Source organism: Rattus rattus, chromosome 17 (assembly GCF_011064425.1).
Source record: "Rattus rattus isolate New Zealand chromosome 17, Rrattus_CSIRO_v1, whole genome shotgun sequence".
Lineage (NCBI taxonomy): Eukaryota > Metazoa > Chordata > Mammalia > Rodentia > Muridae > Rattus > Rattus rattus.
Genome location: NC_046170.1, coordinates 36737985 through 36882163, shown reverse-complemented (window position 1 = coordinate 36882163; position 144179 = coordinate 36737985). Strand labels below are relative to the sequence as shown.

At 48.6% G+C, this 144179-nt stretch overlaps 2 protein-coding genes and 1 pseudogene across 2 annotated transcripts; all 3 read right to left on the bottom strand.

Moving 5' to 3' along the window:
• Window positions 1-26198: 26198 nt before the first annotated feature.
• Gan (gigaxonin) lies at window positions 26199-73595 on the bottom strand. The gene is made up of 11 exons (XM_032887822.1): window positions 73394-73595; window positions 48304-48418; window positions 44576-44926; window positions 41449-41666; window positions 41117-41238; window positions 38088-38200; window positions 37153-37302; window positions 35536-35672; window positions 34748-34876; window positions 27398-27507; window positions 26199-27314 (listed from the first exon to the last, which is right to left on the bottom strand). The coding sequence occupies exons 1-11, from the start codon at window positions 73558-73560 to the stop codon at window positions 27133-27135; spliced, it is 1794 nt and encodes a 597-aa protein (XP_032743713.1). The 5' UTR covers window positions 73561-73595; the 3' UTR covers window positions 26199-27132.
• A 21737-nt stretch (window positions 73596-95332) lies between these two features.
• Bco1 (beta-carotene oxygenase 1) lies at window positions 95333-131455 on the bottom strand. The gene is made up of 11 exons (XM_032888063.1): window positions 131244-131455; window positions 129101-129229; window positions 123098-123227; window positions 119925-120072; window positions 117906-118053; window positions 114882-115105; window positions 111717-111974; window positions 101244-101349; window positions 99455-99549; window positions 98054-98165; window positions 95333-95976 (listed from the first exon to the last, which is right to left on the bottom strand). The coding sequence occupies exons 1-11, from the start codon at window positions 131305-131307 to the stop codon at window positions 95690-95692; spliced, it is 1701 nt and encodes a 566-aa protein (XP_032743954.1). The 5' UTR covers window positions 131308-131455; the 3' UTR covers window positions 95333-95689.
• LOC116886578 lies at window positions 102071-106767 on the bottom strand (annotated as a pseudogene).
• Window positions 131456-144179: the final 12724 nt, after the last annotated feature.

The following is a 144179-nucleotide window of genomic DNA, read 5'->3' as shown; positions in this document are numbered from 1 at the left end:
GTGGTGCACAGACAAGCTGGCAAAGCATTTGCTGATAAATAAATGCATCTAAAACGTAAAAACAACAACTATTACCACAGGCTAGACATGGTTACTACCACAGGCTAGACATGGTTTGGGTCCCTTTAATCCCAGCACTCGGGAGGCAGAGGCAGAGGCAGGGAAAGCTCTGAGTTCAAGGCCAGCCTGGTCTACAGAGGTAGTTCCAGGAGAGCCAGGACTACACAGAGAAACCCTGTCCCCTACCCCCAACCCCTAAAAAAACAAAACAAAACAAAACAAAATAAGCATCAAATAAAAAAGATGGAGAGAAAAAGAGAAGCTATGCAAACCAGTGCAAGGTTTGGGGTGCTACAGCCACAAGCTAAGGGACACTAGACTCCAAGCTGTAAGTGGTAGCAGTAAGTCCCTCCCCTTAAAAAAAATACTCAGAGAATAGAGGGTATGTATGGCCCTCTGACACCTTGATCTTGGGTTCCTGACCTGCGCGATGAAGAGAGGATGAATTGATACAGTTCTAAACCATCTAGTTTGTGACAATGTGTTTGAGTCGCTCTAGGAGATTTGGGTGTGGTTGGTAACATATGACTTTACTATCTCTGCTGGGTAAATTTAATGTCCACCAGGACACTCACAGTAGCTTTGTTCATAATCTCCCCAAGTTGGAAAGAGCCTGGATACTTCTGTCACCGGCAGAATAGAACGGATCAATGGTCATGCAGTGGGATGGGGCACCACTCCCAACAATACGGACAATACGGACAAGCACACTAGCCCGGCGCTGGCCGCACATGCCTTTACTCCTAGCGGTTGGGAGGCAGGCAAATCTCTGAGTTTGAGGACAGCCAGGGCTATACAGAGAAACCCTGTCTCCAAAATAAATAAATAAGCAAACTAGCCAGTTGTGAAGGTGCACGCCTACAGCATCAGCACTGGGGAAACTGAGGCAGGAAGAGGTCAAGTTCTAGGCCAGCTAGGGCTGTTTTATATGGCCTTTTTTCAAAATGAATGAAAATCAAACTGAACAGACATGGATACATCAGCATGGATGGTCTCTGTTTTTGTTATTATTATTTTGTTTTGTTTTGTTTTTTGAAACAAGGTTTCTCTATGTAGCCCTCTCTGTCTTGGAACTGGCTCTATTGACCAGGCTGGCCCATAAAGACCCACCTGCCTCTGCCTCCCAAGTACTAGGGTTAAAGATAGACGCCACCACTGCCTGGCTCAGCAGGGACAGTTTTTACGGAGGTTTGGTTGCCAAGGGGAGGATGGCAGACCTCAAAGAGACACTCGGTGTGATTCCCTTTGCCTGAAGTCCAAGACTAGGCTATAGCGCTGGAGGTCAGAACAGAGGCACTGTTGGGCTAAACCAGCTCCTTTGTCTCTCTCTTTTCCTTTCCCTCTGCTCCTTTCTTCCTTCCCCTCCTCCATTCACCCAACACTACTTTTACAACAAGTTTTATTGACTTTTATTTTCCGTGTATGTATGTCTGTGCACCCGTTTCCTACCCAGTGGTCTTGAAGACCAGAGGACGGTGCCAGATCCCCTGGAACTGGAGTTACAATTGACTATGAGCTGCTGTGTGGGACTTCTGCAGGGGCAGCCAGCACTCTAACCACTAAGCAATCCTACCTCCTCCCTCCACCCCCTTCTTTTTTATAAGACAAGTCTCAAATGGAACCCCAGCTTGGTTCATCATATAGCAAAGGGTGGCTTTGACCTCCTGATTCTTCTTTTTTTTTTTTTTTCAGAGCTGGGGACCAACCCAGGGCCTTGCGCTTCCTAGGCAAGCGCTCTACCACTGAGCTAAATCCCCAACCCCCCCCTGATTCTTCTACCACTACCTCACGGATATACTCCTTCAGACTCAGTTTTGGGAATCAAGTTCTCTGACTGTATCTGAATGCTTGATTCTCAAAGTAAACAGGTGCAGACATTCACAGAGCTGGCCCCTTGGCTCTGTAATCTATATGTTATAGCTTGATTTTGTTTTTTAAATGAAAAGATAAACATTAAGCAATAATTCTGAGACAGGAATTCCTAACTGTGCTGGCTTGTTTTATGTCAACTTGACACAAGGTGTAGTCATCTGAGAGGCCAGAACCTCAGTTGGGAAAATGCCTCCATAACAGGGGGCTATAGGGAAGCCTGTAGGGCATTTTCTTAATTAGTGATTGATGGGGAGGGCCTCCACCTTGTGGGTAGAATTACCCCTGGGCTGGTGGTCCAGGGTTCTCTAAGAAAGCAGGTTGAGCAAACCAGGAAGCACCATTCCTCCGTGACCTCTGCATCAGCTCCTGCCTCCAGGTTCTTGCCCAAGAACTAGAAACTTCATGCGTAAATGTTCTGAAGCCAGGCACCAAATGCCGATCTTTTGTGCGCGGTGCAAAAAAAGGTTGGTACACAGGGATTCCCAGCAACTTTCCAGATAGCAGGACATCAGTAGTTACAATGTTGCCTGCCTGTGGTGCGGGGGAGCCTGCCCTGGGATAGCAGCACCTGTCCATAACTTGACTCACTTCCAGCCTCTCAGACAGTGAACAGGCTGTGGTCTCAGGAGACTGAACCAGCTAGATGCCCAAGCACAGCTCTGTCCTGCAGGGTACGCAACCAGAGCCAGTAGGCAGGTCCCCAGTAGTCCGCTTAAGTAACGTGGGAAACAGGAATGCACCAAACCCGAGGAAAGAGGAAACAGCCCACTGGAAACCAAGAAAGAGAACACTGTGTGTAGACCTCATGAAGGCGGTAGGCTGGAAGTGTGCCTGACCCAATAATCCCTTGTCATCCTGGGGGCAAGATCATCCCTATTGGCACTGGAAATTTATCCCGACCATGAACAAGTGTGGGAGCTTTTGGCATTTGGTGGGATCAGTGGGCAGGAAGGCCAGACATTCTGGGCCGTGTAGGACAGTCCTCTAGGACATTGATGTTCGTCTCTTCATGTGGGCACAAGCCCTACCTACTTGAAGTGGCCCTCGTCTAAAACTCAACCTCATTTTATACACAAATGTGCTTTCTTTTCCCACTCCTTCGTAAGAGTGACTCCGAGTTTTACAGTACAGTCACCAGGTACACGGAGGGAATGTGGCTCCGAGAATTTGGATGTGACCTTTTTTAGAAAATCTACGTCACCGATGGCCTCTCTGCTTCTGCTGTCTGAATCACACGCAGGGCACACCTGTGGCTGCCTTCCCGGGGGAGCTTCCAAAAGGGTGAGCATCTGAGTTCTGCTTCGTGTGTGGGAGGATACTTGATGCCTTATGTGGGGTTTTATGGCGACCCACCTTCCGTTTAGCTCTCTTTGGCGTTATCGTGTGACACTGCTTCAAAAAAGACGGAGCTAGGCAGGTGAATGATATCCTGGAGAATTCAGCCTGCAGCAGAAAGGCAACGTGTGGAGTCAGGAGACCAAGGGAATGGTTTCCGCACTGAGTTGAGCCAGGGCTGAATGGAGTGAACACTGAGCCCAGGCACAATGGAGACATGACTATAAGAAATACAAACAGGGCATAGGATAAGTGGAGAAGGTCTGGGGTCATCCCACCCTTCCAGGTGGACACTTAGGGGACACCTTTGTCCTGTGAGAACCCATCTAGGTTGACATGTGAATGCTGAATGAAGAACAATCCATGGACTACAGTGATGGCTCAGACGGATCAGTGATGGTTAAGAGCACTGATTGCTCTTCCAGAGGTCCTGAGTTCAAATCCCAGCAACATAGTGGCTCACAACCATCTGTAATGGGATCTGATGCCCTCTTCTGGTCTGAAGACAGCAACAGTATACTCATATACATAAAATAAATACATCTCAAAAAAAATAAATAAATAAAAGAAAGAAAAGAAAAACCCAGTTTGAAGAGTTTCGAGCCAGGGCCAGAGGGTGGGGAAGCGTTATGGGTGATCAGACTTTGAGCTTGAATCTACCCAAGTCACTCTGCCAGGAGTGTGAGTGACTAACTCCTCCAGGACCTCCACAGCCTAGAGCTTGCGGAAGCATCGCTGACCTGTCCCCCCACCAGCTCCACCACAGAGAGGCCGTGTCTGGTACACTGCACTGACTCTGGACTTCTTACAACATTGGGGCTCTCGGTCTTGCTGCTCTGCCTCCACTTTGGATTCAAACCTGAGGATGTTGCAAGTCCAACACAGCTGACACTGACCGGATAGGCACAGCCAAGAGTGTTCACGGGGGTGGGGGGCACCATGATTAAGAGCACTTGCTAATGTAGAGGACCTGCGTTTATTCCTCTACATGGCAGCTTGTAACCATTCATAACATCACTTCTAGGGGATCCAACACCCTTTTCTCACCTCCATGGGTACCACTCACTCGTGCAGTGCCCATACATACACTTAGGTGAGACATTCATATACTTATTAAAACATTTAAAAAATATATACATACACTATATATATATATATATATATATATATATATATATATCAGTGTAGCTGTCTTCCAACACACCAGAAGAGGGCATCAGATCCCATTACAGATGGTTGTGAGTCACCATGTGGTTGCTGGGAATTGAACTCAGGACCTCTGGAAGAGCAGTCAGTGCTCTTAACCACTGAGCCATCTCTCCGTCCCCCATATACTATTTTCCAAAAAAGATTTATTTATTGTATGTTGTCCTCTCAGAGATCCATTATAGATGGTTGGGAGCTTCTGTGTGGTTGCTGGGAATTGAACTCAGGACATCTGGAAAGAGCAATCAGTGCTCCTAATGGCTGAGCCATCTCTCCAGCCTGACATTCATATACTCAAAATAAAATTAATAAATCTAATTTTTTAAAAGAATATCTATTATGTAGTGTCTACATCAAAAATACAGCTTTCACCTTAAGAGGAATGAAAAATTGTTTATTTCTGGGGAAAAAAAATTGAGTGAGCCTGCATTGCAGACTCAAGGTACCCAAATTCCATTTTGCAGGGCAGGAACTACTTCTTGAAGCTATTATGGTAACAGAACAAGGAGAATCACAGATCGATGTTTCAAATACTTTGCGGGAGACACCAGGTTGAGTGGGTTCCAGCAATGCAGGGACATGTCTATAAGAGGGGCGAGATGTTAGCTGACCACATTCTTAGCTTTGGGATTGTCAGGAGCTAGGGGTCTCTTTATGCATTCCAAACGACTTAACTAATTATCAGAGGAGGACAATAAATGGCTATGACTGCCTAAAGATGGCCCGAGATAATCTGGCCCTGGACCTGCAACATTCCAACCTCTCCCATCACAGAAGTTCTTATCAAGCAATATTTATAGAAGCAGCTTCCTTCGAGCAATTTCCCTTCACGGTGGTCATGGCTGCCCTGCGGCAGGGTATGACCCAGACAGACCTCCAGAGGTCAGGGACCGCTTTGGGTCAGGATCAGGAAAGGTGCAGGGGCTTCCAACTGTTCTTCTGCATCAGCAAGAAGGTCCCCAGGGTACTAGGGTTCCGTGTTAGACTGGGCGAGGAGGGCACAGGTGACAGGCTGCTCTCTCTCTTCCTGCTTCCGGGTTCCAGGCTACAGCCCTGAGAGCCGAGAGCGGAGAGCCGAATCCTCGTGGGTTTCGACGCCCTCTGCTGGCCATTTCTACCACTGCACTTTGATGCCGGAGGACTAAACCGGGAATGAGAAGATATTGCGGGGGTTTGTAGGCTGACGGTAAGAAAGATGAGGAAAAGCTGCTCACAGAGAGAAGTTGGGAAGGAGGACACATTTCTAGACAGTTTCTGGGTCTCTATATGTGTTGGAAGATACTACTAATTCAGTACTCTCGTCTCCCCCAGACAGTTCTCTGAGTCCTCTTGGACTCAGGATTCACCCTAGCCCACAGAATCCCCAAAATATTGAAAGTATTTTTGGGGGAAAATAGTTTTTCTTGATCTGGGAATGTGGTTTAATTGGTAGAATGCTCACCTTGCACGCGAAGGTTTCCATCCAAAGCGGTCTGAACTGCAGTGGCCACAGACACCTGGAGGCCCAACCCTGAGGCAGGGGGATGCCGAAGGAGCGTAAGGTCAAGGTCAAGGCCACTACTGAGCAAGTTTGAAATCTACCTGGGCTATATGAGACTCAGCCTCACACCAAATATAAAAATTAGAGCTCTCAAGGGCTCTCCTGATCTTGTTTACAAGGATAAAATAACACCCAACAGCTGTCACTCTTGGAGGGTTACAATGTATTTCGGGAACTGGATTACTATCAAGCCCATTATTCAGATAAGAAAACTGAGGCCAGCCCCTAGCCAGACACTAAGTCTTGTGTTCCGCGCCCACAGTTGCCATTACAGATGTCAGGTGATTGGGAGGACAGCAGTAACCACAAGTCCTTGAAGCTTTTAGCCGGGCCACATTACATGGAGGCTGTTGGTCTGTCTATTTCCCTGAGCCCTGACCACTCAGGCCCTGATTTGTGCTTAGGGGGCCCTTTGGAAGCAGAGGAAAAGTCCTATGTGGGCTCTGGTGCTTGGGAATCTGAGCAGAGAGCGGTCAGCCCTCTCCACCTGCCAAGGCCACCCAAGCTGGTTGTGCTTTATGTGACAGGCGCCAACAAAGGGCTGGTGCACAAGGCAGAGAGGGTCTAATACACCCACACTCCAAGTTCCTGAAAGGCTGACATCGCCGTGGGATGCAGATGCGTAAATGAGGTCCTCCTTGTTTCCTGGAATGAACCAGGTGATGCATGGGACGGAAGGGGCCTGAGAGAGTCTGCCCGTGTGCGCAGAGAGACCCAGTGGGGCTTGGAGATGGCTCCATTACTAATGCGTTTGCCTTGAAAACAGGAGGACCTGGGCCCAATCTTCAGAACTCATGTTACCAACGCTAGCGCGGTGGCCAACGCTAGGGATCCTAGCACTGGAGAGGTGAAGACAGACTCAAGTAGTCAGCTACCCTAAGCTGCTTGGCAGGTTCCGGGCCAGAGAGAAACACAGTATCAATAACAACAACAACAACAAGGGCAACAACCACGTAGATGGCGCTATCTGAGGGTCTTCCCACACCCTGCTACACCCTCAAACACAAAAGAGCCAAGGGCCTGGAGAGGTGGCTCCAGGGTTAAGAGCACTGGCTGCTCTTGCATAGGACCCAGGTCCCGTTTCCAGCACCCACATGGCGACTTATAACCACCTGTAACTTCAGTTCCAGGGATACAATGCTCTCTTCTGGCCTCTTTGGGTCCCACGCATACACACGGTACACAGACATCATGCAGGCAAAACACTCCTATCTACATAAAAGTAAATACATCACTAAGAAAATTAAGGCCCGCTAGGGGCTTGGGATGTAGCTCAGTGGTCGAGCCCCACCAGAGAGGGCTAGTTCTTGGCTGGGATGACACACAGCCCCTTCTGTACATCTTTTAAAAGCAAGACCCTCTGGGCTGGGAAGATGGCTCAGGGGTAAAGCGCTTGCCACACAAGCCTGACCACCTGAGTTACATCCCTGGGACGGCAACTCTAACAAGCTCGTGCCCTTCCTATTAAAATAATATTTGGTTTGTGGTCCACTCTGGTTTCCAGATCTTTTCCTCCTTCTGTGCCTGCACAGCCCTGCTCAGGCACAAGGACTCAGTTCTCAGCTGCTACTTCTTAGTACTGGCCGACGGCCTTCATGGCCTTGTGCCTCGGTCCTTCTCAGCTGTAAACCAGAGATCGTGATAATGATGCTAACCATAGAAGGATCACGTGAAGGAGTCAAGGAACTGATATTTATAGGTACGGCGTTTGCAGAGCCTGACACAGATCAATCTCAAAAACCTGATGGTGTTTGGCAGTGGTGAGTGGAGGATGCTGGACCTCAGACTCTTGCTTTAGAAAACGATGAGGGCCGCCTGGAGGTTTGATTTAATTGGTCTCAGGTGGAGTGTGCCCAGGTGATTCCGGGTATTGGAAGGTAGGAAGTCCAGAGTCACAGCTTGGCTGGTGTCCTGGGTCTCTTAAGGGGAGGGGACAGCAGCCAGCAGGGTGGCACCCAGCAGGTGTTGGGAAGAGTTAGTTGGCTGCAGCATCCTTTGTGTTTTTTATACGCCTGACTCAGAGCCCTTGGTGAGTGACTCCTGCCTCTCCTCAGCAGGAAGAGTAGGCATCACCCACTCAGGGCAAGGTCAGCAGGCTGGTATAAAGGTCTGCTTTGTCCCTGCCAAGAGTCCCTAATCCATGTGAAGTCATCACGGCCCTCCCGCTCTCTGCCTGGGGCTCTGGGGGAAGGTTCTGCTCAGGACTGTGGTCGGAAGGGACCCGCCCAGATTCTTCTAGTCACACCTCAGTTGCTAGTTTTCCAGGAAGGGCCAGAGAGCCTCGGATCTCTCCTTGAAGGATGTCGAGGCTCCAGGAATGCAGAAGCCTTGTTTGCTGAGACCTTCCTGGCTGCTTTGTGAACATGGTGGCTGCGGCCAGGACTGCCCTAGAGGGTTCTAGAATCGCTAACCTGGACATCTACACAGGTGACATCACCTGGCCTCTGTCTGTCTTGAGTCAGACTTCTTTTCTAAAGCATTTATGATTGGATCACTGACAGCAAGAGGCGGGGATGGTGGTGGTGGTGGTGGTAGTGGTGGTGGTGGTGGTGGTGGGGTGGTGAGGTGGTGGTGGTGGTGGGGTGGTGGTCAGGCAAATGATCCCACCTCCTTCAGAAGGGACCCACTTGGATTCTGTTTGTAGGTCCAGAGCCTGAGCATTCTCACACCATCTCTTCAGGCCCCAGATCTGTGAGGACCAATGAACATTAAGGCAGACACCACCATGTCTCCTTAGCAACAAGCATTGTTTGCCCACACCTACACAAGGACTCACAGTTCTTGGATCCCTGTATTGGAGAGGCACGGAAGTAGGTACACACAGGTAAATGCATGATGGTGATTCCATGGGCTTCTGGGTATGACCTCTGACCGGATGTGCTCCAGAACCCCCAGTATGGCATTCACTTGTACTTTTTGTATGTCCCCAACCTATAGCTTGGCGTCTTGTGACAGAACTGGCGCTGCAAATGTTGGTCAACATTTTATTGCTGTTTGTTTCCCGGTTTTTCAAGACAAGGGTTTCTCTGTGTAGCCGTGGCCATCCTGGAGCTGGGTCTTCCACTAAATTAGCCTTGAACCTAGAGAACTGCCTGCCTCTGCCTTCCTAGTGCTGGGATTAGGGACGTGCGCCACCACTGTTGGCTTTGTGTTTTGTCTTTTTGTTGTTTTTGTTTTGTTTTTTTTGTATTTTGAGACAGCGTCTCACTCTATTGCTCTGGCTGTCCTTGACACTCACTATGGAGACCAAGCTGGCCTAGAACTCACAGAGATCCTTCTGCCCCTTCCTCCCAAGTGCTGGGATGAAAGGAGCGGCTCACCACTGCCTGGCAACGTGACGTTCTTTTCCTCAAACCTTTATCAAGTACCTGCTGGGTGTCGTTTGAAGCACTGGCAACGGGACACGGTCTGTGGCTGCTGGTACTGATATTCCAGAGAACAAGTGGGCGTTGGTGGTGGGTAGATGGGGAAGAGATAGAGCAAGCGAGTAAACAGAGAGACTGAGGGTTAAGTGTGGGTCACCCCCACTGTGTTTCCGGAATCCTCACTTGTTTCTTTCCAGGGTGGCATGTGGGCTGGCCTCAGCTGAGGGCTTCTGCTGTTGTCGCTCTGGCTTGAGGTCCCTCGTGGCCTCAGGTGTAGCTTGCTGACATCCCTGGCTGGGGGTCGCTATGGGCCTTGTTCACCATAGCTGATGTGGCTGACAGTGGGACTGTCTATGTAGGCTCTTGGGACCCAGATGATCTAACCTTTAGGTTCTTGTGGTCTAGCTTGCGGGTTTCCTCACCGGGGTAGCCTGAGAGTTTCAGGAAGCCAAGGAAAAGATGCAAGGCCAATTCAGGCCCAGGACAGGGAACCAGCATGATGTCACTGCCTTATCCTATGGAATGGAAGGACCAACCCAGAATTGGGAACAGTAACTCCCATGAACCACATAATGGGAGAGAGCCAGAGTCAGAAATCGGACCTCTAGAGGTTTGCTTAGTTTCACAGTGTTAAATTTTCTCTCTCTCTCTCTCTCTCTCTCTCTCTCTCTCTCTCTCTCTCTCTCTCTCTTCTCTCTCTCTCCCTCCCCCTTCCTTCCTTCCTTCCTTCATTCTTTTCTTTTCTTTATTTCTTCTTTTCTTTCTTTTGTTTTTTCTTTCCTTCTTTATTTTTTTTTTTCCGGAGCTGGGGACCGAACCCAGGGCCTTGTGCTTGCTAGGCAAGCGCTCTACCACTGAGCTAAATCCCCAACCCCCTCTTTCCTTCTTTATTAAAACAACACATGGCCGTACCTAGCCAAGGATGGACTTGAACTGGCAATATGATTAAAGATTCCTTGAACTCTGGATCCTCCTGTGTCTATCTCCCATATCATAAGTTTAAAACTATTCCAGGCTACGTAGCAATGGCCAGGACCGCCTGGACTACATATCAAAAGCTCAAGCAAATAAAATAAAAGAATATTTCTGGGGTTGGGGATTTAGCTCAGTGGTAGAGCACTTGCCTAGCAAACGCAAGGCCCTGGGTTCGGTCCCCAGCTCCGAAAAAAAGAAAAAGAAAAAAAATAAAAGAATATTTCTGCAGACGTTGAAACAGCAGATGCTGCAGGGACAGCTGCCGCTAGTCAGGCCACCACCTCCACTGGGCAACGGGAGGCGTGGCCACTGCTCCCAGGACACTACACTGTCCCTACCGTCTCTTTCCTGGCCACAGATGAGAAGTGCATCCTGTGCAATAGAAAGATCTCCACCCTTACTGTGAGAGTGGAGGCTGGGATTCTGGGCTCTTCTCCTCCACAGTTCAGGTGTGGGCAGCAGAGAGGATGAAAAGGTCCCCACCTTCACCCTAGGCTGGGAAAGATTAGACTGGGCTCACCAGTTTGCAAAGCCGGGTGGTGCATAGGGACACGTGTTGATTAGGGTATGTGAAAACTGAGAAAGGGTCTCATGTATCCCCCAGGCTGGCCTTGAACCTGCTATACATCTGACAATGACTTTGAACTCCTGACCTCCCGGCCTCTACAAGTGTTAGGGTTACTTGTGTCTATGCTGTCACACCCAGTCCTTGTGGGGTTAGGGGTTAAAGACTTTATGTACCCTCAGCAAGCACTCTACAAGCTCAGCCACATCCGCAGTCCTTCTTCTACTCAGAGTGAGAAGTCTCCTCTTTAGCTTTTATAGATGCGTTTTTATAGCCTGTGCGGGGCTGTGGTGATGCAACGCCTTTGATCCCAGCACTCAGGAGGCAGAGGCAGGTAGATCTCTAATTTCAAGGTTAGTCTGGTCTACAGAGTGAGTTCCAGGGCAGCTGGGGCCACACAGAGAAACCCTGTCTTGAGAAACCAAAACCCACCAACAGCTAAATGATGTCTTTGCATGATGATGATGTGTGTACGAGTGTGTGCACAGGTATGTGCAGGCGTCAGTGCCTGGCAGCTAGAAGAGAGGTCTGTGTCGTCCTCTCTCCCCCCACCTACTCTTGGAGGCAAGGGTGCTCATGTTTTCTCTGCTAGGCTGGATCTGAGGAAGCTCCAGCCATCCTCCTGTAGAGCTGGGCTACAGGATGCCTGGTTGGTACATGGGTGCTGGAATCTGAGATGTGGTCCTCACGGTTTGTGCAACAAGTGTTCCTAACCACTTGAAAGAGTCAGAGTTGAGGTCAATCTAAGGCCAATGGGAAGGTTCCACCGAAAACCTCCAAGCACAAAGAACCTCCCTTCCGGGGAGTAGTTAGCTCCCAGAGCAACTTCAAGCCAAACTGTCAAACAAAGCTACCTGTGACCCCAACCAACCTCCCCTTGACTCCCAACCGTCCCCACTGGAAAGTCCAGAACGGTCCACTGATCATGAGTTAACCTGGAGGTCACTTTGTCCTATCAATAATACCCTGCCTAGTTACCAATTGTTTGAATTCTGCCCCAATTGTTTGCAAGGTATGTAACTCCCTGTCAGAGTCTGCTCAGGGTCGTCTCCCCTTGAAGTGGGAGGACCCCACCCTGTCAGAATTAAACTACTCTTGCTGTTGCATCGATCACTGTCTCTGTGAGTCTCATTCAAGAGGTCCTGGAAGAAGTTCAGTTCGGACCTCACACACTGAGCCATCTCTCTGGCTCCTAATGAGAAGTTTTAAATTGCAGCCATGGTAGAGAGAGTAAAGTATCCATCCCTCAGTTTTAAAAGTAGCACTGTCAGATTGGAGGGATGGCCTAGCGGTTAAATGCACTGTCTGCTCTTCCAGAGGTCCTGAGTTCAATTCACAGAAACCACATGGTGGTGCACGACCATCTGTTATGGGATCTGACGCCCTCTTCTGGCATGCAGGTGTAGATGCAGACAGAGAATAAAAATACATAAAAACAGATCAAATATATAAAATAAATAAATGAATAAATCTTTTTTAAAAAATAGTGCTGTCAGGCCACATGGCCCATGTCCATCAGGTCCTGTGACTTAACTGGTTCCCTGGAGTCTGTGTCCAAGTAGAATGGTATCCTTGGGTAGAGGTGGATGGTCTTGCACTCAAAGGTCCAGTCTTGTTTTTGATCTATGGCCCAGTGGTGAGGGAGACAGTAAGAGGCCCAGTTCCAGGGGCTTTCCTGACACAGGATGGCCCGAGTTCACACTTATAAGCTTTTATGTTTTTCAGCGAAGCCGGCTTCTTTTATTGTTGGTTTATAATTTGTTTGTTTTGTTTTCGAGCCAGGCTCTCACTACACAGCTCTGGCTGGCCCGGGATTTACTGTCCCTCAAATTCAGAGATCTGCCCGTCCTCATCTCTCAAGTGGTGGGAGTAAAGGCATGTGCTGCTACGTTTGAAGAGACACGGGCTTCTTAAAATCCAAAAACCTTTAAAAAAAAATAGAAAATAAAAAAGAAAAGTAGTGACTGCTCTTCCAGAGGTCCTGAGTTCCATTCCCAGCAACCACATGGTGGCTCACAAACATCTGTAATGGGATCTGATGTCCTCTTCTGGTGCGTCTGAAGATAGCTACAGTGTACTCATATACATAAAATAAATAAATATTAGAAAAAAAAAAGAAAGAAAAGAAGTGAAAACCCAAATCCTTGTCTTGAGACTGTAGGTACCTCAGTGGATGAGTGCTTGCCCATCAGGGACAAGGCCCTGGGCTCAGTTAAAAAACATGATTAGAGTGGGGTGTGGTGGTACACAGGGGCAAGCTAATTACTCAGGAGGTGGAAGTGTGAGGGTCAGATGTTTAAGGCCATCCTGAGCTACACAGTTTGAGGCTAGCCTGGGTTACATGAGGTCCTGTCTCAAAACAAAATCAAAATCAGCAGGCATGGTGGTTCCCGCCTGGCCTCCTCTGTGGGGCAGCTCCTGGAGAAACATGCATGTCATTAGTACACAAGAGGAGAGCCTTGTCTTGGGAGATCGAGCTAAGAGGTCGGGACAGATAGTCTGTTTGACTGACTGTCTGTCTGACTGTCTGCCTGCCTGTTTGACTGACTGTCTGACTGACTGACTGACTGACTGACTGTCAGACTATCTGACTGACTGACTGTCTGACTGACTATCTGACTGTCTGACTGACTCACTGACTGACTGACTGAAACTTGGTCAATAGTTGATAAATCATTTTGGTGTTTTCAGTTGTTTCAGCGGAGAATGGCTGAGCTTGCCCAGCTCCTGTCTGGGAAAGTTTTCTTGTCTCTTGTGCTCCACAATCCTGTGTGTTGTCCCATCCCTGGTCACCAAGTCCCCAGAAAGGTCTGGCCCTTTTCAGAGAGACATGCAGTGCCATGACACGGTTGTGGCTGTGAACTTACATCCCAGCTCTGTGTTGGGTTGGACAAAGTGATTTTTTTGGTGCTGTGAGGATACAGTGGGGTGCTCAGGTCTCTGTCGTGGTGTAAGATCCTGTTAGAAGCAGTCATAGCACTGAAGACAGTGACTTTTGGCTCAACAAACTCTGCACATTTGCTGGACTGATACTAGCAATGTGAACTCTTTGTTTATGAAAGGTGACATGGAAGCCATCAAGGCCTGGCTTCCTTTCTGGGGCAGATCATATATGTGTAATAGCAGGACCTGGCCTATCAGTTGGCCCAGGAGTTTCTCACAGCTTCTGCCACTGCTCTGGTTCACATGACGACATGTGTCCTAGTCAGGGTTTCTATCAATGAGGCGAGACACCAGGACCAGAGCAAGTTAGGGAGGAAAGGGTTTATTCAGCTCACACTTCCATAGCACGGTTCATCATTGAAGGAGCCAGGACAGGAACTCAAGCCGGGCAGGAACCTGGAGGCAGCAGCTGATGTAGAGGTCATGGAGGGGTGCTGCTCACTGGATCACTCCCCATGGCTTGCTCAGCCTCCTGTCCTGTAGAACCTGGGCCAGCCCACAATGAGCTGGGTCCTTCCCGGTCAACCACCAAGACACCTCATAGGCTTGCCTACAGCCCTGTCACACGGAAGCATATTCTTGAGGTTCCCGCCTCTTAGGTGCTGAGGCTTATGCCAAGTTCAGATGCCATTTTCCAGCATAGCATACAACTCCGGAAGAGGACAGGGTCTGAGTTGAGAGGCTCACAGAAGACTGTGAAAATGTCCTGTTCAGTCAGTGGGCACAGCCAGGATGAAGACACAGGGGTATGGTCCATGTTTCAAACACATTGAAGGGATCTATGATGCTGAACATTTGAGACCAGGGCATTGAAGGTGAAGCTTCATGGAGTCCCAACTCCATTCTGTGTAGCCCTGGCTATCTTGGAACTCACTCTGTAGATGGGGTTGGCCTCAAACTCAAGAGACCACCTGCCTCTGCCTCTTGAGTGCTGGGATCCATCATGGCCGGATTCCAGCCCTGGTTTTAAGGGCTTTATTCAAAGACTGTTCAACAGCAACCCTCCCCAGGATAAAGGGAGGTGCCCACAGCACCAAAGGCCAAGTGTCCAGACCTACATGACCCTGTGGTACCAAAATCAAATGACTCTACCGTCCATGATTGGGGCCAACCTGCAGTCTGTGTATACAAACTCAAATCTACTTGACTTGGCTTTCTGAGAGATTCTCTAAGTTCTTTGTCCTGTGACATCAGTGTAGATCTGTATTGTGAGTGCACCTGTGTGTGCACTCATGTATGTGCTCGTGAGTGCATGTGTGGTGTATGTATGTTTTTAAGACTGGTCCATCAATGCTGACTCAGCAGAATCCATCAAAAAAAAAAAAAAAAAAAAAAAAAAAAAAATAAATCAAACGAGGGGCCGTGGCACTGGCTTAGCTGGTACAGTACTTGCCTTGCATGGAGGAGAACCCACATTTCGTCCTCAAGTCGCACATTAAGACAAACAAAAGCACTAGGTGTGGTGGCATAAATTCATAATCCTGCCATGGGAGAGGTGAAGACTCTGGGGTTCACTGGCCAGGGTGGGGGGGCTGAGCAGAAGGTGTTTAGGAAGAAAAGACACTGATGACCTCTGGCCTCTACATACATGTATGCATGCACCTGCACACACACATACACACACACACACACACACACACACACACACACACAAAACAAAGGAATTCAAATGTCTTCCCCATCAAATGATTTTATTAGTTAATGAAACAGCTTGAAGACAATTCACTTTGTCCAACGCTCTTCTAGAAAATAGTTCAAGTTGTAAACGGACTTCCAATACATAAAACAGAATTACTTGACCGTACACAAATTTCAGCTCAAAATACAACACTCTGTTTTCTTACCATTATAAAACCCAGTCCATACAAACTACGTAAAAAGAGAAAACACTTTCACTGATCCTGGGTACGAGGGAACAGCACAATGACCGCATTTCCCCAGGACCCAGGTCTAGTGCTAGGGCTGAGGGACCGGACCCCACAGTCAGCCACAATACCCAAGTCCTGTAAACAAAATGCAGCCACTTACGGAAATCAACACACCCTTCTGCATCGGTGTTGCTTGTAAACCATAAAATAACTTTGTAAGAAACATTACAAGTTAAAAAAATGATTTCTGACTTTGCTATAGTAGACACCAGCAAAGGAATAGAAAATCGGTCACTCCACCCAACGGATACATTTGGCCCACAAGGCAGGAGACAGGGACAGTGGGAGGAAATTCTCTGGACAGTTTTGTACTTTGTGACCTTCTGGTCCCTCAAATATTTTACACTATTTAGACAATGGTTTTCATTCTGTTTATGTGCGCCCGTTGCGAACACCAGTTTTCCAGCAAGAGCACTGTGCAAAGGGCACTCAGCTTTTCCACACTCAGCCTCACCTGAGTGTAGCTGTCTTCTGTCTGGGAACAACACTGAATAGTGAGAGCTGCAGGGTTTAAGTGAAGAGCTGTTCTACGGGTACCATGCCATGGAATACAGATATGTTAATGAGACAGATTTGTTTTGACAGATTCTATTTATCTATCTACTTTTTTCCTCCAGACAGTGTTTCTTTGTGAGGTCCTGGCTGTCCTAGGACTAGCTCTGTAGACCAGGCTGGTCTTGAACTCACAGAGATCTGCCTGTCTCTGCCTCCCGGGTGCTAGGATCAAAGGTGTGCGCCACCACTGCCCACTGCCCAGATTGGTATGGTATTTCTGAAGCCCAGTATGTATACGGTTTTTATGGAGTTGTCCTTATGGTAGGAGAAGCATCACAGGGTAAGCCAGCAATGTGCTAGGAGCCAGATCTTTGCAAGGATGATTACTATCAGCACAGTACACATAGTAGGAGTACTCTCGGGCCTCTCTACAGAAGCAGGGCCCCGGGAAGGGTGGTCCCCAGCCAGCCAGGGATGGGCAATCTTATTTAACTCAGTTTACATTCTCTTTTCAATGGGTTTGTTGGTTTCCTCTCCTAGCAGCAGACACTAGGGACAGGAGACCAACAAATCACTGTGTTCATTGTGCACCGTGGGTGGATCTCATTCTGACCGCTGCAGACTGAGTTCTGCCTGGGCTGGTGGGGCGATCTAGGCTTGGGGGGAGGCAGGGGTGAGGGGCTGGGCATGAACTGTGGGACTCACTGTGAAGTGCGGTCGGCACTCCCACTGAAGCCACCATCTTTGTTTATGGCTGTCATAATTTACAAATGGGACACCATGGTCACAGGAAGCGTCACCATGTGCCACTGCTGACATGGAAACTTTCGGGGAGGATGATCTAAACGAAGCTGGCTGTCAAGTGGGTTCCAGACGGAAGGACCCCACGGGCAGAAGTCACTGGCTGCTGAATTAAGCGACAGGCAGCTCGTGCTTTCTTTTCTTTTCTTTTTTTTTGAAAGACAGGGTTTCCGTGTGGCCCCGTCTGTCCTGGAACTTGCTCTGTAGACCAGGCTAGCCTGGACTCAAGAGATCTGCCTGGCTCTGCCTTCGGAGTGCTGGGATTAAAGGTGTTTATTCACCACCATGCCTGACTTCTTTCTCCACGGAAGGCCACTTGGTGTAGCTCCTAACATACAGCTCTTCAGCCCGTAGGATTTAGATGACCTCTAAGTGATGAAGCTGAACCCTAAGGTGCTATCTAGAAGAAGTTGTTACATGACAGAGTGAAGGCTTAGTTGTGTTTTTTTTTAAGTTTGAGGATACTTTTGCCCTGGGTACCAGTTTCCAAATTATTATGTACCTGTTTTTATTTGTGTGTATGACCTTGAGGAGGTCAGAAGGAGGGTATCGGATCCCCTGGAGCTGGGGTTCTAGGCAGCTTGAGCTGAGCTGCCTCTCCAGCCCTACACTCGGTTACTGTTGTCTTTACACAGCCTGCAGTCAAGTTCTGTGAGTTATTCTAGGTATCCCCACAGTCCTCATGGCCCTGGTCATCAGCATCACATACAGTTTCTAGAGTTTCTCTTGAAGCAAAAACCCTTGCGATGAAAATATAAAAAAGTGGTCCCTTTCTCATTGCAAACAAGCTATTCCCCTTTCTGACTCTACTCACAGTTTGGGGGTTCAAGGTGTATTTGAAGTCAGAGCTAAACAAGGCAGGAGGAGACAGAAGCCTGGCTTGCTCACTGGAGCACGCCATGGGATGCAGGAAGGAATCCCACAGCGATCTGCGGGGCCAGTGCAGAGAGGGAGGGTGTCAACCAGCCTGTGTGAGGCGTCTGACCACGCTCTGAGCACATCTTGATGGACAATCTGGACCACACAGTGCTGAGACAGATGCTAGATGCTGAGGTAGTACATGTGGCCCGGTGCTGGCCCCTGACTCTGGGAGTCTATGGTGGCCTCAGGGAGGTGGAAGGCTCCTCCTAGTCCCAAGTTGCTCCAGGCTGGAGATGGGTTTGGCTATGCTGGGTGCTGACCCAGAAGCTGCTGGGAGGCAGGTGTTTGTCTTGCTGCCGGGGCTGGCTTGGTGGGATGGTCAGGGGCTGAGAAGGCACGGTCTGGGTCGGCTGCTGCTCCCGGGCCTGGTGCAGGGAGCAGGGTTACAGCTCTCTCCTTCCTTTTTCCAGTTTTCTGTCTTTGTGTTTGAGACAAAGTTTCTCTGTGTGGCCCTGCCTGTCCTGGAGCTCACTTTGTAGATCAGGCTGGCCTCGAACTCAGAGATCTGCCTGTCTCTGCCTCCAGAGTACTGGGACTAAAGGCATGCGCCACCACCACTTGGCTTAATTTTCCTTTTACATTTACTTAGTAATAATGTGTGTATGTGAGTGTGTGTGTGTAGGCCAGAGGACAACTTGTGGGAATCAGTTTTCTCTTTCTACCACATGGATTCTGGGAATTTAGCTCGGGTTACCGAGCTTTAACTGTTAAGCCATCTTGCCCTCCCCCCACCCTCCTTGATTCTATGACACAGTTCAAGCACCTAGAAAGCCAGGTCGGGAGAAGGGTGGGGCTTGAAAGCCAGGAGACTATAAGAGGATGCTCTGATGAATGGATCCAGATCCCTCCCTCCAGAGGGCTGTGGGAAGGACCTTGTTCTCAGTCTCCTCCCAGGATCAGGCAGGGGCCAGGAGAACAGCCCAGCACCCTGAGGATGGGGAGGGGAGCTGTTCTCACCAGCCGGGCTGCTCTCTCATGAGCACCCAGTTCCTTCCCGTTTCTAGGCAGGGATGAAGTGACAGCTCACTTCCTACCCCAGTGCTGAGGGGCTCTGTGGCATGCTTTCCCCAGAAGGGACAGAATTGGAACAAAATGGGTTCCCTAGAAATGTTTCACAAGAGGTAACAAAGAACCATGCTGGCTCCCAGGGGAAGTGGCTGAGCTTGCCAAGCACCTTCCTGGGCAGGCGGCCCAGCTCGGGACATGAGTGTCACTTCCCAGCTTAAGGCAGAATAGGCAGCAACAAGCTTAAAACAAAATGCGTGTCAGCCAAACATGATGCTTCTGGTGGGCATTATGGCTTAAAGAAATCTCTGGAAATAAAAGACTGTTAGGGAAAGTCGGACACGAGCACCTGGGGAAGGGACTGCTGTGATGGCTGGTGGCCAGGGGCCACAGTCAAGGGACCAAAGTGATGATAACAGTGGAGGGCAGAAGGCAAAGTCTAGACGGGACACAGGACTACCTCACAAGAGCCACGGAACAACTCCTCTTTACTAAATAAACAGTCCCCAGGGCCCCTAGCTTGCAAGAGCTCTGGATGTGGGCAGAGCAGCACATGGGCTGCCCTGAGCACAGCGGGTCCCCTGGTAGTGTTGGCAGACACAATCAGTCAGGACTGCGGAAGGCACCCTGTTACCCTAACGTCACTCCACCTGATGGGAACAGAGGCAGAAGGCTTAAGACCTTGTCTCAAAAAACTCAAGAAAAAAAAAAAGCACAACATAAATAAACAAGACAATGAAATTCTGTAGTTCTGCCTACTGGTCTGAAATGCTCCTTCATATGCTCACCGAAAGGCCTTTATAGGGCCTGGTCACCTGCACAGAGACCAGATGGCTCCAGGGTGCTCAAGCCTCACAATGCATACCTGCCTAGAACCTCAGACTGGAAGCGTGGGCTTCACCACATGGACACAGAGGGTAGCAGTTTCCATACACAAGATCCAAACAGAAGGAGGAGGGGGAGGAGGAGGAGGAGGAAGAAGAGGAAGAGGAGGAAGAGGAGGAGGAGGAGGAGGAAGAAGAGGAAGAAGAGGAGGAAGAGGAGGAGGAGGAGGAAGAAAGAAAGAACAGCAGCAGCTGTAGTAGCTTAAGTCTAAGGTCTCGATCAGCAATACAGAAAATACACAGTTTACTTGGTCAACCTATATGACAAATTTGATATTCTGGTGAAAAGGGAAGGTTCCACCTTGGTAAAGGACTTTAAAGATCCTTAGAGGACTTTGTCAGGCAAGCTCTTAAGAGAGGACATGACCACATTCTTTGTGTTTGCTTTTGATTTTTTGAGACAGGTTTCTCTATGTAGTCCTAGTTGTCCTGGCGCTTGCTATGTAGACCAGGCTGGCCTCAAACTCACAGAGCTCCACCTGCCCGTCTCCCACTCGCTGGGTCTAACGGTGTGCGCCACCGTGCTTGGCCTGACTGTAACCCTCGAACACCCCAAACACACGTCTTGGGGGTATTTCTGACACTCTAACATCAGAGATGAGAGGTGGGATGTGTGGTGTGTGTCCAAAAGGAAAAAGATTTCCTAAGCACAAACAGACGTCAGCTGCTTTCTAAGATGGTGGCGGACACTAGGGCGGGCAGTGACAGGAGCCTGGGATCCTCAGCTCCCAGCCAGTGCCCTGCTGGCCCAGGGCCTCACATGCCCACTGTCTGCGTGGACAGCAGACATGACCAACGAGGCAACTGCACTACTGATGGGTAACAACACAGCCAGGCTCCGCAGTCACCCTTTCTTTAGGGCACAGAGAGGCTAAAACCCACACAGAAGCTAAAACCCACACTGCCCTCCCTCCAAAGACAAACTGAACTGAGCCTTGAGACCAGAAGACAGGTGACACAAGTCTGCAACCCCGGGTTCCCCAATCCAGAGCCCATGCTCCTGACCTTTGGATCTGTTCAAGTCCCAGGTGATTTCCTAGGAACAACTGAAGCCATGGGTCTGGGGCCAACGCAGGAAGGGAGGATTTGTTCTCTTGGGTGCTGCTCACCGAAATCATGGGCTCAGCAGGGTTCAAATGCTGCCATACATTGCCACCTGAGGAGAAGCTCTGCCATATTCAAGTCTCTGGGCCAACTGTGAAAGGCATCAGCATACAAATTTAATGTCTAGTACAAGATGTTCTCTAGTTAGTCTAAGCATGCAGGCCTCCAAGGGGAGCTCAGGCCTGTGAGGGGATCGCAGGGCTTTGAAGGGAAGGCTGGGTCTCTTAAGGAGAGGCTTGGATCTGAGGGTGAGTGCTCTGAGGGGAGCACAAGGCTGAGGAGAGGGTCAGGCTCTGCAAAGAGCACAGGGTTCTTTTGACTACTCTTGACTACCCAAGTCTTCCATTTAAGTAGGCCAGCTCCAACTATGACATGAGAAATGGCTGTTACTCTGAGAGCTAACTCCTGGGAGAGGGTATCCAATGGCAGAGCTCCCTTAGCAACTTCACCCTGACTTGGGGACCAGGGGAAACAGAGGTGGGGGCACTGAGGATGTTACTGGTGGTGTGGAGAACAGATACACAGGGGGAAGAGAAGGAGAGTCCCCTGTCATGTATGACAAATCACTCCAGTCATGATTTTAAGCAGAATGTGATTCGAGGTAGTTGGGTCAACCTCGGTCTTGAACCTGGAACACATCTGCTTCATTCTGACATCTGGTCTGTCAGAACTGAAGGGGAGAGAATGTAGTGAGGAGCCAGTAAAAAGGAAAAACTCCTAAGAAACAGTACCTTTAAGAACCATAACAGCAGCCGCAGGCGTCTAAGTCGCAAACTGTGTCAAATCAGACAGGCTCTCTCTTCTCTGATCCTAACGAGGACAGAGACTAAGCCCTCTGTTCTGCACAGCTTGCTGTGTGCATATGCTACTTCCCTGCTACAGGAAAACACAGCCTTTTAAATGACTCTTTCAAGTTCAAGTTGAGTTTCAAGTAATCACCTTGCAGTAGCCCCAGAAGAATTACTGCTCCTCCAGGTTTAAAGTGCCTAGTAAAAGGGGGGCAGGGGTGGGGTGGGGGAGGGAAAACAGGCCCAGGGGATCCGACCTCAGGCTGCTCACTGCCTGCTTCCAGGCTTGTGCTACAGGGCAGAACACTGAATTCTTCTCTTTTGACAGGGAACCAAGTACAACGCTACATCATGAGGTAACTGACCACAGATACTAAGAGCAGGAACGAATGTAAGCACTACCCCTCCGATTAACCAGGAAATACCATAAAGCAGGCAATGGAGACTTCTCTGGTGCTGCCAGGAGACGTCCAGCACCAGTGTCTCCGTATCTGAGGAGGAAGAGCCATGGGACAGGGCCTCCAAATCTACCGTCAGTGCTACAATGCTTAAAGTAAAGGAAGGAACAGAATTCACAGGCAGAAGGCAGAGTTACTCACGGCTGCAAAAACTGTAGTTGAGCCTATGTTTCAGCTCCGCCCAACTTTACTGCAGCAGGAGTGAGACAGCTTCTTGGGCGGAGCCTCCTGTCCACTCTGGGCCAACGGGCTTGCGCTGGTGCCTACCCTATAAGTGTATGCGTTATAGCTCATGGAGCTGCATGGAGGTCTTGGGGACTATTCAAAAGGCAGAAAGACCCCTTGGTGTGCCAAGGCAGTTTTCCTCCCTTTCTGACCACATGGGGCAAACTCAGTGAAGTGTTAGCTTTAGCCTTTATGAGCAAACCCCGCCTGGCTTCTAGAAGTCAGTAGAGCCTGAGACTTCCGACTAACTGCTGTGAGAGGCAAAGGCCGTCCAGTTTCTTCAGCTGCCAGGGCCTGGCCTGGAAGCTGAAACCATACTACAAGTGATGCATCCTTTTTAGAAATAAAAACACCTGCGTGCCAAGAAAAAAAGTCAAGTCTGTTGAATCGGCCAGACTACCCCTGGGAAGCCCAAAGGCCTGGCTTCTGCATTTGGCTCACATCTGAGTGTTCCTTGTAGGAAGAGGAAAGAGCATCCGCACCCTCCTCAAACGTGAGAGGATCAAAGCAGAAAGTTCTGGAAAAGATTCTGAGCTCGTGCGATGCAGCAGTCAACCTAACGTTAGCATGACAGTCATTATGAGGGTGCGTGCACGGGTCTTCACTGTCCTACAGAAGCACCTGGAGCCACAGGCCTGTGCTGGGTACATGAGACACTTGGCATTTTTGATTCTGTCCTCATTGCCTGCTCCATGGGCCAGCCCCCCAACACACACAACGTGTCATTTAGAACCCAGCAGGACTGGTGAGGACAGTCTCTGCCTAACGCAAAGTATCGCGATGAAGGCTGAGGTACCACGACTCAGTACCTGCTTGCAAACCCCGATCAACTCCCACAGACAGAGTCCTCACTCAAGCTCCAGTGACTTCATAAGCCAGACAGGGAGGGCTGAGTCCCACCTGCTTCCGGTAAGGTTCCCAGAAACACGAGCGGGCGCCATTCTTGGGAGCTGCTCAGTATTTGCTGCGTGCTCCGGGGCAGGCAGTGTCATGCCTCACCAATCACTGGCTTCCTCAGTGCTCTCAGCTAAAGGGGAGTCACGTGTAACAAAGACGCCTTGATTCTCCCTTCAGCAGGCATTTCCCAGGCAGTTTGGGCCTCTAGGTTCATACAGTGAAAGCCACCTCACTCCTTCCCGGAGCATCCAACGTCTTTACTGGCCACAGGAGGGCGGTGCAATCGGGAAAGCTAGAGGGCTTCTGGGACCCCGGGTGTAGTGTACTGGGCTAAGCAGAGCCCTCAAGAGGTGCTAGCTGCTTCCCCAGACACCTGACAGGTGGTCCTTCAGACCCTGAGGCACCGCAGCAAGATCAGCTCTACTTCCACCTCCACAGAAAGAATGTGTTAGGGGTGGCCTCTGCCCACTTATAAAGAATATAATGACACCTTGGAGCCCAGAGCCATCACAGTAGCCTCGCCAGCAATGCTCAGAGCGACAGAACAAAACCCCTGCTGCAGCACAAACAGGGGTCAGGGGTCAGACACAACCCCAGGTCTTCTGCTTGCTGGATCCTGTGAAGAGTCCAGCCGGAGCTGTAACTCCTCTGAGCAGTCATGCTCAGCCCTAGACCAGCCCTTTCCAGAACCAACGGCTAGCTGGTAAATACATTTAAAAAATCCTACTAAGGAAGAGAGATGCGGCCTCGCAAAACTGACGACTGTCTACAGACAGTTCCACATGTACACGTCGCGTGTGTTTGACACGGCTGCGCGACTGAAGGCCGGCAGAGTCAAGGGCTTATCTGAAGCACCAGGAGACAGTAGTGCATGTAGCTTGTGACTACGAGTCAAAGGTAAACATACACAGACGGACTTTCAAGTCACACGGCATAGCATGCATACACACATTCACTCTCCCGTCATACTTTCTCTCCTCACACGACACAAGCACTCTCGAGATAAGAAAAAAAAAAAAAAACCAAAAAACCAAACCACTTCATTTCAAATTAAGCACTTAAATCTTTGAAAAAAAAATCTGTGTTTTGATATGTTAGAAAAACAAGAAAGCAAACAAGCAAGCAACAGGCCTACTTCACACCCCAGCTCAGGAGAGTACCTTGCTTTGCCTACTGTGGTCTAAGAGACGGCCTTCCAGTAAATAATCTGCACTTCCCCCAAAGATGTTTGTGTCTCAGAATTTCAGATCTAGCCTCAGTTGCCAAATGCAAGAGCATCCATCAATCAAAGTGCCTTAGAGAGGAGGGAAGGACCACCCCGATGCTGAGACACAAGTGGGGTAGTAACGCAAGCCTGCACGGAAGGAGCTACAAGCTACTTCACAACGCTGAGAGAAGAGCTATGAAGAGGTGTGACTGCCTTTGAAACATCGAAATCAAATTAAATATAGCCCTACTCTTCAACAAGATCATCTTACACACACACACACACACACACACACACACACACACACACACAAATAATAGTTTGGCACTTAGCAGCTTTTGTTGATATTGCATCCCATATTAAGTTGCAAATTTACTTTATAAAACATTAATTTCTGCAGCTACTGTGTCAATAAACTAAACTAAAAACCTGTTTTGTTTTTTGTTTGTTTGTGGTTTTTTTGTTTGTTTTTTTTAAAGTGAACTGATCAAGTCACTAGGCACTGGCGACACTGCTGTCATCTGCCACGCTAGACAAGGAACTGTCTCCTTGGAGAGGCCTGAAGCAGACTGAATTGTAAATTTCAGAGTTAAAAACAAACAAACAAACAAACAAACAAACAAACATCAACCAAAACAGAGCAGTTACCACAGCTGTCTGGATGTCAGTCGCTCTCTGGCTGGCTGGCCATGACTCTGTCCTGAGCAGAGGTTTCACCAAAGTCAACTTGCCCTTTTTGGCAATTTCTCTCCATCTCGGCAACAGCAGAGAGCGAGTGCTTCTCTGCGGCAGCTTCTTTGATGGAAACATGCCATCCCAGTCCAAGGCCGGCTTTGACTGACACCCAATTCCCTGGATGGCATAATGTGTGGCACGTCTGGCCTACAGCAAAGGAAAAAACCTTAGACCTTCTCTTGCCAAGTTGCTTCTGGCCATAGCAGTTAGGAAGTAGGGGTCCCAGCCCCTTTTCCACCACCCTCTCCCCTCCCACCACCCCAGCCTCTCCTTAGCAATCTCTTAGTGCTGATGGCTCCCAGCAGGTGTACGAGAATCCTGCAGAGGACCACCCTTTTAGGAAAATAGGATTGATGTCTTATATGCACTTTAATTGCATATAAACATCTCAGGTAGGAAGTTTCTAAAAGAAATTCCTGTTCTCCAATTTAACCAAAGGATGCACTTTAGACATTTAGCGATCACTAAGACGCAATGTTGCCTCTTACAGTCATAAGCGAAAGCAATTGAAGAAAACAGTTAGAAATGAGGAACTCTCTATCAGGTTGACTGGAAACTTGATATTGCACACTATGAAATAACCCAGTCCCTCATTTCATACCAAGGTGCCATAATCTCAATGGAAAACAAAATATCTTACTAGATAAATTCCACTAACTAAAGAGTTGTTTTTACTAATGGGAAGTGAACCGGAGGGTGATGAGGAAGGGGAGGGAAAGGGCACTAATGGGAACAGAATAAAACTAAGTTGAGGTAGTTTATTCTACCAGCCAAACATTACTGGGAACACAAGTCATCTAAACTCCTAGCTCTGGGAGGGAGGGAGCGAGCGGCCTGTCACAAAGACAACTCTGTACACACCGCACTCAAAGGCAAGGCCGTAGCTCTGAGCAGCAGTGACCAGGTCTGAGTGTGCTTTCGGACAGGTGGGATGAAGACCTTTTGATCCCTATACACATTATCTCGACAGCTTTGCCTATTAATGCTTCATTGATTTTAGTCACAGCAGAACGCACATTTGCCTGACTCTGTCTAAAGTCCCCTCTGCACTGACAGCCCGGGGCGTAGAAATGGTTTTGCTTTTCCAGGTGGAAAGGAAGAACGGTCTGACTGAGCTCCCCCGCTCTCACAGCACCACCCAGAACTGTCTCGGCCTGGCCCAGGATCTTTTACAGTGAGCAGCTCCTTTACGCTCACACGGAGCCTTCCAACTTGAGCTCCTTGGGTGACTGGATCTTGACTAAGGCAGACTGTTGCCAGATAGTTTAGTCTTAGTTTCAATTCATCAGAATATAGTTTTTAAGAGGCTGAAGACAGAGCACTAGTAATGAGTGGAAAGTAACTGCACAAACCTCAACTTCTGCGTGGAGCTAGGCATCCTCCCCTCCACAGGCAACGCAAGAACCACCTTGTATGTTGGCCTCGTATGTTGGCTTGCATATTCAGATTCTGCTGTTTGGTTTACCACAGACACACACACTGGAACGCGGCAGTCAGTCAGGTAAGAGTTCCCTCTGGGAAAATGCACCTCAGGGTTTTAACTTTCATATTTCACACGACACCAACCCCACACCCTCCTCTTAGGACATTCGATAGCCTTGGTTACGGACGCATCAGGCTGGAGGAACTGAGTCCTCCCAGGTAGTTTTTCAACAGTACACGGTCTCCAGACAAGGGCAGAAGCCTGAGCATTAAAAAACCACCAAAGAGTAACCATACTGAAGCCCAGCGCACAGCAAGATGGGGCTGCTTCTCTGCGCTGGCTGCCGTCCGGCCACGTGATGCGCTTGGGGCAGGATCTCACTTTTGGCTCCTCTTCCTCCTCAAGGGGAATGGACCCGGATGCGGAACAAGCCTTGCTGCAGCTGCAGGCGGAAGAGCTTGCAGTTGGCTATGCGCAGGGCTGCACAGCCTGTGCGACGGAGGTCAGATGGCAGGAGTGGCTTCGTGTGGTGCCAGGTGCCTGTGCTTCTCTTAAACTCCCGCACGTAGTCATAGTTGGTACCTAAATCACAGAGGGAGCAGAGCTGAGCGACGCCCCAGAGCCACAGGAAAGCCTTCCCCGGTAAAACTTCGCAGCTCTCTCACCTGTGTCAAGGTCTCCGATAACATAAATACTGGCTCCTATGGGGACCGCTCCATAGACGAAGGAGGAACTGGCTGGAATGCACAGGTTCTGGTCGTTAAGGTAGATCCACCTGGAAGCAAGGCCGACAGACAACTCAGGAAGTCAGATGTAAAGCTGACACCGTTAGGAAGACAAACGGATGAGGCAGCTCGGCAAGCCATCAGCACACCGCACCCTGCCTCTCTTGAGCCCGACTCTGCTCACAGGAACCTTGACTGTAGTTACTGACAAGACGGACAGCAGAGGCTCAGTCAGTGCCTCTCACAGACCGGGGCTGTCTCCGCTGCACACCACAGCTCCTGGCACTCAGTCACGCTCAGCTTCTGTCACTCACACTCTGCTGCTTGCTTGCTTGGTTGATTATTTGACTTTTTTTTTCTTTTTTCTTTTTTTCGGAGCTGGGGACCGAACTCAGGGCCTTGCACTTGCTAGGCAAGCGCTCTACCATTGAGCTAAATCCCCAACCCCGATTGTTTGACTTTTTAATTGTATGTGTATGACTGTGTGTAGTATACGTATGAGTGCAGTGCCCGCGGAGGTCAGCAGATAAGGTCACAACCCCTGGAACTAGAGTTACAGGTAACTGTGAGCCCACTGGTGTGGGCGCTGGGAACTGAACCTGGCCTTCGTAAGTGCAGCAAATGCTCTACACAGCCGAACGTCTCTGCAGCCCAGGACTGGGCCCTCATTGCTGTGCCCCATCACACTGGCTAGGATTCATCTGGATGCCTTCTGGCTTGGGCTGCTGTGACCACAACAGTCAGGGACCTGAGGTGAGGAGCCTTGTCTGGTTCTCACTTTCGGTGGACTCATGGAACTGTTGGACTTAGTGGAAGTGGCGGGTGCCACTTCCGTGATGAGAAAATGCCCTCTTCCCAAAGCACAGTGCTGCTCTGTTTTCTAGTCAGTAAGGCATGGGAATGCTAGTCGCTTATGCTCACCAGGTCACGGCGCCCTCAGCCCTTTGAAGACTTATTTCCTTAAAGTCCAACTATGCTGGTATTTTGGCAAGGGCTTGCTGGCCACTCTATGTACCTTCTTTTGCAAAATATCTATTAGAAAACTCGCTCATTTCAGAAAACCCACACACAAATAAAAATAAGATAAATCCTTAAAAAAAAAAAAAAAGCATTCTAGAAGATACCTGACCAATCTTCAAGTGTCAAGGTCAGGAAACAGGCTATCACAGGCTAATGGACAGTAAGGAACCATAACACCTCTTGGCAACTAGAATCCAGGCTGAACTGAGGCAAGGGACACGCTGGTGACATTGTAGGACTAACATGACTAGGACTGCAGAGCTAACATGTGTGTTCTGATCAAGGGGGTCGCTAATGTCAGGAGCTAAGTGAATGGCTTACGGGGACACCTTGGCTTCTGAGGCATTGCTACAAGTCTAACTTCACTGCAGGGGCTGGCGAGGTGGCTCAGCGGGTTAGAGCACTTACTGCTTTCTCAGAAGACACAGGTTCAATTCCTAGAACCCACACGGTAGCTCGTAGTTCTAGGGGATCTGATGCTCTCTTCTAACCTTCACATGGTACACATATAATACAAGCAAAACACTCATACACATAAATAAATATAAAAACATTACTGCAAATAGACATGGCTCAGATGTGGGCGTTAGCTGTTCAGCCTGTTGCCCAAGCTTGCTCTTTAGGCTCTGCGTCGTAGACTCAACTCCTGCAAAGGTGGTCTCCGACCTTCATGTGAGATAAATAAATTCTAGGCTTTGCCATGTAGTAATGTTCACTCAGGAAACTGACCCATTTCCCACTAACGGCGTACAGCTCTGCCAAATCACAGCCTCTGCCTAAGCAGCCTTGGGGCTCCACTGTCCAGGGCGGGGCATGACGTTCTGTGGACACTTTGGCCTCTCCACTCTGCTGCACAGCAGCTAACAGAACCAGCACTGTAGGTGAGTGGCCTCTGATGTCCACTACCAACAAAGAAACACCTCACACAGGACACACTCACTTCAACAAACTTCACAAACACACAGCTTCCTTATTTTAAGTTCCGAGAAACAAAGAAACAAGATAATTTACCCAAGATTAAACAAACGAAGCTAAGCCACTGTATTTCTCCCCTCTTTCCTTCAACATCTCTCCCTCCCTCCCCTTTCACTTTCTGAGACAGGGCCCAGGCTAAGCTGCCAAAGGTGACCTTTAACCTCTGTTCTTCTGCTTCCACTGCATGAGTGCTGGATAACACGCCCAGGTTATGGGGTGCAGAGGATGGGCCCTGGGACTCTATCATGCTCTCTCCTGAGCCACATGTCCAGCCTACGGTCAGGTGGCTTACCAGGGCTCACACATGTACACACATGTATTCTACCTAGTCGGGGTTATCTTCGTCCCTCGTCATGGCTGCTCAGTAATTCCGTACATCACTGCATTCTCTGTTCAGGTTACTGGGTGGTTTCTCCTCCAGGATGGGCTGTGATTCAAGGTGAGCAGGTCAAGAGCTGAGTCTGCTCCCTGGGACTCACGGTCTTACTAAGGCAAGAGAAGAACTCCCTTCTAAGCATCAGACCCAAATGGTGTGATGTTCACAAGGCCAGACAGTGTGGTGTCTCTTCAGAGCACCAGGATGAGCGACTTTCACACACGGTTAGCTCGGCCCCGAGCGCACACTGCGCAGGTTAACCACTGGCCCTGCCCATAAGACTCAGACGTAGAAACCTCCGTGGCACATCCGTGCAGAGAGGAGAGTGCAGAGAGGAGAGTGCAGAGAGGAGAGTGCAGAGAGGAGAGTGCAGAGAGGAGAGTGCAGAGAGGAGAGTGCAGAGAGGAGAGTGCAGAGAGGAGAGTGCAGAGAAAACCATCAGCCAGATCCACAGCTGCAGAACAAGGCAGGGATGGAAGACGCAGTCTGTCCAAGATACACCCCATCTGGGCAGTGATGGCGATCAGCCTAGTCACCCCAGGACTGAGGACACTGCATACTGCTTTTCAAGACTGACCTGACACGTCCTCCTCAATTCTCTCCTCTGAGTTCTCAGTCTAATGGATGTTGGTCTGAACTAGCAATTCTCCCGTTTTAGTCTTCTAAGTACTAGGATTATAGGTACAGCCCCCCACGTCCAGCCATTTCTAGTCTCTTTTTTCTTTTCTTTTCTTTTTTTAAACGATTTATTCATTTATTATATACAAGTACACTGTCGCTGTCTTCAGATACACCAGAAGAGGGCATCAGATCTCTTTACAGATGGTGTGTGAGCCACCATGTGGTTGCTGGGAATTGAACTCAGGACCTCTGGAAGAGTAGTCGGTGCTCTTAACCGTTGAGCCATCTCTCCAGCCCCATTTCTAGTCTCTAAGTGACGTGCCCACGAGACGGGCCTCCCGTGTTTGTCTGCTGTCACTTCCCTGGGATTTGGTGGCTTCCTATCTTGGGAGGGCAGGAGTGCTCAGGGGTTTACTTAGCCCTTCCTGGGTCTCCAGCATTCATCCAGGCATGCCTGTGCACTTGTACTCTCAACGACAGAAAGGTCACAACGTCAAATGTTAACACAGGACTGCGTGCTAACAGAGCAGGAACCAGAGCAAGAGGACTGGACCCAGGAAGGGAAGATGTCACAGGAGCTGCTTCAGCCTCAGGACAGGGAGGACATTCAGCAGACACTAAGCACAGCTCAGGGCCCTGAGCAGGGTGCAGGGAGGACCTCAGTGTCTGCTCTACTCTGCAGAAGAGAGGAAGGGACAGCGCATGCAACAGCTCTAGGACAGGGAGAACACAGCAGGAGCAGCAGGAGAGAAGGAGCCCGAGAGACCCCTACTGAGGGTGAAAGGAGAAGTGTGGCAGCCAGGAGAGAGGCTGTGTGGACGGCTGAGAACACTACAGGGGCTCAGGGAATTCCAGAGGGAGGGAGGCCCCTGTCTCCATGCGTCTTTACCATGACTTGGGAGTAATTTGTGGTCTTTCTTCTTTTTCTTTAACAGCTTTAAAAAAAATTCAGAAACCACAGAAAATAGTAAGATATGGCATTTTTCCAGGAAAATTTTAATCTAAAAATAAGGAACAAAGACAGGAAAGAAAGATCACACACAATCTGAATGGTCTTGCATCTAACGCAGACACTTCATCTGCAGCAGCAGCTTCCTCAGTGTGCAGAGTGCACACCCAGGAGGGGACACTGCCTCGCTGCCGGCTGCCAGTATTTATGGGAACACAGTCAGGCCAGCAGGTGGGTGCAAAGGGGACCCTGCAGGTGGGTTCGGGGTCTGCTGACCGCTCAGCACCTGTGCTCTGTGCTCGATGTAAGACAGGCTGGCAGTGCCTGAGCCTCGCAGGCTGCAGGGGAACATCTGGTTCTGCTCATGCTCAGTGTTTTACAAATGTGCAAATGTCCTGTGTGTCACTGACAAGAGGTCCTGGCAGCTGCTCTGTTTACAGGCTAAACGGGAGCCTGGGAACCCAAGCCTGGAGATGCATGGATTTTAGTAGGAAAAACAGTTTTTAAGATCATGAGCTCTATTTATTTTTTGGATGATGGTGTATGTATTCATGTGTGTTTGTGTATGTACTCAGGTGTGATTGTGGCCGATGTCATGCCTGGCTTCCTTGAGGGTGCTAGGGACAATGAAGACTTGCAGGCTTGAGCAGCAAGTACTTTATCTACTGCCCCTGCCCCCGCTACCTTTAAATACAAGAAAGGGGCTGGGGACATGGGTAGAGGTCAAGAGTGCCGGCTGCTTTTCAAGAAGACCTGAGTTCGGTTCCTAGTACCCATGTCTGGTGCTCACAGCTGCTAGGGGTCTCACACCCTCTTTTGACCCCCTTGAGCACCCACACACATGGCACACATATACACATACACAAATGAGCAATAAGACATGAATTTAAAGGCAGGCAGATCTCTGTGAGTTCATGGCATGCCCAGACTACAGAGTTCCAGGCCAGTCAGGGCTACAAAGTGAGACCTCAAAACAGAACAAGAGAAAGAAAGAACTAAGGCAGACAAGGAGACAGGAAGCACACACTCCTTCCCATTCACAGCGCTGTAGTCTCTGGCTCAGAGCAGACTCTGAGCAGCTGACTGGAAGACCAAGGTTCTAACAATACGGCCGCCCTGGGACGCCTGGGAAGCATTATAGTCAGACTGATCCCACTCAAGGCAACAGACGAAAAGAACAGAAACGTAAGCCAATGACTTCTGACACGTTGCAGCTCACACTGACTACACACGGAGTCAGTCATCACAAAAAAAGGTTTGTGTCCGTATTTTATCAAAAGCCAAACACACTGCTACTGCTTGTTAATCCAGAGGGACAGACTGTCTCAGGCTCATCTGGGCGGGAGATTGATACACTGTTTCCTACAGAGACAGACAGCACTCCCCCACTGTGGCTTATCAAAGAACTTAACAAGCCTGACATCCCTTGCCCCCCCCCACGCAGCGAATGCCTTCGAAGCTGCCTCCTCATTTTCTGTCTAGTGAATTCCCCTGGCAGTCTACCTCTAATGACAGGAAGTAAAGACATGTCTGAACATATTCGAGATGGAAAACACGTGACAGACCCAGCAACATTCATATGCTCGGCTAACACGCTGGGTCTGTTCATTATTCTCCTCGTCTCAAAGGCAGGAGACAAGGCGTTATCTCACAGCACCCCCATCTGGTAACAGGAGCAAAGCACAGAGGCTCACACTGCAGCAGGCTCCCTACGTGTGTGTGTGTGTGTGTGTGTGTGTGTGTGTGTCTGTGTTGTGTGCTTATATCTCTGTGTGTTGTGTTTGCGTCTGTCTGTGTCTCTCTATGTGTATTTGTGTCTGTATATATTTGTGTCTCTCTGTGTATTTGTGCCTGTGTGTGTGTGTGTGTGTGCGCGCGCGTGCGCGTGTGTGTGTGTGTGTGTGTGCGCGCGCCTGTATGTGTCTGTCTATGTCTTGGTGTGGATAAGCGTGTGTCTCTCTCTGTATATAACTCCCTGTGTGTCTCTGTGTGTTTGTGTCTGTGTTGTGTGCTTGTGTCTCCCTGTGTGGGTATGTCTGTGTGTCTGTGTGTGTGTGCGTGTCTGTGCGCACACACTGACAAGCTGTGTGGAAGTCAGAGGACAGGCTGTAGGACTCAGCTTTCGCTCTCTTTTGGGGTCCTGGCAATTGAATCCCGTCAGTGTTTTAATATCTCAGACAGCAGCTTAGCTGACGGAGCATCTGATGCTTGTCAGGTTTGCTGCTGGAGGACCACATGGGACCTTGCCTTGTATACATTCAGTTAGCAGTCACAAAGCCAGACACACGGGCAGAGGATGAGGGATCAGGAACTGAGCAGTGCGTGAGGCTGGGAGAAGACAGCAAAGGCTCTCTCTGGAGCTGAGCTGAGGGCTCAGTGTGGAGCCTCTGGGCAGACAGCAGCAGAAAAAGCAGGTGAAGGCCCTGTCATAAAAGGCCCTATCTGCCAGCTGTGGTGCTGCACGCCTTCAACCCCAGCACCTGGGAGGCAGAAACAGGTGGGTCTCCGAGTTTCAATGCCAGCCTGGTCTAAGTAGCGAGTTCCCAGACAGCCTGAATACATAGAGAGACCCTGTGTCCAAAAACAAACAAAACAAAGTCATATATACTAACAGGACGATGTCAAATATGTGCTAAGTTCCAGATTCCATGCTGTTTCTTTAAGTCACTATGGTGGTTTGAATGAGAATAAATTCCATAAACCCATATATTTGAATCCTTGGCCCTAGCTGGTGGAACTTTTTGGGAAGGGTTAGGAAGTATAGACTTGGAGGAGGTGTGTGACTGGTGGGTTCTGTGGTTTCAACAGACTCATCAGTTCCCCCTCTCTCTCTCTCTCTCTCTCTCTCTCTCTCTCTCTCTCTCTCTCTCTGCCTCCAACTTTTGGACAAAGATGTAACCTCTCAGTTGTTCAGTTGTTTCTACCACCATGCCTTTGCTCTACCCCCCTGGACTCTAACCCTCTGAAACTGTAAGCCCAATGACACGTGTTCTTCTATAAGCTGTCTTAGTCTTCACGTCTTACCACAGCAATAGAGATGTAACTAAGACACCAATTTGAAGTCACTGAAAAAATATCCAGCATGTAGTGGACACAACCCCTCAATAGAGAACTCGGTGATGTCACTGGAAATCAAAGCGAAGACACATCTCTGAAGCATGGAGTGAGGGGACAGAAGGGAGAGCCTCGAGACTGGGGAGAGAGAGAGAGAGAGGGAAGGAAGGGAGGAGGAGGAGGAGGAGGAGGAGGAGGAGGAGGAGGAAGGGAGGGAGGGAGGAGAGAGGGGGGGAGAGAGGGAGAGAAAGAGCGAGAGCACACGAGCAGGTGTGGAAGCTTCCAGACTGGTTACCTCTTAAACTCGTCATGATAGAACTCAGACTTGCAGGTGACCATCTCGCTGCCCTGGATGTCCTCTCGACTTCGGACGCCTCCAAATACATACAGCTCCATGGCAACACCACAGGCCACTGCTCCAAACCTGCAGGGTCACAGAACACAGGTGCTGGCTTAGAACTCAGGACCTCAGCCCTAATTCCTCTACTACTGTTCTTTTGTTTGCTGGTCTTTTTTGAGACCTCAGGGTAGGCTGGACCTCATGATGTACATCAGACTGTCCTTGAACTCACAGCAATCCTCCTGCCTCAGCAGTCTCCAAGTGCCAAGTGCTGTGATAGAGGCATATGCTGCCATGCCCAAACCAATTCCTTTTTGCCTTTACGTGTATAGGCACACGTGTGTGTGTTTGTGTGTGTGTGTGTGTGTGTGTGTGTGTGTCTCAAGGTTGATGTCACTAGTGATTCCTTATTCATTAAGGCAGGGTCTCTCAGTCGAACCCAGAGTGTGCTGATAGCATAGTCCAGCTAGCCAGCTTTCTTAGGGGCCCCTTGTCTTTGTCTTTCCAGTCCTGGGACCACCTGCCTGACACTGACTTGGATGCTGGGGATCTGGGCGCTGGCCCGCATGTTTGTGCAGCACAGCACACACTTTAACACTGAGCCATCTCCCCAGCATTTACTGCTTGTTGTACCTGCAATGCTCTATGTTACATGTGCATATGGGCCTCCTGTTTTAGGGCTGCTATGTCTGAGGCCTCGTACATCAACAGCAGCGTACTGATGAGCACACGCCCCGCCTCACCTCCTCTCCTTCAGTGGGCATATGGCAGTCCACTGCTGGGTCCGTGGATCGTAGCACTCCACAGACTCGAACAGCTTCCCGTAGGAGCCTCCGCCCATGGCGTAGATTTTCTTTTTCATAGCTGCATAGCAGCCAATCTGAAAGGAAAAGACAGTGCTGGGAGGGGACCATTTGTCATCAGAACGGAGGGACAGACAGGACTGGCCCAGAACATGGTCACATACATGGGACAAGCTCTGATTCCTAACAGCAAAACCACGATGCCTTCTAACATGACCCACAGGACCCCAGGGATGGAAAGAAAGACCTGGTGACATACACTGGAAGTCTCAGAAGCAGCCAGCTACTCCTTTACTTCTTGGGGGGCCGTGCTGGGCCAGGCCAGGGGTCTGCCGCTACACTGGATTTCAGGCCACCATCTTATAAAATGTTTGTTTTTTTTTTAACCTAGCTCTCTTCTTCCACCATGTGGGCTCTGATATACATATCAGGTGAGATATATCATAAAGCTGACGCAAAGCACCTCTACCCACGGGGCCGTCTCAGTGTTCCCATAAGCTCGCTTTTTCCTGGCATTGTAGGTAGTAGCACGGCACTTGCCTGGTGCGCACGAGCCGTGAGGTCCACCACACAGGGCAACACGGGGAACGGAAGGGTCTCCCAGCATCTCTCTCCTTCCTCCAGAGTTTACACTCCCAGGAGGTAGGATACTGGAACAGGAAGTTGCTCTGTTGCTATCATGATTGTTTAGCTGCATGGTGTGGTGGTTTGAATAAAGTGGCCTCACAGGCCCACAAGGAGTGGCGCTGTTAGGAGCTGTGGCCTTGTTGGAGGAAGTGTGGCCTTGTTAGAGGAAGTGTGTCACTGAGGAGTGGGCTTTGAGGTCTCACAGGCTCAAGCTATGCCTACTGTGACAGTCTTTCCTATGCAGCCTGTGAATCAGGATGAAACCTCTTAGCTCCTTCTCCAGAATCATGTCTGCCTGGATCATGCCATGCCTCCTGCCTTGATGATAATGGACTAAACCCTCAAAATTGTAAGCCAGCCCCAGTTAAATATTTCCCATATGAGAGTTGCCATGGTCACGGTGTCTCTTCACAGCAATGAAACCCTAAGACAGAAATGTACACGGTAAGAGAAGCCAGGATATCCATGGCGTGGACCAGAGCCCTGTGGATGAACAGTCCGCCATCAGACAGAGGCTGATGACAGAGGCTCACAGGAGGAAGCCAATGCAGCCTTTCATTTGCAGAGAAAGTTGGGAATGGGGGGGGATCCAGCTACTCACAAAGCATCTACTCCAGACCGTGCAACACAACACCGCTGCACTGAGCCAGACTAAAGCTCGCACAGGCTCTCTCCTGCTGTGATGTGTGATTGCAGACATGAAGGCAAGCTGCCAGCAGAGGCAGAATTCTAGGGCCTGCATTCGCGGAGCATTTCCTGCTGTGCCACAGGCACACTAAGAACTGAGGAGGTGTGCCGAGGACTAGAGTACTGTGTGAGGCCCTGGGGGAGCCTTCCCACTGCGATGACCATCCCAGGAGACAGACCCTGGCTCTGAAGCCAGCGTGTAAAGAAGCCAGCAGCAGCAGCCTGAGGCTCTCACTCACTCACCTTCCTAACCATGGTCAGGTCAGGTTGCTTCGTCCAGGTTTTTGAATAAATATCGTAACACTCCATGGAAATCAGCTCGCGGTCACCGTCCTCCCCTCCGAGAATGTAGAGCATTCCATCAATCTCCACAATCCCAAAGTTGTGCCTGGCCTGGGAAGACATTGCAGACCTTGGTGGGCCAAAGTGCATGTTCCACATTATTTTATTCCAGTGTCCCGGCAGAGAGGAGACTTGTTCACACTGCTTCTCCTGGGAATGTCTCCTCACTGTGTGTGGCTTCCTCAGCACAACAGACAGACCTAGTCACTCCTCAGGTCCAGAGACAAAAGATGCAGGCTCACCAGCAGAGACGCTGTGCTTAACCTACAGAACTGAGAAGAGCCTACAAGGACAGCAGGCTCCATGGTGTTGCTGCTCTACAGTTATGGGCAAGCGGGTTTCTGAGGAGACTGTGAAAGGTGGCTAAGCCATGTCATGTGGAGCACCTGTGGCCAGGAGAGGCACAGGGAAGACAGGGCATGCCCGGGTCTCAGAATTCCAGAGCCTGAGGTGCTGGAATTTACTTACAGCCCAAACAGAACACAGAAAATTCTTAGCTGTATTGTCTCTTAGGAACACGTAAAGCCAGTGTGTGCAGAGGTGGGGCACAGCAGAGAGAGAGAGAGAGAGAGAGAGAGAGAGAGAGAGAGAGAGAGAGAGAGAGAAAGAGAGAGAGGAAGGTAGTGGGAAGGCATCCTGAGACAGGAAAGCAGAAAGGAGGTGGTGCTAGGCAGGAGGCCAGGAGGAGGCAGGGATGGGGAGGAGAAGGAGCTTTCAGAGACCAGGGCTCCTGGTAGGGCGAGGCCAGGCTACCTCTTCTTTCCCTACGTGCTAACCCACACCCAGTAAAACTGCCAGAGAGAAAAGGAACACCCTGGAGACAAAGGGCACCATACCTCGTTCATGGGCGGGAGCGCAGTCCACGTGTTGGCATCTGGGTCATACTTCTCTCCCGAGCTCAGTGTCTGCTTGTTTTCATCTTGGCCCCCCAACACAAACAGAAATCCTTCTGTAAGAAGCACAGGGGACAGATAGGACACTCCAGCAGATGCCATGGTGCAGTGGCCTGGCATTTAGAGCTCCCCTCCCGCACCCCTAACCTCCCTAACAAACTTGTTAGTCACTCTGGCCATTCGGCTTTATTCAACACGGGCTCTGAGTTGATTCTTACCCTAGAGGGGGAGGAGGAGGGGAGGAGGGGAGGAGGAGGAGGAGGAGGAGGAGGAGGAGGAGGAGGAGGAGGAGGAGGAGGAGGAGGAGGAGGAGGAGGAGGAGGAGGAGGAGGAGGGGAGGAGGAGGAGGAGGAGGAGGAGGGAGGAGGAGGAGGAGGAGGAGGAGGAGGAGGGGAGGAGGAGGGGAGGAGGGAGGAGGAGGAGGAGGAGGGGGAGGAGGAGGAGGAGGAGGAGGAGGAGGAGGAGGAGGAGAGGTGTCCCATCCTTCAGTCGCCAGGCTGCTCAGGGCTACCTCAGCTCCTCACTTTGTCCCTTAGCTCTGAGTCTCAACAGCATCTGACCTACAGTCCACATCTATTCTCAAGGGCACAGGGACGCTCAGCCCAGGGCGCTGGACATGCAGACAGAGTGCAAGAGTAGCTGCGAGCCTGCTGTTGGGGCAGCAATGCCACCAAGAGGTCAGCGAGGGCACAGATGAGCACAGACAAGGTCCCGAGATTTCTCCCCAACACTGTACAAATGAGGAAAGGAGTAAGGAAGGGGCCAGCTCGAACCAGCACTCAGCTTCCTTCGTTAAAATCACATTTGACGCTGCACACACTCTCGGTAAGTGCAGCTCTCAGCCTCATCAAAGAAGCTCTGTCTGCGGCAGATAGAACGTGTGCAGAGAACAACTGGACTAAATGCAGGAACCAAATAACCCCGGGTGTCTGACTCTCACTGGGACATCAACAACACTAGTCCTACACCTAAGGCTCAGGGGACATCATGGAAGAGAGGAGAGGAAAGCCTGTATGCGTCGAAAGGCGGATGTCTGCTGCAAGACAGTGTCTTTTAGACACCCCAGGGAAGCTGCACCCATGGACGCTCAGGGGACATCATGGAAGAGAGGAGAGGAAAGCCTGTATGCGTCGAAAGGCGGATGTCTGCTGCAAGACAGTGTCTTTTAGACGCCCCAGGGAAGCTGCACCCATGGACTCTCAACTCTCAGCAGCTGAGCGCACAGTTAGTCGTCATAGCAGCACGGATGGGAAAATCACAGGCCCCATATGCTTCTAGGTGACACCAGAGACAGTCAATGGATACTGAGGAGAATCTGTCTTCTTCAGGGATGAGTCCCTGATAGGTTTCCCAATCCTAAATGGTCAACCCTAGACACATGTACATACAGTCAACACTGACTCAGGGGATTTTATATACACATCTATCTATCATCTACCTATCTATCATCTAAATACATACACATACATACATACCTATGTTTATATAGGAACATAATTTATATTTTACAGGTATATATTTATAATATATTTATATATATTATATATACTTATATAGGTATACATGTATATAATACATATATACATATATATAAATCATAGAAGAGGAGGTCATGGGACATGGGAAGAGTTGGAGATAACAGGGTAATATAATGTTCTCATGGGGTTGGGGATTTAGCTCAGCGGTAGAGCGCTTGCCTAGCAAGCGCAAGGCCCTGGGTTTGGTCCCCAGCTCCGAAAAAAAGAAAAAAAAATATAATGTTCTCATGTATGACATTCTCGAAAGATTAAAATAAAAAATGTAGAGTGTGTACATGTGTGTACATATGTGCACATGCCATGGATCATGTATGACGGTCAGAGGACAACTTGCAGGAGTTGTTTCTCTCCTTCCACTTTCTGAGTCCCAGGGATTAAACTCAGGTTATCAGGCATGGTGGCAAGTGCCTTTTCCTGCCTTGGCCAGCTCAAAGATTTAAGCTTGTCTAGGAACAAGTAAAAGCACCCAGCAAAGGCTCTCAGGCACACCAAGAGCTCTGGTCCTGTGGAAGAAGGGCAGAAGCAAACACCAGGCACAGAGCTGCAAAGGCTTGAAGTACTGGGTGACCAGGAAGACAGAGCAGCAAATGTCACCACAACCCCAAGAAACACACAGCTACTGAGTGACACCAATGAAACCACTCACAGAGGAACACACAGCTAATAAATGACACACATGGAACCATGCCCAGAGAGAGAGACACAGAAATAAATCCCAAGGTGGGGCCTAACTAACAGGCTCACCAAGACAGATCAAAATCGACCATCAACCCCATGACAGAGACAAAAAGACAGAAGCTGCTGGGCAGTAATGATACACGCCTTTAAGTCGAGCACTTGGGAGGCAGAAGCAGGAGGATCTCTTTGAGTTCAAGGCCAGCCTGGTCCATAGAGTGAGCTCCAGGACTGCCAAGACTGCACAGAGAACCCTAGGACAGCCAGGACTGCATGGAGAACCCCTCACACCCAGGAAAAAGGACAGCGCTGACAAAGACAAGCAGAGAATGTGGAGAAAGGACTGACATGCTCGAGGAGACATCCAAGAGCTGAGGAACATGGGAAAATAAGTGGATGAGGAAGACAAAAGGGCAGGCAATGCAGCTCTGCAGGGAAGAGAGGTTGCTGTAAAGGCTGACAACCTGAGTTTGATCCCTAGAGCCCATACGTCATCACTGTCCTGGGTGGTGTTAGAACTCACACCCAGGCCACTCAACCATCTGAGCTATCCCCCTAGCATTATACTCTTCTTTGAGACAGTATGTGACAACATATCCGTAGCTGGCCTGAATTCACCATATAGACCAGGCTGGTCTCACACTCAGAGACCCTCTGCCTCCTGAGTACCAAGATCAGGCAAAAACCATACCTGCATATCTGTACAACCCTGAAGTAATGTATTACTCGGACAGGGCTCTAAGATTGAACAAAGGGTACCTGCTGAAAGCACTCCATGGTTAATTCTTGGCATGCTCAGAGGAGCCAGTTCAATCCACAGCTGCCGATTGGGGTCGTAGAGAGGGCACATACACCGCATGGCCGCCGTGGGTTTCCGTGAACTAAGGAAATACATAGTTGATGTTTTACAGTTCCTCTCACGATAACCACTGTCAATTTCTGTACTCTACAGATGGTTAAACATTTATATCAGTTAACTACTGTTACACTTTAGACACAGAACATTATCCCGCAATTTTTGTTGTCACTCCCCTCCCCCTTCCCAGAAGCCCCTCCCCCTCCCCTTCCAACCCCTCCTCCAACACACTCACACTCTTTCCTCTCCTCCAATGGTCACTATGCACTCTGAGTAGCCCCTGGGCTTGAAGCTGGCCAGCATGGCCTCCCCCTGCTGCGGCTGGCTGAGGGGGATGTTGCTGCACTCTTTGACAATTTCTCGTACCAAGGGTTCATTTAGCATCTGCTCCCGTAGGTAGCTGGAATCCAGCCCTGAAACCCACAGTGCCGACATGACATCCTTCATGTGGACCTGCAGACAGGAGGAGGAGGGACAGGACAGGGATGACACACGTCTTCTGAAACACTGGTTCACAGCAGATGGTATCTGTTAGTCTATCAGCCGATACTATCGTGTCTGTCAGTCCTGTCTGAACATGCACACCAGCCCCCTCCTCGCCTTTTCTTATTTAAAAAAGGATTGTGTGTGTGTGTGTGTGTGTGTGTGTGTGTGTGTGTGTGTGTGTGTGTACACACGTGTGTGTGCAGGTACCTAGAGGTCAGAAGAGGGTGTTTGATTTTCCAAGCTGTTGTGAGCTGCTTGGTGTGGGTGCTAGGAACTCAGGTTGGGTCCTCTGCAAAAACAGCAGATGTTCCTAACTGCGTAGCCATTTCTCTAGCCCCCTTCTTGAGACACGGTCTTGCTGTAATCTAGGCTGTCTTCAAGCCCACCTTCCTCCTGTCTCAAGCCTCCAAGTCCTGGGATGACAGGCGTGTGCCACTCTGCTCTGCGCTCCTTCTCTACTTTCTGGTTCTCCAGTCTCTGGGAAGAAAGGTTTCAATGTTTCAAGAGCTTTTCTCACACTGCAGGTCCCGCCCCAGTGGGTTAAGTGAGCGATGCTGTGTTGTCTGAGTACCTGGATGAAGTGTAACTAAGGCACATTTGTGGAAGCCCTAGGATGGTGACAGAAGTCCAGTGTGCTAAACCCGGGCAACAGGGCAGCATTAATATTGTAAGAAAATCAGCAAAGTCAAAGATAAAAAACAAAAAGTCCCCAGAACTGTGTAATAATTCCTGCAATGATCACGGTTCAAAACTACCTCACAGTTTTGGGTATCTGTGGTCTGGGTGGCCATCTCTGGCAGTTGCTCATGCTCTGGGTGACTTGGCCACAGGTTTGATCAACTAACCATCAAGTATGGCCTCTGTGGGTAAGGGGACCCTTGAGTAACTTAAAACATATGTTTCCATGCTCTGAGAGGTCAGATTAGCCAAGGGACAGAGAATTGTCACCTTCCCTAGTAACCAGGCCACGTTGAATCCCTGAGGCAAGAGATGGGTGGTACCACAGGCCAAGGAGGAGCACGGTCTTCAAGCAGCCCCTGTGAGTGTCACCCTTACTAAGTGACCTAACGTGGATCAGTGAGGAGGTCTAACCACAGCTGAGACCACAGCGTGGTTCCCGAGTGTACACCCTCACGGGCTTACAGGAACTGAAAACTACAAGGTAATCGCTAAGAACCGAGTGTGCACTGACAAGAACACTGAGCAGTGTAATTACGTACTCCAAATCCATTCCCCAAAACCAACACAGTGCACTTCTTATTTGAAACAAGTGACTGGGGAGAAGAATTGCGAACGAGCTCCATTTCCTGTTGGGTTCTGATGACTCTCTGAGGCCCTTCACCGGCTGTCACTCCTAGACCTCCACCACCCGGTTTTGTTATTCGTTTATTAATTTTCAGACAGAATCTCGTATAGCTCTGGCTCTCCTCACCGCAAAGATTCACCTGCTTCTGGGATCAAGGCTTCTGCCTACGCCTGGCCAATCATTCCTTTTACTTTTTTTGTCCAAATCAGCTAAGATGCTGGGGACTGGGACTGCCTGACAACTGTTGGGCCTTATCAGGTGCCCTGGCTCCTTGGCTGTCGGCTAAGCTCCTAGCTAGCCTCGTTCCTGCCGGGCACTACTTTAAACAGTCTTGTAGCTGCCTCTGGGAGGCAACATAGCTGCTGCCGCTGAAGCAAGCTTGGCTCTGCCACCAACAGTCCAGACAGCCAGCACTGGGACTTTGTCCATCACAAGCCTCACACGTGAAGACATCCGTCAAACCTCCAGGGGCCATTCCACTCAGGCCAGAGTGGAAGCATGTCCCCGGTGGCCAGCCTGAGGCTAGTGCAAACAGTCCTCCATTGGTATGATGGTCCCCTGTGACTGGCACAATTATAGCCATCTCCTCTCTGACGCAAACATGAGGGACTGTACCTTACTAACAGTCCTGAAGGCCGGCTATCATTATACCAAACGCTAATGCTATACCTCCTTCCTGGCTGGAGAGGAAACCTTTCCTAGCTCCTGGGAGTTGCTCTCCCGTGTCCCACAGAAGGTTCTCCTTCAGAGGCCCTTCATTCCAAGTTTTGATCTTAGCAGCTCACAATGAACTGTGACACAGAGAAGAGCATGGAGGGAAGTGAACTGGTGGGGGCCGTGCAGTGACAACAGCAGTAAGACACTTGAAGACATCCGTCAAGTGACCAGAACTGACTGGGGCGCAGGAGACAAGGAAGGTTGTGAAGAGTGGAGAAAGAGAAACTGTGGGCCTGCCCTGTTACTAGAGGAGTTCCAGAGAGCCAACAAGATGTAACATCCAAGCATCTCTGATATCCTAGGCCTGAGAGACATCCATGCAACCCTGTAGGAGCTGCGGGTCTCAACTCAGGAGCTGTAAGTGCTGGGTAGGAGCCCTGCTGCCCATTGCTGCTAGAAACCCAGGATCGTAACAGTTGTCACTTGCCAGGGCTACTGGTCACCAAAGCCCCATCGAGATACCTTCATCCTGAGCATGTACAGCGACAAGTCTCACTGAGTAGCCTGGACAGGCTCCTGGCTCTCGGGGCCAGAGTGCAAGCCTTTGGGTCTGTTCAGGACCTAGGCCTTGGACACTTGAGGACCTGGGACTGCCAGCACTGGGAGTGTTCCTCCTTGCCATCTCGGTAGACCAGAAGGACCCCTGCTAACAGCCTGAGACCGAAAGCTTTAGCAACAGACCACATCCCTACCCATCCCACGAAGTAAACCCACACACTAACAGAAGGAGACCCGAGGCCATGTCCTGAGGGGAAGATGGAGACCCAAGGCCATGTCCTGAGGGAAGGTGGAGACCCAAGGCCATGTCCTGAGGGAAGGTGGAGACCCAAGGCCATGTCCTGAGGGAAGGTACCTTTCTCATCTCTACATCATGTGCTATCCACCGAATCACGGCCTCAAACACGTATCTTTCGTTGCCAACATTCAGCTTCTCAAGAGAGATCACTTCTTTAAGCTTCTGTGGACTGAGCTCCAGGAACTCCTCTGTGCTGCTGACGTCTCGGAAGTGGGTCTCCAGGTACTCGGTGGCCAGGTAGTGCACGTGGTGCAGGCAGTAATGCAGTGCAAAGTCCCGGATGCCGATGCAGTTCTCCGCTGCGATGCAGCCCTCCAAGAACTCACAGCACAGGGTTTTGAGGTCCGTCAGCAGCAGCAGGTCGGCTGCCTGCACGACATCTTGGATGGTGTCTTCGTTCAACCTGATCTGTAATGATCACCAACACTTTACAGCCGGAGCCAGCCAGCCAAAACAAAACAAACCCCAAACCGCTAACCCAGCAGTCTGGCCCACGGGAAGTCCCCAAGTACTTCTTTGGCTTCTAAAGATTTAGTTTTAACTACTATGTGTATGAGCACATGAATGCAGGAGCCTGCAGAGGTCAGAGGCATTGGATCCCCCTGAGCTGGAGTTACAGGCAGTTGTGAGATGCCAACATGGGTGCCAAGAACTAAACTCAGGTCCTCTGCAAGATTAGGAAAGCGCTCAACCACTGAGCCCTCTCTCCAGGTCTCCACTCTCCAGGGACATAGGTCAAAGATGATTAAGTATTGTTGACCATACATTGTACATCTTTCAATAGACTGAGGTATCATTGGGCCTTAAACTTGTTTTTTCTTTTTTTAAGCTTTATTTATTATGTATACAGCATTCTGCCTGCATGAAGAGGGATTCAGATCCCATTACAGATGGTTGTGAGCCACCATATAGTTGCTGGGAATTGAACTCAGGACCTCTGGAAGAGCAGACAGTGCTCTTAACCACTGGGCCATCTCTCCAGCAAGGGGCCTTATCTTCCAGCAGATATGTCTGATCTGTTTGGTTGTTTTTTTGTTTTTTTTTTTTTTTTTTTTTTGTCTGTGTTGAGACAAGGTTTCTCTGGGTATCCTGGGCTGTCCTGGAACTTGCTCTGTACAGCAGGCTGGCTTCAAACTCAGAGATCCTATCTTTGCCTCTTTTTTTTTCTTTTGTTTTTCTTTTTTTCTTTTTTTTGGAGCTGGGGACCGAACCCAGGGCCTTGCGCTCGCTAAACAAGCGCTCTACCGCTGAGCTAAATCCCCAACCCCCTATCTCTGCCTCTTGAGCGCAGAAATTAAAGGCATGTGCCACCACCACCTGGCTGTTACGTCTGACTTTTATGGCGTCTGTCCAGGATTGCCCCCATGTTAACATGATCTACTGTTGAGGGAACCTACCCACGTGCTCACATCTGCAACTCACACGAAAACCTGACTACTCATGGGAATTCTGCCTCCAGTGGAAATTGGCATTATCTCTTCCTGTCTGCCGAGGGGACTGCCCGGCGGGTACAAGCTTTGGATCTCCTCAGTAGCCCTGCTCAATGCTTCAGCCTCAAACCACCATGGATCAAACCCATAATGCGAAAGTTCCTCCCCTTATGACTCTTTACTTCTGATAAACTTTCTCCAGTTTCCTGACTGATGCTTCTCTCTCTCCCTGCTTCACACGTCTCTGTGCAGCTGTAAAGGACACCACACACAACTGAGCTCCCCAGGCCTCACTGCTTCACAAACAAGGGAGTTCAAGGCCCAGCAAAACCATTTTACCAGATTCTATGCACTTTCATACCACAGACTTAAAAACGTGGGCTTACCAATTGCCTCAGAAACAGCAGAGAACCATGGAAAATAAACATAAATAACTGTCTTCTTTTTTGATTTATTTTTTTTATTTTATGTGCATTTTAGTTTTGCCTATATGTATGTCTGTGTAAAGGTGTCAGATTCCCTGGAACTGGAGTACAGACAGTTGTGAGCTGCCATGTGGGTGCTGAGAATTGAACCTGGGTCCTTTAGAAGAAGTCAGTGCTCTTAAACACTGAGCCGTCTCTCCAGCCCACTTTTTCTTCTTTTTATGTATGTATTATTAAAAAGCCTTCATAAGATCAGGCTGCAGGCAAGACTAAAGGGCATTTTTTTTTTTTTTTTTTTGGAGCTGGGGATCGAACCCAGGGCCTTGCGTTTGCTAGGCAAGCGCTCTACCACTGAGCTAAATCCCCAACCCCCTAAAGGGCATTTTTAAAATTAATGTTTGATGCAGGAGGTCCTAATACCTTATGGGTGGGGCCTCATGCGTGCTGGGATGACTCTAGCATTCAGCCACATCCCCAGACCCAGGAATATACAATTTAGCCAGCAGAGAGGAAGCAACTGCAGACTATCTAATAAAATCCGTGAAAACACACTAAACCACATCCCCATGACACCTAATGCTAATTCGGGACTTTGCCATCCCTATGTTGCCACCTGTGTTCTAAAGTTTAAGCTGGGACAAATCCCAGCAGTCAATCTGCAGACAGTCCCAGGCTGTCACTGGCTGTGCTCACGACTGACTGACTTTGCCCTGCCAGTGAGAGCAGGCTGCCTGGCTCCTCCTGCCGCGCAGGGCTCCTAGGGTTTAAGGGCTCTAACTCCATTCATTTTTAACAATCACACATGTGCACACCGCTGCCTTATACTCAGGGAAGAGTTTCCCTAAACTGTGTTTTCCCAATGCTGTGAAATCACACCACACACTTCAACAGGACCAGAATCCCCAAGTGTGTAGACAGAATGGATGCATTTAGAGAAGACGGGCGATACACTCCAAACACTGGACGACTCATGGGGAGAACAGGTCTTTTAGAAAGGGGAGGCGGGAAACAGCAGTGGCGAAGGCGCCAATGGGTAGGGCAAAGGGCGAGATCTTGGAGAAAATGAGGCAGAACATAGTTTCACACACCTAAACATACAACACCCCACTCTGCTCTCTGGCCAGTATGCCTTCCTGATTTGTCTTTTCTGTTTGTTTTTTAAAGATTTATTCCTATTTGTGTGTATGTATGTGCCCACTTGCAAGTGTGCGTGCACATGCATGTGCACCGTGGAGGCCAGAAGATCCCCTGGAGCTGGAATCACAGGTGATTGTGAGCCACCTGTCACTGTGGGTGCTGGGGACCAGAGGAGCAGCCAGCTCTCTCAGCCACTGAGCCACCTCCATATCCCTGCTAAGTCTTAGGAGTCCTATGCTAGAACCTCCGTGCACAAAGAGCACAGGGCTGGGAGGCGAGGAAAAGAGAGGTTCGGTGGCTTACCATTTCCTGTCTGCATATTATCAGTCTCCAGAAACAATGTGGCATAGTGAGTCAAGGGAACGCAGGAGGACACAGCAGGGGTGGGGTGAAGCACATGACCACTATCTAAGGGTGGCTTTCAATGGGAGGAGCCTTTCGTTGCAATGCCCTACAAGAAAACTGTTTGTCTACAAGTCCCAGTGACAGAGACGCTTCTACTTCCATGAAGACAGAGAAGGTTCAGACAGAGTGGATATTGTGCAACACCAGATTCAAGATGGGGCAAGAGACGGTGCTGAAGGGTGTACCTCACTCTTCTAACCTCAGCCTGGAGGGTGGAGCTTGGTCTCTGACCTGTGTCGCTGCTTTAGAGACAGGGTCTGGGAGAGAGTGTATGTGTGGCCACCACCGAGGAGATGCCAAGAGATGCCCCGACGGCAGATGATGACATGGCAGTGCCACTCTGAAGGCTGCTAGGTCTCTGCCAGGTCTTGCCTGGGCCTCTCCATACCTGCCCACTGAAGATGTAATCCAGGATCTCTCTCATAACCGTTACCGATATCCCTTCAAGTTCAATCTTATAAGTAGAGCCGTCATCTTTTGGAGGATTATAGTTTAACTTTGTCCTAAGAAAGGGAAAAAATGTAAAATGTCTATGAACCAACAGAAGCAAGTAACATATATGCACTGAACGCTATATATAACACAACACATATTGGGTAGCAAACATACTCCACTCAGAAGAACTTAGCTTCAGATCAATACACGCAGCTTTAGCTAAAAAACCATTGGTCCCAGTACACAAACGCTACACCATCTTTGTCAAAGATTTGTTCTTAATTATACACATGTGTGCCCTGATGTGTGCAGGTGCTCATGGAGGCCAGAGTCATCAGATTCCCCCAGGAGCTGGAGTTATAAGAGTTATGAACCAACTGACATGGCTGTCAGAAGAAAGCCAAGGGTACAACACAATGAGACACTGTCTGTAAAAAAAAAAAATGGCGCTGGGAGATGGCTCATTGGAAAGAGCACATGCAGCTCTTTCAGAGGACCTAGGTTTGATCCGCACCGTCTACAAGGCCCCTCATAAGCGCCTGTAACTCCATCCCCAGATCAGACGCTCCCTTCTGGTCTCTGTGGGCACTGCATGCAAGTGGTGCACAGGCACGTTCAGGCAAACAATTAATATGCATAAAAGAAAAATAAATGGGAACTCAAAAAAGTAGAAAATACGCGAGATACCACAAGAAAATTGGAAGATGAACCCAGGAGGTTGGATTTAAGGTAGGACTGTCTCCTGGTCACAGACAAAAGCCCCTAACAAGTACTTGTGAGTGGAGAGAGACTCAGTCCAAGGTGGATCATTAGGTTGCCTGAGGATGCTGGAGTGGGGATGGATTCTCAGGAGCCCTCCGGAAGGAAACAGGCCACGAAGGAAGGGATGGAGGTCGGAGCAGCTGCCTGCTTTCTACATGGAAAGGCAGAATGCCTGGGAGAAAGAGAAGGCTGGGAGGAAGAAAGTGTGGGCGAGCGGGTGTAGCGGAATGAACTTTAAAGCCCAGTATGTGACAGGCAGAGGCAAGCATTCCTTTGTAAGTTCCAGGCTGGGGAGGGTAGGATAGTGAGACCTTGTCTTAAAACAAACAAAAGAGAAAAAAACCTACCCAAACGTAACACAACAAACACATAGCCCAAGAGAGTTGTTTGTTTTTTAAATCCAGGCTAGAATAGAGACATTTTCAGTTACACACGGTCACCAGACAACCCGCCAGCCTTTCGTTGAACGTGGTTGGGAAGTGTGTCCCAGCCTACCAAGGTAAACCCGGAAAGAAGGCGTGCACACAGAGAAGACACTGTCACTCAGCCTGCAAGAGCAGAGGAAGCAAAGGTCAAGGGTGAGGAGCAACCCCTGGGTCAGCGGCCAGGTGGCAGCACAGGAGGCCCTGCTGACGGAGGGAGGAGGCCCTGCTATGGCTCCGAAGGATCTGTAAAGCAGGTGTTCGGACAACGTTGTTCCCTTGATGTTTAAATCTCTTGACTACTTACTAACCTGTCTTTCTGAGCTAGTGTTTACTGGGCCACCCTCCACTCGGGTCTATCCATATGCCTGATAATAAAAAAGAAGTGTCAGGGCTGGAGAGATGGCTCAGTGGTTAAGAGCAATGACTGCTCTTCCAGAGGTCCTGAGTTCAAATCCCAGCAACCACATGGTGGCTCACAACCATCTGTAATGGGATCTGATGCCCTCTTCTGGTGTGTCTGAAGACAGCTATAGTGGACTTACATATAATAAATAAATGTTTAAAAAAAAAGAAAAGGAAGTGTCAGACCACCTTCAGTCAAGAGACGAGTTGAGCAATACCAAAGCATCCCAAATGGACCTGTGCAAGCAAGCCTGTCTCCCAGCCACCTTTCCCTGACGTGTGTCAGAGTCACTGTGTGGATGGCTCGGCCATTCAGCTCCCAACTCACCTTCTGCCTCCTCTGTCAAAGTGGGCCAGGTCTTTTAAAGCACTTTCCCCTTAAGCGAGGTGACATTCAGCACATCAGGAGAGGGCAGTGAAAACAAAACAAAAGAAAGGAAACTGCAAGACAAGACGGCCATGCTTCCTGGTTCTGAGTTATGGCCTGGGAGGCTCCCACAGTGCGGATCTCATGTCTCAGGCTCCTAAGGCCACCTTCAGTCACCTTCCCTCTTTTCCAAGCACCTTAGAAAATCAATTTCCAGCAAGTTCCACCAGTGAGCCACAGGCATGTCCTGGGCAAGGTCAGCTTGGAGGCTGTGGCTGCTGCTTGGATCCGTCACTCCTTCATTTTAAAGGTTCCTTTTTGACTCCCCAAACTACTGCTACCCCAGGCTCCTGTTATAATGAATGTCTTTCATACTTTGTTCAGGGTCAGGGAAGACAGCTCAGCAGGTAAAGAAGCCTGGAGATCTGATGGACAGACAGAAACGACTTCTGCAAATTGTACTCTAATCTCCATATGTGCTGGGGCACACCGACCGGGGCACACCCACTCACCCTCTACCCATTCCTGAATAAGTGAGATGAAAAAAATTAATAAAGTTCAGAGAGTCAAAACCGGATAGTGGTAGCCACAGCACACACCTTTAATCCCAACACTCAGGAGGCAGAAGCTGACAGATCTCTGAGTCTGAGGCCAGCTTGGTCTACAGAGCTAGTGCCAGGACAGCCAGGGCTACACAGAGAAACCCTGTCTGAAAACAAAACACCATAGCATGAGAGAGAGAGAGAGAGAGAGAGAGAGAGAGAGAGAGAGAGAGAGAGAGAGAGAGAAGAGAAGAATGAATGAATTACAGTTAGAAGCATTAACTGCTCTGGCAGAGGACTTGGGTTCAGGTATCAGAGCCCATTGGCTGCTCAGAACTATCTCCTAACTCCTGTTTTAGGGGAGTCAATATCCTCCCTGTTCTGGTCTCCTTGGGCACAGTTACATATACAGTGCACATTCATACATACACACAGGAAGGCAAGGTACTCATAAACAAACCTTAAAGTAAATAAACCTTTAAAACAAAAAGCGCTCTAAACTTTCATGTCCAAATTACCGTGTGGTTGCTCTGACCTAGATGGAGAAGCACAAGGCTGTTAAAGGTGTGCTTAGCTGGGGGAAGTTCCCTCACCTTAGTGCGCTGCTCAAAGGTCTGGGTGTGCGGTGTGTGTTGCAGATGGGTGAGAGAACTATGGTTTATTTAAAGTGATGATGAACCGTGTTTTAAACGCACCTGTCCTTCTATCCTAACCCTGCCCACCCCCCCCCCCCACAGCATGGTCTGAGCACACTTTCCTGTGACCTCCTGAGAGACTCGTCCCAGGCTGCTCCACGGCCGAGCGTCTGCAGACTCCTTCAGGGACGGGAACACTGCTCCCACCAAGACAGCTACACTACCCCTTCTCCACGACAGACACACAGCCACAGGTTCAAATTCTTATGTGTGTATGTGCATGTGTGTGCTCATGTGCCTATGCATGTGTGAGTCCATGTCCTAGCTTCCCTTGACAGGGCTCGTGGATTTCTAGCTGGCCTCAGACTCGCTCAAAGACAAACAGTCTTGTGATCCCCCTGCCTCCACTTGCGGGGTGCTGGACCCACAGGTGTAGTGCTGCCTCCCAGGGCTTTCTACACATCAGGCAGACACTGCCAACTGAGCCACATCCAAGCTCCTCTACTAAGCTCCCAGGCCCAAGGCAAGAATTCTTCCAACCACTGTGAGCCTACCAGGAAACTCAGCAGGTTTGGACGGAAAAAATGATGCTCTAAATGCCTCCCAAGACTCAAGTGTTGAAGTGACAGTCCCTATTGCAACCAGTGTCTAGGGCCTTTGGGAGAAGACTGGATCCCGAGGCCTCTGACCTCATGGGTGAGCCAACCCATTTGTGGACTCACAGCTTTATGGGTTGGTGAAGGAGCCTTTCTTCAGCTTTCTCTGACAAGTGTTCTTCTAGGACGTTCAGCCTCAGCAGATATAAGCAACCATGGACTGAAGAAATGAGCACACTTTTCCTTCTTCTAAGTTGATTTTTTGGGGTGTTTAATCCCAGCAATTGAAATGTAACTAACACCATGGTCAACTATTATTTGTAAAGCACTCTGAGCTGTTAGTTACCATTGAAGGGATGCCAGGAAAAAAGGCCACCAGATGACTTCAGGTGCAACAGAGCTGAGAGAATCAGCTACCTAGGCAGGACTTTCTAATAACTTGATCTGATGCCCTCTTCTGACCTCTGTACACACATGGTGCACATACACACATGCAAGCAAAACACTCACATATAAGAGTCATGGAAGACGGTCTGACAGGACAGTAACAAGCAGGAACGAAGGGGCTTTTCTTCTTTGCTGATGCAAACACTCATTTCTAATAAAGGAAATACACTCAGGCAGAACACAGGGAAAGGTGATGTCCGCGGAGTTGAGGTGCTGCAGTCTGGGGTGATTCATGGTATGATTCCCACAGCTACTATGATTCACGTCACCTGGGACTCTGCAGCTATGAGGCAGGCCTTCTGAGGCGCTTGGGAACAGCCTGTGCCAGCACTCTTTACCCCGAATTAGCAAACTAGTCATTTATTCTTTTGGAGAATTTGTTTTACAGATGACCCTCTCTCCCCCACACTCCTTTTTCTGTTTTTGTGAGAGTTCAGAAAACACACACTCACTCACACACACACACACACACACACAGGTAGGGGAAGGGTTTAAGGCAGTGAGAGTCTGTGTGTGACACAGTACTAGCAAACACATGTATTCACACATTTGTGTAAGTGTACAAATTACACACCCACCAGAGGGAGCCCAACGTGAGCCACGGTCTGGGTTACTATGCAATGCCAACACAGGTTTGTTAGATGAAACACATGCCCCACATTCTGCTGTGAGCTTACAATTACCCTAAGACATGATCTGGCTAAGAAAATGTTTTTCTAAAGTTATGTCTGAATTTTTTAAAGTTGTATTTTGTGCACATTTACATGAGGCCAGAAGAGGGCCCTAGAGTCCCTGGAACTGGAGTTACAGGTTGCAAGTTGCCTGACTTGGGAGTTGGGAACCTAACTTAGATTCTCTGGAATATAACCAGACACTCTTTTTTTTTTTTTTTTTTTTTCAGAGCTGGGGACCGAACCCAGGGCCTTGAGCTTGCTAGGCAAGCGCTCTACCACTGAGCTAAATCCCCAACCCCATAACCAGACACTCTTAACCAGAGTTACCTCTCCAGTCCCTAACATCTGTTTTGTGCTTTTTCCCCCCTCTGAAGATCTTTTCTGGTTCCCACTTGAGGTAGTATCATTTGTTGCTAATATTTCAATCAACAGATGATACCAGTACCCTCTGACACAGTCCTTAGATGGCACTGTCTCTAGTAGGAACACAACCGCTAGCCTCCCAGCTCCTCCCACAGTCATGGGGGAAGAGCATTCACCTTGAGAACCACAGAGTGACAGAGCTCTCAGCAGGACGCGTAAGCAAGAGGGGCTGTGCACTGGGAACTAGAGACCCAGGCCGGCTTCACACACAGTTCCACCACTTCTAGGTGAAACAGGAAATCTTAAGCCACAGTAGGAGACTGACCATGAACAACAGGGCCTGTCCAAGGAGCTGCCTGTGTGGTGTTAAAGAGGAGGAGGGAGGGGTTGGGGATTTAGCTCAGTGGTAGAGCGCTTGCCTAGTAAGCGCAAGGCCCCGGGTTTGGTCCCCAGCTCTGGAAAAAAAGAAAAAAGAAAAAGAAAAAAGAACAAAAAAAAAAAAAAAAGAAAAATACCTCAAAGAGGAGGAGGGAAAGAAAGTGCTGTGGGACTCTGAATGCCACGTTTATAAAAAACTTATGTGTGAATGTGTGTGCATCTGTGTGGCTAAGTGCATGAATGTGTGGGTAGGTGTCTGTGGGGTACAGAAGAGGGTGTTGGGTCCCCTACCCCTGAGTTGCAGGTGGCTGTGAGTCACTAGGCATGGGTGTTGAGGATGAATTCAGTCCTGTGAAAGGGCAGCAAGTATACTTAACCACTGAACTGTCTGTGCAGTTCACCAATGGCGTTTCAAAGGATGGCGTCCCAACAGTCTGTGTGCTGTCCCCTCACTCCTCCATCGGACTGTTTTTCCCCAAGAAGCATAGTGTTTATTTCCTTCCCACAATTTCTCTCACAGATCTTGTGAGTCACAACTGAAGGACTTTATGAGTAGGTCCCTGGACTGACCTCACAGAACCTGCTGGAGAGCCACTATGGAGAATCAGATATCTGGGTCTTATCCTAGACCAACTAGGTCAGCCTTAGATTGCACAGTAAGTGTAAGATACACCATAGCTCTGGCCCACTCCTGCTGCCCAGATGCTTCTGGGGCCTCTCCCCCACAGCTGCATGCTAGGTGTGCCCAACACCCACGATAGCAGCCTGCACGCCCGTCCTCACCATCTCTTCCCTGCTTTTATTTTCCTTCACAGGATTGTTCATCTCCTAATGAACTGCACCTGCTTTCCCTAACTGCCATGAAAACGGACTGTTCGCACCTTGCCTGTGATGATGACACAGCCAACCCCACGGGATCTAAAATTAGATTATGTCAGTCCCCTAGCCTGTGAGGGATCATCTACATTAGGTTAACTGAGGTGGAAGACCCTACCTCTGGGTGGCACCATCCATGGTCTGGGGTCCTGCACTGATAAAAGGCGGCGAGCTGAGCACCGGCGTGCTCTGTTTCCTGACTGTGGATGCCACAAGACCAGCTGCCTCAGGCTCCAGGCCTTCAACGTCACAACTGACGGTAACTGCAAACCGAGGGCCTGAGTAAACCTTTCTTTCCTTAAGCCAGGGACTTACATTACAGCAGCAAGAACAAGAACCAATGCACTGCCCTGCCCCACACCAACATTCCTGGTATTTGAGACATAAAAACTTGGCCTGCAGCACGTGACAAGGGTGGGAACCGATAGATTCTGACCCCGAGGAATCAGTGGCTGAAATGAAGTGACCACAGCTGCTGGGGCAGGGCACAAGTGGCCAGCAGAGCAGCTGAGAGCATTCACCATTACGTGTGGCATGCCCAGAGGCGATGTCCTCCACAGCTCCCCAGGCGCACTGCAGTCTAATGTGCAAGCACTCTGCTACCCCCTGGGCTGATGCACTCACACGGGAGCTGCCCTGTAGGGCTGGCTGGGAAAGAAGCTTTCATCTGAGGGTCAGCTAGCCATACCTCATCTTTCTGTGCTTCCATGTCCCCGGTCACCGTCACCAGGGGCCTGCTGGGAAACCTAGGCTTATAATGTGATACAGACTCCGAAAGGTTTCGAGAGCTCTGACCTTAGTTCAGGTGCTGTCCTGACAACTAAGAGGCCCACCAGGTCCCACAGAGGTTCAGAAGCAGCTCCTGCCACAGCTGTGGCCCCACCTCCCCGACATCCTCTCCAGGCTGTGACACTGGCACAGGCACAGGACACCTTTCCCTCTCCTCAGGGAGCCTGGTCTCCACTGCCAAGAAGGAAACATAGCACTGGCTTTGCTCTGATGCTACACGAGATGATCAATGTTTATCTTTGAGAGTTAGTGACTTGAAGGAACATGGAATTTACCGTAAGGAGGCCACATTTTCTGAAGAGAGACTGTGGGAACTCAGCACACATTACAACTTAGTAGAGGGTTGGGGAAAGAGCTGTGGTGAAGCGTCTACCAGAGAAGCATGAATGAGACTCTGGGTCTGGGGCCTCAGAACCTACACAAAAGCCATGTGTGGTCATGCCTCTGTGCCCAGTGATGGGGGTTGAGGGTAGTAACAGCCAACTGGTGGGGCTGAGAGACTTTGTCTTAAAAATATTAAATACTTAAAGAAAATGTATGTAAGTGTATTGATGTTTTGCCTACCCATTTCCCAGAGACCAAAAGAGGGTGAAGGACCCTCTAGAACTAGAGATGGCCGTGAGCTGCCGAATGGGTACTGGGAACTGACCCTGGGTACTCTGAAAGGGTGGTTCATGCTCTCATCAGCTGAGCTCTCTCTCCAGCTCCTTTACAATGTATCTTGACCAAACCTGCCCTCCAAGCCCTCTAGACCCCACAATACATGCTCCTCCTACCATCACGACCTTTCTAAAATACCCAATAACCACTGAGCTCGATTAGTGCTGTCTGCTCCTAGGCAACCTACCAGGCGTCACATCCCTTTAAGGCACAGCCCCCCTTTCCCCAGGGAACATCAACTGCAAGAGCTCCTCAGCTTAGGCGAAGCCCGCTCATCTACTCCGGCCTTGCTGACAGCCTGGTCCTGTACAGGTACAGAGCTGCTGTGAGGTCACAAGTGTCCACAAGAACATTCCACAGTACTCCTCCAAATCCTCCAGCTCTTGGGCTCTTTCTGGCCTTCTGCAATGTTCCCTGAGCCTTGTAGGAGGCGATACAGATGGAGAGATCCTGTCTGAAAAGGTAGGGTGGGGGCCATAGTGGATCATTCCTGGCATTGCCTCTGGCCTCTAGCATGTGCACACACGCACACATGTGAACTACACGTGTAACACACACACACAGGATGCTATGGGAACATCTAGACTGTTTGGGACAGGGAGGTAGCAGGCAGCAAACATGGCATCCCAGGAAGCATAGGAATGAGCGCTCACAGTGATAATGACTCCAAGCACAGCCACTCCACTGAGAGAGAGGCAGCCGTGACCCCAGCAGCACAGACTGCTCAGCTCAGTCTTATGCAACTACTCCTTCCTTGTCCCTGTGAGGTCCTGACAACGTCAGAGAGCCAGCCAGTACTTCCCACTCTAGCAGCTATGGCAACAGCACTTCTAAACAAAGTGTCAACAAGATCAGATGTGCTGTTGACTCTGGGAGTCTGTGTTTTAACTCCCTTGTGTCAACTGGTACAGTCCACAACTCCCTCCTTGGCAGCCTGCTCGAGTCTGCTCCTCCTCTGGATGGTCCTCTTAGTAAACTACTATCCCTGTCCAGCTCTGCACGAAGACAAACCAATAAATACCAGGGGAAGGTGTTACAGACTGTAGGCGGATGCTGAAACCAGCAAGACAGTGGGTAACTACCAACTCCCAGATCTACTTCCTGGTTACCGAGAGAAAGCTGCTTAGGCCAGGAGATGTCTCTGTGACCTGAGTCTGCTAGGGTTGGGACACCCCTGATGGCATGCAGTTTTAGATCTGACACACCCAGAGACTAAGCTCAGCCCAAGCCGAGGGGCACCATAGGAAGCAACTAGTTCTCACCCGGCATCAAAGTCATGACATGTAGGAAAAGCTGAGGAAACACCACAGGACACTCGTCTGTGATGCTCACCATCTTTTCATGGTGTTTGCATATGTGTGTGTGTGTGTGTGTGTGTGTGTGTGTGTGTGTGTGTGTGCACGTGTGTGTGCACATGCATGGGTTTCTTTCTGTGTACCACCTCAGTGCAGGCACTCACAGAGGCTAGACGAGGGTGTTGATCCTCTGGATCCAGAGCTACTGGCCACTGAGTGCTGGGAACTGAACTTGGGTCTCCTGCAGTAAGTGCTCCTGAGAGTAAGGGGTCTGTCTCTCCAGTCCCCTTTCCTTGTCCTTGATTCTGACTCTGCTGAGCTGCCCAGGTACCTTGGACAGCATCCCTTAAGTCAGAGTTGACTCATTTGTATGATTATGTTGTGGCTGAAGCGTGGCAGGGATGCTCCAGAAACACAGAGGTCCCCTGATCCATGGGGGAGAACCTGCCTCCTACTGGTCAGTTGGGTAAATGGCTCTGACAGGGTTCGCCACTGCAACAACTCGCTTTCCTTTCATAGGTAATTAACACGTTGAAGATCATTTGGAAAAATATAAAAATCCATTGATTTTCCTCAGACTCTTGCCCAGTGACCCAGTACCTGGGGTCTGCCTGCAACAACTACTACCACTGTCAAGGATAGTGTCACCCCCATTATATCTCTGTCTACCTTCCCGTCTCTCCCACAACATACACACTGGGGTCTCTTTTAGGTTGCCTAGCCTGGCTTTGAACTCATGATGCTCTTGTTTCAGCCTCCTGAGTGCTTAGCTTCAAGAACTTTCTATTTCAGTTCCCTTTACGGACATTCGCTGAGATTGTTTTGTGAGGCACACTGCATCTCCTGTCCCATTTGTAAATACGCTTGCTCATTCATTCATTCCCTCGCAGACTCACGCTGGCTGTTAGTTTGTCCCGGCTGTAACTCAGCATGGTCTTCTGCTGCCCCAATCCTGTAGCCCAGCCACTACAGTTTCTGAGGCTGGCTCTTTTTGGTCCTTCCCCACTTTCTGGCACAAGGCACTTCAGGCTTATGGAGTAGTTTTCCTGCCTTGGCACCAAGCCAACTAGGTCTCTGAAGACATTAGAGTTTTAAATGTCATCTGATTCTACCCTGGAAACCTCCCTCTGGCGGCAGCAGGGTGGAAGACAGATGGCGACGGTGAGTGGAGGAGACAGGCCAGTGGGAGCCCACACAGCTCGGGGCCAACAGAAGCTGGAGGCTGAGTGGGCAGTTACGGCCGGGAGGAGACAGAGTCCAGAAACCAGAGGGCAGAAGGGCTGTGTTGGCGTCACTTAGATGCTGAGGGAAAGCAGGGAGAGAGCCTCTTTGCCAGCAGCTCTCGGATCTCTCCTGAGGAGCCTGGTATATATTAAAGGTGATGGAAGGGGTCAGCAAGGTGGCTCAGTGGGTAGAGTCCTGTGAGCCCGATGGCCTGATTCCGTCCCTGGAACCCACACGAAGGTGGAAGGAGAGAATCATCTCCACAAAATTGTCCCCTGACCTGCACACCCTTGCCGTGGCATGTGTACCACTCCGTCATATACATACCTAAATATTATATGTATATATAAATTCGTAAAAAATTTGAAGGGAAATAAGGGTCTGAGGAGATGGCTCAGCGGGTAAGAGTGTTTGTTTTTATGGTAGGAAGACCTGGTTCAAATCCCGAGCCACTCAACGGACATGGCTCTGTGTGCCTGAAAGCCCAGGGTTTGAGGGCAGAGATCTTGCCTTAAAAAGTCCGTAGGCGGGGTTGGGGATTTAGCTCAGTGGTAGGCCCTGGGTTCGGTCCCCAGCTCCAAAAAAAAAAAAAAAAAAAAAAAAAAAAAAAGTACGTAGGCAACAACGGATGAAAACGCCTGACACACAGTTTACATGGAAGGAGCAGTGTGGCCACCAGGGGTGAAGGTGGCCATGTATAGCTAAGTGACCTTTGGCTTGGGGCAGGGGAGAGGGCAGCAGGTGTCTTGGCACAGCTAGTGCCGCTGTAGGGGAAGGGGACAGAGTAAGGTCAGAACTCTATGCCTGACCACATACAGGGACAGGAAGGAGAGCCAGAAAGTCGACTGTGGGGGAAACAAGACAAAAGCCGTCACTGGAGCGTAGAGGCGGAATGTCAAGAACGTGATGGGCAGCGATGAACAGGCCAAGGAAGGGAAATGTATTAGCTTCCCCTTCGTCTGGAGATTACATTCCACAGCTCTTCAAGGAACAGACAGGTTCAGTGGAGCCATGAAAGGCACGTTTAATTGCAGAGTGAAGGCAACAGGGGGCTTACACTAAGAGCTGGCTCCTCAAGTCTTAGCTAGGAAGTGGAGGCCAGACACCGTCAGGAGGAACAGTCACTGTGCTTCTCACTGGGGCACATGTGAGGGCAGGCAATGTGAAGGCAGGTACGCTTTCCAGTAGGGACAGGGATTCAGAGAGATTAGCATGACAAGGAAAGGAGACAGAACACAGAACAGAAGCTTGAAGGAACAGGTTCCGGGTAAGTGAAGGGTTGGCGGCATCCACACTGAGTGCGGAAGACGGTAAGGCTCACACAAAACAGTCAACAGAGGGCCTCGGGCCAGTGACAGTGAAGCTTCCCACACAGGCAGAGGGACTGGAGTTTGGACCCCCAGAACCCGTGTAAAACGCTGAGTCCGGGGTGGCGAGTAGCTGCTACCCTAGCTCTAGAAGGGTGGAGACAGGAGGATCCCTGCGGTTCACCGGAAGCCAGTCTAGCTGAATTGAGGGGCTCCAGTTCAGTCAGAGACCTTGTTCCAAAAGATAAGGTGGAGAGCAACAGATACCCAAAGTCAACCTCTGGTCTCAGCGTGGGTCATCGCTTGCACGCACACACACACACACACACACACACACACACGCACACGCACACGCACACGCACACGCACACACACACACACACACACACGCCTTAGATAAATAAGTAAAGGAAGGAAGGAAGGAAGGAAGGAAGGGAGAGAGAGAGCAATGGAGGAAGACACTGAATGCTGACCTTGACCTCTACACACATGTGACACATGTGCAGAGGCACTACACATGGGAACATGCATAACACAGATAAACAGAGCACCATGTTTATGTTTCTGCCCCAAAACTTAAGGCTCTAACCCTGTAACAGAAAGGGTGGCAAATTCTACCTTGCTGCCTGTTTCTTTAAGACCTTTGAAGGAAGAATTTTTGTCTTCAAAATGTGTTAGGACAAACAGCAAGGATACACAACAGAAAAATTACAGGACCCTTCCAAGATAACATGTCTGACCCTTAAAGGGGTCATGATTTTAAAATTTCTAGAGAGGCAAAATAATGGTTTTGCAAACCCACTTCCAAAAGTGCTAAATAATCATGACAGGTCTTCTTAGAAATGAGCCCTGTGTCACCCTCGTCCTTAGAAGACGGCACAGTCTCCCTCGTCAGGCATCAGACAGCAAGAACGAGTCTGGCTCAATCATCCACCGAGAGAGAATACAGGTCCTCAAGGTCAGTTCCTGATACCCACAAGACACAGAGCAGAGGGGAGCTCGGGGTTTTCTGATGGGATCGCAGGGTCACGATTCAGGGGGAGAAAGCGGAAACGGGAGCATCGACCGAGAGAATGCTGTATGATGCAGCAATACAGAGCCCGGAAAGCGAGAATTATGTGAGCTTGCTGTGGTAGCTCATGCCTGCAAGGAGAATGAAGTGGGAGGATTGCTGTGAGTTAGAGGGCGTTATGGGCTACGGCATGAGACCCCGTCTCAAACAAACAAACAAACAAACAAACGAACACACTGCCCCCTACATGGCTATGGGCATTTTTATTGAGACAGGAAGAGTTGATGTGAAGTAAGTTCCAGGGAAAGCGTGAACACAAATAGTGTGCACACAGACATGACTCCAGCATCACACCAGCTCACCACTCACGACCAGAAATAAACTGAGCTCAGCTCTCACAGCATCTTCTTTTTACACATGGGAAATGCATTTTCTAAATTTAAGTACAGTTTTTGTAATTTCCTAGTCAGTCAGTAACATTTACATTTTCAAAGACAAGTCTGGAAAATGCATGCTAGATTTCAAGATGAGCTCAAAGGCACAATGGTGAGCCAGCAACTTCTGAAGCGAATTCTTCTAGAATGAAGCAAGCCAGAGGCTGGCTTTGGTCACACCCCAGTCTTCTGAAAACACAGGCGAGAGACACAGTCATGACGAGACATGCTAACACTTCCAGATTTTCTCCTTGAGAATTATTTCTCAAGATGTCACTGAGAAGTGGCTCCTTCAGTGACCTTGAGACCTCATGCAAAGGGTTATGCCAGAAGTATAGCTCTTTGCTTTGGCTACTGTGTATATTACATTTCTTTCTTGTAGTTCTGAAGGCCAAGAGGCTGAAGACAGGTACCAGGGGCTCAGGCTGCTCCTGGCTCGTCTATGCAGTCTATCTTACTTGTGTTTGTATAGCAGACAGAGAAATGGAATGGGGGTTGGGAGGGAGGGATGTGGGCTAACTGCTCCCTCCCTCCCTCACAAAGAGCTCCCCGGGTTTTTCTTTGCTCCAGTATACAAATGGCACTAAATATCACAGACACTCCACATCCTGGCAGCGGGTTCGAATTTCTCTTGCTCTCCATTTTCTCTTTCCAAATGGAGCAGTGAGGAGGAGGAAGAGGAAGAAGAGGAGAAGGGGGCAGGGAGCAGGAGAGGCGAAAGAGAAGGAGTGGGATTTATGGCCTTTCAAACACAGCAAGCCTCCTGAATAGACACAGGGGACAGCAGAGGTTCCATGAGTTCATCCTCTCAGAGGAGTTCAAACCGGAGCGCTGTGTGAGCTGTAAGGGCTGTCTGCGCTGTCTGAGTAGGAGCAACAGAAGCTAGCGCCTCACACGCTTGGAGGGGGCTCCAGGACCAGCCTCCACTTGGCGGCACTGCGCTCCAGCTCCGAGCCACCTCTTTGCTCTGGCAGCTCCTTAATTTATAACCCGCTGCTGTAACTGTCTCCAAACAACTTGAGGCTGCACATGGCTTTCCAAAGCGTTGTCAAGGGAATGAATGCTTCTCCACCAAATCCCCAGCCCTGCCGGGACAGTGGCTCTCTCACTGCTGCTACTGCTTCTGAATACAGTTTGGTCTCTTCCCCATGGCCTCTCAGCACCAGAGCTGACCATGTTGTTGAACAGCACCTCAGCCCTCCCCACCCCCATCAGTTACTCTTTGTGATACGATGGCTACTCTGTCTTCCTTCCACACCTATATACTCAGCCACGGAGCGAAAGGTTTTGGCTGAAAGTTTCAACTTCCAGGGTGGTACACACAGCATCTTGAGGGCCAGCACCAGCACTGACAGGTCACACCCACCTACCTCTCATACATGCATGGCCCACTTATGCCTCTAGCGCCTCGGGTCTGGAAATACAAAATCATGGGCTTTCAAAGCAGCCAGCCCACTGTCTGTTCCCTCTGCTGGACCCAGGACTGATGGAGGGCAAGCTGGAGCACTCTGCCACACACGGAAGGGGCCTGTGCGAGGGAGGAAATGATTCGACAGTGCTGGAAAAAAGTTGTCGACAGAGGGGTAATTGAAGCAGGCACATGTGTGCATGCACACATGCGTGCGCACACGCACTCATGCATGTGTAGGGCAGAGGCCGGGGTTTTGTCACTCTCTGCCTTGTTTTGAGGGATGAGGTACCTCACTGAACCTGGAGCCTGCCAGCTCAGCAACAGGGACTGGCCAGGGAGCTCTGGTAGCCCTGCGTCTCCACCTTCCCAGTGCTCCCACAGCAAGCACTTTGCTCTCCGAGCCATCTGAAGCAGGTCTTGAAGAATGGACATGAATTTACCCACCTGAAAGTATCAGGGGGTCCAGAAAGGCACAAGCAGCCACAGGTCAGTCAGGAGCCACATATGCACTAGGGCGAGGCTCCGATGGACGGCTATCTACTGGCCTCAACAGCTATGCTCTTCCCATTCTGTCTTAAGTCTAGGTCCCCCACCCTTGCACTGAAATAGGAGCCAGCTGATTTCTCCTCAAGCCTGACATCAGCCATGCCTAGGGCCTCCCCCTTGCCATGGGCTGAGAACTCCATTCTCCCCCTTGCCGGGTCACAAGAAGACACCACATTCCAGTAGACATTCTGTACTGATAACAGCTTAGGACTGAATAAGAACCTAAGCCAATGAGACCTGGTCTTCTAGAACACTCTGCCTCCCTTCCCTCTGTATGCACCCTCCTGTCCTGCATGGTCACAGACCTGTTCTACATGAACACCCCCACAGACCCATCTCCCCTCTCTCCACACCTGGCTCACACACGGCTTTCTTCACCTGAGATCCCAGGAGGAAGTCCTTTGACCTCCTACAGCTAGGAACACCTGCGTGTTAAACACAGCCTTTGTTCCACATCAGGAGGTTCTACCCTCTGCGGCAGTCCTGTAGAGGGCCCTAACCTCATACGGCATCAGTGATGTGAGCACTTTCCATGGGTGGAAATGCAGACATCATCAGTGAGGTAGGGGACCACTTTGGTGCCTCCTTTTCTTCTCCACCAAGCCCCAATGCAGAGATCACCAATTCAGCCCCTTTGTTCCATCTACCGTCCAGCCCTAGTCCAGGGTACCCTATGTTCCATTAGAAAAACTACAATAGCCTCATCAAGGGCTCCTGCCCAGACTCCTCTAACCTGTTCTCAAGTGACCTTGAGAAAAGTGTATAAACAAGACTACAGACTGTCTTTCCAAGAAGCTGCCAGTGCCATTCACAATCCATCAGCTCTACATGAGCTCAGTGATATGAATGTGCCCTTTTGTTCCCACCTTTACTCTGCCACTTCCTAAGACAGGGAAGTATCACCTTATCTAGGGGCAGCGTGCCACCAGCATGCCTCTGGGACCACAGGCATGGTGGCCCTCTGCTCTGCTCTGCTCTGCAGACACCCTGCCCCAACTGCTGGTTCTGACCCAGCACCACTGCCCCCTGCTCTTCAGTTTAGATGTCTCCTCCCTCACAGGTACTTCTAACAGAACAAGTTCCTCGAAGCATCCCCAAAGCACACACTCCCTCCCCCTCTGCCTACAGACTGTGTACTGTGGCTTCCCATTGGAGACTTCACAGGCCCTGGAACGCTGCCCGCCTGGCTCAGGGCAGGGCTGCATACAAACACAAAAGAAAAGGTTAGCAAGCCAGTTGCAGCACACCAGTCGGTCTTTCTTGCCACATAGGGATGGGTGCTTCCATTGTACCGGAGGTCTCACAGAGACCGTCACTGTTTGCAACGAGATTTCAGAAGTGTCCATCAGTAAACAGAAGTTTCCTCTGTCATTCCTGACCTTAACCCCTCTGCTAGACGCTGGGACCACACTATGAAAAAAGTGAACACCCAAGAGAGTTTAAAGTCTCAGATGTGTTTATTCTTTCACTAGCTCCACAGAGGTAGAAAAGTAGAGCCAGCCTAGAGTTCCAGGTACCCAATCTTTGCTTTGACCCTGTTGCTGGAGGGCAGTGAATACCCAGTCAAATGGCAGGAAGGGCGACCCTGTGTGCCCTGGGAGAGCAGGGACCAGCACACTGTAGCTGCCAAGACTTGGGATTACTCCTGGATGTACCTGCTGACGGTGGTCTGGCGCTGTTTTCAGCCTCCTGAACAACTGACGCAGATCCCATCGAGGCCCCCCCGTTAGCTGTACCAGATACAGGGCACAGGGCACTTCAGGCGGCACTCCTCCCCGTCAGCACATGTGCGAAGGCTAGGATGACACTTGTGAACAATGCTGACCATAATGGTGGTAAACACTGTCCCCGGAACCCTGGCTCCTATAGGAGCCAGAAGGAAGCAGTGACTTCTTGCTCCTGGGTACAGGAGGGGACAGACAGCATTTTACACCTCCCTGCCACTAGCAAGTGCTGTAAGTTTGATGAACCACACACCAAAGAGAGGTCTGGAAGATGCTGCTGGAGGACAAAGAATCCACACCAGGAGGGTGTGGTGCACACCTGTAATCCTGACACCTGAGACATGGCGGCCAAAGCACTAAACTTGAGGCTATTCTGAGATCCTGCCTAAAGGCAGATAAGTAGGGGCTGGAAAATGGTTCAGTGTTAAGAATGCTAGTTATTCTCGCAGAGGACAGTTCTAAGTTATTACTGATACCTAGTTGGGTGGCTCACAACCACCTGTAACCCAGCTCCACGGGCTCTAAAAGATGTGCGCACATGCATACACACACACAGAGAAGGGGGGGGTCTGGGGGAGGGAGGGAGGAGGGAGGAGGTGGGGATCTTTAAAAAAACGACATCAAGGGCTGGAGAGATGGCTCAGCGGTTAAGAGCACTGACTGAAGAAAATAAGGAAAAAAAAAAAAAAAAAAAAAAGAGCACTGACTGCTCTTCCAGAGGTCCTGAGTTCAATTCCCAGCAACCACATGGTGGCTCACAACCATCTGTAATGAGATCCGATGCCCTCTTCTGGTGTGTCTGAAGACAGCTACAATGTACTCATAAATACTAAATAAATAAAATATTAAAAAAAAAAAAAACCCGACATCAAACAGTCCTAACCCAACTCCCCGGAAGGAAAAGCTGGATACAGGGATGCTCCCTTTACTACAAAGTAGAAGCCTACGCAGTGAGCCAGGGCCCTGCAGCCTCAGACTCCATCTCTGAAGATGAAGCTGGACCCCAGCCTACAGAAGACAGGGCAGACACAAGTATCAGCAACTCCTCTCGGGATTCTCACTGTTGTTTGAAACCCCACTGTTAAACCTCTGGCCTCATCTGTCATTCTCCATGGGTTAGAAGAGAGGCGCACCCAACCTCATGTCCTCAAGATGAGGGACCAAGTGCAGAGACTGGCCAACAAACAATCAAACCACAGAAGTTTGGGGATACCTTGAGCCCCACAGAACAGTGTTCAATTTTCAGAGCAGGTGCTCATGACGAATGCTAACGACTGAAAAACACTTTTCAAGGTGTGTGAGTTTGTCAGCACTGACTCCTCTTTCAAGTTGTTCCTAAAATGGCAGGGCAATGTTTCCGGGTAGAGAAGAACCAGAGTAAAAAGGGCACAGTGGAGAGACAGCCTCCATCAGCACGCAGCTCCAGGGAAACAAAACATGGCTCCCCTCGGTGCTTCTTAATCCAGCAGAGATGTTAAAACCAGCCTATCTATCCTCCACTTAGGCTGCACACTGCCCAACAAGGCTCTGTGAGCTGAGTGTGTTTGTGTCCTGTGCACCTCTGTGGTGCGTAGGGGTTTGTGAAGGAGAGGTCCACTCAGGCGCCTCCTTCTTCCTTTACATGTCTTCGATTAGTCTTCACCTTGGGTTTTATGAGAGAGAGCATCTTACATTGAACCTGTAGTCCACCATTTCAGCTAGAGTGGCTTGCCAGTCAGCTCTGGGCATCCACTGCCTCCACTAACTCCAGCACTGGGGTTACAGACGTGTTGCCATACCCAGATTTTACGTGGATACTAAGGAATCTAAAGCCAGGTCCTCAAGCTTGCACAGCAAACACTTGTACCCACTGCACCACCTCTCCAGCCCTTGGAGCTTGCTTGCTCCTTTGCCGTCCGTCCGTCCGTCCATCTGTCTGTCCGCCCGTCCGTCCTTCCTTCTTTCTCATGGAGGCTTTACATACCATATATTGACTGGGCAAATGCTTCACCTGTGTATTCTGTATTCTGTTTTCTAGCATCTTTAACCAGAGCAAGCATTAATCCTTTTTCTCCAAAGGAGTATGGAGATTGAGAAATGAGTCTGCATTTCCTTCACTCAGACCAGAAGTTAATCTTCCAGATTTACATTTTCATATACATGAGATATCTTGGGGATAGGACTCTCAAAACTGCATGGACTTTGCAGTTCTATATATATTTTAAATTGTGTCTACATTTAACTCTGACCCATATGACATAAGGCCAGGGAGATTTCAGATTTTTAGCCAGTATCTTTCCTACAGTCACTCTGTGACAATGTTGGACTTTTGTCACTGACTCCCACAGGCGACGTGAGGCAAACATCAGCCCATCATCATGTGGCTTGGTCACTCTGGCTTTGGAGTCAACCCAACTCTGTTCTGCAAGCAAGAGGGCCAAGAGCTCTGCTGGGCGACGTGCAGCCTCTCTCGTCTGCTAGGCCTGCTCTGTTCACCTGAGCTTTTCACCCTTTCCTTTCAGGCTTCCTACCACCTAGGAGGCACAGAACCATGGGAATCGCTGAAGTTCACGGCTGTAACCGGAGCCTGCCATTTGTCACACCCCACGCCCCCACATCTCCGCCCTCAACCTAGAATCCTAACTTGCATATTATTCACTTATATTATAGCTTCAGTACACAAAATGATAGCCTTTCTCCCTGGAAAGATGAGGCAGCTCCCTGAGACTTGCTGCCTGCTACTCAAGCCAAATGCCTCCTTATTTGTCTTAATTATGTTTTCTTTATGGACTGTAAAGAGCTTGCAGGTCCCTCTTTGACAGCATAAGATCAACTGATTAGCACTCTGCACAATAGATAATGTGGTTTTGACTCCTAAGGCTTCAGAGTTCCTATGTGGAAAAGTACTTCACTTGAATCCTAACTATAAAATGAGAATTACTGTAAAAAGGATGAAGGAGACTGATGGGAAAACCCAAAATATAAGTAAGAGCCGAAGGAGTCAGGAGGGAGAAGGAGATGGAGCCAATCACCGCTGAGCTTCACCACCAGACTCTAAATAATACTGGGACTCTGGACAACACTGCCCCTCTGTCCCGGCAGCAGGCTAACAAGAACCGTATTGATTTGTTTCTGCATTTGAAACCTTCCTCTCTAATCAGGGCATTCAGGACTACTGTGGCATTCACCACTGTACACAAACAAGTACGTTTAAGCTGAGGGAGTGAAACCTAAAAGACAGCACCAGTTGAGAAATGCTTACTTTCCATAGAAGGCCAGACCAGAGCACTCTGGTGATCTGAAAGGGACCCAAAGGGGATCACGACTTTTTTCTTTTGAATTTTCCTTTTGAAAAACTCACACATTTGGTTTAACCAAACAAGATGAAGAAAGACCACTGGATTTTTAAAAGTTAAATGTGTTCATTTTAAATGTGTGCACGCTTTTGTCTGCATAGCAGAGGATGTGTATCAGGAGTCAGAGCTCTCTTTGGTCCTACCATGCCTAGGTCCTAGAGATCAGACTCAGGTCACCAGGTTTGGCAGCAAGTGCCTTTACCTGCTGCTGCGCATTTTAAAAGACCTGACTCTAGGACCTTCGGGACAGATGTGCTCTTTCGAGCAGCTCCTAGGAAAGAAAGTCTTATAGTAGGCAGACACAAACAAACGACCCAGATCCATTGGAGGATGTAGGCTCAATTTCATTCCCATCACTGCAGGATCCTGATAAGACATGGGTACCATGAGCCTCAGAGTAATGCAGATTCAGACAGAGCCTCAGAACCTGGGATACTGGAAGAATCCTAAAAACTGCAGGAGACAACCCTGGTTCCTCAGAACCCTGACAGGGATCATTCAGGAGCTGCTACAAACTCAAAGCACAGGGAAAAGATGAAAATATCAAGGAAAGCAAAAGACTGTTCGGAGAACAGCACTCGGCAAAGCGTCTGGTTCATAGCAAGGACCTGTGTGGGCGTGGCTACCTGAGGGAGTGGCTCGGCTTCGGTATCACAGGAGCCAAGAGGGGCCAAAGTCTACTTCGTTACTTGTGTAAGTGACTCAAGAGAAAGGGCTTTGGAGCTAACAACATGCTCTGTATGCGGTGAACAACATTAGATAATACTTAAATCCCAGTGGCATTGAACTTTCTGATATCCCTGAAATGGATGCTAACAAGGTCTATGCTACTAAGAACTTGGCTCTCCAATAGAGCTCATGTTTGCCTCCTTCAGGATTTTTCTCCACACTACCCATGAGTCAAATCTAAGATTTAAATGGTAAAACAGGATTGTCAATACTTCGGCCTGGAATGTCCCCAAGTTCACAGTGTGAGACAAATGCTCCTTACGACACAATGCTGCCGGCTGCACTCATACAGAACACTCAACCAAGTCCTGCAGGGCAAGGCAAGGCAAGGCGAGCATCTCGCTGCACTTTCACTGGACCAACCCGAAAACAAACAGCAAAGCCATTTCCATTGCCGGCTGACTCACCAAAGGATTAAAAATAAAATCTTGGGGAACTCTTTACTGTCCAGGACTGAATGGCAAACAGTATCATCACAGGTCCCAGAAATGTTTAAACCCTGCAAAGTCTACACAGGACCAGGAACCTGAGCAGAGCCACTTTGATGTCACTTCGCAAGCACAGAAAGATTCTCAAATCTCTGTCACCTGAATCACCCCCAAAAACTGCCTGAGAGGGAGGGCAGCGCTTCCCATTGTATTAACGGGACTGGGCTAGATACAAAAGGCCTTGGACGGAAAGCGAGGTAAACTGTGCAGTGCTCCAAAGCAATGTCTTACACGTCAAGGAGCCATCCCCCGGGGCAGTCCGAGCTGCTGAGAAAGGAAAGATGAGGAGCATCATACCCACCAGCAGAGTCTCGCCATCTCTAAGGCTCGCAGCTGCACTGAGGTCTAGTTTCCCCAACAAGCTGTGGGCCTGGGAAAGCAGTCTGTGAGGAAGGCAGCCTTCCATTTGCAGAGCGGAGGGAGTGACAGATCATGGGAGGATCTGCCCATCTCCCCTGAGCACCGTGGCATTCAAACTTTAGAACACACGGGTTCAACATCAGACCTCCTTCAGCTGCTTATGAAGGATTTGTTGCCGAAACTGAATTTTCCTGCTTTCCCCCTTTTTACTGAAAATCCTTTTTTTTAACATGGCGTGCTTGAAATTGGCTATTTATTGAGAGGACAAACACTAGAAAGTCCAAGAACAGACTAAACCAGTAAGTTATACCGCGAGACCTTTGAATAGTCAGTAGAAAAGATGTTGATCGTGTTGTCCTATTCCCTAGAGTGATAAAGTTGGGAAGGCTTCCTAAACTACAGTTAGACCTCCTGTGACACTGGTTCTACCCAGGCTAAGAGCATGGAACAAACGCATACTTTTAGATTTATAAATTAAGAACATCACAGACCTAATTCATTTTGTTTCAATGCCATTTCAACAAAGCTACATTTTAAAAGTCCAATAGCACTGCTGTCAAAAGTTATTAAACTGGGGACTGGAGAGATGGCTCAGTAGTTATGAGCACTGGCTGCTCTTCCAGGGAATACAAGTTCAGTTCCCAGCACCCACATGGCAGCTTAAGATCACCTGTAACTCTAGAGGATTCAACAGCCTCTCTGGCCTCTGCAGGTACTTCACACACGTGGTGCAAAGACACACATGCAGGCTAAACAGCCATACACATAAAACAAAAATAAATAAATCCAAAATTTCATCAAGATACATTGCGTGTATGAAATTATCCAAAAATAAAATATTCTAAAAATAAATAAAAACAAAAAAAATTAACCTGTGCTTTTTTTTTTTTTTTTTTTTTTTTTTTTTTTTCGAGCTGGGGACCCGAACCCAGGGCCTTGCGCTTCCTAGGTAAGCGCTCTACCACTGAGCTAAATCCCAGCCCCTAACCTGTGCTTCTAAGTAGTAATTCAGATTACTTTGGAATACCCTTGAAATTGATAATCTAAAAATATCACAGAAATGTTCTAGCATTTCAATAGTTACACTGAATCTATCAATAAAGAAAATTCAGCTTATTGATAAAATACTAACATTATCTTCCCTACCAATTGTAAAAACTGGTTAAAAATCAAAACCAAAATGGCTCAGTCCATAGCCATGCTGACAAGCATTTAAGTCAGTGATTTCCAAGCTGCAATTCTTTAATTCAGTTCCTCATGGTGTGATGAATCCCCCAACCATAAAATTGTTTTCATTGCTATTTACAACTCTAATTTTGCCGCCATTATGAATCTCAATGTCAATTTGGTATTTTTTATGGTCTTAGGCAACCCCTGGTAAAGGGTCATTTGACCCACAAATGAGACTACTGATTTAAATGATAAAATACTATAAGCCATCAAGTGTTGGTTTTATCCCAAGTACAGCCAAATTCAACCAATTGTCATCTAGAACAGTGGGAGCAGGACGCTATGAGTAATAAACTTGGGAGTCCACTCCTAGTTCAGCCACTGGCACCAGGAGTCTCAACATCTAAGTTGGTAACATCCTCTGAGATGTTTCTACTTGGAAACTGACAGACATGGATCAAAGGAGATCATGCTAACTAGTGGACAGACTTGCATGGAAAGCTGTAGAGTGTCTGAAACTCATTACACATTTCTTTGTAGATGCCTCGGAGATTAAATGACACAAAACCACACTGTGCCCCTCATTTGTCATATTGATGAGCAGGAGCCCAGACTAAGTCATCCCCAACAACCCACAGCTAGACAGGTAAGAGCTGAAACATAAGCAGATCTCCAAACACCCAGCTCTTCTCAATCAGTTAACATGGAAATACAACAGGGCCGAACCTCTGAGGTCCACTGGAAAGGAAGGTGATCATTCATTCAACACATTTACTCTGGCACCAGGCACCAGTTCTCTGTGGAGGTCCCAGCAAGAAACAAAACTCTTTGGCCCACTGACTTTACACTGTGGCTCACAGAGATACAAGGTTTACTGCAGATGGAGACAGCAAGTGTTTCAGGATGTGCAACTTTCGAGCCAAGTGCCATTTAAGCATTTGTAACAATACAGCATTCATTGTAGTATTCCCAAGCATTTCCCAAACAGCGATTACTCTGGATACTGGAAAGGTCTGGCCTGGAAATTCAATTTGATTGATTGTCCTAACCTCTGAACTGCCAGCTATGAGCTGTCCTGTTGGTGATCTAAATCTCCTATTAACAAAGACACCTGACCCCCAAGTCCACAAAGAGCCCAATGTTATAAGGTAAGACTAGGATAGAAGCCAGAAGTTTCAAGGGCACTTGGATTGCTTCTGACTTCGAAGGTCTCCAAAAGCAAAGATTAAGTACAGCTTATGTGTCGAGTTCTGCAGGGACAGAGCTCTAAGAACGGCATAGACAGATTTTTCCATTTTCTGGCCTGCCAATTCTAGTGACATTGTCTACCATTAGTCTATATTTAACCAGCTTACTGGGCACTTTCTCCAGCTTTTAGTCCCCCTCCCCCCCCCGATATTAAAAGAGCAACCCAGTTTGCCTGAAGGAAAGTTGCTAAAGAAAAGACAGGAGCCCTCCTCGCAAATTCTGATCAGATGCTATAAGCTGGGTCTCAACCTTTTCATTAACCTAGTAAACTGGGCTAAGGTTTCTGTCGCTGAAGTTTTATAGTGCCCCCTTGGTGGTTACAATCTCTGGGTCCTCGACCGTAAGTGTATCCAAAGAATGACAGTGGGTCTTCACAAATTCGCAACAGTTTAACCTGTTTATAACAAGGGAGTGGGGAAGTGACAGTTGGGCTTTGTGGGTGGGGGCTTCCCACCGACATCTTACAGGGTTTCCTGCCTATGCCGCGGGTGTTTGTTTTGGCTTCCCCGCGCAAAACCCGGCTGGCTCACTGTGCGGTGAGTCGGAGGTAAACTTCTGCGGGGCTCCGCGGGCCGGGCGGGGCCTGTCGGGGCGAAGGGGCGGCTCTTCCCAAAGCAGCCCCGCCCTGCTCCCGGGTGCGGGTCCAGGACGGCCGGTACACCGTGTTTTGGAGCTTTTGGGCACATCCCGGGGGTCCGGGGTCGGGGAGATCTCGGTGGGGAAGGGGATCTCCGGGAGAGGCCCTTGGGCGCCGGAGGGGCGCGGAGGCAGAGCCACGGGAGCCGCAAGCGGCCAGGCCAGAGAGGGAGGGATGCGGAGGCGATGGGCGGCGGTGCCCGCTCACCTGATGTACGGGCTGGCCGCCGCCAGGATGTTCTTCTGCACCGGGATCTCCTCGCCGTCGAGGACCAGGTGCGCGTCGCAGAAACGCGCCTCCTCCCGGAACGAGCTGAGCGCCCGCAGCAGGCGCGCGGCGTGCTGAGGGTCGGACACAGCACTGCCCTCGGCCATCGCGCCTCCCGCTCCTCCGCCGCCACCCGACCCGCCCGCCCGCCCGCTTGCCCGAATCCCGCGCGCGTCCCCGCCGGCCACTCCGCGCGTCCGCCCGCCGGGACTGAGTGAAGCTCTGGAGTCAGAGCTGGAAGTTCAACAACGCGCCTGCGCCATCGGCAGCGCGTGCGGCCGGCGCCTTTAAGGAATTGTGGCGTTGCGTCATCTTCCCGCGACGCCCCCGCGCCCCGCCCTACTTCGCAGCAGCCAATCAGAAGGGTTGGGCTGTGAGCTCCGGGCGCGCCCAGCGTTCTGGACTTGGTGCGGGAAGAAGGTTTTAGCGGTTCGGCGGGATCGAATTCCTAGTTTCGGTGATCGAGTACTGAGTGTGGACGGGGATGAGACGCAGAGTGAAGCCGAGGACTTATTCCTTTCGCGGGAGTTACGCCTCGCTACGTTCACGTCCATTATTCCCGGGCAGAGCGTGGAGTCCGCCAGAAGCATTCGCTGAAGATGTCGCGGGTGAAGCGAGAGACTAGGCAGTTCAGTTTTGCAAGGCTGTGGCAAGGAAGTTGTTTTCCTCTTGCAGGGTCTGCGATTGGGAGCCAGGGTTTTAAATACCGCTGTAGGGGTAAGGTGTTGCGGACATTACTAACATCGGGGTGTTTAAAGCAGATCGATGCTCAGATTAGATGGTGGCCTGGGTGGTAGATGACCCTCACCCGCCCCCGCACAGGACTACAATTGGGGAGGAGAGGGGGTCCAGTTAATTGCATGGTTGTCATCCCTACCATTTAGGAAAGATAAAAGTCTGAAAAGCTGAGAGTATAAAAGCCAGATGTTCAAATGGCGGGGGCTAGGCTTCCCACAGAGGCAGATCAAGGCTGCGATAGTAAGCAACTCTGGGTGTACTCACTCTGCAGGGGGAAGCCTCATATTGTTCGAAGTGTCCCCGGAAGTTGCTGAAAGTGCTTGGAAATGGAGGAAATAGCTACCATTTTATGCAAACATTAGGTGCTCAAACCTATAGAAAATTAGGTTTCATGAAGACCAAGGATCAGGACATTGGGGCAGCATTCAAGGTAAGACAGGATGGAGTTTTCAGTGCATCAGCACAGCCTCTTTTAGTCCAAAGGTCCCAAGAAAGTCTTGCGTTTTCACCCTAGCAACAGCAAGGCCTTGGAGTCCCTGGTAGAGATCAGAGTATAAACTGTATTCTCAGGACAAGAGACCAGGAAGTTACTAGTAGAAGATTGACACGTTTCTAGTTCCGTTTCACATACAGCTCAGTATCTATGGGTGCAGTGATAAAAATATCTAGAATCTAAGCCAGGAGGTTTAGCAAACAGGTTTTAGGTAAGGAAGTGGCACATGCCTTTAATCCCAGCACTCGGGAGGCAGAGGCAGGCAGAACTCTGTGAGTTCTCAGCCAGAAATCCTCCCCCACCCCCCACCCCCCACCTCCGTCAAGTCCCCGGTCCAAAAAGTGTATACTCTGTGTCAAAACTAAGGTCTAGGAAAGCAGAGTGGAGTAGAGCTAACTAGGGACTGTGAGTTACTAATTAGTAAGGCCTGTAGTGAGCTGCGTTGTTGGCATATTAGCGTCTGTGTTTGTGCCTATTGAGAAAATATAATAAGATAATGCAGATGTCTTCTCCTTAAACCTGGCATAGTGCTTATGGGTTCAGTCAGCACTCTTTCGTGTAAGCAGTTGCTGTCTTTTGAACATTGCTCTTTAAGACACTTTTTTATCCATACGACTAGCTAACTTCTATGTATATTATAGGCTGGCCTGATTTCCAGATGCCAAGTACTTGGTACACAGTGCCACTCACTTAGGGTTGGATGGATGGTAGATGGTTTTTTATTTTATCTCTAAGTGTGAATATTAAATAAATGTTTCCTGGGTTGTATTTTTTGTTCTCGTGCATTTTTCTCTCAATTGTGCTGTTGTCAAAAGTGGAGTATGTGAGTAGGGGGAATGATTCGGTCTTTAGAGTGCTTGCCGTGCAACCGTGAGGACCTGAACTCTATCTAGCACCCATGGAAAAAGCCAGGCACAGCAGGGTGCACTTGTGATACTAGCTGGGGTTGGAGAAGGGACTGGGTGATGGGCAAGAACAACTTGGTGGCCAGCCAGTTTAGCCAGAATCAGAATCCTAAGGATCCTGTTTCAAAAGGAATGTAGAAAAGTGACTGAGGAGACACCCGGTGTCAACCTCTGGCATCCTCAGATGCTTGCACAGTTACCCCTCCTCCCTAGCCCTCCCATGCTGTATATGACTAGGAGAGCTCTACCCAATGCAGGTATTTGACACGAGCATATTAGTTGATCATAATGGTGGTCTACTCTTCAAATGCCAGAGGTTCCAAAATAAACAGCTCTGATAACAGGATGCTGGTCAGTTATCTGAGGATGGGAGTGGGGAGGGTTATCTCCACAGAAGCAACTAGGAGTGAGTATAGATCAGGCAGACTCTTCCTGGTAGAGATGAATTTTTAGTGTTTCCCTTGGAAAGGGATGGCATGAGTTGGGCAGAGGCTCCCAACCAGTCGTTATCAGTCGGGAGGAAGGTGGTTACCGGCTGGAAAGGTGCACCTGCACAACAGGACACAACAGCACCTCCACTGTTTCCAGTCGTCCCCATCACTCACTCTGCTTTCTGAATTCTGAGTCATTCTTGAAACTCAGCTCCAACGTGACTATAAGCCTCCTCCTCGTCCTGCCTTTGAGGACAAGGTAGGCAAGTGCTGTATTCATCTCACTGTATTTTATTAATTTACTATGGTGCTGGGATCCAGCTCAGGGCTTTGTGTATGTTGGACAGTTGCAACATTGAGCCAACTCCCCATCCCAGCTGTTCTGAGCTCCTGGTGTGTGAGCTTTAGTGCTGCACTTTCTTCCTCCTCTGGGTTTGTCAGCAAGGGTGAGGAAGGGTGGGTGTTGGATGCACCTGTGTTTCCTGGGATGCCTGGCGCCTAGCAGATGCTCCCACCGCATGCATTACTTAGCAAATCAGGTAGAGTGATGTAGGATGCTGAGCTGAAGAACACATCCCCTCCAGGCCAGCTGATTGCCATATGTCATTAAGTGGTAGCGCTCATTCCACGGAAGGGAAAAAAAATCTCATGGGTCTGCAGCCAAGATCTGACTTTAATCCTGTCTCAGAGATCATCAGAAAATCATCGGCTCCCTTTGGAAGGAGTTGATCCTACAGATGCTAGGCTCACAGTAAAATGTGTCCGATTGAGTTCAGGTGTCCCCAAAGTATTCAACCTGTTGCTAAGGGGGTAGGAGGAGTTCTGGGGTTCAGAGGAACAACTCCCTGTCTCTGTAGAAGAGCAGTCAGTCCTGGCTGTGTCTTGGAATGCTTTGCAGCCATTCTTGATGTTGCTCAAACTGATCTGTCCTTGATATTAATTATGATCATTGAAGTTGTGTATACGGTGTTTTTGTTTCCCGGCATTCCATAGGTATCAGATAGCAGTTATTGTGAAACACTCGATCTGAGAGAGATCCCATACTGCCTGGCCGGTTTCAGTCTCTGTTGACAACACAACTCACAGCCTTCCTTTCTCTATCTCTCTGTCTCTCTTCCTTTCATCTTCTTCCCTCCCTCCCTCCCCAAAGACCATTTACAAGATACTAGTAGTAACAGTGACTTTATACACTTTTTACAGCTTTGGCTACTTGTCCATTCCCCCTCCACACACACATACCAGGTGGAGTGCTGAGGACAGACATGGGTTACTAAGTAAGTCTTTAGTCTGTGCACTTCCCTGTACTTTATTTCTTCACTGACCTTGTATCATGTTTACAGTTGAGAAAAGAACAATTTCTATTGCAAAAAAAAAAAAATTAAAAGCTTTCTTCTGTTGAAAACTGAGCTCTCCAGAGAAGTATCCCCTTGGGAGTTTGGGCTTTTATTTTAAAGTAACTGTTAGCACAAGACAATAAATACTGTAACACAAATAATCGGGAGGTTGAAAAATCTGGGGTTGGATGGGCTCATTTTTATTGAAGAGAAGATTGAAATTCAGATGAGTCAAAGGCTCCATCAAGGTCAGTCATGAGACCGAGTGAGGGTAGAGAGGACCAAGGTCAGATTCCTCCCTTCCAACCCTGTAAGCTTTTCCAGTCTCGAAAGCTGGCTCTTTATAAAGACTCGTTTGGTCGAGACGGTCTCTTCTGATTCATTTTAAGGCTGTCTTCAGACATTTTATTGGGTGAATCTGTCATTTGTCCAAATCCATAGATAGCTCTTTCTGGAGAGCCTAAGTGCTTCCCACATTGCTGACTCAGGGGCCAGGTCTGTGTATGAGGTTCAGGAGTTGGTTCTATATATTTCACAGGGCTCGGAAAGGTGGCTCAGAAACCAGCGAGCTAAATACATTGTATCGAAACTCCACCAAAGTAGAGCTGTCCTTGCCTCCCACCCAGGATCCATCACAGTGCCTGACATACACTGGATGCTCTGTATAGATTTGCTGAACGGATAAATGTTACTAGGAATGATAGATATTTTCCCATCCCTACCAGATAACTTCAGGGGCCGTTGCCCACAATTCTCCACTGACCTCCAAACTGGTTTATTCAGTAACCTGCCTGACATCTCCACTGGTGATAGCCAATGGCCGTCTGCCTCTTATGCAGGTCACGGAATGAACTCATGAGGGTTGAAGAGATGGCTCAGCACAGCGGGTAAGAGCATTAGCTGCTCTTCCAGAGGACCAGGGTTCCGCTCCCAGTACCCACGTGGTTGCTCACAACCATCTGTGTGACTCCAGCTCTAACGGATGGGACGGCTCTTTTCAGGTCTCTGGAAGTGTATGCAGATGGTGCACAGATATACAGACAGAAAACACTCAAAAGTAAAAATAAAATGTTTCAAAGTTACAAAAACCTGGTTTGACCCCTTAAACCTAATTCTAATTCCTCGCAAGTATGTGTTAGTCTATTGATGGTATCTGTTTACACGGTGGCAGGAAACGGGACTTTTTAAGGGGTGGTGGTGCTGGGGATGGAACCCAGGATCTTGTGCACACAGGCCATGTATACTTGATCTAGATCCCTATCTACTGACCTGTTCCCCTAGCTGTGTCTGGGGTCCTTCACCCCACTCCCCAGTAAACCCCACAAACTCTCAGGCGGACTGTTCGGACTCATCGATACCATTTGACCCCTCACCACCTAGCCCTTCTGCCCTCCCTCTGCCCTTCTTGGGGATCCTTCCTCCCCGACAAGGTAATCAGACAAAGCTACTTCTGATTTCTGTATCCTCCGATGGCTTTCCATCAGACTTAGGAAGAAAACAACAACAACAACAACAACAATGAAAGCCCTTCCTACGCTGTGCAGAGCCGGGAGTGATCTATAGCCTATATCCCCTGTGACCACATCCTCGAACACTCCCTCTCAGAGCGCACTAGCCACACCGACTGTCTTGCTCTTCCTGGAACAGCCTTAAGTCATCCTCCACCCCAGGACCTTTGTATCATCCTCTCTCTCTCTCTCTCTCTCTCTCTCTCTCTCTCTCTCTCTCTCTCTCTCTCTCTCTCTCTCAGACAGGGAGTCTGCCGACAGTTTCATTCTTCTTATGGCTCCAAGATAGTGGCTTCCTCACCCCACCTCGTTTCTCTTCTGTACATTTAACCCCTGCCCAAGTTATGTGCGTGTATTTGTGCATTGTGTCCTTGCCGCTTATTTCTTATAGAGGCTCTCGGGAGGCTGCACGGGGTTAATTTATCTCTGTCACTAGACCCTAAAACAAAGCCAGCATGAAAGTATATGCCCTAAGTGATTAGTTACTGGCAGACATCCCTTTCCCTCTCCTGTTCCCTTACCTACCTCTGCACTCCGAGGATGCTAGGCTATTGAGAGTGATTTAAAGAACAGGAAGTGAGCCTTGCAAATCTTAGATGGCAACAGCTCCAGGCATAGATTACCTTAGTGCTGTCTTTCAAACTAGATCCCATGCTAGAACCTCGGTGTGGTCCTGTTAAGGTATGTACCACTTTGCAGTGTTATTTGTTTGTTTCTGAGACAGGGTTTCCCTGTGTAGCCCTGGCTGTCTTAGAGCTCACTCTGTAGACCAGGCTGGCCTCGAACTCAGCTGCGGTTAAAGGCGGGGGCCACCTCCCGTCTCACGTGGCAGTTTTTACCCAAGACATTTGCTTTGGTTTATAGTTATGTGAACAATATAGAAAAGGTACTCAGACTTTGCTCCTTAGCGAGAGTTCTGTCTATGTTGTTGGGTGTATGGTGAGCTGGTTCATTCATCAGTGTTCCCATGGTATAAATAGTTCACCTGCGCCTTGGCTATGTCTGATGGTTTGTGAACTCCTTTGAGTCCTCTGAATAGCTAGCTATTGGACGTCCTTCTGACGTCCTTCTGGGTACTCATGGCTGCTCTGATTAAGATGATTAAGTCTGTGATTCTCAGAATGGTCTATAACACATCACTGTTTCTACCAACCTAGGGTAACCAGTGCATCTCCTCACCTGCAATAGTGAAGGAACAGTGAGTTGGTGCCAGTGAAGGCTGGCAACAGGGTCTGGCGCACAGTAGGTCCTCAACACACACCATATTGTTCCTATTATTATTATTATTATTATTATTATCATCATCATCATTACTATTATTTCCCGTACCATCCTTGCCTTTGTTTTTGGCAGGATCTCGCCAAGCTTGGGAATTACTAACCCGTAGTTGACTTTTAAGCAAATTCTAGTTTCTCCATCCCCAAAGCCAGCCCTGTCTCCATGGCCAAGTTGGTATCTCTCTCCCTTTCATCTTTCTCTGACTCTCAATCCTGGGGGTTGGGTGAACTTCATCTGTTTCCCAGCTCTAGCGCTTACTTTTACCTTCCATACGAGACCTTCAAATATCCTATTTCGTCTCTTCTATAGCATGCCCTGTGCCTTCATCTATGGATTGACAAAATCTCATGTATCCCAGGCTGGACTTGAAATCATAAAGATCTACCTGCTTCAGCCTCCTGAGTATTGAGATCAAAGGCATGTGCCACCACACCCCACTTGTTAAATGTTTCTCTGTGGTTATGAGTGTGCATGTTGAACACAGATACCCACGGAGACCAGAGGCATTGAATATCCTGGACCTGGAATTATGGGTAATTGTGAGTCATCCAATATGGACGCTGGGAACCAAACTTGTGTCCTCAGCAAGAGTAGCCAGTGTTCTTAACCACTGAGCAATCTTTCCACCCCCCCCCCACCTTCTGCTTTACCTTTCTTTCTTTTTTAAAAAATTTTTTGAGACAGGGTTTTTCTTTCTTGATGTGTGTGTAGCCTTAGCTGTCCTAGAACTCACTCTGTAGACCAAACTGGCCTCAGACTCACAGAGATCCTCCTGCCTCTGCCTCCCAAGTGCTGAAATTAAAGGCGTGTGTCACCACTGCCTGGCTCTGATTTACTTTTAAACATTTAAGTAATTTCAACTATTTTCCGAATCGCACCATACCCGCGGTGCTTCCTCACGTTCTCCTTGAGGAGGCCTTGCTCTCATGATGTCTTCCCGTGCTTCCTTTTAGAAGGTGTGTGATCAACCTTAGATGTGTGCGTTTTCTGTTCTCTACCTCAACCCTGCTGAGACCTAAATATGAAATCCATTCACACCTTGAGACCGAAGTTCTAAGTGCTTGCCCTTGTGGGAGACCATAGGCAATTAGGGTCAGCACTAAGTCTAAGGAACTAATTGGCTACTAGGGGAAGGAATGTCGAGAGAGCAATAATTTAGTTGGCAAAGATGATGTGGCCTGCTTATTCAGACTTGTGTGCGCCTCTGGGAACCCAGCAGACAGGGACCACCCCACCATCAATCATCCCATCTCTAACATGTCTGTCGGTCCCTGGGTACAAGCCCAGGACAACTCGCAGGAGTCGGTTCTCTCCTCCTCCTGGAGACTGAACTAGGCCATCATGCTTGGCAGCAAGCGTCTTTAGCTGCTGAGCCATCTTGCCAGCCCTTTCTCCTTTTACATATCTACCATCGATTATGGTCAACCCTAAGGACTATGATTCCTGTACCTTTGCGTGTGGAACCAGTGGAGTCTCCAGTGATTTGGCCTCATGTACCTGATTTGTCCCCCTTCCTGGTTCCTGTTCCCAGGGCCTAGTACTGTCTCCAGCATCGCCTCACGGAGCCCTTCCACTCAGCTCCTTTAGGTCTTGCTGCACTGTGAACTCTTCCCCTGGAGTCTAGCTGTCAGGCCTGTCACATTACAGCTTTCTACTGGGGGCATGCTCCTGCCTCAGCTGGGGACAGCTATCTCAGTTGGACCCCACCTGACTCACTGCTGGTCGCGTAGTTCACATCTGGAACACATCTATGTTCCGCTGGGAAACTTGTCCGACACATAGCCATGTCCTGCCTCTCTGACAAACACACTTGTGTCACTGTGGTGAGTGATTAGTAAATAGTGACTATAAAAAGCACAGTCACAGGGCTGGAAAGAGTGGCTCAGTGATTAGTAGCATATACTGCTCTTGCAGAGGATCCCAGTTCAGTTCCCAGCCTCCATGTCAGATTGCTCATAACCACATGGAACCACAGTTCCAGAGGATCAGACACCCCCTACTGGCCTTTTCAGGTACTACACATATACATGCAGACACACACACATGCACACAGACATGCACACACACGGACACACAAAACACACATGCATGCACATGCACACACTCATGCACAGACATGCACAACAACACACATGCATGCACATGCACACACTCATGCACATATGCGAGCACATACACATGCAATTTAAAATAATTTAAAAAAAAAAACTACAGAATCACAGACCCCATAAAAAAAAAAAAAAAAAAAAAAAAAGAGAAAAAAATAATTTTTTTTTTTTTTTGTTTTTCGAGCTGGGGCTCACTGGTCAAAAAGTGCTTGAGCTAAATCCCAACCCTTAAAATAATTTAAACAAAAAACTGAAACAGAGTTTGGATCCCAAGAACACACTTGATGTGAGTGCTAGGTGAGCAGGTTGGCAAGCCTAAAATTCAAATCTGGGAAGGGAGAGGCAAAGCGGCCCAGAGCAAGCTGGCTACCAAGACTTGCTAGGTCAGTAAACCCTGGGTTTGACGTTAAGACCCTGCCTTCATGGACAAGGAAAAGAGTTCACATAACTCCAACATCGGCCTCTGGTTTCCACATGCACTCAAACATATGTGCACCAGCAGCCACACGTGCAAACATGCACACTGTATACACATACAAAGCAAAATGAAACATAAAAACTGGCCGTCATGCCTATGGTATTAGCAGCAACAGTTTGAGAACATCTCTCTTTTCCCTTCCCTGGGGGTTTTCCTAAATAAAGGGGCATCAACCCAGTTTCTCTATAATGACCACTTCCTCTGGTGCCCATGCATGGAACATTGGTGCCTCCTTATGCAGGGAGTTCAGTACCCATCACACTGAGCAGCCCTTTCTTTCGGCCATCTGAAGTCACAGATCAGGCCCTCCATGTCACGGCTTAAAAGACTGTGTCCCAGAGAACCACGGACCCTCAGCTAACACATAGAGAAGCCAGGATTTTGAATGATGTTTTGGAAAAGCTTGTTAACTCCCACACCCTTTGTGTCACTGCTCGTCCGTCCGTGCACTCCCAGGATCTCCGCAAAGGGCCTGGTAAACAGCCAATCAAACCCAAGAGACTCCGAGCCTATACAGACGCGCAGAAAGGGGCATGCGTTTAACTGGGCCACCTCGCTTCTGAACACTTCCCTCCAGGTCCAGTCAATCAACTCTCCAGATAGCATCTGGGCTGGTGACTGTTTTCAGTGTCTCCCTCTTGGGAAAGGTGGTTTCGACATCGATAATTTGCACGTTGTGGCTCCCAGGTGTGCTCTTTAATCAAGACAGTGCGGTCCTTCCAGGGGAACGGGTTGCTACTTTTAAACGAAATGTATCCGATTTAGTGAACTTTTTCTGTTGGGTGTGTAACGAACTGCTTTCTTTGTTACAATCTTAAGCTTTTAAAATGGTGTTCCAAGAGCCTGGGGGGTTTCCTCTGTGGGAAGACGAAAGCTTGGCCTCCCCAGCTCGGTTCTAAGTGTCTGAAGGACAGGGACCACCGGCAATTGTCTGAATCTCCTGTGGCACCTGGTTTGGGAAGGGAGGGTTTCAGGAAGTCATTACCAAGTCATGGTCTGCTTTGGTGGTGTTTTATGCTGAATGCTAGGCTAGGCTAGGCTTTGGCTGGTGGCGGGGCGGGGAATGGATCAGATTCAAATCTGGTCTCTAGAAATTTCTAAACCCCCTTGTCCTGGGATAAGACAAACATAAGTGATGAGCAGCTGGTTTGGCTAAATGAGGTGCATGGGAGGGAGTGTGGCAGGGAGTTTCACTGAGGTGCACCCCCTTCCCGGAGCATCACTTGTTCTTAAAGATGGAGGGGACCTTTGATACTAACACAAGCATTGAATGCCATGGCAGACACAGGCATTTTCATGCCTGCAATGGTAGACCCCTATACTGCACCTTCCCCCCCCCTTTCCTGCTAGTGGATATTTTCTGGTGGACATAGGCAAAGATTGCCACCTGCGTGGTAGGATAGCATTGAGTTCCCAATTCAAGCACTCTCCACTGTGACGCATACATGTGTGATCGAGCAGCTGAGTATTCTGGACCCCAGCTTACTGATAATTTTCATATGTATATGTGTGTGTGTATTCGGAGGAACTCTGGTCACAACTATGGGAGTTTTTAATACTCACAGTGGGAAAATGAACAATTCTGGCAAGTATATGGATGATGGCTGGATGGTGAATGGATGGATAGATGATGGACAGATGGATAGATGGATGGATGGGTGGGTGGTGGATGGATAGATGGGTAGACCATGGATGGATGGATGGACAGATGGATAGATAGATGATAAATAGATGGATGATCGATGGATGATGGATGAATGTATAGATGATGGACAGAGGATAGATGATGGATGGTTGGTGGATGAATAGAAAATAGATGGATTAATAGATGATAGATAAATGGATGGACAGATGAATGGATGAATGGACAAATGGATAGATGATGGATGGGTGGATAGATGATGGACAGGTGGATAGATGATGGATGGGTGGATAGATGATGGACAGATGGATAGATGATGGACAGATGGATAGATGATGGACAGGTGGATAGATGATGGACAAGTGGATAGATGATGGACAGGTAGGTGATGAATGTGATGAATGATAGATAGTTGGATAAAAGATAGACTAGAGGACAAGACAGTGTGTCACTATATCACAAACAATTTACATCTTCTCTTTACCATTAATACTGTGCAGTTCTATATTATTTGTATGCCAAAAGTCCTTTCACATCACAGCAGAACCAAGGACACTAGAACGATCCATTTCACCCGTGAAGAAAAGTGCAGCCTCAAGCAATAGTGTCTCATGCACATGGAGACCGTTCAGCTCCATCGCTGAACTGGCACTGGCTCAGCACCTTCAGCACAGGAGCTTGGGGAAGCTACAGGGAGAAGGCCAGCCATTGAAGACACTGACTTTCCTTCCTGAGCTAATTCCAGCCATATGTCACAAGTCAGTGCCGGGCAAGGGCAGAAGTGCTTCTGTGGAGACTCTGCCATGGATCCTGCTCTTCTTGGGGACACTTACGCATCTGACAAGTCCTACGCTATTTCAGAAAGTCTATAAGAATCCTGCAGCCATCCTGTGGCCTTTTCAAGTGCCCAAGATTCCTCTACAGGGGACATCCTGAGTCTAACCGAACACAGAAACACAAACACAGAACTTCGAGGAAGAACAGTGGGGTAGGGGCCTGGGAGTGGGTTGGGGGTCAGGGGGTCGGGAATCAGGAGTTGGGGGTCAGGGGTCGGGGGTCAGGGGTCAGCAGTGGGGGTAATTTAGCAAGTTCAAGAGTCTCCAGCTGTGGCCACTGCAACTCCTCAGTCATTCCCCTTTGGAAAACTCACATGGCCATTCAAGCTGAAACGTCCGCTTCTCCCTTAAGATGCCTCTCAAGTCTTGGTGGAGATAACAACTGAGGTCATCTGCTTTAGAGATCCGGGGTGCTAGTGCGTTAACTGGGCAAGGTGGAGACCAGTGAACGGAAAAATCCACAGATTACTTAGAACTGCCTGGTACCGCGCAGGCAATACTTCAGGGTCTTGAATGCCAGGAATGGCCACAGTGGGTAGAAGATTAATGCCACTGACTTTATATGTTCACTCAACCCACCTGTACTGAGGCCTTTTTATATGCCAGGCCCTGGTCTAGACTCTAGCTTTTTTTTTTTTTTTTTTTTTTAAGATTTATTTATTTATTATATAAGTGCACTGTAGCTGTCCTCAGATACCAGATCTCTTTACAGATGGTTGTGAGGCCACCATTTTTGGGAATATGCCATGCCCTGGTCTCTTAACCGCTGAGCCATCTCTCCAGCCCTAGACTCTAGCTTCTTAAACTGCAGGTTGTGGTCCTGTGTAGAGTGCAGGAGCCCTGAACATTTTGGCAACAATACATGATTTTGGAAAACTCAGTAACTGAAAACTAGTTCGAGATCTGGAGTGTTAGAAACCAGAGGCATTTCTGGCTTCTCCCTGGTGTGGCATGGCAGAATTTCCTGTGCAGCCTCGGGGTGGAACACACACCGGGCACACTTTGCTCAGCTCATCCCCTCATGTGCCACCTGTGAATCCTGCCTCAAACACCTCGGCTCAGATTCAAAATCACTGTATGCTATGCGCTGCAGTGTGTGTGTGTGTGTGTGTGTGTGTGTGTGTGTGTGTGTGTGTGTGTGTGTGTGTGTGTGTGTGTGTGTGTGTGTGTACATACATACATAGCCATATGTTTGTAGTCCCCAACACGGTGGTGGGAGGCAGGGACAGGAGGATCTCTGGGGCTTGGTGGCTGGCAGCTTAATTGAAAACTGGAGAGCTATAATTCAGTGAGAGGCCCTGCCTCAAGAGAATGAGGTGGATCAAGACAGAGAAGAACAGAGGTAGCTGCTTGTGGCCACTCGATTCCTTCCCCCCAAAGACCTCCCCATGCTAACTGCTGAAGCCTGTGAATATAGGACCTGCTACAGAAAAGGGGCTTTGCAGATGTGTCTAAAATAAAGACCTAGAGACAGAAATACACCCTGCATTAATAAGGGGGAGACAGAGAAGGATTCGACCTGAAACAAGCAAGCGATGTGCCTATGGGAGCAGGGACGGAAACTGTGATGTTGGGACACTGGTCAGGGCATGAGGTGAGTTAAGGAGAGTTTCCCCCGGAGCCTCCAGAAGGAAGGTGTCCCACAGCATCCTTACCTTTTACTATAAGACTCATTGTTTTGGACATCTGACCTCCAGAACAGCGAGAAAATCAATGTTCATTGCTTTGGGCCATGCCTAGGCTAGTGGAATTTGTTTCATCCACAACGGAAGACTCTTGCTCCTTCCTGTGAAGCACCTCGCCAGACACAAGCTGGTTTGTCAGTTTACACACACTCTTGTTGCGGTAAGAAATTGTCATCCTCACCCCTAGCTGAGAGGATGTGCCAGCAATGTGGACAGTGCTGGCACTCCCACATGGATTCCTAGAACTGGAGTTCATCTGAAATTGCGACCCACCCCATGTGGATGCTGTGAACTGCAAGGGCAGGAAAACCTTAACCACTGGACCACCTCTCCACCACCCTCCTCAAGAATTTCTTACCAACAACCAACGATTAATACCACAGAAAATGGGGGTACAGGGTTTGAGTAGGCATTTCTCCAAAGGAGACTTCATGCTCACGAGCACACCAAGATGCTGCGACATACCTATGAAGGTGGCTGAAATTAAAACGGCAGCCAAGGATGATGTGGACGTGTTGAAACTCTCATGCCGCAACTGTGGGAGCGCCATAGGCTCAGGGACTTTGGAATAGTCTAGTAGCTTCACTGGGGGTTAGCAGAGGATCCCACAATGGCTCGGCATAAATTTGCTCTACAAACCATTGGCTGACCATGCCCTAAACCAAAAAGACAATTGTTTGTTTGTTTGTTGTTTTTTGTTTTGTTTTCCGGAGCTGAGGACCGAACCCAGGGCCTTGGGCTTGCTAGGCAAGCACTCTACCACTGAGCTAAATCCCCAACCCTCAAAAAGACAATTGTAAACCCCCCTAAAGTCCTGAGGCTAGCTCTACCACATCAGGTTGGCTACTCTGTCTGGGAAATCCCCAGCGATTGACTGGGCTTACTACAAGGCCAATGTGGTCCAGGCTGGCTTGCTGGATGATCTTAAAAAGAAGTATAAACCACTAAGATTCCGGTGCCCAAGGATAAATGCACAGCCCTGGTGAACGAGGGAAAGTACAAAGCGAAGAACTGTGCTGAGTTTGAGTCTAAACCGACTTGAGTGTGTACCAACTGTGGAGTTAGTGGGTCACATGGAAACTCCACGTGTTAACATTTTGAAGCGCTGCTAGACTGTTTTTTTCTCTTTCCTCTCTCTTTTCTTTCTCTTTTCTTTTTACTACGTGTCTTAGTAAAGCTCGAGCAAAGGAAGAACATGATTCCTCCTGATCAGATGACCATAGCCAACTTGGATGAATCTCCCCAGAATCCAGGGTAGACAATAAGTACCTGGATTGGTCTCCCCTCTAAAACAGTCCAGGAGGGAGCTCCAGCCCTTGTGTTGCAAACCCTGGACATTAAAATAAAGAAAGTAAATAACGTGGTGGTTTGAATAGGAACGGCCCCCATAAGTTCATAGATCTGAGTTGTTGGTCATTGAGAGTGACATTCATTGACAGGGATTGGAAGGTGTGGCCTTGCTGGAGGAAGTGTGTCGCTGGGGGTGGGCTTTGGGGTTTCAAATGCTCAAGCCCAGCCCAGTGTCTCTCTTTTCTTGCTGCCTGCTGACGCAGATGTAGAATTCTCAGCACCTCCCAAGCACCATGGGTTGCCATGCTTCCTGCCATGATGATAATGGACTAAACCTCTGAAACTGTAAGCCAGCCCCAATTAAGAGTTGTCATGATCCTGTTGTCTCTTCACAGTAGTAGAACATCAACTAAGATACACAGTTGTCAACAACACTTCTGCATGAATGTCCACAATGTAGACTTGTTCCTGCTAGCTTAATGAGGAAACCGCCCAAATGTTTACCAACAGATACACAGAGAAGCAAAGGGTGATACAGTCATACAGTAAGTAATATTCTGTCACAATAGCCCCGGGATGGTGACTCATGCAAAAACATAGACAAACCTTAAAAACAGTATGCTGAGAAGCCAGCCACAGAAATAAAAGTAGGTCTGCAGAGATGGCTCAGCAACAAAGGTGCTTGACAGCAAGCCTGACAACGTGAGTTCGAATCCCCAAGGCCCACATGTGGTGGAAGGAGAGAATTAACTCTCACAAGCCATCCTCTGATCAACACACACACACACACACACACACACACACACACTAAATGAATATAATACAATTTTTAAAAATCAACATATCAGGACTAGAGAGATGGCCCAACAGGAAGAGCACCAGTTGCTCTTCTTGAAGTTCTGGGTTCAATTCCCAGCAACCACATGGTGGCTCACAACCATCTGTAATGGTATCCGATGACATCTTCTGGTGTGTCTGAAGATGGCAACAGTGTATGCACATTAAATACATACATACATACATGCATACATACATACATACATACATATTTAAAAAAAAAAAAATCAACATACCGGGCAGGGAGACGTAGCTCAGTTGGGAAGGTGATTGCTAGAATTCATGGATTCTATTGCCAGTACCACATACATTGTGATGTCATGTACCTGTAACTTCAGCACTTGGACGGTGGAAGCAGGAGGATCAAGAGTTCAAGGTCATCCCAGGCTATGAGTTCAAGACGAGCCTGAGCTAAACGAAACTCTGTGTCAATTTTTTTTTTTAAAAATCAACATACCATTCCATGTGTATGAAACTTTACCTTTAACTGCTTCCAGACCCACCCTCTTTCTCCCATCCACACCCAACTCCCTCCTTTTATAAGGCACAGAATCCAGTCTGTGCTGCTCATATACTTCTGGGTGTAGGGCCATCCATGGGAGGAGCATAGTCACGGACCAAGGGCCACACCCTGAAAGAAAACCACTCTCCCTCCTATAGCAGCCATCACCTGTCAATAGCTCCTCATTAAGGGGTGGGGACTCAGGATCCCCCCTCATGATCCAAGTGGTAAAGCTGACCGGATTAATCTTGTGCAGACAATTTTTTTTAAAAAGGGAAACAATGTCAATCATTTGCATATCAGGCAAGGGAAGAACTCTAGAACATGCAGGTTACAACAGAGAAATTTGAAATGACTTAAAGCATAGGATGGGACATGCTACCCAAGCTGCCACGTCCCAAAGAGGGATAACATGAACCCATGAAAAGAAGGTAGCAACCTGTTAAGTGCAAAACAATGGAAGGTTTTCAAGCTGACTTGTTGCTAATAAATAGATCGCTAGCCTGCACCCAAACAAAAGCTATAGAAAACACACCAGAATGCTTCCACTGGTTTTCGTTGGATCTTGGGATTCTGGTTGTCTCTCTCATCTTATTTTAATCTAGCTAGGATTTCTACAGTGAACACACAGGAATTTATAATCAGAGAACTCACACACACACTCCTTTATCTACCTCCTCCCCTTCCTATGGCTCTTTCTTGGGAACTTTGTTCTTTCATTCAGGCATCCACTTTAACAACAACCTCCTCCTCCTCCTCCTCCCCCTCCTCTCCCCCTCCCCTCCCTCTCCCTCCAACTTGAGTATTTCTTATTTACATTTTGATTGTTATTCCACTGAGCCAAATCCCAACCCCCCATTCTATATTTATAATCAGAGAACTCACACCCCCAACAATCCTTCATCTCTTGGCACCAAGGGCTTCCCCCACTTCCTATGGTTTCTTTACCTTGAGTTTGCAGAACCATTTGTCTTTTAGTGGCTTAGTCCCTAGAAGCTATGGTTTGTTGGCATTGTTGTTCATATGGGGTCTTGAGCCCCTTCAAGCTCTTCCACTTTAACTTCTATCCTAGTCCCAAGCCGCAGTCTCCACCTGCAGGAGCCGCCGTCTCCGGAAGTCCCACCCATCCTGGATGCTTCATCCAATCACCAGGAAGAGGGAACCTTGCGCATGTCTAGCCTGCCTGGATTCAGTGCTGCACACCTCACTTAGATCCTCTGTCCAAGAGAATACCCTGCATCTTGGCTGGGACTCAGCCTTTGAAGGCTGCTTCTCAAGATGGCCCTCTGTGATAGTGGCTATGAGTTTAAACTTCCAGAGGGGAGATGAGGCATGGAGGCCCCAAGGTGACATTGCTGTCACGTGGTGTCAAATGGTATCAGAAGTTACCAGGCAGTATTGATGGTGAGGGCTTTTTTATTGTGTGTCCTAATCTGCCACAGGAAAGATTCTGGACATCTAAAAACTACCCAAGAGATCTTTAGACAGTGTTAGAAAGAGTCAAAGGGGTTTTGGCTTAACCTGGACCAGCAGTCTGTTCAAAGCTGTGAGCCCTGCACCGGTAACTTGGGTCCCCAGGAACCATGGATGAATCAATACTGCACATGTGGCTCAAAGGCATGACGGTTTCTCCCGAGTTGATTTCACCCAGATGACACATCCAGCTTGTCCCAGCACCGGAGTCACACTAGGGAGACATGTGGTAGACACAACAAACACCCGTGAGCCTTTCCTGCACCTGACACTCAGGACTTAGAACGCTCCAGGAAGTGGCTCTGGATGAAAGCAGTAAACAAACTCAGAGATACTTCTCTCCCCAAACTTCCTGTTTGTTCATCTTGCCCACCCACACACTTCATAACCAGGAAGTCCCGGAGGAGAAAAGGGTTATTTTGTGGTCCTTTGGAGAAAGAAGACTCAGGGAGGGAGCTCTCGGCTAAGTGGCCTGGCCTGTGCATGTACGAAATGTAACAGGATTATAGAACCCTGGACCCAGACAAATCAGATATCCTGTCATCAAGCTTTGGAGTTTTGTTTGAAATGGAGAGAACAGGACCTGGTGTGCCAGCCTCCCTCACCAGTATGGTATTCCAGCTGTCATCTTAAATAAGGTCAACAAACCAACGTTGGTTGTTTCCTCCCTGCAGAACTGGGCCCTTTTCTCAGATTAGGTCTGGCCTCTGTTTGGCAATCTGAGAGCATGGGGGTGGGGATGCAACTGCCTTACATTCCACTCTACCCTCAAACATTTAAAGCAGGAGCAGGAGTGGGTGAGCACTGTCACATCTGTCACCTCCCTTCCACTCCTGCCACCCAAGCCCAGGCTCTGATCGCATCTCCTTCAGGCTGCTGTAAGCTGACATTTCCAACCATCCAGCCTGAAGGGCTGAGATTCCCAAGGGACATAGATGGTAGGGAAGGGCTCCAGTGGTCTTCATGCCACCCCCTGCCCCATCCATGACAACTATAAACTAAGGGTGAGATGGACAGGGTGAGGAAAACAGAAGGGGCTGGTGAGACCAGGATGTGTACGGTGGGCGTGAGGGGCAGCATAGATCAGGGACTTTCAGGAAAGGGAAGTCAGTGGGTAACTGTGTGTTGACCCAGGTTCTGTGTGTATGTGTGTGTGGTCTGTCTTCCCAGCTCCCAGCCTCTCTTTAGGGAAATGTCTTGTCTCTTAGGGGGCTGTGGAGTTGAATGTTTGCTAGAGGAATTATTGACTCACTGCTCATGCATTCATTTAACAAACACTTGTTGAGTATCTACATCACACCAGGCGGTATTGAGGTGTTAGGAACAGAGCAGCAAACTTAATGCTGCAGCCTGAGGAGTCTCCACAGGGCCAACCTCAAAAGAGTTAACACAGCAGGATTCATTTATAGGACCTTCCCTTCCCCTCTCCTTCCTCCTCCCCCTTCTTTCCCCCTCTTCCTCCTCCCCTCCTCCTCTTCTTCCTCTTCTCCCACCTGTCACTCTTTCAAATAAAGTCTCCTTCTTTAGCCTAGGATGGCCTCAAACTCATGGCAATTCTCCTGCCTCAGCTTCCCAAATGCTAGGACTACAGGTGTGGGCCATGATACTGGTTTTTAGATAACTTTCTGAAATGACAAAATCCTACAGGTGGCGGTTGCCAGGGTGTAGGGACAGGAGGTTGGAGGGACAGTCTCGTGGGGATCCTTGTGATGGACCACACAGTACTTGACTATGATGGGAAACAAAGGAAAGTACCCACACACTCATGCACACACATACACATGTACGAGTTTTACCTGTGGGGATTTGACCTGTGCTTTGGGTACCCACTAGACTCTAACGGTCGAGGCTCCGATGACCACGGGGCTTGCAGCAATCAGGTGGGAAGCCACCTGGCTTGTTTCCAAGCTCCTCCATTTTAGCCATTGTCTTGCTTGGGGCTCTCCTGCTCCACTCCACATATCTGCTCCACCTTGAAGTGCAAATAGCTCAGGACACCCCCCACCCCCTTTCCCTTCAGACACTGATGTGGCTCAGGTTGGTTTTCAGGCCAGCCTGGGCTTGGTCTTCCACCCTGAACGCTGACCCTTCTGCCACGGCTCATCAAGCCAATACCAGTTCAGTGACCCCCTCTTGCAGAGAGGGGTTCCATTAGAAACCCTGCAGCCACTGATCATACAATTGGACTTCTTACAGGCCCGGGAGGGTGAGACTGCAGCCATACTTTACAGGCTCCAAAGAACTGGTAGAGGCAGCCACATAAAAATCAAATAAGCTCTCAACAGACTTTCAAGTTGTTTTTTTTTTTTTCTCTTTTATATTCTGTTCCCTCTTGCGTGGAATGACCACAGAGCACCGTGCCCTTCTGGTCACATGACTTATGAACCGGCATGCCTGGGAAAGCCAGAAGGCCATGCCCATGATTCGGTCCATTAGAAAGAAGGGAGTGGATGGAGAAGCCAGGATGATCCCACCACCTTTCCTCACGTTCGTGGCTGCTTGTTCCAAGAACAGTGATAGTGTGATTAATATAATTCTTGATTTATAGTCAAGGTCTTTTTCAAGTGTATTTACCTGTCTGTGTGTGCACTTGAGCACATGTGCATATGTATGTGTAGACTAGAAGAGGACACTGGGTATTTCCCTTCATTATGCTCCCCCTTATTTCCTGAGACACGGTCCCTCACTGCTGAGAATGCCTATTTGGTTTGACTCTTTGGCCCTCAAGCTCCTGCCTCTGTCTCCTGAGAACCTGGGATCTAGACATACAATGCCACGCCCAGCTTTTACGTGGGTAGCTATGGGGAATGGGGGGCAAGTGCCTGAACTCAGGTTCTCTCACCCACCGATGCATCTTCCCGGTTCCTCAGGGCCTTTCTAAGAAAAGAAGGGGCTTTCTTAAATAAGACTAGAAGTGACTGGTAAATACTTGCTCTTTCAACAAGGATTCTAATAAAATGGAACTGGAGCTGTCTCTGTGGTTTATTGCAGCATTTGCACAGAGAATAACAGGAGGATGACCATCTCCAACAACAGAAAGGTGCATGCTTACTTACTTTTCCCACTCCTGGGACACGATAACTGACAAAAGCTACTTAAGGGAGGATAGGCTTATGTTGACTCACAGGACCAGGGTACAGTCTATCACGGTGGGAAGGCACAGCGTCAGGAACATGAGACAGCTGATTCATGCACAGTCTGAAGCTGAGAGTAATGAGTCCTGGTGCTCAAGTGACTTTTGCAGTGAGAATTTTGGTTTTTTTTAATACAGAAATATTATGGGAATATGTTTTATTTTTAATCCAAGGTGTGGAGCTATGGGGCTGCCTTAAAGTAGGTGACTATGGTTTGCCTCATGCTCTAGCAGGGGCTTGGTTTTGCCAGCTGCAGATCATTTCCGTGCGTGTGTAATGTTTGGAATTCTGAGGACTTTGCAGAGGATGTAGGGCCCCAGAGGTGAGTTATTGTTCATTGTTTGTTGTTGTTTTTTATTGTTGTTTATCTTTGTTGATTGTTGTTGTTGATTGTTGTTTTTGGTGGTGGTGGTTGTTGTTGGTTGTAGTGGTTGTTGGATGTAGTGGTTGTTGTTGGTTGTAATTAATTGTTTGTTGTTGTTTGTTGTTATTTATTGTTGTTTACTATTGTTAGTTGTTGCTTGTTGTTGATTGTGGTGGCTGTTTGTTGTTTGTTGGTGGCTGTTTGTTGGTTGTGGTGGTTGTTGTTGGTTATGATGGTTGTTGTTGGTTGTTGATTATTGGATATAGTGGTTGTTGTTGGTTGTGATGGTTGTTGTTGGTTGTTGGTTATTGGATATAGTGGTTGCTGTTGGTTGTTGTTGGTTGTGGTGGTCGTTGTTGGTTGTTGATGGCTGTTTGTTGTTGGTTGTTAGTTGTTGATTGTTGTTTGTTGTTGGTTGTGGTGGTTGTTATTGGTTGGTTGTTGTTGGTTGTGGTGGTTGTTTGTTGTTGTTGGTTGTGGTTGTTGTTGTTGTTGTTTGTTTGTTGGTGTTGGTTGTGGTAGTTGTTGTTGGCTGTTGATTGTTTTTATTGATTGTGGTGGTTGTTGTTGGTTGTGGTGGTTGTTGGATGTGGTGGTTGTTGTTGGTTATGGTGGTTGTTGATTGTGGTGGTTGTTGTTGGTTGTTGGTTGTTGACTGCTGATGGTTGTTGTTTGTCATATAGTCATGTAAGAAGAGAAAAAAAAGGAAATTAGATATTCTTAATGCCTCTAATCAGTCCTTTCCCCTCTATCATTTCTTCTTTCTAATATTAGGGGGTTGAAAGGTTGGAAGAAGAGGGATGGAAAAGGGTAGAAGTAAAAGAACCCACAAAGTAGCAAAAATCCTGCTTCAGGCTTTTTCCTTTTTATTCAGTCCTGACCTCTGTTCAGGGGATAGATGCTACCACATTCAGGTTGGATCTTCCTTGCCCAGTTAACACAATAAAGAAGCTCTCTCACAGACAGGCCCAAAAGTTTGTTTCTTTAGGTATCCTAGATGCGGTCCACGTTGACAGTGTCAACAACTACAGTTACTATCCAGAGGTCCTGCCAGTGAAGTCTTTCTTTCTTTTGTTTTTGTTTTGTTTTGTTTTCAAGATAGGATTTCTCTGTGTATCCCTGGCTGTCCTGGAACTTGTGTTGTAGACCAGGCTGGCCTTGAACTCAGAGATCTGCTTGCCTCTGCCTCGAGTGCTAGGATTAAAGGCTTTTGCCGCCATGACCTGCTGTGAAGTCATTTTCACCATGGCCCAATCCTGGTGCTGTCAGACCTGTGGGATGATCTGAATTTTCATCCTCTTGTGTTTCGGCTGGAGTCTGCTTCACTGCATTCCAGTCTGCATCCGGGATAAATAAACCATGCAGGTCCAGGTGCATGTCCACATCAACAGAGGCGCGAGCCAATTCCGTAAAACTTTTCGCATCCAGAATAAGTAAAAAAGGCAGCTTTTGGGGATCCGTAGAGATGATGGCTGATAAGATGACTCCTACAAGAAGACAAAAAAAACAAAAACAAAAACAAAACAACAACAGAAAAACCAGTTTATTCCCATTTGCAATGCTGAGGGTGTAATCCAGGGCCTTCGTGTGCGCTAGATGGCTGCTTTCCCCGTGAGCTCCGTTCTCAGTCCTAAGAGATGCCTAACAGTGTTCAAAGCATAGCTTCTACCTGGAGGACATTTCTCCCTGTCATCTTTTAACTCATCCTTGATGCAAACAGGAGGGAAGATGACACCCACCATTCTGTGTTGGCAGAAGAGAAACCCAGACCTCGAATCAGAAAAACCTACTTCTGGGAGAGTCGCTTTGCCTCCATGAACCTTCTCTCTTCATATCTGCAGTGAAGATAATTCCCACCAACCCCCAACCTCATGGGTGCTGGAATGATCTGCAGGGTGGATTCTGGGAGCACTTGGCTCATTTTCATGTGTTTTGAAGAATGGTTCCTTTTCCTACTGCCCGAAACCTCCGAGGATGGAGAGACCCAGCCACTTCAGGGAGGCTAAGTCGAGTGACTCCGTGAAGCAGGGACTTCCTGGATTGCAAAAGCATTGACATATTTGTTTTGTTTTGAGACAGGTCTTGCAACGTAGCCCAGGCTACTCATATCTGCCTACCTCCAACTCCCAGATGCTAGGATTCGAAGCCATGGGTTGCCATGCATGTCTGGCTTGCAGTGACATGGAATGAATCCAATCTATCTCCTGGTTATGTTGGTGACCCCTAATTTTTGCCTGTAAATCGGGACATTCTCCGTTCTCTGTGCTCACTTTCAAGTACAGCAGGGTAAGGAAACTTTTCGTAAGTGCCCAAGATTCTGCCCGAAGGACCTGGGTTGTTGTAGTTTGAGCACAAGTGATGTCAGATTGGCCTGGATTCAAAGCCAACCTCTGCATAGGGAGCTCGTGACTTTGGTCAACTCGTCTCACCCTGAGCCTCCCCTGGATGAAATGAGGACAATGTCACTCCACACCCATGGGGAGAAGGCGTGAGAAGCAGCTGCCCCACCAAGCCAGGGGCTGGCCTCAGTAGGAGTGGATGCGAACAGTCCCTTGCCTTAGAGATGACAGTGACATGGGATCCCCCTGCCTGTGTGCCAGGCCACAATCAGAAAGAAGTCAAGGCCAGGTGGAAAACCACTCCCTCCCACCTGAGGGAAGAAACCGGCAGTCTCAGTGGGACAGCCTGCCCTCCCCTGCAGGTGTGGGCAGACCCATCCCTGGCTTGGCTGGGCAGTGTCCTTACCCATAGCTTATTACCTTCCCTGGTATCCTCAGGGCTGTGGGCAGGGTATTTTTGAAGCAAAGGGGGATAAGACAATTTGACTAAGTGGAAACCTACACCTATCTTGTTCCTGTTGTTCTTTTGAGACCAGGTCTTAGTAGTTCAAATTCTCTGTGTTGTCTGAGAATGATCATAGACCCCTTGCTTGTCTTCTGTCTGCCTCCCAAATGTTGAGATCTCAGGCATCCATGCCATGCTCAGCTGACGGTTTGATTTATGATGGGACCTTGGACTACAAGGTCTCTGCTTGGCCTGCAAGGGGCCGAACGTTAAAGGTCATCTGCTCAGGGTAGCTGTAATGTCATGTGAGCGAGCCACGATAAAATCTCTGGGTACAGAGGCTCAGGTGAACTTTCATGTGTGGAAATGCTTGGTTGTCAGAAGTTAACTCTACAGGCAAATACACTGGGAAAGGATGGTGGGGAGCTCTGGGGGGGGGGTCCTAGTGGATTACAGAACCTGGTGGTAGGAGCCCTTGACCTTGCACTCAACATCAGAAGTAAGTGTGGTCTCGGGAAGGTTTTTTTTTTTCTTCTTCTTCTTCTTTTTTCTTTTTTTCGGAGCTGGGGACTGAACCCAGGGCCTTGCGCTTGCTAGGCAAGCGCTCTACCACTGAGCTAAATCCCCAACCCCTCTCGGAAGTTTTTAATGTGGTGGTTTTGCCACAGACATACCTAGACTTCTCATCAGGCAACCCACTGTGGGATGCTCCTGGGTGGCGCCTCTGTTCGATGGGTAATCGTAAGTGTAGTCACATGGGCTCCCTTCTCCCTCTCTTACCATCATCCTCATCCTTCGCACCCGGTGTGGGGACAAACAGAGGCTCTGCAGGCCAGCAGCTCTCCTCGGACCACTTTAAGGAGGACTTGGTGAGAACGTCATATTTTAGTATCTGTATACACAGAGAAGAGAAAGATGGGATCCTGTGTCTGCAAGCACCATGACTCCCTAGAAGCAGAAGGGCATGGAGGCCTCTGAGGGGAGAGTCAGCCCTCACACCTACACTTGTGACGTCACCCCCAAGTGACATCTGACCCAGGCAGCAGGGCCCCAAGAAGGGAAGAGTCAAACTTCCTCCCCCCAAATCAACACAGATCTCCTGGCTTACCGAAGGCTAGGACGCCAGAGTCCTGAAACTTTCTGGTATTTGGCACTATCTCACAATGTTTTACATTATATAATTAAGGTGTTTAATGCCACTAATTAAAACATGATACAACTCTTTTGTTACTTTAAAATTAAAAGCTCTGGACTAAGACTAGAGCTGGATGGTAGAACACCCAGAACCCAGAGCCCAGAACACCGGAGGTTGTGATTTGAGTCCCAGCTTCCCAAACAAAAAACAAAGCAAAACAACAAATAAAAGAGGGAAATTCCCATGGGCTCTCATGGGCTTGTTCCTGTAAGGTATAGAATTCATGGGCGTGGCTTGGGGCATGTTTGTGCTTCTCTCTGTGTCTGTCTCTGTCTCTGTCTCGCTCTCTTTCTGTCTGTGTGTGTGTTCACCTTAATTTTTTTGCTTTCAATCTTTTCCATTTAGAAATTGAATAATTTTAAATTTATTGTCTTATTTTTTTCCTCTTTGCATCTTTAGAGTGTGGGGGTGGGGCATGCATCATTGCAACACTGCGCCATACCACAGCATGCATGTGGCAGCCAGAGGGCAGGAATTGGTTTTCTCCCTCTACCGTGTGGGTTCCCGGTATCAAACTCAGGTAGCCAAGCTTGACAGCACATCCCTCACCGCCTGAGTCATCTCGCCAGCTCCGCATTTTCAAATGTCAATACAAATGTTGGTCTCAAAGAAAAATAGTGTCTGGCCAGCGCTTTGGACAGCACTGGACTATGCTAATACGGACAGATAGCTATTTAGAAAACAAAACTAATTCTGCAAGTTCCTGTGACATCTGCCTGCTGGAGAAGGTGAGGCGGCTGCTTGGGACAGCATTCCCTGCTGATCGCTTCTTCCTCAGATCCCAGCACAGTGTCACATTGTCAGGGCTCCCTACGTACAAATGGGAGCAGAACTCTTACTTCAGGACTATCCCCACCCCCGGACTTCTCTCCTGTATTTCCTACCCCAGTGTTAAGCCCTGAGGAGTCTGCTTTGCAGACATTAAGTTGGGTCTGGAGAAGGCCAGTCTGCCTGCATAGAGATACCCTGGATACAGGAATCTGTACCTTGGTTGGGACTGGACTCCACTGTACTTCAGCAGCAAAGATGTAGCGATATGGCTTCCCGTTGTGAGCATAATTTATCCGAGGGAGCTCTAGGCCTGAAGAGGAGAACACTAGTGAAATCCCATCATTGGTGTGGGGAGCTTCCCTTTGCATGCCAAATGGCCTCATTCCATAGGAACGGTTCCCAAGTACCACCCTAAGCCTTGATTCAGACCCAGATGACATCAAAGGTGGTCACAGGTAGGGAGGGACCTCTGATAATGATGCTGTCCCTGCCGGAAGGTTCAGGAGTGAGTGCCATAGACCAGAGGGCTTTAAATGCTTAAGTGCCTGTAATTATCTACGATAGAAATCAGAGAATTACAGATTTAAATCAGAGGCTGCTGCAGTTTTTAAGAGGCTAAAACGCGGTGTTTGAGTGTGTGTGTAAGCACACCTGGGTATGAAAAAAGGCTCCATAAGCCACGGGGATGAGTGTCAACGCACAATATAAAATAAATGTGATGCTTGGGATGGAGCAGGCACTAGGGGACACTGAGGCAACAGTATCGCCAGAAGTTCAAAGCCAGCCTGGGCTACAGAATGGGACTCTTCTTTAAGTGAATAAAATAAATTCAGGGAATCCTACTATAGTCTTTATAAAAAGGATTTTCATATCATGGGAAGTGTCCATATGGTAAGGTAAGTGCAAATAGGACGGTCACAGAGTGTGTCCATTGTGTCCCGAAGAGAAAGTTTAGAAGCAATGCTGGATGGGGTCAGCACTGCCTGCCCTCTGACCCTCCATCCTGCAGCATTCATTACTTCTATTACCCTTTGCCTAGTCAGTGTTCTTGCTTTTTGTTTGTTTGTTTGTTTGTTTGTTTGTTTCAAGATAAGATCCCTTAAAGCCTTTGCTGGCTACTTTGTAGTTAAAGAATAACCTTAGGTTCCCTTCCCCACCCTCATCTCCCAAGAGTTGAGATTGTAGGCATACGACTTTTGTTTGTTTGTTTGTTTGTTTGAGACACTATGTGACTCAGGCTAGCCTAGTACTCACAGCAATCCTCCTGCCTCAGCCCCCTGATGCTGGCATGACAGGCATGCCCCACTACACCTAGCCTCACTGTACGCATAGGAGTATGAAATACAGATTTGTCTACAAAGGGCTTTGTGTCACACCCTATGGTCCACTGGGCACAGAAACTCAGCCTCGTGGGACAGAAGCACCTCCTGGAGAGCTTTTGGCTGGCTCTGGTGTAGGGTGAGGGCTATTTGGAATCCAGGGATGTTTCTGAGCATTCTCCAGTTACAGCACTGCTCAACCACAAAGACCTGCCCTGCGTGTCATCAAGGCTGAGGAACATGGCCCTATGGGTGTGGCTCCTGTCTTGTGGTTTGACATTCTGTATTATAGATCAGCATCTCTACGGCCAGTGGACCAAGAACGTCCACGTTGTAGGAATTGTGACAGTGCAGAGGAAGACACAGGAGACTATGATGTCTGTTTAATATATCACAGCCATTCGCATACATCAATTGTACATCTCATCTATCCAAGGACCAGAAATGTTGAAAGCTATTTTTTTTTTTTTTCGGAGCTGGGGACCGAACCCGGGGCCTTGCGCTTGCTAGGCAAGCGCTCTACCGCTGAGCTAAATCCCCAACCCTGAAAGCTATTTTAAAAGTTTCCCAAATTCTTTTTCCTGGGGTTCCAAGAATCTTCTCTGCCTATTCCCGTCCCTTCATGGAAGGGAAATATCACTGAGATGGGCTTTATGACACTCTTGTGAGAAAAGATGTACCTTACCTTCGTAGAGGACCTCAGGCTGGCAGTAGACATGGTCGTCCTTCTCCTTCAGGGCGGTTGCTGTTGTAGATGACACCTTGACTAAATTCGAGCCCACTTCTGCATCCTGAAAAGAATAAATTAAAAGAAAAACAACAACAAAAAGAAAAGGTTATTCCCATAAACCCTTGCTTTACCATAGCCACTTGAACAGAGTTTCAAAGCGTATCACTTTGCTTGGCCTCTCAGTAACCACAGGAAGCAGCTATTTCATTGCTGTTATTGTCAGTTAGAAATAATGAGGCCGGAGGCTGGAGAGATGGCCCAGCTTTCCAGAGGTTCTGGGTTCGAATCCTAGCACCACAAGGTAGCTTACAAAAGTCTGTTAATTCTAATCCCAGGGAATCTAATGCCTCTCCTGGTCTCCAAGAGGCACTGCACATAGAAGTGAACAGACGAAAATACATAGCACCTGTACACATTCAATAAATACATTTAAAAACACAGCCATGCCAGGGTTGGGAATTTAGCTCAGTGGTAGAGCGCTTGCCTAGCAAGCGCAAGGCCCTGGGTTCGGTCCTCAGCTCTGGAAAAAAAAAACAGTAATGAGGATTGGCAATAGGAACAGATTGTCCCAAGGCCACACAGCGGGTGGGAGGTACAGTCAGGACTTATCTAGGCTCTGAATGCTTCAAAGAGTAAGGTGTCCCCTTTTAAATGCTGGGTGATCCCTTGTAAACAGCTGTTCTCATCATTCAACGGATGCTTGTGGAGTCTATCATAACACGCACGCTTAGGATGTAATAGTGAGAGAAAGCCTCAGAAAAAATTGTACACGTGGTTTGAGCTCAACCACATTCGCTCATATAGTACACTGGGACAAGAGTGTGAGAAATGGTACAGACACGAACAACATAGCAGATAGTGGAGACTTCCCTATTTTCCACATACTTAAGCGTGGGACTTAGGGCAAGAAGTTAGCTTCTCTGTGGTTCAGTTTCTTTCTTTGTATAAGGAAGATAATAGTATGCACATCTTTGGCAGATTGCAAGGATTAAATGACATCACCTGCCAAATGGTTTGCAGGAGGACCTTGACAAACACTTTGCTTGATGATGACATCTTTGCAGCTACACAGCAGGTCTATGCTATAGCACTGACTCTCAGAGGATTCATTCCAAGCCCTTGGTGATGTCCTGAAACTCAGATAACACTGAATACTTTGTGTAAGTGTTGCAACCCACGGCAGCTCATCGATCTGATACTTGAGCCAACTGCAGAATGACTAAGAGGTGAGCAGCGTATATAGAATGGATACATTGTACGAAACGACCGGTCCAGTTCTGAGGAAGTCCAGTTCCGAGGAAGTCTGAGTTCTTGGACTGCTAATCAGAACAGCATGCAATTTTACACCTAAGACTGATTTCTTTAGCTAGGCAATGGCTGTACGTTTAATTCCAATGCTCCGAGAGGCAGAGGCAGGCAGATCTCTGAGGAGTTCCAGCACAGACAAGGCTACACAGAGAATCCCAGTCTCAGAAAAACAAAACAAAAAAACAAGAACAACAACAACAACAAAAAAACCCAAAACAAAATCACATTTCTTTAGAGGTGAGTCTTTCACTGAACACTGTTGGAGCTCTCTTGATTCTAAGTCACTGCATGGGTGGAACGTGAAGCCAAAAGAGGGGATAATTGTATATTATTAATTATTATGGCTCACATTTCCTCCATCCAATTTTTTAAAGATAATTTTTTTTTTCGGAGCTGGGGACCGAACCCAGGGCCTTGCGCTTGCTAGGCAAGCACTCTACCACTGAGCTAAATCCCCAACCCCTAAAAATAATTTTTAACATTAAAAACAGTTGGCTTCTTCTCTTGGCACATGTGTATGTGTTTGGTGTGTGTATGTTTACCAGAGGTTGGCCTTTGGTGTTTTCCTCAGTTACTGCCTTTTTTTTTTTTTTATGCAAGTTTTTAGTCTGTCTTCTTGGAAATCTGCACTATCCCAGCAGAAGGAATCACTCAGAATTTCTACTCTGTTTTGCTTTTCGCCAGCACCTGCATTGGCCTTGGCTCTCCCCAGCCCCCCATCTTCCTCATCCAGTTCCTGCATTCCTTTCATTGTTTCCTGGAAGTCTTCCTCTAGTAAAGACCAAGTCTTGCAAGTCTGTGTTTAGCCTCATTTTCCCTTGCATAAGCCAAAGACTCAAGGATGACTCAAAGCCAGCTGTCCTGCCACCAAGTGGGTTCTGAATTCAAATACAAAGACGACATCTGGCGCCATCTTGGACTTTGTGGCTAGCTTTTCCTGTATGCCTGTCTTTGGTACTGTTGCTTTTCCCCGGGCGGTGAAGATCATCACTGTGTGTTTCCTCTGAAGCAAACTGTTAGTCACGAACTTCCTGGTGAGGACAGTTAGACTGGTACTGTGTCATCCATGATGGTGGGTCCTTGAACAGTTAAGGAAAAAGAGAGGACTCCACTGTTTTATTTTATTTTATACTTGTTGAGACAGGGTCTCTTACTGTACTTGGGGTTCACCTCTCTGCCGCTGAGATTACAGGTACTCGATGTCATGCTTTTATTTCACATGGATGCTGGAGATGGAACTCGGGTCCTTGTAGCTGAATAGCCAGCACTTTATAGACCGAGTCACCTCTCCAACCTGCTATGCCCCCCGCCCCACAACAACCTATCTTAATGAGAGCATCTTGTGTGCTGAGAAAGCTGAGAAAGAGGGCAAGCGACCACTTCACGGTAGCTGAATTGAAGGGCTTCTTAGAGATTATTCATCTAGTTCGATCCTCTGATCGTTAGAAGAGGACACTGATTCCCAGAGATGGAAAGTGACACATCAAAAGTCACACAAGAGAAGCAGAACTTGGGCCCATGGCTTCATACTGAGATTCTCCCAGAAGCAAGAACGTTTGGACAGAGGGCAGAGCGAAGGGTCCTTTCCCGTCCTGTAGGTTTTAGCTCAAACATCTCCTTCCTAAACCACTCGGTCTGAATCTGCTGAGCCCGAGAGGCAGCAGTCCTGGGCTGTGATTATTTCATTCGGGAAGCTTTTTTTCCTTCTTTGTGGTCAGTTTCTCCAGGATGTCAGAGACCATTTCTCTGGGTGCAGGACGTGTGGCAACCGGGAAGTGAATTCATGATTTAATAAGCTTTTCTCCAGTTTCAGTGGTCAGGGACCAAGAATGTATCTGCTTTGCAGTTTGGCTGGCGAGCCCAATGAAGCAAGTCTGTGAACCAAGTAGCCCTGTGGTGGGCACACTATAGGAGCTCATCTTGTGCCCGAACCTCGCTGGGTAACGCCCCTTCCCCGCCCAAGGCAGGTCCAGCCTTGATCCACAGGGAGTTGGTCTACAGACACTCTTTTAGCTCCAGCCTGAAACTGGTCAGACTGGTTAAGGGATAAACTTTTAATTTTCCACACACAGCAATAACCTAACATGACTCGGCTGCTTTTAGCAGCCAAGCCCTGCTCAGCGTTGAAAAGAAATCAGCAAGAAATCGGGGGGGGGGGATAAAAGATGCCACAGGCGAGCTCTGCAGTCCTGGTGCCAGAGGGAACTTCCAGGGCTTAAGAAGAGAGCTCGGATATCTGCCCATCTGCTGCCAAGGAGAACCCAGTTTCTGCGTGGAACCAGAATTCCGAACTTGCTATGTGAGCTTGAAAAGACCCTTGACCCCACTGGGTGGGTCTCCCTATCTGTAAATGGGGTGCTGGGTGAAGCACAGTGGTTTCTGCCTGATCTTGGAAAGTTATGATTGTGTAAGCATCTGGTCCCAGGCCAGAGGCATCATTGTTCACAGACACGAATTCAAATCCTGACCTAATCCCAGTGGTAAGTCTTTGATGTCGGGCAAGCTACTTTCCCTCTCAACTGGAGACTCTGGGATAAAGAGTAACTCGGAGGGTTGCAGTGTGAACTGGCAAAAGAGTTACCAGTTCTTAAAAGTTGCACGGCCTGGAGCAATAGCCCCAGTTGAGGCCCACGGGCCCTATGCCCAAGTGCAGCAGGCTAATTAAGTAGACCAAATCGCTCTCCTACCCAGATGCATGGGCTTTTATCCTCTGGAACTGCTCTGTCAAAACGCTAGGGCCAAAGCCAGCCTATTTTAACGGTAGCAGCTCCTCTTTTCTTTCTGGAGAGAAGAGAAAGTCTACTGTGTTTCTGTAGTTGGCTCCATTCCTCGGTCTGCGTAGCAAAGGGAGCTCCAGAGAGCACAGAGAAGAACCGAGTGTGGGCACCGAGACTTTAAAAAGGGATGAAGTGAGATGGAAATTTCCTTGGCCCTAATGAAGCCACATCTCCCATGCTCCACCACCACACTCTCGGTTGGCAGCTACTGGGACGGACTGGGAGAACATTCCAGCAGCACAGCAGGTTCTGTCTCAAAGGGTGTCCTGGAAAGGATATGGGTTGAAAAGTCTGGGACCCCTTAGTTCTCAGCCAGACGAAATGGTCAGTGAACATTTCTCACTCCAAGCTCTACCTGGAGCTACGCAGATGCCCCACCCAGCACCCTAAGCCCCAGCCAGCCCCAGATACCTCACAGACACATTAGCAATGCATTTCATTCTTAGTGGAACAGAGGCAGCCTCTCAAACAGGGGGGTAGACCAGTTCTCCAAAGCATGGGTAGGTGTGATGGAGAGATACTTTTCTTGGCAGACATGACCCTTTGGCCCTTCAAATTTCTCCTCTCAGGGAGAAGGAGCCATGCTGGAGACAGAAGGGATAAATAGAAGCCTCTAAAGTGACAGTCTCGGAGAAGGGCATCCTGTTGCCGAAGTCTCAGAGCAGAAAAGCCATTTAACACGGAGCCCAGCACTCAGCCCGCGTCCATAGATACTGCTTTCCCTCAGAATGTGTTCATCTTTGCTTTTGGAGACGAACCCCAAATCTGCTGGTCTAGAGTCCAAAGCTACCTCGTCTCGGTCTAGCAAGCCTCCTCCTGTGACAGTCTGTGATCCATGACAGTGAATTCTCACAAACCTACCTCTAACATGCCGTGGCGCCCTTCAGGACGAGGGCAGGGCGGCTGCCCCATTGTCTGGACATGCCTAGGTTCCTCCCTGCCACTCCTCCACCCCTACACAGCCCCACCTCAGGTGCCCGCAGCACTCCATAAACAGCCGGGGTGTTAGGGGCCCTTCCACGCTGCCTTCCTTTGACCCCAGCTGGTCTGAGCAGCACAGGTAATCATGAGGCCCTAGGCCTCTGAGAATAATCTCCCACCATCAGCACTGGCTGTAAAGCAGTGCTCTCCAGGACATGGTATGAATGCTAACAGGAGAGTTGTGACCTCTTAGAGACTTAGCTTCATGTTTTCCATTCATTCATTCATTCACTCACTCATTCATCATCACTCATTCATTCATTCGTGTATGCATTCATTCCCCACATTGAAGAGTTTTTAAATACAAGGATGGCTCACTGCAAGACAGTGTCCCTGCTGTTGGTATCAGGAATTGCCTTTTCCTCCAACAGCAACCACGGTTGGTCACCGTTGCCATGGCAATGGCCATACATTCCCAGTATTCCTTTGGTTCAGTTCCCACCTCCACCTGGGAATAGTTACGTCACATTCCAAATAAAGGGCAGACTTCCTCTGCTCTCCTTCTCTTTCTCTTCTTTCTCTCACCCCTTCCCCTTGTCTCGTTCTCCCATTAAATCTCTCCATGTGGAACCATGTTGGTTTGGTGTGCTCCATCTGGACGGGCATGGGCTAATAGTTAACAACAACGAGATTTTAATAACAATACCTGCCTTTGAGGAGTCTGTGTTTCAGCCGCAAGAGGGGACCAAATAAGCTTGTCGTACCGGAGGTGGGTGTCACCCTCGAGGGTGCCACAGTGTACACACACCTCTGACAGGGGAGGGAGTGGTAAACACAGAGACCAGAAAATGAAGACCTTTCTAAGCCCAGAGAGCCTGTCAGCGTGCCCCGCAATCCCTCGGGATGCTCTGTGTCCAGGGAGTGCGGGAGATGACTCCAAATGCAACTGGGGACATTAGGCAGGACTCCAGGATGCCACAGGGGCAGGCAGAGGGGTCATTGATGGTCAAATGCCCCCGAGTAGAGGGCATTTAAGAAGGGAGGACTTTCCCGGCTAGGACGGAACTGGGCTCTTGGAGCAGGGTGTGTGTGTGTGTGTGTGTGTGTGTGTGTGTGTGTGTGTGTGTGTGTGTGTCCACCTATCCAAGTTTCACATGTGTACATCCAGGCAGCTGAGTGACTTGAAAGCGAAGAAGCCATCTTTAAGGGACAATAAACAACAATTAGCCAGCGTGGCCAGAGCCGCCCATCCAAGGGTTTGCTCGCCCTTGCTGATTTCAAAGCACCTGGTGGTTACAAGGCGGCCTTTAAAGGTACACAGACAGCCCATTCAAGCTGGCTTCTGAGGAAGTAACCCTTCCCCCATGCGATCAAAGGGCGTCAAACCTTAAGTGGGGGCAGGGAGGGAGCCTGTCCCTCTTCCTGCATCAGCCCTGGGCTGAGTTCAGCCTTGTGACTCATGCCTTGTGTGCTCTGTGACACCCTGTTCTTCCTAGACCAGAAGAAAAACCTCAGTGCTGAATTGTGGGGCTGTCCCAGTACAAGGGGTGCAGAGGCCAGGGCTGGGGGTGATTTTATGGGGTGCCGGTTATCACTTAGTCGCTCTCATGAGGGCGGGAAGCTAGTGCGCTAAGTCCTATAAGTCCCCCCACATCCTAGTATTTTTAGTAAAACTGAATCAATTGAACCTAGAGCCTCATGTTTGCTAGGCAAACATGATATCATTGAACTATCCTGTAGTCTGTCCTGGTTTTTAGATCTTATTTTTATCTTGAGGTAGGGTGTCACTAAGTTGCCAGGTTGGCGTTAAAATATTCAGGTCTCCTGCTCCAGCCTCCTGGGTAGTTGGCCTTGTAAACCAGAACAGTGAGACCAGCTCGCCTGCTTCTTCCTTTCCTTTCCTTTCTTTCCTTCATTTCTTCCTTTTTTTTTTTTAAAGCTTTATTTACTTTTATTTTATGTGCATTGGTGTTTTGCCTGCATGTGTGTCTCTGTGACGGTACCAGATCCCCTGGAACTGGAGTTCTGTACAGTTGTGAGCTGCCTTGTGGGTGCTGGGAATTGAACTTGGGTCTTTTGGAAGAGCAGCTCTCAACTGCTGAGCTATCTTTCCAGCCCTTCCCTCCCCCCCTTTCCTTCTTTCCTTCCTGAGCTATCTTTCTAGCCTCTTTCTTTTTTCAAATAACCACAACAACAACAACAACAACAACAACAACAGTTAAGGTCTCATCAGGCATCCTACCGACCTGGCCATTACTTGCAGGTCTCCTGCCTTAGACTCCTGAGGGCTGAGACTGTAGGCATATGCCAACATGCCCAACTGGTTGATTCCTTTCTTTCTTCAAGGTCACATTAGGGATTAAACCCAGAGTCTCAATGTACTAAGCCTTCTTTCTACCCCTGACTTAGACTCCTGTGCTGGGTAGTCTGATAGCAACTCGATACAAACCAGAGTCATCTGAAAGAAGGGGACCTCCGTTGACAACATGTCTCCAGAAGATCTGGCTGTAAGGCTTTTTCTTAATTAGTGGTTGATGGAGGAGGGCCCAGATCATTGAGAGTGGTGACACCCCTGGGATGGTGGTCTGAGTTCTATAAGAAAGCTGACTAGGAGGCTGGAGAGATGGCTCAGAGGTTAAGAGCACTGGCTCATCTTCTAGAGGTCCTGAGTTCAAATCCCAGCAACCACATGGTGGCTCACAACCGTCTGTAATGGGATCTGACTTCCTCTTCTGGCAAGCAGGTATATGTACAGACACAGCACTTACATACATATATACATAAATTCATGAATAAATAAATCTTAAAAAAGAAAGAAAGGAAGGAAGGAAGGGAGAGAGGGAAGGAGGGAGGGAGGGAGGGAGGAAGGAAGGAAGGAAGGAATGAAGGAAGGAAGGAGGCTACGATGAGGGACCAGTAAGCATCACCTCCATGGCCTCTGCACAGTTCCTGCCTCCAGGTTCCTGCCCTGTTTGAGTTCCTGTCCCGACTGGTTTCAATGATGGTCTATGATGTGGATGCACACGCCGAATAAACCCGATCCTCCCCAAGTACTTTTGGTCATGATGTCTCATCCCAGGGATAATAACCCTAACTAGGACAATTCCCAACACTAAATTCATTTTGCAAAGTCAGACCATGGGAAGAGGTAGCCCTCGCTGGAGCGGGAGGCGTCTGCTGGAGTTCTCGGGTCTCACTGCACACTCTCCTCCATGTTACAACAGGGGCGCTGCTTTCCCTGGCGAGGCTCACATCCCCTTTCACATAACTCACAACAACAACAACAACAACAACAACAACAACAACAACAACAACGTTAAGGATGTGAGATCACGGTGTCATGCCATGTGGGAAAAGCCATGGCAGAGACCCATAGAGAAGTGTTACAGAGAGAAGAGATCCCCAAACTTGGAGACACACAAACCTGAGTACAAACCCTGACTCTCCTGCTCCCTGGACAGGGTTAGACTGAACCCCTGTACTTCAGAATCCAGAAATGAGGGGTCCCCTCTGCCCACTGCAGCGGTCTATTTCCCAGGTGTAAGGCCTGCAGGGTGAACAACTGAATTCCTGTGTCCCTGCACTTAACAGATATACCTTTAGTGGCTGGCCCAGGGTTCCAGCCTTGTGGCCTGGGGCGAATTCCTTTTCCTCTTGGTTTTTGTTTTTGTTTTGTTTTGTTTTGTTTCCAACTGTAAAATGAGCCTCCCAACTTTCCCCAGAAGTTGTTTCGGTCATTAAATAAACAAAGACACGAAATGCACAGCAAAAGCCCCTGGCATCCAGATCTCCTTCAGTAAACCGGAGCCGCCCGCCACGTCTTAATTGAGTTCAATTTGGTTCCATTTAAATTAATTATCTCATGAAGTCAGTGAGTTCTGGAGCCAGAAGCTTCCCCTGTTCAGAGCCATGACAGCAGCGCCCTGACTGGGGAGGACTCCTGGCCCCAGGGGTGTGCACAGTGTTAAGAACAAGAATTCAACAGCAGGGACATCTTGCAAGCTGGTGGTGTTGGACCCCGCCCTTGGACCATTAGCTGAATATTTAAAATGAGAGCGCGGAGCGATGCCTGGGTATGTAATTGGTACACGAGGCAGAAGGCAAGAGAGTATGCACACCCGTGGCCATGCAAGAGAATGAAGTGCACATCGCAATATTCACGATGGAGAAAACACTCCTGAGGAGAAGCCAGAGTGCCAGGCTGTGTGCTACAAGACTCCATCGACATAATGCTTTAGACAAGTGATGCTGTTAAGGCAGGAGGAGAGCTGTGGTTGCCTGGGGTAAAGGGAGAGTTTCTGGGACTTGACGGCTAAGGGGTAAAGAGTACAGGATTTCTCTAAGGCTGGTAAAAAATATTCCAAACGAGGATGGGGATGGATGCTCAGCCCTGACTACACAAAGGGCAATGAATTGAACACTTTAGAATGGATGAAGTCTATAGTGTGTGGATTATATCTCAATAAAACTGCAATTAAAATATACATGTACATGTGTGCATGTTTGTATTTATATATGTATGTATATACGGTATATGTAGATATATATATGTATGCACAGTATATGTATGTATGTATGTGTATGTATGGTGTATGTATGTATGTGTATGTATATATGTATGTATAGTGTATGTATGTATGCATGCATGTATGTGTAAGTATGTATGGTGTATGTATGTGTGTGTATGTATGTATGTGTATGTATATATGTATGTATAGTGTATGTATGTATGCATGCATGTATGTGTAAGTATGTATGGTGTATGTGTGTGTATGTATGTATGTGTATGTATGGTATATGTATGTATGCATGTGAATATATATATGTATGTATAGTGTATGTATGTATGTATGCATGTATGTGCAAGTATGTATGGTGTATGTATGTATGTATGGTGTATGTATGTATGTATGTATTGTATATACAGAGAGACTGGAGTAAATGCAAACACAGTGTTCATCTTGCATGGTGGGTTTAACAGGGATCATCTGTTTGATTGAGACAAGGTGTGGCTAAGTAGCCCAGGCTAGCCTAAACCTCCTCAGTACCGGCAACACAGCCTATGTTACCACTCCAAGCCAGGTTTAAAACAAAACAAAACAAATTTATTTGTTTGTTTGTTTCTCTCTTTCTCAATTATTTTTCTGCAAGTTTCTACAGAACGTAGCTGCTTTTAGAAGAACAATGAAAAAATTTTATCAAAGTATAGTTCAGGGCTGGGGCTCAGTGTTGCTCAGTGGTAAATTAGGTGTGAGGCCCTGGTTCCATCCTTGCTAGCAAAGCAAAGCGAAGCGAAGCAAAAAAAATCAAAACCAAAAAGGAAACCCCGTGCATTGTGGAATTCAGTGTCAACAAGCGTCAAGAAAGACTTCTGCCCAGATCCAGGATCCCCTGAGCACGGAGGATCCCCTGAGCGCAATACCTTGTCCACGTGGAGGGGCACAGCAAACCTCCTGAGGGTAGGCACTGAGGTCAGCCTGGACTTCTCCTCGAAGTCCTTGTTCAGGTTGGCCAGGTAGAAGAGCTGATAGAGACTGTTGTCCTCATAGGCGATGACATCAAACAACACACAGCCGTCCTCCTCATAGGCATTAACATGGTGGAAGACCACCATGGGGTCTGTGTAGAATTTGGTTGGCACAGGCTTTCTGGTCTTCTGGTCGATGATATGAATGTAAGTCTGGAAGAAGACGCCCACATCAGCCCATGCAGTGGTCAGCTCACTCGAGGATACATCTGGTATGGTGACATCACAACACCAGGCCTGCCCTAGCTCCTGGCCATATGGATGTCCCTTCCACCCGTTCTGAGCTCTGCACCCACCCCAAACTGTCAGGTAGTGCTATTCACAATGGCCAGACTACAAGGCGTCCACCAACGGATGAAGTTTATTTCCTTCAAAATCCTCTATTTTGCGTATGTGGGTATGTGAACGGAAGTAGAAGGCAGGGGGATGAACATAAAGTACATGATATGTTTGGATGAAAATATCACAAGTCTGCCACCTTTAAAATAAGTATTTCCTGGGGCTGGAGAGATGGCTCAGTGGTTAAGAGCACTGACTGCTCTTCCAGAGGTCCTGAGTTCAAATCCCAGCAACCACATGGTTGGTGACCATCTGTAATGAGATCTGATGCCCTCTTTTTTTTTTTTTCTGGTGCATCCGAACACAACTACAGCGTATTCACATAAATAAGTAAATAAATAAAATCTTAAAAAAAAATAAGTATTTCCTAATAAAAGTTTAAGACAAGGGGCTGTGGAGAAGGCTCAATCAATAAACCGTTTACTGTACAGGCTTGAGAACCTGACCTTGATCCCTGGCATCCACGTGAAGAAGCCGGGAGTGGTGGCTCTAATCCCCAGTGCTTAGGGCTGGGGCAGAGACAAGAGGACCTGCGGTGTTTTCTGGCTGAATAATCGAGCTGAGTTAGCAAATCACAGGCCAGGTAGAGGTGCTGTTCCAAAAATCAAGGTGTGCGGCGATGTCTTAAGCTACAACATGGGAGGTTGATCTCTGGTCTTGAGCACATATGCATGTGCACATGTGGGTGCATGCACACGCACACGCACACGCACACGCACACACACACAAACACACGCATATATACACAGGCAAAAAAGCAAAAAATGAAAACAAAACAAAATGCTGTTAAACTGACAGGCAGGCAGGCAAAGCCTTCAGTGAATAGAGCATTTCTGTGACACACAGGCCACAGGAGGGCAGCTTTGCCACCAAGGTTGCTGGGCAATCTATGGGGAGGGCGCCAAGAGAGCATTGCTGTGGTTCCAGATAAGCACCCTGGGAACAGTCACACCGGTAGAAAGTAGTGCCGGGCTCCAGCTGAGGTTGGAGCCCCGTGGTCCTCTCTCCCATGCACTGCGGTGCGGAGTCTCTCCCCAGTGCTGCCAGCTACAGCCACCCATGCTGTCCTCGGGGCTGCAGGGGAGTGGGCCCAGGACTGACTGGGGAGCTGCATCTGCCCCAAGAGGCCTGGCTGTGTGTGACCAGACTAAAACCATCCTGGGTGGGGTGTTTGATCCTCTCTCTCTCTCTCTCTCTCTCTCTCTCTCTCTCTCTCTCTCTCTCTCTTCTCTTTCTCTTTCTCTGTCTCTCCTCTCCTCTCCTTCCCTCCACCACCCCTTCCCTCCCTCTCTCCTTCCCCCTCCCCTCTCCTCTGTTATCTCTTTTTTGCAGTTCTGACTTAACTACCTTCCTGAAGGAGGAGGTGGCTTCTTTGGTCTGGTTGTTTTCTCCCCTCCCCCAGAGGCCACTGAGGAGAGCTGTGATGTCATGGGGGTGGGGCATGTCAGCAGGGACAGGTAAGCGCAGGAGTGATTGGTTTAGACAGCTTCTTTGCAGTGACCCCAGCTCCAGGCTGGACACTTTTTTGGATTTTTATGAATTTACTCCCAGTTGACTTCTGGAGCCTGGGACCCTCTGGCCCAGGGCCGCCCCACAGTTACAGATTCCAGGCTTACTGGTCTCCAAGCTCCTGGCAGTTAGGAGAGCCCTAGTGTCTTCCCAACTTGAATTGGCTTCCCTTCTGATATTGGGCACTTCTTTGGGAACCATAGCGACAGAGTGACATGGAGTGGCTCCTTTCAAGGACTGTAATGTGAGCCGGGTGGAACCCACGAGAAAAATAAAATCTGGAACGCATCAAGTCTGAAGGGCACTCTCAAGAAAAATGAGTTAGGGTTGGGAGCTGGAAAAGGCCAGCCTGGGATTTCCTGCAAATAGTGTTGGCATTTAGTCTAGGCTCCGCCCCACAGTTACCTAGCAACAGCCAGGTATGCCTGGCTCACTATAAAAGGGGCTGCGTGCCCCCTCCTCACTCTCTTACCCTCTTACTCTCTTACTCTTTTCCCCCTCTGTCCCTTCTCTCCCCATTCCCCTCCCCCACATGCTCATGCCTGGCACCACCGCACCCAATTTATAAAAAAAAAAAGAGAGAGAGAGAGATTCTATGTGTGGCTCTCTATACTGGTGTGTTCTCTGAATAGGTAACACTGAGAATCACCAGACGTTTGTCAGAAGCAGCAACAGCAAATAAATACACGCATAAGTACATACACATGTGTTGAACATCCACCCATGCCTGCACATACATGTGCATGCTCATCTGCGTGTGCTTAGAACTCGCACGTGCCTCTGACTGAAGGAGATGTTGTCACTCCACATCTGTGGAACCAGTGTCATCCTGATTATGTAAGCTCACTGGTATCCAGGGTTCACTTAGCCCCCGGAGACTGTACAATGGGAGTTGAGATGCTATAGGAATCTTCCCGATGGATGGTAGAGGCTATGTAGGTCCTACCTCTGGATGAGGTCTTGATCCCATAGTGGCTGTGCACCTATGGATAGTTTAGGGGGATTCTGTCTGCCCAAGATCTCATGCTTTTCCCTGGACGATCTGCATTTGGAATTAGTGGTCTCAAGACCCATCCCAACATCAGAACTCTATGGACGGGGGTCAGTTGCCTGCAAAGGGACTAAATGCAGTTAATGTCCCATGAGCATCCCTCAGGGTAGCCTCTCTGTCAGTGCTCCCTGGGGTGGGATAGACAGAGAGGAAGTCCTCACCTTGTCCTCCTTGCAGAATGTCATACAGGAAGCCCAGCTCACACCCCTCACGTATGCGGTGGCCATCTTGAGGATATCCAGCTTAAAAGGCTGCTCCAGAAACACCACGTAGTTCTCCGTGACTCCAAAGCTGTGGTAGTAACTGGGGGAGAGCAGCGAGCGGGACGGGATGGAGCAGAAAACTTCCGCGTGCTTCAAGGGGTTCTTCCCTTTCTTCTTGCTGCCTGCAGAGGGGCAAGCCTGGAAATCTAGCAGGATGGCACCATCACCCACACCCACACAGTGTTCTCAAGAGAACCATCAATGAAGAACCCGCAGGCCCAGAGACTGAGAGACTCCCCACTAGAGTCCATTGGCTGTGGTGAATTCTGGATTTCTGGCCTGAAGAGCCAGGCTCACCCAGGGAGGCATTGAGGGGCCAATGGTTTCCACTCCAGCAAGGGGACTACACTGAGCCCCCAGCTGCCTTCACAAATACAATCTGTGTAGAGTTGGACACATCCACTGCTTTCTATGAGGTCTAGACTATTACTGCTTCCAGGGACAGTAGCCCAGGTGAGCCTCTGTGACAGACACCAGAGAGTTGGTCCACAGGGCCTTAGATAGTTTAGTTACCGGCATGATCTTTCAGCAGAAAAAAAAAAGTTGCTGATCCCTGCTACAGAGCCATGGATGTACATCCTCATGAATCACAAGGGGACAGTGAGCAAGTGCAGAGGATAATATGTTCCTGGGACAGGGCCCCAGACTGCATTTCTACTAAGGTTCCCAGGGGAACCCTTCCCATAGCCCTTGTGTTTCGCAGGGAGCCAGCATATACAATATTTTCCACAAGGTTTCGACCCATTGTTCTAAAGACTACCCATTGTAGAATGCCCAGCAGAAGACTGTCCTTTGTGATGACAGACAGACTGCCCTGTGTCTCAGGGGTGAGGTAAGTGTGCACAAACACCAACAGAGGCACAGAGGACAACCTTTTGGACAGGGGTTCTTGGTAGGACTTGGAGCCCACATATTCTAAAAGTGAGCCCCAGGAATTCACCTCACGAGTTTCTGTCTCTGCAGGGCCAGGATTACAGCTGTGCACTACCACATCTGGATTTCTATATGGGCTCTGGCATCCAACTCAAATACTCACGCTTAGAAGTCTAGCCCTCTACTGACAGGGCCATGCTTCCACCCAACGATGAGGGGCCCTGACATGTCCTATGACGCTGTAGGATGCCCGTTTTGCAGTTGGGCAAATGAGGTGAACGGTCTATCACAATGATCCAAGTCATAACTGACTTCTTCCTGTGTCATTGTGGGTGGGGGCGGAGGTGGGGAATACCCAGAAAAGCAAGCAATAGGGAGTGGGGGAGGGACGGGAGGTCCGTACCCACCCTCTGTTCTAACCACAGTTCATGGGCCCCTGCTGTCACTGAAGGTCATAGCTCGTGTATGTGTGTGTGTGTGTGTGTGTGTGTGTGTGTGTGTGTGTGTGTGTGTGTACACACGCTCTGTTTTCTGAGTCCTTTGTAAGCATGAATCAGCCCTGGGCAAAAGGCCTCCCCACCCAGTCCTGGGGCTGGTTTATAATGAGTTCCCTGTCAATGTCCCCACCTCTCTGTGGCCACCTGTGCACACTGTAAACAGCTGGCGGGTGGGAGGGGACGCCGTGGGGCTGTGGGCTAGTTTTCTCTGCAAATGAAGAGAAACACAGAGCCAGGTCTGGCAGGCAGGGCAAGAATGTCCTGCCCCCTACTCTTGCATGATGTCAGGGCTCCTGTAAGCCATGTGACCAACACCAGGTTACCTCACAGTCCCCTGTGATAGGAGGTGGCAAATAAAGAAAAATACCTGCAAGACACCAGTCTGAGCTCTAAGGTGCTGGACTGGACCACACATCCTTCATCAGCTCGGGTAACTTGAGTTTCACTGAATAATATTCATGGCACCTTTTGACCTGGGGGCGCTGCACTCCCAGCTTCTGTCACAGCTGGGTGGTTTTACACAGCTGGTCGGGGTGGGGAGCAGGCAGGTGCTATCGGGGTCACAGAAACCTGTTTCTTAGGCCAGAAGGTCAGGTCATACACCCTTGAAGGCTTCATCTGCTGGGTGTGGCAACCAGGAGGGTCCCAGACAAACACAGGTTGGAAACCTCACCCTCTTCCCCCTCGGGAACACGCAATCACTGGCCTGGGCTTTGCTCCAGGACCCGGCCCTAAGAGGAGGAGGTCCAGAAGCCTCTGGGAACAGGGTGTGGAATTTGGAGTGGATCCCAGCAGGGCTGAGCACCCCAACAGCCCTGGGAGCCCGGCTGCAGGATAGAGGGGGTGGCACAATCTTGGCATATAAAAAGTTTGTTGGGAGACTTTTAAAAATGACTAAACTAGTAGCGAAGGAAAAGGTTAGGATAGGCTAACTGGATGGATGGACGGATGGATGGATGGATGGATGGATGATTGACTATGTAGATGGGTGGATGGATGGATGGTGGTATGGATCGGTGTATAGGTAAATAGATGGTTGTGTGTGTGGATGGATGGATGGATGGATGGATGGATGGATGGATGGTTGGTTTAGGGGTAGGTGAATGGATGAGTAGACGGACAGTTGAGTGATAGGCAAGTAGATCAATGTGTAGATGGATGGGTGGATGAATAGATGGATGGGTAAATGGATTGGATGGATGGGTGATTGAAGTGGGTAGGTGAGTAGGTGAATGTGTAGACTGAGGGATCAATAGGTGAATGGATGGGTGGGTGGATAGATAAAAAATGAATTCATGAATTGGAGCCTAAAAGTCAGGACGTTAAAATAGAGACAGGATTTCTTTTATCCAAAATAATCTCAGAAACGTCCCTTTTTTGTTTAAAGCAGAAAACTGAGTTCTTCCCCCAAAGAACCTTTGCCTTCAACTAAATGACAAAAGCGACCTTAAGGTCATCTGAATAATCCATGAAATGTGTCACGAGCACAAATCTGACTTCAGTCAGGGTCACCCAGCCGTCCTTGCTTTGTTAGATCCCCAGCGTGACTTACCTGGTGCTGTGGCGGGGATCTTAAACATCACGTATTTTGTCCTTCCTTTGTCCACGATGGAGGTACCCATGTTAAGGACATTTCCAGCGTCGTCGTAATGAGGGTGTGAGGTAGCCAGGTTTACGGCCACATACTTCCGGTAATCAACCTGTAAAATACAACAGCCACTCCGTTTCGTAAAGATCCTAATTTACCTTTAAAGAGATGTCTACTCTCGTGACCAGATATGAGCCTGTATTACTTTGGTGGCAGAAGTTCATTGTGGGGAGCTAAATGAGCCACATGTTTTGTTTCGTTTTGTTTTTGTGCCTGTGGTTCCATCCCGCATCCTGGTCTTGTCAGGATCCTCTGCATAGAGACGGGATGCCCCATGGAAGAAGGATGTTAAGCAATGGTGGGGGTATGTAGATCGCCACCTTCCGGCCAGTCTCAGGCACTTCTGTGTCAATCCTATTAAGTCATTTAAATTCACCCCTGTTGGAGTCCAGAGACAGAGATACAGCTCTCTATGCCTCTCATGATTATACTCTGGAAGACGAGGTTATAAAACCATTTACTTAAAGCAGGAATTCTACTAACAATTTGAACGACAACCCCTGCTCAGAACAGACCACAGCCTGAGAACCGTGAGATGGCTAGGAAATAGCTGTTTGCCCTTCTCCAGGATAACACTGGCAGCTAAGAGTTAGGTCCGGCTCTGGCCCTTCCGGTATTTCCCAGCATGCATCAGTTGGGCCCTTGCCACCTAGTTTCTAAGGAACTGGACGTAATTTCCCGGCTAAGATAGGTGTTCAATTTAGCAGATCGCGCAAATGCCTTATGACGTCATTGTGGCTTCCAACAACTAGCTGGAGCAAACTGGCACGGGGGTCTATTGATTTTCATGGGAATGTTAGCCCAGCGCTTCCCAGGAAGCGGTTCTGTCAGCGGTTGCCCTTGCTCTCTGAGTAATACCTCCCTCTGCAGGTCATTGTGGGTAGGACGCTCTGGGTCCTATAAGAACTATAGATACAGTTGTACCATCTTCCAAACATACAGAAGGAAGTCCTCACCCCAGCGTTTGTGAATGTGATCTCACGTGGCAGTAGCATCTTTGAGCGTGTAATCACAAGATGGTGCTGTACCACGTGAGAGTGGGCTATGGCCTTTAAGACTTGCGTGTTCATAGAACACGGGGAATTGGAACGCACAGACACCAAGGGACTACCATGGGACTGAGGAGGTGGACATTCAAGTGATATGTCTATGAGCTGAGGAACACTGAGGACTGGCGAGAAGTTTGGGAGCTGGGAAACACACAAGCTCTATAACCTGCCAGAGACTGGCTCTACGTAAGTCTCTCTCTCTGTCTCTGTCTCTCTGTCTCTCTGTCTCTCTGTCTCTCTGTCTCTCTGTCTCTCTGTCTCTCTCTCTCAAAGCTGCTTAGTCTATACCACTTTTAGGGATGAGGATGTGTTCTAAAGATTTATTTTTATGTCTGTACTTTTTAAAGGGTATGTGTGTGGGTGAGCATTGCAGTACCCACACTGACCAGAAGGGGCATAAGATCCCCTGGAACTGGAGTTACAACCAGGGTGCTGAGAACCGAACTCCGCTCATCTGAAAGAGCACGGTACATGCTTTTAACCACTGAGCCATCTCTCCAGCCCCATGAGAACACATGAGAAAGTCGTCATGAGGCGATTTCACCATACGGACAGCATAGGGTTTATCCGATAAGATAGGTACAGTGTCGCTAGGTGGAACCAGCCTTGGGATCCCCATCACGCACGTATCCTGCGGTTAACTGAAATATACTTAAACAGCGCATGACTGTGCTGTGTATAGGAACCACTGGGAATGAGGGCAGCCACAAAGATGGACACCATGCAGTCCTTGCTTATTGTAACTGCAAGCACCGTGTAAGAAGGCAGCTGAGACATTAGGGGAGGCTTATGGGTAGCTTGCCTTCCCCCTGGGGGTGGGGAGCGGGGTTCCTCGTTGGGTCAGGAATGGACGCTGACTGTAAGCCTACCGTACCTTCTCCAAGGTCTCTAGAGTCTGGGGGTCGATTTTCCTGATGTAGTTGGTCTCTGTGGTGGCATAGAAGTCTTCTCCACATTTCATGATGTTAATCAGGCAGTTGTCTGTGAAGTCGGGGATGGTGTGGGACAAGTAGGAGAAAGCTCTGGAGAGAGAGAGAAAGCCGGCCTGTTAGCGGCTGTGTCTGGCCAACTGGGAAGGCTACCCTCCGGGACCTGCCTTTTCACGTAGCGTGTTCTGTTTCCACAGTAGAGAAAAGACTCTGGGTGTCAACTCTGGGTCACCTGAGGAATCTGGGGGACTCAGGTATCGGGCTCCCCGCACAGTCTACAACAAGTCAGCCAGCAAGTAAGGTGCTGGGGCAGTGTGGCCACACGACACTCCTCCGGAGTGTCTGAAGTGCAGGGGTCTCTTCAACTAGAACCAGCAGGAACTGGTATGCTTCCAACTCTTTTAAGTAGCCACACAGAGACCAGATCTGTACCCACAATGCTCCCCAAACCTAGCAAACGGTTAATCTTTGCGCTGACAGGATCTGTTCTAATCTAAATTCCCTACTGAATATTTAAATATTGTTCAAGAAATTATTTGTGGGTTTTTTGTTTGTTTACTTGTTGATTTTTTTTCTTTTGAAACAAGGATTCATTTATCCCAGGCTAGCCTAAACTTGCTAAGTTCAAGGATGTCCTTGAACTTCTGATTATCCTGCCTCTACCTTCTGAGTGTGTGGCTAGGCATTATAATTATATCATCATCATCATCATCATCATCATCATCATCATCATCATCATCATCATCATCATCATCAAAAAGGAAAAGAAACTCATGTTCGTTAAGACTCGGGGTTCATTTCACCAAATGGCAAATTGCAAACAGGAAGAAAGAGAACCCAAGGGGGATTAATTGATACAAATGGCAAACCCTGGATGCAAGCCTTGAGTGGTGCTCCCCCTAGCGACAGAGGATGTAACTGCAGGATTCTCCTCCAGGTAAGGTTTTGAAGTCCTTCAGGTCCCCTCCCTTCTCTCTGTTGACACCACCCCAGCTCAGCCCCATCTGCAAGGGCAAGTCGCCCTGTTCCAGGGAAGGATGATGTCAGCCTCGGGAGAGCAGAAGCAGTTTTCCTATCTTTGGCAATCCACCCTGAGTCTTTCCATAGCTCTCTGAAGTGTATCTGAAGAGAGATAGTGGGAGCGAGCCTGACTCTGTAGCCAAGAATTTAATTGTTGAATGTGTAATACAAGCATCTGCTTCATATAACCCCGATGATTTCAGATGTGTTCCAGAAAAATCTCCCCACCCTCTCGTTCCTCATCTTCCCACTGCCTTGACTGTCCTCTGGGATCTCCTTATGCCCTGTGCAAGCAAAAATACATCTAAACTTACTTCTGCTTTTTCCCTCCCTGATCACAGAATGCATCTATGTGTCTTGCTTTGAAAAGAGGTGTGTGTGTGTGTGTGTGTGTGTGTGTGCATATGTGCATGTGTGGTATGTGTTAGTATGTGTGTACATGTATCTATGTGTGTGTATGTGTATGCATGTGTATATGTGTGTCTTCATGTCTATGTATGTGTGCATGCATGTGTATATGTGCATGTATGTGTATTCATGTGTATATGTGTGTCTGGACGTGTGTATGTGTGCATGTATGTGTGTGTCTGCATGTGTTGTATGTGTGTATGTATGTGTGTGCATGCGTGTATGTATATTCTGCATGTGTATATTGTATTCTGCATGTGTGTGCATGCATGTATGTGTGCATGTATGTATGTGTGCATGTGTGTATGTGTATGTGTGTATGTATGTGTGTGCATGTGTGTATGTGTATATGTGTGTGTGTGTGCATGTGTGTGTATGTGTGTATATATGTGTGTGCATGTGTGTGTAGTACATTTGTTGCAGGTCCATGTACCTGTGCACATGTGCACAGTGGACTAGGGGTAGACATCAGCTGCCCTGCCTCTCGCTCTCTATCACACTCCCTTGAGGCAAGGTCTCTGATTAGACCTGGAGCTAGGCTGTCTGCAATCTGCTGCACTGGGCTATGCTACAGGCATGCTTGTGACCATGCTTAGTTCTGGGGACTTGAACTCAGGACTCCATGCTTTCTCTCAACAAGTGCTCTGACCCACCAGCCATCTCTCCAGCTGAACTGGCTGCTTTTGTGTCAACTTGACACAAGCTACGGTCCTCAGAGAGGAAGGAGCCCCCAGTGGAGGAAACGCCTCCACGAGACCCAGGATAAGGCATTGTCTCAACTGGTGAACAGTGGCAGAGGACCCAGCTTATCGTAGGCGGTGCCATTCGGGCTGATAGTTCTGGGTTCTATAGGAAAGCAGGCTGAGCAAACCATGGGGAACAAGCCAGTAAGCATGACATCTGCATCAGCTCCTGCCTCCAAGTTCCTCCCCTGCCTGAATTTCTGCCCTAATCCCCTTGGTGATAAACAGCAATGTGGAAGTGTAAGCTGCTTCTTCAACTTACTTTTTGGCCATGGCAGGGTTTTGTTTTTTTTCAGCCACAGAAATCCTAAGCTACCAACCCTACCTTGCTTTAAAACACCAACAAAATCAACAAAAACAACCAACAAGTGCTCCTACCCACTCGCTGTCTCCCCAGGCCTCCCCTATGTTAGAACAACATTATCAACATTATCCCCCCCTCCACCAACCTTTTAACTTAATATGTCTTAGGATTGTTTTTGTGCTGCACAGTAGCAGCCTCGGGCCCTTGCAGCCTCACTGAGGCATTTTCTTACCCTTGCAGATTCAGCCAGACTTCTGGCAATGACACTTGGGTTGTCATGACGAATGACATAGCCCAGAATAACTTTGTCTATTTGTCATGTCAGACATGAGCAAGTGTATCTCCAGACCAAAGGGAAGACACATTTGTAATTTTGACTGATAATGCCCAAACACACTCCCGCCAGCCGGGCAGGTGAACATCTGACAATTTGTCACATGCTCTTTGCTTCCCTTGCTGTCACTGATCAAGAATCATACGGAGCATCTGAGGTCACAGGCCAGCCATGTGGTCTTAGCTGTTTTGTTTTGTTTTTGTTTTTTCTACCGCAAAGAGAACTAATAGGGGAGAATGGGTAGGCTGTTTTGACCGTCAGAAATATCCAAAAGTATGACTTTGTCAAGATTCAGAATGGAGGTGTTACTTGGAAAAGATGTTTTTGCAGGGGTCTGGGTAGGCCATTGTTCCGAACTCAGACACCACGATTCTATTGGCTTCGATGTTGGCGTTGTAGGTGTCGCTCTGCAGGTATTTGCTCCGGTAGAAGACCTCCCCTGAAACGGAAGCAGACACTTGTCAGCCTGGTACCTTTCGGGACCTAGGAAATAGGCCCCAGCCATTCTAGGGACTTCACTGGGGTCCAGAGGAAGGTTTGCTGACCCAGAATAGCCTCTTCCATGCAAGCGTGTACTATGGTGAGAAGGGAATTTGAAGTCTAAGTTCATTTGCACACCCTAAAAAATGTGGATGTGTTTTGTGTGTGTGTGTGTGTGTGTGTGAAGGGAGAGAGGGCAGGAAAGGGAAAGAGAGAGAGGGTGAGGTGGAGGGGGAAAAGAAAGGAAGTGGAGGGAGAGGGAGATAAAGAGGTAAAGAGAGACAAGAAGGGACTGTGGTGGGGGAGGGAAAGAGAGGGGGATGGGAGGTAGAGAGTGGTGGAAGGGGAGGGAGAGGGAGATGGGAAGGGAAAGGGGAAGGGAGTGGGGGAGGAGGGGAGGAGGAGAGGAGGGGAGAAGGGAGAGGATGACCCTGATTTAAAGAGCCAGAGGCTGGGAGGACAAAATGAAACAGTGCCTTCTGTAGACTCAATAGGACTGCTGAACTCACGGACTCAGCAACTGTTTGCCTGTGTGACACCAAGACAGTCGACATGTATAGAGATGAGGTCACAGCCCTCCCAGAGCTATTGGCAGTTGTGGGCTTCGAGAGAGAGAGAGAGAGAGAGAGAGAGAGAGAGAGAGAGAGAGAGAGAGAGATTTCTTTAGAGGCGTGATCCCGTTTCCCAGGCTCCAGTGGACAGGCCCACACCTATGCACATGGTGGATTATAATTAGACATGGTGGATTATAAAAATGAAGTAAGATGAAAAGGGGGATGTTGGGGGGAATGGCTCTGTGCATAAAGACACCTGCTCACAAGTCTAATGACCTAAGTTCGATCCCCCCTGGAACCCACATGGTAGAAAGAGAGAACTCTCTGCCCCCACCCTGTGCATGCATGTACTTGTACACACACACACACAGAAATAAAATATAAAATGAAATATCCCTTCCACCCCGCCCCTCGGCAGGTGGAGAGAGAGTCGGCCCAGAGAGCAGGAGAGCCGGAGAGGTGGCCCTGTCCCTCACCAGCTGCAGCACTCAGGAGAGCAGCCTGAAACTTGTCTGCACAGCACAATGGGGCTGGCCCTGGTGTTGTGGGTGCAGGTGATCTTGCCTCAAGGGCTTGAGAGCTGGAGAGCAGGTCTTGCCCCTTGCTGGCTGTGAGCAAGCCAGGGCAGTGCTGGAGAGCTGGCTCCGGTGGTGTGGGGTAAGGGAGAGCTTCAGCTACCATCCAGGCCTGGATCTGGGGCTTTGAGTCCACCCACCCCAACATCTATCCTATCTATGCCTCCATCATCCCCATGAAGGGCCTGGTCCTGCAGATTCAAAGCTGCCGAATATTCATGACACAGGGCAACAACAGTGAGAGTAGTTCTAGTGAGCATTGACAGTGTTGCAGAAGCCAGAGGCCTAGACCGAGACCAAGAACTCATTGCAATGAACATTTGTTGTAGGATACTAGATCACCCTGTGAACCCTGAGACTTCGTTATTTACTGAAATAAGGTTGTTTCTAGTTGGTGAGTGGCCCAGCTGTTAGCACACACCTTTAATCCCAAACAATGAAGGTCAAGTTAGTTTGCAGAAGGAAGCACCCATGTTTGAAAGCAACTTCTAATCGAGTGGCAGACAAAGTGGTGAATCAGAGAAAGATTTGACAGAATAGGATATGCCCGACTCTCTTGAGAAGAGAAGACAGGGAAGCTATTGGAGGGAGCAATGCAAAGAGCTGGGAGAGGAGGGAAGAGGCAGCTTTACGGGGGCCATTGTTCAGAGACAGGTTGAATAGAGAGAACAAGCTAGACACGGGTGAAGACAGAATGAACCAGAGAATGAGAAGGAGTCAGAAGATCAGAACAGATTGCCAAGGTTAGTATGAGGTCAAGCAGAGCAATTCAGGAGAAGCTGAGAGAAGCCAGATTGAATCAGTCAGCTTGGAGAGGAGTTTGAGCGGAATAGCTGAGTTGAACCAGCCATCAAGAGCTCAGAAAGAGCTAGAAAGGGTGAGCTGATTCAGCAGCAGGTCTCAGAGGCTGAAAACATTTTAGGCCTAGATTGGATTGTACAGAGGCTGGAAGCTTCCAGGACTTGACCTAGCAGACAGAGACACTTACCATACAGGCAAATAAAAGTATCTTATACATGGATGTTGGCTGCTAAAATTCTAAATGGTCGAGGAGAACTCTTGATATTTAAGGCTGGAAACTTGCCTGCGGGATGAACCTGATGTTGGTCCCCAGCCAAGCGCTGCACTGAACAAAGGCCCACTTTTGGCCTGCCCTTCTTTGGTCATGCCTTCGCGATGCCACTCTCCACATGGCACTGGCTAAGGTTTTGCACCCCAGGATGCTTGGCATAAAAGGTGAATTCTTTTCACATGAGATGTAAACTCTCAGGCCAGACTACCCACTTCCTATAAACATGGAACTGTAAGATCCCAGAGCACTGTAGGCCCTGAGAGAAAGTAGCCCTGAAAATGCTCAAAGCTAGTGCTGGAGCATTAAAGTCACCAAGCCACTTCCTGCCCTGCTGTCACAAGTCCTATACCCCATATGAAGGGACATAGTAAACAGAAATCTCCTGCTTGTTGTCTTCAAGAATTGGGTCAATTCTGAAAGCTTTGTGATTAAGGCAGGAATGTGGCTGTGTACCCACACATATACATTAAAAAGAAAAGCCAAACATACATGTGTGTCCCCATCTACTCTGACATATACCACACATACTTGTGTATGCCCACATATCCCAGCATGCACCACATGCATACATCTACATCCACATTCCCCAACATGCACTTACACACATACACACATACACCCACATACTTAGACATACACCACACACCCTCCAATACACACTACACATGCTATCTATACCCATATACCCTGACACATACCACACATACAGTATCCACCCCCAACCCCACCACACACACGACACACACATGTGCATCCCTACTGCCCTCAACATGTACCACACATATGTACACACACACATACCCCCAACACACACTGCTCACACATGCACATACTACATCCCCCCATATAAGTACCACACACACTCTTGCATGTGCACACCAACACTCAAATTCTGGTGAGATGACTTTGAGTCCTAGAAATGGTCTCTTTGCTGAGAGAGACCTGACATCACCCACTGCCCCTGCTTTAAGCCAAGCTCTCTATTCTGACCTCCTTTCAGATTTAGACAAAGAAATCCTTCTCCAGTTTCCCTCCTCTCTGCTGCTTCTCTTTATCCAGTCTTAGTAGGTTTGGTTTTTGTTTTTAGACAAAGTGTCGTTATGTAGCCCTGGCTGTCCAAGAACTCACTTTGTAGCTAGACTGGGCTTGAACTCACAAAGACCCAGCTGCTTCTGTGTAGCTGAATTTTTGGCTACTTTGTAGGTACTTTCTTTTACCTCCTTCTTCTACTCTTTAACACCGTAACACCAGGTAGGAGAGAAAAAAGGATAGAAGGTAAATGGGGTGAGGACAATAGTTAGACTCCTTTCTGCTGATTAGAGTCATGGAGTTCTTTGGGGCAAGTTAATCAATGTCGGGATATATAATTTCTTCTCTTTGTCTCTTTGTGCATGATGACTTGACAAACTGTAACCCATAGCATCCAACCACCAACCAAACAGCCAGGACTCTAGCATTTATAACCCTTTGAAGAGTCCCCAGAATTCCAAACACCACACAATTGCAGAACTCTCAGCAGCTGGTAAAACCACGCCCCTGCTATATCACCAGGCAAATCATAGTCACCTGCTGTGAAGCAGCCCTATAGCCCAACGCCTGGGATTAAAACAAAAACATAGTCCCGTAATATTTCTGTGTTTTTAAAGAAACCAAAATTCTCACTACACTTCTGCCTTCTAAGTGCACTACCACACCACCCTGGCCCTCAATTTCTTAAAAGCTAAGTGTGCTAGTAAAACGAACAGTCTCAAAGCATGACAACCATTACAAAATACCAGTAAACAAAAAGACGCCTCACCTCACGAGCCATCAGAAGAATGAAATCAAAGCTACATTAAGAGTTCAACTAACCTCAGAGAAAACAGCAGTCATGAAACCTAAGGGCTGGTCAGGATCCACTCCTGTGGGAATGAAAACCAGTCTGACCACTCGAAGTCAGTTTGAGGTTCCTCAAAAGGTAAAAATGAGGGCTGGAGAGGTAGATCCACATTTAAGAGTGCTCAGTGCTCTTACAGGGTACTTGAGTTCAGTGCCTAGCACCCACGTTGGGTGGCTTCTTATCAACTGTAACTCTGGCGCCCTCTTCTGGACTCCTTGGGTACTGCACTCACATGCACATACCCATACATGGATGTAAGAGGTACACATCATTAAAAATAAATCTTTAAAAAGAAAGAACCCATAAAACTAAACTAAAACTATTCTACCACATGACCCAACTCCTGGCTACTTATACACCCTGGAGACACCAGCACATCCATGTTACTGCAGCTCTAACATAATAGCTGACCCGGAACCCACCTAGGTGTCCATTGAGGGAATGGGTAAAGAAAATATGATGTGTGCGTACAATTCAGTTTTCTTTCAGCTGTAAAGAATGAAGTTATGTCATCTGCAGAAAGATGGATGGAGGCAGGGGACTGTTGAATTAAGTGAATTAAATCCGCCTTAGGAAGATAAATTTTGTAGGTTTTCTCTCATTTGTGATTCCTGGATCTTACGTAGAGTCACAAAACCATATACATGTACACACATGTATATGTACACACATATAGAGAGAACACATAGTTGCATAAAATCATATACATACACATACGTGTATGCACACATAATACATTTACATACATACATGTACACACACATATATGTAATAAAAGCAGAAGTGAAACTCTTTAGGAGACAAAAGAGAGGAGTGAGAAGAAGAGTGTAGAATAACATGGGAGATAGGTTCAACATGACACACACCTGCACGAGATTTATTAAACTAAATAAAACAAAAATCTAAAGAATGAAAGACCCCCATAGAGTACTCAAAACAAAATGAACACTCCCCCATTTTCTTCTCTATCCCTCGACCCCAATTTTCCTGCGAGTGAGTCTCTTCGGAACTAAGCAGGGAGAGCTTGATACTCTGTTTCTACCTCCATTGTTACACAGTAGGGAGTCAGTGTGGGGGGGGTCCCAGAGGAGATGAGAAGCCTGGCTGGCAATCTGAGGACCCTTAGACGACGGGGTTACCAATGGGAGAGACGCACAGCCATGATGGTTAGGGTAAGCGGTGTGCCCAGGTTGCTGCTTCTCACTCTAGCCTCTCCTCGTTTTGATTGAAGTCATGTCTGAGCTCCCATCTTCTCCCCTTTCCCAGTGTTGCTCATCTCATGGGATTCTATCATAAGATGAGATGATAAAGAACCCTGGGCACCTTTTTCGTTGGCACTGGGCTGTGCGATGCTTTCTCTAGGATCGGCCTGCATCTGAACCCTGCGGTACCCGTGTGATGGAAGGGACCTTGTAAGTCTTACTCAGCTAATGCTGTGGGGTTGTGTGACCGGTCACGGTGGCGTTATAGAGTCCTTGTAAGACTGTAAGTCTTGGTTTGAGGCAGGAAGGTGGCCACGAGCCAAGGGTACAGCCACCTTCTGAAATCGTGCGAAGGCAAGGCACTAGGTTCTCCCTAGAGCTTCCAGAAGGAAAGCAACTCCACCAATACTTTGGGCATCGCCCCAGTGAGATCCATTTCGGACTTCTGACCCTCCAGGATGGAAAGAGAACAAACTCCTATTGCTTTGGGCCACGGAGTCAACCTTGCATCGGTTACCATGACGACAGCAAACTCATGCCAGGCTCTTACCATCTCTGATGGAGAAACTGTGGAGAAGGGCCAGGCCATCAAACCAATGGTTGTACTTGCTGTCTCCCACCGTGTGCATCCCAGGTCCGTTTCGGAGCAGGGTCCCCTGCAGCCATGCTGGAATGCTGCCTGTTCAAAGATAAACCGTTTAGTTTCCAGATCCCATGACCAAACTGAAAAAAAAAAAAACTTGAAAAAAAGGGGGGGTGGGTGGATGGGAAGAGGGAGGGTCCTGGAAAGGAACTGAGTGCACAGAGTGTAAACCCACTATCTGTCCATGTACTCCACGGTCCCTTCTAGAAAAGGTACAGCGGGGCTGACAGTTTGCTAGCACTGACGAGGACCAAGGAGAACAGACACCGTCCGTACTCTGAAGTCGCTCACTGTCCATTAAGATATAGAAGAATAGATGCTCCAAATACAGTGCGTCAGAGGCAGTGTCACAGCCCAGTGCTGTGCAGAGCAGAAGGGCCTCCCTTGGCTAAGGGCTGGGAAGCAGTGGCTTTCTGGAGGCCTCCCTCAGCCTGAGTCTTGAGGGAGGAACGTTTGCCTCACAGCATGGAACAGCTGAGGAGATGGCTCGGCGGATAAAGTGCTTACCACACAAGCAGGAGGTTCTGAGCTTGTGAGCTCGTCTTCCAAACCCATGTGAAAAAAAAAGTCAGGCACAATAGATAACATGGGCTTGTTATCCCAGTGCTGGGGAGGCAGAGACAGGAGGATTCCTGGGACTTGGTAGTCAGTCTAGACAAACTGGTAAGTTCCAGGTTGGTCAGAAGTCTGGTTTCTTTTCTTTTTTCTTTTTTTTTTTTTTTTTTTTTGGGAGCTGGGGACCGAACCCAGGGCCTTGCGTTTGCTAGGCAAGCACTCTACCACTGAGCTAAATCCCCCACCCCAGAGGTCTGGTTTCAAGAAACAAGGTGAATGCTGACTTGAGGCTGGCACAGGAGCCTGACTTTGGGTGTGTGTGAATTTAGAGGACAACTTTGAGGAGAGCTCTCCTTCCACTGTCTATGAAGAACAAGCCATGGGGAGCAATCTGTTAAGCAGTGCTCCCCAGGGCCTCAGCATCGGCTCCTGCCTCCAGGTTCCTGCCCTATTTGAGTTCCTGCCCTGACTTCCTTAGATGATGAATGGAGATGCGGAAGTGGAAGCCAAATAAGGCCTCTCCTCCCCAGTTGCTTTGGTCATGGTGCTTCATCACAGTGACAGTGACCCTGACCAAGACATCTATCTCATGGAAACTTAAGAGAGGGTTTGGAAAGATGGGGCAGTGCCTAAGAGCACACCCTGCATTTCCAGTTCCAGAGGACCTGAATTTGGTTCCCAGTGCCCACGCCAGCTCATAAGTACCTGTAACTCCAGCCCCAGGGGATCTAACTCCTCTGGTCTGCCCAAACACCTGTGCTCACGTGCACACACCCACACATAGATGTAGACACACACACACACACACACATGATTAAAGATAACAAAAGCCTTTTTTTTTTTTTTTTGGTTCTTTTTTTCAGAGCTGGGGACCGAACCCAGGGCCTTGCGCTTCCTAGGTAAGCGCTCTACCCCTGAGCTAAATCCCAGCCCCAACAAAAGCCTTTAAAAAAGGGAAATATACTCAAAGAATAATACCGCAAATTTTTCTTTCATATTTTAATAGTCACCTAAATGTATGCAATTTAATGTATATGCATACACACACAGAGTTGTGGATTGAATCGTAGAAAATATACACAAAAGCTGAAAAGGTTCCCAACAACTTCTAAGGCAATTCCTTGGAAAACCCCACCTAAGGGCCAGTGAGATGGCATAGCAGGTAAAGACGTTTGCAGCCAAGCCCAACAACCTGGGTTCAATCCCTGGGATGGACATGGTGGAAAGAACCAACTCCTGCAAGTTATCCTCTGGTCTCCCCACTTGCAACGTGGCTCTCTATCGGAGCGTTCCCAACACTCTTCTGGAGACACTTGGGAAGTAATTGCTCTCCCCTTCGACACTGAGTTACCGTGTGCAAACATACCCCATTTGTTTACAGAGACTGTTTCTGGATCCTGCCTCATCTTGTTCCCATATATGGGGTCAAGGCTTCCATAAACCACTTCTAACACAGGAAAAGAGAAAGATGCCCATCTGAATACAGAAGTCTCACCTGTCACTGTGGCCCGTAATGGCTCCAACTGTTCTTTCTTATTCCGGCCAAATATTATCTCCATGGAACCGGTGGGTGGTCACTGGAATAGACACAAAGCCCCGGGTGCTCAAAGCGTCCTGTCTTCCTGCCCTCTGCTCCTTGATGCCTCCATCTGTCCCTGTCCACTCGGTCTCCTCCTCTGCTTTCCTCCCCTTTGCTGGCTGGGGTTTCGGTCTGCTGCCGGAAGCTGCTGGATAATTTATACAGTGTGTGTGTGTTGGTTTAAAGGTCAGTTCCCAAGCCATGGGTTACTGCTAATCTTTAATCCCATTAGTGTGTTCCCAACTCTTTCTCTCAGTTTTCACTTTTAGCTTAGCCAGGGAAGGCTCCGCTCTAAGTTGGAGGAGACGATTTGGTGCGTTCTGCTGAGCTTGCCTGAGCTAGCCCATCCTGAGAACTGGATGTGTTTATGGTTAGACCAGAGAGACCAGAAAAGGCTCTTCAAGTGAGGGGACCATCAAAGGCCCTGACCTAGCTACTGCGAGGTGTGAGTTGGTGATATCTCTGCCTTCTGCAAACACAAAGAAGGCTTTGGCTTTAACCCGGGGCCTGGTTCCTTCCCCCTCTTAAAAATTGTATTGATTTTTTTTTTATTGGTTTTCTTTCTGGAAGGAGGGCACAAAAATGTGTCAGGTGCCCATTTAAAAAGCAAAGACTGGGGTTGGGGATTTAGCTCAGTGGTAGAGCACTTGCCTAGCAAGCGCAAGGCCCTGTTCGGTCCCCAGCTCCGAAAAAATAGAAGAAGAAGAAAAAAAAAAAAAAAAAAGCACAGACTGGCTTTATCAGGAACCGAAGAATAACGTGTCAGGGCCTGTTCACACGTGAGGCTTTGAGTTCTGTCAGGAGCACCCAGAGCTGGGAGGCAGCGCTAGGAGGTTCCTTGAGGTATTCCGGATAGCCAGTCCAGCGAGACCCTTCAGTGGAGCCATGGCTGTCTTTGGGTCTAGGGTTTCCCAATGTTCACATATCACATATCTCGATGCAACGCCATTGCCCAAAATCCGCATTGTGTTTCCGAGAGCACTGAGTGGGAGTAGGGAGACTCTTGATTGCTGCTGCTCGTAGGGATGCCCTCAGCCAGGAGAGCAGCAAAAGGCTCGCACAAGCCGGCTTCCACACTCCACAACACATACAGGAATCAAAACAGCACAAGGACGCCTCGTGAATATGTACGAGATTTCTCTGTCTTTCGTAATTAAATAAGTTATAAAATGAAAAGATGCTTTGGGGTTGGGGACAGGGATCAGTCAGTAAAGTATTCAACTTGCAAGAGGCCGTGAGTTCAATCCTCAGGACTAGGGTTATAAGAGAAAAAGAAAGGAAGGAAGGAAGGAAGGAAGGAAGGAAGAAAGAAAGAAAGAAAGAAAGAAAGAAAGAAAGAAAGAAAGAAAGAAAGCAAGCAAGCAAGCAAGCCAAGCCAAGCCAGTCCTGGTGCTGCCTGTGTATAATCCCAACACTAGGAGGTGGAAGCAGGCACACATTGGCTCATGTATGTGCAACACACACACACACACACACACACACACACACACACACACACACACACACAGAGTTTGGGGAGAGAGGGAGAGAGGGAGAGAGCCATGGTGCTTGCCTTCCCATAGCCTAGCTGTGGAGGAGGGTGAGAGCTGAGCAGAGAGTCATTCGGGGGTTCAGAACATTCTGGAACAGACTGTGCTTCCTCCCCTGGCTGCATCTTGTCATCACCTGGTGAGAGTTTGCAAAGTGCTGTTCCTGGGCTGGGCTCCAGATCCACTGACTCAGAATCTCAGCGGAACCAGAGGCCAGCGTTTTAGGAACGTCTCTACCGTGCACAGCTGGAGCTGAGGAGTCCATGACGGGGAAGAGTTTGACTGACATGGGGCTGCAGCTCCTGTGGGCCTGGGCCACATCACTCTGAGTCTCTTTCCCCATAGTTATGAAGGATAGCAGAATCCTAAGACCTATTATCTTTTTCCTCTCTTCTAAGAAGGAATCTTTTTCTCTGTTCCATGTTTCCAGGAAGTCCCATGACAGCCTGCCTGTTACTTTATGCTGCTGTCATGTCCACACACGTGTATCTGGGCCAGAATTATTTATCCCAATTTGTGAAAGCTACGTCCTTGTACATGTATCTGGGATACACTAAGGGCTCAGGGGGAAAACAAATTACACTACTTTTTTTTCTCCAGAAAGTTCTGTTGATGATGCTGAGCTAGCAGGAGAGTAAATAATGTCACATGTAACCTAAGGGGGCAGAGGCAATTATGACTAACAAATATTGTAGGTGGCGTCTTAGCTAGGGTTTTGGGGTGGAGTTATTTTTGATAATGATTTATTCCATGTTCATCACCAAAGGAAGTCAGGACAGGAACTCAAGCAGGGCAGGAACCTGGAGGCAGGAGCTGAGGCAGAGGCCGTGGAGGGGTGCTGCTTACTGGCTTGTTCCCTATGGCTTGTTCAACCTGCTTTCCTATAGAACCCAGGACCACCAGCCAGGATTGGCAGCCCCTACAATGGGGTGGACCCTCCCCCATCAATCACTAATAAAGAAAATTAAGCTGCATCTTATGGGGGCATTTTCTCCATTGAAGGTCCCTCCTTTCAAATGACCCTAGTTTGTATGACGTAAGAGTAGCCAACACAGGGTCAGATCAGAAAAGTCAAAAAACAGAGATGGCAAAAGCATGCATTCATCCACACATTCAGTCGTTCACCCATCAGCTCCATGAGTGTGAGCCACCCCTGTCCAGCAGGAGCGTTCCACACTGCAGGTTCCACACTGCAGGCAAATGACACTCGTGGGAGGGCAGGAGCCAAGACAGCGGGCTTCCCCGAGGACGAGCCGCTGAGCCAAGACCTGGAGGATGACTACGTGAAGCCCACCGGAGAGGATGAGGGACAGAGGAAGATCTGGGCTATCACAGGTCTCCCAGCCTGGCCCCCACACAGAGGGCTCTGACCATGAGAGGGTTAAGCATTGCGTCCTGTCAGGCTGGTGCCTGAAGGAGAGAATGACCGTCAGGAAAGGAAGGGAGGGGAGAGGAGAATTGTCATCTGGTCTTAAGGCATGGAGGCTGGAGATGCTGAGAGGAAATGAGAAGACTAAGAGGTTGGCCTTGTGCAGAAGCACCCGGTGCCAGGACCTTCCAGAGGCTGCTTGGTGTAATGTGGTCACTCATTCCTGAGCTACGTAGATCATCGAGAGGGCTCAGTGGTGTAAATGCCGTAGCCTCCAGGCCTGAGTTCAATCCCTGGGACTCAGATGATGGAAGGAGAGAACTGACCCTCAAAAGTTGTCCTCTGATCACTGTGTGTGCACACACACACCACACCCCATCTCCACACACACCATATACACAGACCACACACACACACACCACAAATACACACACACATACACACACATACATATACAGACCCACATACACACACACATACACATATACACACACACATACACACATATACACATACATATGTACACACACACATACACACACACACACATTCACACACATACATACACACATACAAATATACAAACATACATACACACATACACACAATCACACACACAAATATACACACACACACACACACACACACATACACACACCCACATCCCACACCAACACACCAACCTACCCACTCATCACACACACACACACATACATACACACACATACATACACGCACACACACACACACATACATACACAGACCCACATACACACACACATACACATATACACACACACACAAACACACACAGAACACACACACACATACAAACGCACACATACACACACATACATACACAGACCCACATACACACACACACACATACACATATACACATACACACAAACACACACAGAACACACACACACATACAAACGCACACATACATACACATACACAAACAGCCTACACACACACACACACACACAGACATAAATACACACACACAGACTACACACACACACACACACACACAAACACAGACATAAGTACACATACACAGAACACACACACACACACACACATACACACATACACACACAAACACACACAGACACACACACACCACACATACACACACACACACACACACACACACACACACACTATAAAAAAGTTTCCTAAGAGTCGTGAACAGATATCTATCCAACCCAGATAGGACCATATGATTCTAGCTTGGCGAATCCATGATTTTAGGAGCATGGATGAGTCCCGCTACATCTCCAAAAAAAAAAAAAAAAAAAAAAAAAAAAAAAAAAAAAAAAAAACCCTGTGAAGCATGAGGGATGGTTTGACATATACAAGGCCCCAGCTCGCCCTGGTGGTATCAGGTACTCAGAGGGTTAGCCAGCAGCCTCTACCAACCCCTGCCCCTTGGGAGGGAAGAAGAACGTGAGAACTGGGGCTAATGGAGGGGGATTCATGCTCAGTGACCTAGTGTCTCAGTGACCTAGTGTCTGTACTCAGTGTACACCACATCAACCCCTCATAGCCAGTACTGCGCCCCGTGAGTGGCTGAGGAAGCCACCGAGGCCTGACCAATTTGTGCACCTGGGGTAGGGAATCATACTCCGTGATGGGGTGGAAAGTTTGAACACGGGAGCACCTCAGTAATGTGGGAAGGGGAGTGTGTGTCTCCCATTTTATGGGACAACCTATCCCACAGGATGGATTCATGAGGTTAACAGGTGAACAAGGAGAGCTGGGTTGATGGCTCACAGCCAATTGCTGGCCATGCCAGGCAGAGGACCCAACTCAACTCCCCAAACACATATTTAAAAGCTGTGTGGGAAGCCAGGCGTGGTGGCGAACACCTTTAACCATATAGCACCTGGGAGGCAGAGGCAGGCAGATTTCTGTAAGTTCAAGGCCACCCTGGTCTACAGAGTGAGTTTCAGGATATCTGGTGGGCAGAGACAGGAGGATCCCTGGGGCTCATTGGCAACCCAGACGAACCAACTAGGTGAGCTCCAGACCAGTGAGACCCTGTCTCAAAAATGAAGTGGAATATCACCTAAGACTGGCATCTGGCCTTCACCTGCATACACTCACTCATACATGAGCACATACTTATCGCTAAAATTCCTCCCATGGGGAATGTGGTGGTTTGAATATGCTTGGCCCAGGGAGTAGCACTACTAGGAGGTGTGGCCTTGTGGGGGAAATTGTGTCGCTGTGGGGTGGGCTTGGAGACCCCTCCTCCTAGCTTCCTGGAAGCCAGTCTTCTCCTGTCTGTCTTTGGATGAAGATATAGAACTCTCAGCTCCTACTGCACCAAGCCTGCCTGGATGCTGCCATGTGCCAACCTTGATGATAATGGACTGGACCTCTGAACCTGTAAGCCAGCCCCAATTAAATGCTGTCCTTCTAAGAGTTGCCTTGGTCGTGGTGTCTGTTTACAGCGGCAAAAGCCTAACTAAGACAGGGGAGACATCCACAATAGCAAACCCAGGAGCCATTCCAGCCAAGTTCCCCCTGGGCAACCAATGAGTTTATCAGGGCTGATTTATAGGGCAGGAAATTACAGTTACAGGAAGGAGGGTGGGTGACCTTAAAGTGGCTATCCTGGAAGGCCTGCTGCCCTCAGCGTGGATGATAGAGTCCCCTCCCCCAACCCTATTCCAACTCTAACCCCTACCTACATCCTTTTGCTCCTCTCAGAGATCTTGAGGCCTCATGCAGCTAGGGCAAAACTGCATAAAGCTTGTTGGGAGGGGTGGCTGGATACGCAGGTGAGGGTATCACGATCCTCTCAGCCTCCTCCTTCCAAAATGGATGTAGATAGTCAACCTCAGCTATGATCATCTTTTTGCCAGCAGATCAATCCTGAAGATGGTTCTCTCTCTCTCTCTCTCTCTCTCTCTCTCTCTCTCTCTCTCTCTCTCTCTTTCTCTCTCTCTCTCTCTCCTCTCTCTCCTCTCTCTCTCTCTCTCACACACACACACACACACACACACACACACACACACACACACACACACACACAGGAAGTAAAAGCTGAACTCAGCAGGCCACACAAGTTGTATTATAAAACAACCCCCCCCAGTCTTCCTTTGCAACCTTGTATCTCTTGCGAGAAGTCCTTGCCCACTGCGAGCGAATACCACCCTCCCTGTGGGAGATAGTGTAATCATATCTAAATTACTTTGCAGTTTTCCAATTAAGTTAAGTTCTAGACCGTGCTGCTAATTAGCCAGGGTGATAAGCTGGGCAGATAAGGTCCACATCTTGGTTTTTAGGTTTAAAGGTGAAAGGCAAAGTCCCCACTGAGGCAGCAGCTGTCCTCATGGAAGGAGAACAGCATGTGTGGCACACAGTGGGTGTTCAGTAGACACTGGTACACACGTGTCTGTAGCTCGTCATTCTGTGGCCACTGCACTAGAGTCTTCGAGAGTCCTTTACAGAGTACCACAAATGCCAGCTGAAAACCAGTAATCGACCCTCCGTGCTGAAGGTCACAAGTTGGATATCCAAGTGTCAACGGGGCCATTGGTTTTCAGAGAGTTTGAAGGATTGTTCTTTCTGCTTCTCCTAGCTTCTGCCACCCACATGCAACCTTGATATTCTTCTGCATACAATATAAGGCTCTTACCTCTACCTCCATTTCTATGAGTTTGGACATGTTATTTCCTCAATGAACATCCTTCCATTCTTCCCTGTGTGTAGCTATGACCAAGTTTTGCTGTTAGGGCCCTGGTTGTGATACTGGTCATTCTACCGTTGTGCAGCTTCGCCTTAACCTGACTGCATTACAAATCTGGTCCCAGATGATGTCACACTTCAAGGTGCCGCAGATCTTCCTGAAGGACACGATTCAACCCACAACACCGAGGGAGCAACGGCAGGGTAAAACTGGGAAAAGGCGATGGTAGATTGATGCTTGCTTTTAGTGTGCTTTTAGCTGCCCCTGGGCTTCCTCCTGCCCTCTTTGGAAGCTTGATAATACCTTCAAACCATGCCAAGATGGAAGGAAATCACGCTGCTCTGAGGACAGGAAAGAAATCAGTCAGCTCTTGTGAGACTGGCGGGAACAGGCCAGTGTTAATGTTTTCCTGGGGAAAGCAAATGGGCACACAAGCCAACAAGTGTTGAAGAAACACGACTTTTGTTGAGGAAACAGCACGTCCAAAGGCTGGGGTGGGATCGTGTGTGGCCTCCACCTTTGTGGAGGGTGACTGGGGTGGCTGTAATTTTTCTGGGTGCTGGGACACTGATGAGCAAGGCTTTGGTTCTGTGAGATTGTGACCCCTCCTATCAGTTCTGCCCCAACTGCTCACCTCCACCTTCGTCACATTCTGGAGGGGGGGGGGAACTGTATATCTATGTATATGGATATGGATAAAGGCCAGAGGACAACCTTGAGTGTAATTTCTCAGGTGAAAAACAATTTGGTTTTTTTGAAACATGTCTATCTCCGGCCTGAAACTTGCTGATTTTGCAAGCCCGCCTGATCAGCAAGAGCCAGAGATCTGCCTGTCTCTGTATCCCTGGCCCTGGGATTGCAAGCAGTCCTCACCACACCCAAACCCTGCCTCATTCTGTGTGATCAGTCTTTCAAAGTTCAGGTTATCCTGTGAGATCTGGCAGCAAGCACTTGGGTCTTAATCACAAGAGGGCTGGTGAGATGGTTCAGCCACCAAGCCTGATGGCCTGAGCTTGATCGATAGGAGAGAGAAACTCCTGTATGTTGTCTTGTGACATCCACTCATGTGCTATAGCATGTACACGTACACACAAATTACATATACATGAACACACAGAGACTAAATGAAAGGTTGGAGAGAAACAACTCCTGTACATTGTCTTCTGACACCCTCTCATGTGCTATAACATGTACATGTACACACAAATTGCACATACATGTACACACACATGTACACATACATTAACACATAAAGACTAAAGGGAAGGTTGGAGAGAAACAACTGTACATCATCTTCTGACATCCACTCATGTGCTATAACAAATTACACTTACACGTACACACATGTACACACACATGTACATAAACATGTACAGATAAGTGAAGGGTTGGAGAGAAACAACTATACGTATGTTGTCTTCTGACATCCACTCATATGCTCTAACATGTACACTGACATACCTCTGTACACATACATGTACACACATGTATACATACATGTGCACACACATGTATACACACAGACTAAATAAAAGGCTGGAGAGAAACAACTCCTGTAAGTTGTTTTCTGACATCCACTCATGCACTATGGCAAACACATGCACGCACACACACACACACACTAAAAGTCTAGAGAGACGGCTCAGCAGTTCAGAGTACATTCTGTTCCCAGTACCCACAGGCTGGCTCACTACTGCCTGTAACTCCAGTTTGAGGAAATCTGATGCCCTCTTTTGTCATGTGGTTCCCATGTGGCACACAGACACAAGTGCAAGCAAAACACTGAAGGCTCTGTTAGTGCCAGCTTCTCCTCAGTGACTTCCAAATGTTGAATTAACGAACACGGGAAGGTGCCCCAAGCATTGCCCAGCTGGGAAGCGTGCTTTCTAGGACCAGTCTGACAGGGGATTGGTGGGATTGGTGGCACAAGCTATAGGGGAGTTAGGGTGGAGAATTAATTAGTTTAAATGGAGCATTGAGTTCATGGTGAGAATCACAAGGTGTTTAAGCCAGGTGGTCCTGCTGTCCCAGTTCTGGGAGTACGCCTGTGTGAACTGGTCACTCCCCTCCCTACCAGAAGTAAGCCTCAAGATGGAGATTTCTTCAGAGGTGAACCCATAAGATCCCAGCAGGGGCTAAGAGGTTCATCAAGGCAAAAGGATTATCAGTAACACAATGGTGTCATGCCAAGCAGGCACTGTGACATTACAAGTGGCCTTAGATGTTATGCGTAAGACATTGTGAACAGTGGCAAGAAGATACTAATGACACATTATCAAACCCAGAGTAGCTCGGTCTGGTTGGGATGTCCCCTGGCTCCAAGGTGTGTATGAGGGAGTCACGTTGTATCATTTCCTTTCTCACTGCTGTGGCAAACCACATGACAGAAGTAACTTAAGGAAAGGCTCATGTTGGCTCACGGTCTGAAGGAACACAGTCCATCGTGACGGAGAAGACATGGCGGCAGGAGTATGAGGCAGCTGGTCACACGGCATCCACAGCCAGGAAGCAGAGAGAGTGGATACTGGTACTCACCTCCCTTTCTCCTTTGTATTCACTCTGGGACATTTAGGGTGGGTCTTCCCTGATGTCAATTAACCAAATTTAGATCCCTTGAAGACACACCCAGAGGTTTGTCTTCTAGGTGATTCTAGACCTTGTCAAGTTGACACTACTGATCACACTCAAGGTAACAGCCCATTGACTTTGGCTGGTCATGTTTTTGTTCTCCCAAGAGATGCTGACTTCCAGTCCTGTCACACATGAGAAGGAGGCCAAGAACTCCATCACTTGTCTGTAAAAGAGATCCTTGGGCATCACCATGGCAGCAACCATGACTACTACGATCCTTAACACCACAGAGAAGGCTTGCGGGTTATGTCAGATGGAAATGGGACACAGACACTTGTCTGGGTAGCGCCTTCCCTCAAGTGAACATGGTCACAAGGCCCCTCCCTGTGAAGCAAACATATTAGGGTGAAGGAAGAATTCAAGAGATTCTATGGCCAATAAACAGGTGTCTGTGGAGGGTCTGCAAGTGGTTTCTGGGTCTCCTCCCACATAGGTTGCTTGCAGTAGATCCTTGCCTGTGTTGGTGTCATCGGAACCCAAGCTGAAATGAGTATCATCCCCAGAACGGAACACTGGTGCCGCAGGGTGCACATATTATAGTGGTTCTTTCTGTGTTGTTGTGTTTGCACATGCACACACGTGTGGAGACCAGAGAACACGTTTGGGTGCTGCCCCCCACACCCACCTTTTTCTCTTTAGAACAGGCTGGAGTTCTCTCACTGACCTGGAGCTCACAAAGTTGGCTAGGATGGCGGCCAGTGAGCCCCAGGCATCTGCCTGTTTCTACCTCTTCAGAGTTGGGACTATACTCATGTAGCATCATGCCTGCCTTTTCTACACAGGCGCTCGGGCCCAAGCTTGGTCCTCACGCTCGTTGGCAAGGCACTTAACCGACTGAGCTGCCTCCCCAACACCTCATTAGAGTTCTTTTTAATGGACCCACGCTCCGTTTAGACAAAAGGAGCTGCCTTCCTGCCCCTGTGCTGCTGAGCCCTCCTACAGGCTCAGATGGCTGACCAGGTCAATAGCAGTACGCTCACATGGAGTTATTTGTGTCCTGGCTCCTAGATATGTGGCTCACGCAGACACGGAGGCTAAGGGACATTGAGAGCTGCTGAATTCACCAAGAGGAATCCCCAGGCTGGCAACTTGCACTTTATCAGAATTTAAAGAATTTGAAAATGGGAGTTAGCCTGCAGATTCTCACGTGTCCTCTGAGGCCACCAAGCTCATCTCATTAGAAGTATAAACTAAGCCCTTACCCAGGAGATACACTATCATTGCGTGCAGCCTTTCCCATGGTTTACTGATGGAAGTCACTAGAAGTTTGGCCTCTGCAGATAACAGGGCAGTTCTGCCCAGGCTGCATTCCAGCCCCTGAGTCATCCAGTGACACCATATCCTGTCCTGCTCCCGACTCTGTCCCTCTTCTATCTGGCAGCTCTGCTCCTCGGGGCTCGGAAAGGTTTGCAGAAATGGGGGTGGAGGGGAAGGATCAGCCTCAGAAACTGAAAGTCAGGGCCAAGTGGACACCCATCAAATCCTGCAATGGGCCAGTCCTGGGATAAATATGATTAAAGGAACTCTGTCTCATCCCCTAAAGAGCTCACAGAGAAATACAGCCTGAGTGTTCCCTAGCTGAAGAGGGAGAAAGTGAGGTCTATCCCCATAAAGGTTGCAGAGACTTAAAAAGAGCAGTATGAGGTGTGTCCAACCAGTGGCCTGGACCACAGGTGCCCAAGAATAGCTAGGAAGATAGCCCAACATAGAATCATAAGCTTTGGGGCTGGCAAGATGGTTCAGTAGGCAAAGGAGCTTGCTGCTCAAGCCTGATGACCTGAGATCGATTCCCTGGAACCCATGTAAAGGTGGAACTGACTTCACAAAGTTGTCCTCTGACCTGTACATATGTGAGGTGGCGTGTACACCCTGCCGCTGCCACTGCCTCCGTTACTACTAAATTTAGGGTCTCCAGGATGGTTCAGTATAAGGGAACTTTCCACCAAGCCTGACAACCTGAATTCATTTCCCAGGGACCCACAAGGAGAGCACCAACTCCCCCTGTGTGCATGCAAAGCAAATAATAAATGAACATAAAAAGTACACAAGTCAGGGCTGGAGAGATGGCTCAGTCAGTTAAGAGCACTGACTGTTCTTCCAGAGGTCCTGAGTTCGACTCCCAGCACCCATAGAGCAACTCAGAACTGTCTGGAACTCCAAGATCTGACACCTTCACACAGACATATAAGCAGGTAAAATGCTAATGCATATAAAATAGAAAGTATTTATAAAAAGTAAACAAGTCTTCAAAATGTAAACTCGTTTAAAGTATTAAAGTATTCATGATTTTTTTTTTTGCAGTATTTTTGTGACAGCTGTGAAGTCCATACTGGGAACTTTGTGGTTTTTCACTGTTTTTGCTCTGGAGAGTGAATCCAGGGCTTCCCACTCACCAGGCAAGCAAGCCCTCCACAGTTCCAGGTGAGTGTGAACTTTGTAGACTAGAGAGTCACGTTACACCAAAAGGTCGTATGTGCCTATGAGTACACACTATGACATGTGTGAGCCCAGAGAGCGTGACACTCGGTGAGACAAGCCAGATGAGGTACATGACAGACTGGAAGATTCCGTTTGTACGAAATGTCCAGAATGGGCAAATCTAGAGGCAAAACAGTGTAGATTTGTCGTTGCCAACTTGAGGTGCAGAGACTGGAGATAAAAGGTGATAATTACAGATGAAGCCGGGGATAGATTGTTCGGAGAACTCCCTGCCAGAGAAACAACAGGGCCTGAGCTCTAGCCCCTACACCCACGTCAGAGCCAAGGCAATAACATGTGTGTCTGTAATCCCAGCACTGGGGAGATGGGAGGATTCCTGGTGGTCACTGGCCAGCCAGTTTAGCTAGCTAGTGAGCTTCAAGTTCAGTGTGAGAGCCTGTCTCGGAAACTGAAGTAGGAGGCTGGAGAGACGGTTCAGTGAGTAAAGGCTCACACGGTGGAAGGAAGAACTGACTTACCAAGTTGTTCTCTGCTCAAGCCTGATGAGTGGGGTTTGAAACCCATGGAGAGGTGACTGACCCCTCCACACACTCAGACACATACAGAGACACACACAGAGACACACACACACACAGAGACACAGACACACACACACACACAAAGACACAGACACACACATAGAGAGATACACACAGAGACACAGACACACAGAGACACACAGATACACACAAACACACACAGAGACACAGACACACACACAGACACAGACACAGACACACACACACACAGACACACAGAGAGAGACACAGACACACACACAGACACAGCAGACACACATACACAGAGGCACAGACACACACATAGAGAGATGCACACAGAGACACAGATATACACATAGAAAGATACACACAGAGACACAGACACACACAGAGACACACAGATACACACAAACACACAGAGAGACACACACAGAGACACACAGACATAGACACACACAGAGACACAGACACACACATAGATGCACACAGAGACACAAAGACACACATAGACACACAGATACACACAAACACACACAGAGACATAGACACAGAGACAGACACACATAGACACACACAGAGCCACAGACACACAGACACACACACAGAGCCACAAATCACACAGAGACATAGGCACACACA

Bases quoted from the DNA above. Each gene is read 5' to 3' on its own strand.
- Gan (XM_032887822.1), bottom strand. From the start codon at position 73,560: ATGGCCGAGGGCAGTGCTGTGTCCGACCCTCAGCACGCCGCGCGCCTG. The intron at 41,239-41,448 runs GTGAGTGTGTTG...GTATTTCCTTAG, and splicing joins ATTGGAGGAGAGGAAAGAGT to TTCACGGAAACCCACGGCGG. The intron at 35,673-37,152 runs GTGAGTGAGTGA...TTTTCCTTTCAG, and splicing joins ACCTGACCATGGTTAGGAAG to ATTGGCTGCTATGCAGCTAT.
- Bco1 (XM_032888063.1), bottom strand. From the start codon at position 131,307: ATGGAGATAATATTTGGCCGGAATAAGAAAGAACAGTTGGAGCCATTA. The intron at 123,228-129,100 runs GTAAGAGCCTGG...CTTCCGTTTCAG, and splicing joins CAGTTTCTCCATCAGAGATG to GGGAGGTCTTCTACCGGAGC. The intron at 95,977-98,053 runs GTAAGAGAGGGA...GTCTTCTTGTAG, and splicing joins TGCGAAGGATGAGGATGATG to GAGTCATCTTATCAGCCATC.